This window comes from Chiloscyllium plagiosum, unplaced genomic scaffold (genome assembly GCF_037043375.1).
Source record: "Chiloscyllium plagiosum isolate Xiang-an unplaced genomic scaffold, Cpla_swu_hap1 HiC_scaffold_19, whole genome shotgun sequence".
Lineage (NCBI taxonomy): Eukaryota > Metazoa > Chordata > Chondrichthyes > Orectolobiformes > Hemiscylliidae > Chiloscyllium > Chiloscyllium plagiosum.
In genome coordinates this window covers 43,489,769-43,601,217 of record NW_028270157.1, presented here as the reverse complement: position 1 = coordinate 43,601,217, position 111,449 = coordinate 43,489,769, and the positions used below count along the sequence as shown (strand labels likewise).

General features: G+C 41.5%; 3 protein-coding genes across 8 annotated transcripts in view; 1 reads left to right on the top strand and 2 right to left on the bottom strand.

Annotated features, from left to right (window-relative positions):
* Nucleotides 1–23,599, bottom strand: part of fbxo7 (F-box protein 7) — a 42,769-nt gene extending 19,170 nt beyond the window's left edge. The window contains exons 1-3 of one of the 4 annotated variants that reach the window (XM_087997269.1): nt 23,469–23,599; nt 7,186–7,368; nt 2,084–2,147 (exon numbers count right to left, since the gene is read on the bottom strand). In XM_087997269.1, the coding sequence (XP_087853395.1) occupies nt 2,084–2,147; nt 7,186–7,252 (131 nt within the window). In that variant the 5' untranslated portion in view covers nt 7,253–7,368; nt 23,469–23,599. Of the gene's footprint in view, nt 1–2,083; nt 2,148–7,185; nt 7,369–22,932; nt 23,193–23,468 lie in introns of those variants that run through there. The other 3 variants (XM_087997270.1, XM_043709417.2, XM_087997271.1) reach the window with 3 other exon arrangements.
* A 6,684-nt stretch (nt 23,600–30,283) lies between these two features.
* rtcb (RNA 2',3'-cyclic phosphate and 5'-OH ligase) lies at nt 30,284–52,927 on the top strand. Its single transcript, XM_043709418.2, has 12 exons — nt 30,284–30,419; nt 32,170–32,248; nt 34,088–34,155; nt 35,192–35,291; nt 37,721–37,877; nt 40,058–40,214; nt 46,583–46,742; nt 48,427–48,602; nt 49,324–49,512; nt 50,028–50,138; nt 51,205–51,324; nt 52,478–52,927. The coding sequence occupies exons 1-12, from the start codon at nt 30,327–30,329 to the stop codon at nt 52,583–52,585; spliced, it is 1,518 nt and encodes a 505-aa protein (XP_043565353.1). The 5' UTR covers nt 30,284–30,326; the 3' UTR covers nt 52,586–52,927.
* Nucleotides 52,928–62,179: 9,252 nt separating this feature from the next.
* On the bottom strand, nt 62,180–92,601 carry washc1 (WASH complex subunit 1). Of its 3 annotated transcripts, XM_043709420.2 has the most exons (12): nt 91,717–92,601; nt 90,284–90,443; nt 87,921–88,032; nt 77,092–77,238; nt 75,783–75,919; nt 69,681–69,816; nt 68,896–69,100; nt 68,234–68,389; nt 65,968–66,132; nt 64,948–65,016; nt 64,020–64,219; nt 62,180–62,720 (listed from the first exon to the last, which is right to left on the bottom strand). In XM_043709420.2, exons 2-11 carry the CDS (start codon nt 90,421–90,423, stop codon nt 64,056–64,058), a joined length of 1,431 nt encoding a protein of 476 aa, XP_043565355.2. In that variant the 5' UTR covers nt 90,424–90,443; nt 91,717–92,601; the 3' UTR covers nt 62,180–62,720; nt 64,020–64,055. The 3 variants fall into 3 exon arrangements, with proteins under 3 accessions (XP_043565355.2, XP_043565354.2, XP_087853394.1); XM_043709419.2 differs by having other exon boundaries at nt 62,180–64,219; XM_087997268.1 differs by having other exon boundaries at nt 62,180–64,219; nt 92,491–92,576.
* Between the last annotated feature and the right edge of the window lie 18,848 nt (nt 92,602–111,449).

Genomic DNA, 111,449 nt, shown 5'->3' with positions numbered 1-111,449 from the left:
AGAGAGAAAGAGAGAAAGAAAGAGAAAGAAGAGAGAAAGAAAGAGAGAAAGAAGAAAGAGAGAAAGAAGAGAGAAAGAAAGAAAAGAAAGAGAGAAGAAAGAAAGAGAGAAAGAAAGAGAGAAGAAGAAAGAAAGAGAGAAAGAAAGAGAGAAAGAAAGAGAGAAAGAAAGAGAGAGAAAGAGAGAAAGAAAGAGAGAAGAGAGAGAGAAAGAGAGAGAGAAAGAGAGAGAGGAAAGAGAGAGAGAAAGAGAGAGAGAAAGAGAGAGAGAAAGAAAGAGAGAAAGAGAGAGAGAAAGAGAAGAAAGAAGAGGAGAAAGAGAGAGAGAAAGAGAGAAAGAGGAAAGAGAGAAGAAAGAGAGAAAGAAAGAGAAAGAAAGAGAGAAAGAAAGAAAGAAAGAAGAGAAAGAAAGAAAGAAAGAAAGAAAGAAAGAAAGAGAGAAAGAAAGAAAGAAAGAAAGAAGAAAGAAAGAGAGAAAGAAAGAGAGAAAGAGAGAAAGGAGAAAGAGAGAAAGAGAGAAAGAAAGAAGAAAGAAAGAAAGAAAGAAAGAAAGAAAGAAAGAAAGAAAGAAAGAAAGAAAGAAAGAAAGAAGAAAGAAAGAAAGAAAAGAAAGAAAGAAAGAAAGGAAAGAAAGAAAGAAAGAAAGAAAGGAAGAAAGAAAGAAAGAAAGAAAAGAAAAGAAAAGAAAGAAAGAAAGAAAGAAAGAAGAAAGAAAGAAAGAAAGTATCTGAGTTTGTGATGGAGCATATGCGTATACATACTCACAAACCCCCCCACACTCTCAGACATACTCCATCACACTCTCACACACACACGCATCCACACAAGTCTATGGAGTGAATTTGCATTTGCAGAACTGTATTTGCAGATACATTTTATGTTGTTCCAAAAGGCACACAATCTGTAGGCAGTCAATCTGTGATATTTTATATATTCCTACTTTGTAAATAGAACCAGTCTGATTCAAGCTTGGAATACGGACACACTCTAATCTCACACCTTTAATGCATTGTCTGAGTGAGATGTCACTTTTTTTTGTAAAATCTTGTTATCTTGGAAATTTGACTTGAAAGAAATTCTGGGATTTACATTATTATAAATCGAAATCTACAACGCATTCTAAAAGATGAAAAACAGCAATATAGGTTTGTTCAATATATCACATCAGTTGTATGACACAATGATCTTGTGCTATAAATTCTGTGCCTATGATCCTGCTTCACTAGCTACCTGACAAAGGAGCGGCACTTCCCAAGCTTGTATTTCCAAATAAACCTGCTGGACTATAACGTGGTGTGTGATGTTTAACTTTGTCCAATCCAATCCAACACCAACACCTCCACATCAAGATGATGAGAGGCATAGATAAGAGTGGATAGCCAGAGACTTTTTTCCAGGGCAGAAATGGCTATCATGAGGGGGCATAATTTTAAAGATGATTGGGAGGAAGGTTTAGGGGAGATGTGAGAAATAGGTTCCTTACACAGAGTAGTGGGTGTGTGGAATGCACTGCCGGCAGAAGTGGTAGAATCAGATACATTAGGGACATTCAAGCACCACTTGGACAGGCACATGGATGATAGTAAAATGAAGTGAATGTAGGTCAGATTGATCTTAGAGTAGGTTAAAGGTTGGCATAAAATTGAAGGCTGAAGGGCCTGTACTATGGGTGTCAGTGTAGGGCCAGTGTTTGTTGCCCAGCTTTAGTTAGTTACTCTTGAACTGATTGCATCCCTAGGTCATTTAAGCGTCAACCAATTTGTTGTAGGAGTCATGTGCAGGTCAGACCAAGTAAAAATGCCCACCCTCCCCACCTCCAAACAGTGGTCAAACCAGATCACCCATTCCCACCCTGCCACATCAAACTCAATCTAATCTAATCCAATCCCCCTTCCCATGCTGTCAGATTCAAGCGCCCCAGGTCAGTCACCCAACACACTGTTGGATCAAATTTCTCCAGCCCTCTCCAACCTACCATAAACACCTATCTGCCCCACCACCCAACACCCTACCAGCGGGCATCCCACTAACCTGACATTCTACCCACTCAGCACCCTAACAACATACTTACATTCCATACTTACTCTTTGACAGCAGCTGTCAAAGTGGTTGTCAGGATTTTTAATTTTGAGAATGTGCAACTGAAAGCTGTAAAAAAAAAAAGGGGGTGTAGTTTACCTTCCTCTCACAGGTCTGCACCATGAAAACCCATCAGAATGGAAATACGGTTCAGCATTTAGGAGGCAGCCCTGAATGGAATGTCCTTTCAGTAAGCAGAGTTCCCTTATTTTGTAATAAGCAAGGGCCAGAGTGGCAATCTGTGCAAGATTATGCAGTGAAATCTGCCCATATAGCCTAATTTGTCAGAAGTAACTATTTTACCTAATTTTATTTGAACAATCCAATGTCACTGATTTAAATAGAGACTTTCAGAAATCAATTTTCTTGGGCAATTCCTCTCAAATGTAGAACGATGGGGATTCCACAGAACATGGTTGTCTGACCAACAGATTATCTGCCCTCTTATTTTTAATTCTGGATTCTAGATTCGTCATGGTCTGGACTCTCCCACCTTTTGGAGAAGTAACAAAGAGGATTGATGAGGGCAGAGCAGTAGATGTGATCTATATGGACTTCAGTAAGGCGTTCGACAAGGTTCCCCATGGGAGACTGATTAGCAAGCTTAGATCTCATGGAATAGAGGGAGAACTAGCCATTTGGATACAGAACTGGCTCAAAGGAAGAGGACAGAGGGTGGTGGTGGAGGATTGTTTTTCAGACTGGAAGCCTGTGATCAGTGGAGTGCCACAAGGATCGGTGCTGGGTCCTCTACTTTTTGTCAATTACATAAATGATTTGGATGCAAGCAGAAGAGGTACAGATAGTAAGTTTGCAGATGACACCCAAATTGGAGATGCAGTGGACAGCGAAGAGGGTTACTTCATTGCTGTGGTTCTTTCGCCGAGCTGGAAGTTTTTGTTGCAAACGTTTCGTCCCCTGTCTAGGTGACATCCTCACTGCTTGGGAGCCTCCTGTGAAGCGCTTCTGTGGTGTTTCCTCCGGCATTTATAGTGGCCTGTCCCTGCCGCTTCCAGTTGTCAGTTTCAGCTGTCCGCTGTAGTGGCCGGTATATTGGGTCCAGGTCGGCGAACAGAACCACAGCAACGAGCACCCGAGCTACAAATCTTCTCTCAAACTTTGAGGGTTACCTCAGATTACAACAGGATCTGGACCAGATAGGCCAATGGGCTGAGGAGTGGCAGCTAGATAAATGTGAGGTGGTGCATTTTGGGAAAGCAAACCTTAGCAGGACTTAATGTAAGGTCCTAGGGAGTGTTGCTGAACAAAGAGACCTTGGAGTGCAGGTTCATAGCTCCTTGAAAGTGGAGTAGCAGGTAGATACGATAGTGAAGAAGGCATTTGATATGCTTTCCTTTATTGGTCAGAATATTGTGTACAGGAGTTGGGAGGTCATGTTGTGGCTGTACAGGACATTGGTTAGGCCACTGTTGGAATACTGCGTGCAATTCTGGTCTCCTTCCTATTGGAAAGATGTTGTGAAACTTGAAAAGGTTCAGAAAAGATTTACAAGGATGTTGCCAGGGTTGGAGGATTTGAGCTATAGAGAGAGGCTGAATTGGCTGGGGCTGTTTTCCCTGGAGCGTCGGAGGCTGAGGGGTGACCTTATAGAGGTATACAAAATTATGAGGGGCATGGACAGGATAAATAGGCAAAGTCTTTTCCCTGAGGTCAGGGAGTCCAGAACTAGAGGACATAGGTTTAGGGTGAGAGGGGGAAGATATAAAAGAGACCTAAGGGGCAACTTCTTCACGCAGAGGGTGGTACATGTATGGAATGAGCTGCCGGAGAAAGTGGTGGTACAATTGCAATATTTAAGAGGCATTTGGATGGGTATATGAATAGGAAGGGTTTGGAGGGATATGGGCCAGGTGCTGGCAGGTGGGACTAGATTGGGTTGGGATATCTGGTCGGCATGGGCGGATTGGACCGAAGGGTCTGTTTCCATGCTGTACATCTCTATGACTCTATCATACAAACATTCTTCCCACTTTCGCCCATCATCACATCTTTTAAGTCTTTTAAACATACTAGCCAGTGCCTACACTGCCCCCAGGATTAGCTGATATATTCAAACCCTGATGTGCACTATTGTGCTCCCCGTGGCTCATGACTGAAAAGTTGAAATAACTCCTTAATGGCCTGCCTGTTAACCCAATGAGCTCAAAAAGCACATAGGGTCACATTGATGTACAACATGGAAAGAGTCCCTTTTGTCCAACTCCTCCATGCCGACCAGATATCCTAACTTAATCTAGTCCCATCTGCCAACACTTTGGCCCATATCCCTCTAAACCCTTCCTATTCATACACCCATGCAGATGCCCTTTAAATGCTGTCATTGTAGCAGCCTCCCCACTTCCTCTGGCAGCTCATTTCATAAATGCACCAGCTGTATAAAAAATTGCCCCTTATGTCCTTTTTAAATTTTACTCCTCTCATCTTAAACCTATGCCCTCTGGTTCTGGACTCACCCATTCAGAGAAAAGACCTTGTCTATTCGCCTTACCCATGCCCCTCATGATTTTATAAACCTCTATAAAGGTCACCCCTCAGTCTCCACGCTCCAGGGAAAACAGCCTCAGCCTATTTGGCCTCTCAATATAGTCCCTCCGACCTTGGCAACATCCTTTAAATCTTTTCTGAACCCTTTCAAGTTTCACAACATCCTTCCTAGAGCAGAATTGCACACAATATTCCAAAAGTGGTCTAACCAATGTCTTTTACAGCACAACATGACCTCCCAACTCCTATACCCGATGCCCTGACCAATAAAGAAAGCATACCAAATGCAATTTTCCCTATTTTGCATGGGAAGGGAAACAGCTCCCATGAAAGATAGAGAGCTCCTGGCTCTCCTCTTCCCATACTTACTACAAAAATTGCCTCAGATTCCAAAGGCAGTGTGATCCGTTCCACATTTTACCAATCCGATTTTCTGATTTTTAGCGCTTACTTGCTCTTGGTTATTTCCTTTCCCCCACCCCACCCCTCATTCAAACTGTTCCATTTTGCTAACTTTTCCTCTTTCTACTCATTCCTGCCACTTCAGCTGCATGCATTTGCTAATCTTTCATTCACTTTATTCTTGTTATTAACTCGTTAATTAGTGTAACTATCTTGCCATATTTCTCTCATGACTATTTTTACTTTCTTCTGCTCCTCTTTGCACTGTTACTATTTATTTGCTGCTAGTGTTCATCCTTTGTTTTAGGTCTGAAGAAGGATTACATCAATGTCTCAAATTATGGAGAATGTGGTATCCAACTTCACACAATAAATTTAAAAAGTGTAAGGACCGGTCTTGCCAGTCTCAATGTAACCAGGGTTAAGTAGAGTTCACTGGCAGCTATGATTGGCTTGTTAGCAGTCAGGCAACCTGCAGAGAGCTGGGAATAACTCCATAAAAAGTATCTTTCAGTTATTTGAAGAAATATGAATATAAATACACAAATCATAGTTTTAAATCAATTTTACAATGCACAATTAAAGACACTATGAAATAGGAAACAGAAATAGTTTTACAGAGGCCTAATCCAAAAAAAACCCAAGTATGTTTAAAAGTACTCCTTGTAAATGTCCTAACATCCCTGTGCGTAAACAGAGGACCTTAATTTTCCCCAATAACAAGTCAGTTAAAACAAATCAGGAACAGATCAGAGATTTTGCAAAACATATTTGAGTTACATGATTTTGTAGAATCATCACCAAAACAAAATTTTCATAACTTTCTTTATACATAAGCAGATTTCTATTCTTAAATAGAATCAAAATATTTTTGTTCAATTTATGTTTACTGTGATCAAAATTAATGTTTTTTTGGGGGGATAGTTTACTGCATTCAATATTAAAAGATCTTACAAATAAATGTCTGTTCATAAGGTTAGCATTAAACATTGAATTTCCAACTATTTTAATGAAGAACACGGTTGATTTAAGATGATTTATCAAATCTTTTAAAAGCTTTGTTCAGGTGGAGTGAAACCTGAATTCCAGTACAGTAATTGTAATTTGCGCAAGTTACAAACAAAGATATTTTCACAGATGGAAAATAAACTGGATCATGAGCCAGAGGAAGAGAAGTTAAAAGGGACCAAATACTTGATCGAATAGTTCCAATTTCTCAGCTCCAAATCACAATTGCAAATTGCAACATGGTCTCAGCACACATCTCTAAAGGACAATACTTCACACTTTTTGCTGCCTAAAACACCATGCACATCCTGACCCTTTGATGAATCCCTTACACAGCAATTTATCAAAGACTTGCCAACGCACACATATTACATTCACTTTATTATTCTTGTCTAACGTTGTGTTTATCTTCAAATAAATAGTAACTAAATAAATCTTCTTTTAAATCTGAAAATAAATAGTACTGATTTTTAAATTAATAAATAGGCTGTTTTTGTGCTGAAAATGTCTGTTTATTTATAATGATATGGAGGTGCCAGTGTTGGACTGGGATAGATAAAGTTAAAAGTCACCCAACACCAGGTTATATTTCAACAGGTTTATTTGGAAGTACTAGCTTTTAAAGCACTACCCGATGAAGGAGCAGTGCTCCGAAAGCTAGCACTTCCAAATAAACCTTTTGGACTATAACCTGGTGTTGTGTGATTTATATTTATAACGAATTCACACCTTAGTCACCGAAACTTTGAAACTATAATTTTGAGTGATTCAACATTAATAGATAAACAGAATTAGCAAGGTTTCAGTTCCTGTAATAAACTCTATTGGCATAGCTTGCTACCTTGACATCCACCAGCAGGATAAATTTAACATAGTAGTAACAAAACAGAAATTTGTAGAATAGCACAACATGCCAACTGAGCAAAAGCCTAAACTTTCTCATAGCCTGCTCATACTTACAATTTCCAATAAGAATTACACGGTATCAGTTGCGATTTCCACTATACCTCTATGTTCTAAAATTATCAACATGGTCAATAATTTGTTGGTTGAGCATCATAAAAACATTTCAGTCAGTAAAATAACCCAGTCGACAACATGAAAATAAAGACCTTTCCCATATCAAACCATATTAACAGCACACTTAGTATATTTAATCATAAAAACAGCAAAGTGATTCTGCTTCACTTGCCTGTATCCCATGGATGGTAAAAGACAGTTAGTAATCTTACTGCGCAGGTCAGCGAGAGTAGGCTCATCCTGCTCCAACTCCACCCAACCTCTCTGTCTTTGAACTCGCACACGCAGTTTCATTGCAGCTGACTCAACATGAAGTTGTCAACTGCTGTTGGAATTTCTGCAGGTGCAAGAGGAGCTGGAGGTAAGAGAGAGATTAAAATTACAGTATTGTTCTGAAAAAATATTGAATCATTTTTTAACTGAAATGCTTGTTACTAGGTTTTGTGGCATTCGTGATAACTTTGACAACATACACATTGAAACACCAATGGTGTCATGGAAATGTACCAAATTAAAGGACTATTAAGTGTGAAAAGAGCAAATGAACAAATGGTCACCTCTACCACAGTTAGAAAGAATAGACAGTCACAGTTACATCCAAAGTGGGAGCTCTAGACAGGCTGGAACATATCATAAATGAGAATATAATCCTTGAATAATGTGTTAATTAAGATCAGGGTCATGAGAAAGTGTGAACAATTTATACTCTAAGCATCCACTGACATTTCATAGAAACATCATAGTCTGCCATAATTTAAAAGAAAGCATATTATTTTTCTTTTTTCATTCTAGCATCACATGACAAATTTATACTGTATGTTTCACATCCTAAAGATTCCCCAATTATTTTTCTAAAGTAAAGTATCCATCTCGGCCCCACAATCAGCAATGAGGAAAATGACCAGTCATTAATGACTAGGTCATTAAGAGAACTCCCTGCCTCCTTTGACTAGTGCTTTTGTTTCTTTATTTATCTGTACAAATAGACATCGTTATGAAGGTGTAGGTGTGTACTGTACCTTTAAGAGAGTTGAAAAGCTACCAAGGATTGACAAAGCAAAGAGTCCTGAACAAGGTAACAATGTAACACCTGGGCGAAACAAATAGCAGTAGATGGGTTGCCATGGAACAAAAAGAAATTCAAATTCAGCCAGTTTAAATTATGCCCCAAGATACCAAAATCCAATCAAATTTGAATTTAGTATTTTGATAATATTAAAAACAATGAAAGGATCTGATGTTTTCAGGTAGAAAACCAGACATTTTGAACAGTTAGGGAAAAAATTGCTCTCTGAAAGGTACCTGTCTTGGGGAATGTGCACTGCAGAACATAGAGGCCGACCTGGAGAGAATCTACAGAGGAAAATCAGCAAAGCCGACTGGCTTTGAAATGTGATTTTTTTTTGTAAATCTTAATCGGGAATTTTTTTAAAATTGGACTAGTTTTGTAGAGTGGGAGGTAAAAGATAGGTTTAAGAGAAAGGAGTTGTAAATAGTAGTTGGTTTTAATATTCTCTGTTGCACATAAAGAATAAAGTTGTTAATTTTTTTCTTTAAATAGTGACCTCTGGGATAGTTCTTTGCCTCTTAAATTTTAACAGATTACAGCACGAGGTGAATCTTTTCTGTGTGGCTGGTTTAAATTAGCAGAGAGGTTTACCCCGTGTCCTAACAGTTTGGGGGCTTTCATCTGCGATTTGAACAGGTTTAGACAGATCCAGTCTGAGATTTGGACAGATTTGAATAGATTAGGGATATAAAAAAGCCCAGTAGATTTAAACACTTTCCGGTTAGTTTCCTAGACCTTTAAATAAAACGTAAGTGAGACAATTTGTTTAATTTCGGTGACTTGGAGAGACTTGTAGACTTAAAAGTGAGAGAAATGGCTCTTAAAATTGCTAAAGGGGTTCTGGGATTTGAAGGCGAGTCTCAAATTTGCCAAGAAAGTTTAGAAGGAAAGAAAAAGGCCATACTTTTAGAATTAGCAAAGAGGTTAGATTTGAGTTCAACCAAGGACAAAAGCTGAAATTGTAACGGAATTGCTCAAACACTTAGATGTGTCAGAGAAACAGACAAGTGCAGTCGAGGAAGAAAATTTAAATTACAATTAAGGTAAATGGAGTTAGAAGATAAACAAAGGGAGAGAGAAAGTGAGAGAGAAGAAAAAGAAAGCCAGAGAGAAGAAGAGAGAGAAGATTCCTGGCTGAGCAAAGAGAGGAGGAAGGGAGAGAGAAAAAGAGAATTTGAACCAGAGAACCAGTGATTTCGTCAGCAAAGTCAAGTTAACAGGATGGAGATTAAAAGAGAAGGTAGTGATATATACAAATATGTCAAAACTTCAACACATTTTGATGAGGAAGAATTGAAAACTTCTTTATTTCATTTGAAAAATTGGCTGGAGTGGTCCAAGGATTTATGGGTAATGCTAGTTCAGACTCAACTGTCAGATAAGGGGTCAAGAGATTATGAAGAGGTCAAACAGGCTATTTTAAGTGCTTATGAATTAGTACCAGAAATGTATAAACTGTGGTTCAGAAACATAAAGAAGGAACCAGGTCAGACTTACATTGAGTTAGAAAGAATTCAACATTGTCATTTTGATAGATGGGTGTGTGCTTGAAAGATAGATAGGCCCTATGAGGCTCTAAGAGAGATAATTCTGCTGGCGGTGTTTAAAAACTTACTCCCAGAGTTTATAAGAATTCACATTGAGAAGCAGGAAGTTCAGGAAGTGAGAAGGGCAGCTGGATTAGCAGATAAGTACATGTTGGTGCATAAGACAAGCTTCCGACCAGAATTTTGTTCTCTGAGGGATAGAAGTTGGGAGAAGGTAAGATTCTACACTACGAAACCAAGAGTAGAGTAAGAATTTACTAGTAAGAATTTACCATAGGTTAAAAAAGAAGCCCAAAAGGGTGGAAAGGAGGTGAAAGGCATCAAGTGTTTCCACTGTGGTAAAGTGGGACACGTAGTCACAGTGCTGGTTGTTAAAGAAAGGAACTGTGGGAAAAGATGTGGGAAAAGAAGTTCAGCCAGTGGCATTAGTGAAGGTAGTAAAGGAAACCCCAAGAAGAGCTGAGGAGCTGCAGGACAGTGCACAGCCTAGGCAGGGGCTGGTATGAAGTTATTATCTGATCTCTATAAAGAATTTGCCTCTGTGGGTAAGGTTTACTCAGAAAGAACAAGGAGAGATGGGCAAGTAGTTATAATTTTGAGAGACACAGGATCTAACCAGTCGCTGATAGTATGAGATGAGTAAACTTGCACTTTTTCTGATCTGTTACCTTAGAGTGTGGTAATTTGTAGGATAGATAGACAGAAATTTAGCATTCCCCTATGTAAATCAGGTTGGAGTGCCAACTCAAGATTGGGGAGATTACAGTGGGAGTGATTGACAGGGTGTCAATTGCAGGAATCCCGTTTGTTCTTGGGAATGATTGGGCAGGGTCCAAGGTGGGAGTGACATCTCTTGTTGTGGAGAAGCCTAAGGAAGACCAAGAAACTGAGGAGTTAAAAACGGAAATATCCTGGTATTTTCCCAGACTGTGTAGTAACCAGATCCCACTATCATAAGTCGCAGCACAAAGCAAAAACTAAAGAGAAAGATGAAGGAAGGAGTTGAGGTTCAGTTAGCGGACACGCTGTATGACATAATGGTGCAGGAAAAACCTGAACAGGCAGAGGGTCAGACAGATGTATTTAGCCCCGAAAGGCTAAGGGACTTGCAGCAACAGAAAGACAAGATGATAAAAAGACATTTATGTGGATGCATACTCCAAAACAGAGGCAGAGAATATTCCAGAGGGTTATTATCTGAAAGATAAAATCCTAAAAAGGAAGTAGAAACCACAGCAGGTCAGCACAGAGGAGAAATGGGCCAAAGCATACCTGATTGCATTAACAGTAGCATATAGAGAGAAAGTGTTATGGGTAGCACATGAACTATCTGTTGGAGGTCACCTAGGGATGAAAGGCTAAGGTACAAAAACATTTTTATTGGCCTGGAATGTACAAGGACGTGGTTAACTTTTGCCGTACATGTCATAAGTGCCAAACGGTAGGTAAGCCACAGGCGGTAATAAAACTAACACTTTTGTTGCCAATTCCTGCATTTGAAGAACCTTTCACATGGGTTATAAATGAGTGTAGTCCTCCAGAGAGAAAGAACTGGAGAAACAGGTGTTAGTTACTGTCCCGCAGAGCGAGGAATCAAATCCAGATGGTGTGGATTTTGATGTGCTTCAAAATAGATTAAATCTTTGAGGAGTGGGATAGGTTAGTAAACTATCTGTCTCACGAGCATAGAACACAGTTGAAAGGTTTGTTACAGCAGTATAAGTACATATATAAGAATCAGATGCTATTGTACATGACATAGGGAAAACTGCTCCAATAAAACAACACCCTATCACCTTAATCCTTTAAAAGCCGGATAGCAGGAGGTGGAGGCAATACTCAATAAGGATATCATCGAACCAAGCCATAGCGAGTGGAGCTTGCCGATTGTTTTAGTTCCCAAACCAGACAGGACTCAATGTTTTTGCATGGATTGCATGGTAGGTCAACGCGTTACAAAATCGGACTCATATTCAATTCTAAGATTGGAGGACTATATCAAGAAAGTTGTTGAAACTTTATTGCTGGAACAGCACAGCAGGTCAGGCAGCATCTAGGGAACAGGAGATTCGACGTTTCGGGCACAGGCCCTTCTTCAGGCCCTACTTTGATCTCCAGCATCTGCAGACCTCACTTTCTCCTATATCAAGAAAGTTGGACAAGCCAGTTACGTTACCAAGGTGGACTTACTGCGTGGTTACTGGCAGGTACCTTTACCAGAGATGATAAAATAAATTTCTTCATTTATAACCCCAAATGGGCTATATCAATTCAAAGTGATGCCCTTTGAAATGAAGTACCCACCACATTCCAAAGAATTATGAATAGAGTTGTGCCTGGGTTAACAAACTGTGCAGTCTATTTGGACAATGTAGTGATCTTGAGTAAGTCCTGGAAAGATCACATGGTACAGTTGGCAGACCTCTTTGGCCAACTACGAGAAGCAAAACTGGTAATAAACATCAAAAAAACGGAATTCGCGAAAGCGAATCATTAACTGATTTGCTGAACAACAACACAAAGTTTCGGTGGACCGAACGATGCATTCGACCATTTGAAAGCAATATTAACCACTGCATCAGTTTTAGCTACACCAAACTTTTCAAAATCTTTTAAAGTTGCCATAGATGCTCGTGACATAGGAGTCGGAGCTGTACTACTACAGGAAGATGAGGATGGGATTGAACTGCCAGTTGGTTACTTTTTGAAGAAACTCAACATCCACCAGAGGAAATATTCCATAATCGAGAAAGAACTATTGAGTTTAGTATTGGCCTTACGACATTTTTAATGTGTATGTCATGAACAACGTGTCGGAGACAGTTGTGTACACAGATCACAGTCCTCTTACATTCTTGGAATGCTTTAAAAATTAATTTACATGTCGTACATGTTGCAGTTTGTAAATATGTAATTGCAAATGCATTATCGCGCATTTAACTGGAAAACAGTAGATAAGATTGTCATCTATTCAATGTTAATAAGTTAATATATGTCATGATATTGTGGTTAAGGAATAGATTAAAAAAAAGCCATCTTTTCATTATGATGGTTCTTTTTTCTTAAGGGGGGGGCGTGTTATGAAGGTGTAGAGATGTACTGTGCTTTTAAGAGAATTGAAAAGCTAGCTACGACTGACAAAGTTCAGAGTCCTGTACAAGGTAACAACGTAACATTTGGTTGAAACAAATAGCAGCAGATGGGTTGCCATGAAACAAAAAGAAAGTCAAATTCTGCTAATCAGTTTAAATCACGCCCCAAAATACCAAAATCAAATTTGATAGTATTAAAAACAATGAAAGGATCCGAAATTTTGGGGTATAAAACCAGACATTTTGAACAGTTAGGGGAAGAATTGCCAAAAACCAACAAATGCAGACTGCTAGCTGAAGAACTCTCTCACAGGTACCTGTCTTGGGGAGTCAGTGCAATAGAACATCGAGGCCAACCTGGAGAGAATCTACAGAGCAAAGTCTGCAAAGGAGAATTGGTAAAGCTGACTGGCTTTGAAACGTGATTTTTGGTTGTAAATCTTAATCGGCATTTTCTTTAAATAAAAAAATCGGACTGGTATTGTAGAGTGGGAGGTAAAAGATAGGTTTAAGAGAAAGCAGTTGTAAACAGTAGTTGGTTTTAATATTCTCTGCTGGACTTAAAGAACAACAGTTGTTACATTTTACTTTAAATAGTGACCTCTGGGATAGTTCTTTGCCTCTCGAATTTTAACAGATTACAGCACGAGGTGAATCTTTTCTGTGTGGTTGGTTTAAATTAGAGAGGTTTACCCCATGTCGTAACAAATGCAGGCACTCATTGTAAAAGCTCAGCTAAAAGACATCACATCTATTAGGATGCCATTCATTACTTTCATCAGTTACCACTGCTAATCTTACTTCAAAAGGAGCTAAATATTCACAATTTTTATAAGTGATCCAAATTACACAAAGTCAGGATATTTGAGGGATAACAGCCTCAATTCGCTGACCAAGGTGATCTAGGAAAGTAACAGCTGTCCCGTGTTCTCCTTCAAGCACAAGCTTTGGATTTTAAATTTTTTTTTCCTAACCATGCTTTAAAAGTTTGATTACCATCTGACAAAATACAGAAGATGCATTTCTACAGGCTTACAAGTCATGGGAGACCCAGTCCAAGGGCTTGAATCACACGGAGCAAACATAGATGGTTACAGTAAGGCCAATTAATACCTCATGATCTCATGCTGGAGTTTCTAAGTGCAATGTCCTCAAACCAAGCATCTTCGTTTGCTGCAAAAAGATTAACTCCTTACGATCAGTAATGGGACCATATATGAATGATTCTACAGTGTTCAATCATTTACATTTACTCACACAAGTTTACTAATTCTGATCTCACAGAATAAGGACAAATACATAGTCTTGAACTGACATGTCAGACAATGCCCATCACCTTCATCTTCAATTCATGAATCGCCACTGAACATCCCTGGGTTTTATCGCTAAACAGAGTTAACGAAGCCAGCCATTGTAGCAACATAGCTATAACAAAGTGGGAATGGCTGGATATGTTCTGACAAATACCACACCAAATGGTTCCTCAAAGCCTCTTCACTTCATATAAGCTTCAAATTAGCAGCCTGATTAAATGCTTACACAGTGTTAGGATATGTCTAATAACCAATCAGGAAATCTGACTGACCATCTGCTTGCCACTTAACAGTCCTCTCCCATGGCATTTAGTAATAAGGTATACCTACTGTCTGTTTGACACTGCAGAAATTCACTCCCAAGCTTACTTCAACATCATCTTCCCAGACCAATGACTTCTTAAACCAAAGAAAACAGCAAGATCATTAAACTTATCAGCACCATTAAGTTTGTCACCAAAATCTACATTATGTCAACTTGGATAGAAGTAACAAAAATAAGCAAAATCATGCAATTTCAAACTTTCAGATTTTTGGCCTTTGACTTGGCACACACCTTTTTGGTCAAGTATATCCTGTTCCACAGACTACTTGCAAGGAAATAACATATGCACACAGGGCTTTCATTCATTCAAGTTTGTTTAAAGATTACAACATCCTCTGGCTTTTGTGTCTCAGTCATGACTTAGTTGATCACATCCTTGCAACAGTGAACTTCAGGTCCCAAACATCCAAGGAAGTGCTGTATTGTCAAAGGTACCATTACTTGGAGGATTTAAATCAAGCCCTCAATCACCTCAAAGATTTATGCGAAAGAGCTCATTGGTTTATTTTGAAGAGTAATTAAATTATCCACAGTGACCTGGCCAATGTTTATCCCTCAAGCAAATCACAAAATAAGATATGGCTATTTACATATTATGAATAGCAGGAGCTTGCTCTATGAAAACTATCTGCCAGGTTTCCTGCACCAAAACAAGTGCTACGCAAAAAGTACATAATTTGCTCTCATGGATCATTCTGTAAAGTACTATAACTCCATATTTTCGAATGTAATATGATAACCAAATTTCTTTCATGCACCCTTGAGGACTTGAGAGAAAGTGAGGATTGCAGATGCTAACGATCAGGTCGAAAGGTGTGGGGATGGAAAGGCACAACAGGTCAGGCAACATCCAAGGAGCAGGAGAGTTGACGTTTCAGGCATAAGCCCTTATACCTGAAACTTTGACTCTCCTGCTCCTCGGATGCTCCCTGACCTGCTGTGCTTTTCCAACACCACACTTTTTGACCCCTGAGGACTTGCTACGGGATTGTACATCACTGCCTCAGCCAATCAACATCAACGTTTTTTTTTTCTCCCGATATAAATTTCAATATCTGAAACTTGGCATTCATGCACCTTTCCCTATGAGTGCGAGAGAAAAAGCTTCTACTCCATACCTTTCTTCAGCAATGAAAAGAAATGTATGTTCTTCCAAAGTCAAAAAAACCAAATGTAGTTGAAATTCAGAATATGACGAAAGGCAAACGTTGATAAGAAAGAAAACAATAAAATATTAAAACAAATAAGAAAGGGATGATCACCTTATTGGGATTGTATTATAGATCCCCAAGTAGTCAGAGCAAAATTGAGAAACAAACTTGTAAGGAGATGCCAGCTATCTGTAAGAATAATAGGGTAGTTATGGGTGGGGATTTTAACTTTCCAAACATCGACTGCGACTGCCATAGTGTTAAAGCTTTGGACGGAGAGGAATTTCTTAAGTGTGTACAAGACAATTTTCTGATTCTGTATGTGGATGTACCTACTAGAGAAGGTGCAAAACTTGACCTACTCTTGGGAAATAAGGCAGGGCAGGTGACGGAGGTGTCAGTGAGGGAGCACTTTGGGGCTAGTGACCATAATTCTATTCGTTTTAAAATCGTGATGGAAAAGGATAGACCAGATCTAAAAGTTGAAGTTCTAAATTGGAGAAAGGCCAATTTTGATGGAATTAGGCAAGAACTTTCGAAAGCTGGTTGGAGGCAGATGTTCGCAGGTAAAGGGACGGCTGGAAAATGGGAAGCCTTCAGAAATGAGATAACGAGAATCCGCAGAAAGTATATTCCTGTCAGGGTGAAAGGGAAGGCTGGTAGGTATGGGGAGTGCTGGATGATTAAAGAAATTGAGGGTTTGGTTAAGAAAAAGAAGAAAACATATGTCAGGTGAATCCTTAGAAGAGTATAAAGGAAGTAGGAGTATACTTAAGAGATAAATCAGGAGGGCAAAAAGGGGACTTGAGATAGCTTTGGCAAATAGAATTAAGGAGAATCCAAAGGGTTTTTACAAATATATTAAGGACAAAAGGGTAACTAGGGAGAAAATAGGGCCACTCAAAGATCAGCAAGGCGGCCTTTGTGTGGAGCCACAGAAAAAGGGGGAGATACTAAATGAATATTTTGCATCAGTACTTACTGTGGAAAAGGATATGGAAGATATAGACTGTAGAGAAATAGATGGTGACATCTTGCAAAATGTCCAGAATACAGAGGAGGAAGTGCTGGATGTCTTGAAACGGTTAAAGGTGGATAAATCCCCAGGACCTGATCAGGTGTACTCGAGGACTCTGTGGGAAGTTAGAGAAGTGATTCCTGGTCCTCTTGCTGGGATATTTGTATCATTGATAGTCACAGGTGAGGTGCCGGAAGACTGGAGGTTGGCAAACATGGTGCCACTGTTTAAGAAGGGCGGTAAAGACAAGCCAGGGAACTATAGACCGGTGAGGGGTGGGCAAGTTGTTGGAGGGAATCCTGAGGAACAGGATGTACATGTACTTTGAAAGGCAAGGACTGATTAGGGATAGTCAACATGTCTTTGGAAATCATGTCTCACAAACTTGATTGAGTTTTTTGAAGTAGTAACAAAGAGGATTGATGAGGGCAGAGCAGTAGATGTGATCTATATGGACTTCAGTAAGGCGTTCGACAAGGTTCCCCATGGGAGACGGATTAGCAAGGTTAGATCTCATGGAATAGAGGGAGAACTAGCCATTTGGATACAGAACTGGCTCAAAGGTAGAAGACAGAGGGTGGTGGTGGAGGGTTGTTTTTCAGACTGGTGGCCTGTGACCAGTGGAGTGCCACAAGGATCGGTGCTGGGTCCAGTACTTTTTGTCATTTACATAAATGATTTGGATGCGAGCAGAAGAGGTACAGTTAATAAGTTTGCAGATGACACCAAAATTGGAGGTGCAGTGGACAGCAAAGAGAGTTACCTCAGATTACAACAGGACCTGGACCAGATGGGCCAATGGGCTGAGAAGTGGCAGATGGAGTTTAATTCAGATAAATGCAAGGTGCTACATTTTGGGAAAGCAAATCTTAACAGGACATATACACTTATTGGTAAGGTCCTAGGGAGTGTTGCTGAACAAAGAGACCTTGGAGTGCGGTTCACAGCTCCTTTAAAATGGAGTTGCAGGTAGATAGGATGGTGAAGGCGGCATTTGATATGTTTTCCTTTATTGGTCAGAGTATTGAGTACAGGAGTTGGGAGGTCATGTTGTGGCTGTACAGGACACTGGTTAGGCCACTGTTGGAATATTGCTTGCAATTCTGATCTCCTTCCTATCGGAAAGATGTTGTGAAACTTGGAAGGGTTCAGATAAGATTTACAAAGAATGTTGCCAGGGTTGGAGGACTTAAGCTATAGGGAGAGGTTGAACAGGCTGGGGCTGTTTTCCCTGGAGCATCGGAGGCTGAGGGGTGACCTTGTAGAGGTTTACAAAATTATGAGGGGCATGGATAGGATAATTAGGCAAAGTCTTTTCCCTGGGATTGGGGAATCCAGAACTAGAGGGCATAGGTTTAGGGTGAGAGGGGGAAGATATAAAAGAGACCTAAGGGGCAATGTTTCACACAGAGGGTGGTACATGTATGGAATGAGCTGCCAGAGGATGTGGTGGAGGCTGGTACAATTGCAACATTTAAAAGGCATTTGGATGGGTATATGAATAGGAAGGGTTTGGAGGGATATGGGCCAGGTGCTGGCAGGTGGGACTAGATTGGGTTGGGATATTTGGTCGGCATGGATGGGTTGGACTGAAGGGTCTGTTTCCATGCTGTACATCTCTATGACTCGAAGTGTGATGAAAGGAGAGGCAATGGCTTGAGTTGGAAAGAATATGTTGGCTAAGCAAGCCCAAGTTACATGGTCAATATCCCACCATGACTTGGAGGAGCCAGTGTAGGACTGGGGTGGACAAAGTTAAAAATTGCAGAACACCAGGTTATAGTCTAATAGGTTTATTTGGAAGTACTCGGAGTGCTGCTTAGAGTCATAGAGTCTTGAGGTGGTTGTGAAGCAGGATCATAAGACACAATCTACAGCAAATGATTAAAGTATTTTAACTCAAACCTATACAAAGTAATAAAGTAATTAACTAAGCAGAGATGGCTGGGCAGGTGATGTGCTGTAGCTGTATGATGTGGGAGCTGGCTGATCCCATTGTGAATGGCAGTGACCACATCTGCAGCAAGTGTTGGTTGCTGGAAGAACTCCGGCTCAGAGTTGATGATCTGGAATCTGAGCTTCAAACACTGTGGCACATCCGGGAGAGGGAGGGTTACCTGGATGCTTTGTTTCAGGAGGCACTCACACCTGGGAGATTAAGTAATTCACATTCAGTTAGTGATCAGGGACATCAGAGTGTCACTGTAAGTGAGTTCAGGAGTGCAGGAGCCTCTGCCCTTGATCTTGTCCAACAGGTATGAGATTCTTGCTCCCTATACGAATGAGGAAAACAGCTCTGGACAGGATGAGCCAGCTGACCACGGCACCATGGTGCAAAAAGCCATTCAAAAGGGGGGAGCAAAAAGACAAGTAGTTGTTATAGGGGATTCTATAATTAGGGGGACAGATAGTATCCTATGCAAGCCAGATCGGGAGTCTTGCATGGTGTGTTGCCTGCCGGTGCCAGAGTGCGGGACATCTCCAACCGGCTTGAAAGGATATTGAAGCGGGAGGGGGAGGATCCAGTTGTTGTGGTCCACGTTGGGACTAACAACATAGGCAAAGCTAGGGTGGAGGATCTGTTTGGGGATTATCAAGCACTAGGAAGGAAATTGAAGTACAGGTCCTCAAGGGTCATAATCTCCGGATTACTGCCTGAGCCACATGCCAATTGGCATAGGGATAAGAAAACTAGGGAAGTAAACATGTGGCTAAGGGATTGGTGTGGGAAAGAGGGATTCCACTTCATGGGGCATTGGCATCAGTTTTGGAACCAGGGGGATCTGTATCGTTAGGACGGTCTCCATCTGAACGGATCTGGTACCAATGTTCTAGCGAAGAGGATAAATAGGGTGGTCAGTAGGACTTTCAACTTCTGAGTTGGGAGGAAGGGAAAGTGAAAGCGACAGGGAGTATGAAGTTAAATGGAAAGGTAAGCAGGAGGATAGCATGTATGCAGGTGGATTTAACCTTGAGGCAGATTAGGAATGCAACAAAAAGGAAGGATAACCTCAGACATCTTATGATTTCCAATATCTCTAATGATAAGAATGTTAGCATTAAGGCACTTTACCTGAATGCTCGTAGCATTCGTAACAAAGTAGATGAACTAACGGCACAGATCATCGTGAATTATTATGATGTGGTAGGCATCACAGAGACATGGTTGCAGGGGGTTCAGGACTGGCAGTTAAACATCCAAGGATTTACAACTTATCGAAAAGACAGGGAGGTGGGCAGAGGGGGCAGGGTGGCCTTGTTAGTTAAGAACAAAATTAAACCTATGGCACTTAATGACATAGGGTCAGATGATGTGGAGTCTGTGTGGGTGGAATTGAGAAACCACAAAGGCAAAAAAACCATAATGGGAGTTATGTACAGACCTCCCAACAGTGGTCAGGACCAGAGACCCAACATGTACCGGGAAATAGAAAAGGCATGTCAGAAAGGCAAGGTCACGGTAATCATGGGGAACTTCAATATGCAGGTGGACTGGGTAAATAATGTTGCCAGTGGATCCAAAGAAAGGGAATTCTTGGAATGCTTACAGGATGGCTTTTTGGAACAGCTTGTCATGGAGCAGGCTGTTTTGGACCTAGTGCTTTGTAATGAACCAGACTTTATAAAAGATCTTAAAGTAAGGGAACACTTAGGAAGCAGCGATCATAATATGGTAGAGTTCAGTCTGCAGTTTGAAAGAGAGAAGGCAAAATCGGATGTAATGGTGTTACAGTTAAACAAAGGTAATTATGAGGGCATGAGAGAGGAACTGACGAAAATCGACTGGAAGCAGAGCCTAGCAGGGAAGACAGTAGAACAAAAATGGCAGGAGTTTGTGGGTATAATTGAGGACACAGTACAGAGGTTCATCCCCAAGAAAAGAAAGATTATCTGGGGAGGGATTAGACAGCCATGGCTGACAAAGGAAGTCAGGAAATGTATCAAAGAAAAAGAGAGAGACCCTATAAAGTGGCCAAGAGCACTGGGAAATCAGAAGATTGGGAAGGCTACAAAAACAAACAGAGGATAACAAAGAGAGAAATAAGGAAGGAGAGGATCAAATATGAAGATAGGCTAGCCAGTAATATTAGAAATTATAGTAAAAGTTTCTTTCAATACATAAGAAACAAACGACAGGCAAAAGTAGACATTGGGCCACTTCAAACTGATGCTGGAAGGCTAGTGATGGGAGATAAGGAAATAGCTGGAGAAAGATGTGCAGGTCAGGTGAATTGGCCATGCTAAATTGCCTGTAGTGTTAGGTAAGGGGTAAATGTAGGGGTATGGGTGGGTTGCGCTTTGGCGGGTCGGTGTGGACTTGTTGGGCCGAAGGGCCTGTTTCCACACTGTAATGTAATCTAATCTAAACTTAATAAGTACTTTGCGTCAGTCTTCACAGTGAAAGACATAAGTAATATCCCAACAATTAAAGGGAGTCGGGGGCTGAGTTGAATATGGTTGCCATTACAAAAGTGATAGTGCTAGAAAAGCTAAAAGGTCTTAAAATTGACAAATCTCCTGGCTCCAATGGGCTACATCCTAGAGTTCTGAGGGAGGCGGCTGAGGAAATAGCGGAGGTGTTGGTTGAGATCTTTCAAAAGTCACTGGAGTCAGAGAAAGCCCCGGATGATTGGAAGACCGTTGTTGTAACCCCATTGTTCAAGAAAGGATCAAGACAAAAGATGGAAAATTATAGGCCAATTAGCCTAACCTCGGTTGTTGGTAAAATTCTAGGATCCATCGTTAAGGATGAGGTTTCTAAATTCTTGGAAGAGCAGGGTCAGATTAGAACAAGTCAACATGGATTTAGTAAGGGGAGGTCGTGCCTGACAAACCTATTAGAATTCTTTGAAGAGGTGACAAGTAGGTTAGACCAGGGAAACCCAGTGGATGTGGTCTATCTAGACTTCCAAAAGGCCTTTGATAAGGTGCCACATGGGAGGCTGCTGAGTAAGGTGAGGTGGTGTTCGAGGTGAGCTACTGGCATGGATTGAGGATTGGCTGTCTGACAGAAGGCAGAGAGTTGGGATAAGAGGTTCTTTTTCGGAATGGCAGCCGGTGACAAGCGGTGTCCCACAGGGTTCAGTGTTGGGGCCGCAGCTGTTCACGTTATATATTAATGATCTGGATGAAGGGACTGGGGGCATTCTAGTGAAGTTTGCCGATGATACGAAGATAGGTGGACAGGGCAGGTAGTACTGAGGAAGTGGGGAGGCTGCAGAAGGATCTAGACAGTTTGGGAGAGTGGTCCAGGAAATGGCTGATGAAGTTCAATGTGAGCAAATGCAAGGTCTTGCACTTTGGAAAAAAGAATACAAGTATGGACTACTTTCTAAACGGTGAGAAAATTCATAAAGACCAAGTACAAAGGGATCTGGGAGTGCTAGTCGAGGATTCTCTTAAGGCAAACATGCAGGTTGAATCCGTGATTAAGAAAGCAAATGCAATGTTGTCATTTATCTCAAGAGGGTTGGAATATAAAAGCAGCGATGTGCTACTGAGACTTTGTAAAGCTCTGGTTAGGCCCCATTTGGAGTACTGTGTCCAGTTTTGGGCCCCACACCTCAGGAGGGTCATACTGGCACTGGAGCGTATCCAGCGAGATTCACACGGATGATCCCTGGAATGGTAGGTCTAACATAGGAGGATCGGCTGAGGATCCTGGGATTGTACTCATTGGAGATTAGAAGGTTAAGGAGAGATCTAATAGAAACTTACAAGATAATATATGGCTTGGAAAGGGTGAACACTAAGAAATTGTTTCCGTTAGGCGGGGAGACTAGGACCCGCAGACACAGCCTTAAAATTAGAGGGGGTCAATTCAGAACAGAAATGTGGAGACATTTCTTCAGTCAGAGAGTGATGGGCCTGTGGAATTCATTGCTGCGGAGTGCAGTGGAGGCCGGGACGCTAAATGTCTTCAAGGCAGAGATTGATAAATTCTTGATGTCACAAGGAATTAAGGGCTACGGGGAGAATGCAGGTAAGTGGAGTTGAAATGCCCATCAGCCATGATTAAATGGCAGAGTGGACTCGATGGGCCGAATGGCTTTACTTCCACACCTATGTCTTATGGTCTTATTACGTGACATAATGATACATTGAACAAACATGGATTGTCAAGTCTTTCATTTTTTAGAATGGATTGGCTGGTTTCATATCTTTAATATGTATGTAAATCCCAGAACTTCTTTTAAGTCACATTCTCAAGTAATTTAAGGTTTTATAACAAAAGGTGTCATCTCAGCTCAGCCAGTACCTTAAAAGGTGACAGTCAAATTGGTTCTATTTACAAAGTTATATATAAGTCATATATAAAATTATATATAAATATTATAAATATTAAAATTATACATAAAAATATATATAAAAATTATATGACAAAGATTATATGGATTCACTACCTGCATTGACTACTTGCAGATTCTGCATTTTTTGAGCAAAATATAATGTATCTGCAAATGTAATTCTGCAAATCCAAGTTCACCCATAAAAGATGAAAGATTTAACAATCTCGGTTTGTTCACTGTAATCTTTTGCGGTAAATTCTGGGTCGTATGGTCCTGCTCCACAACCACCTAACGAAGCAGCGTCTCGAAAGCTAGTGCTTCCAAACGAATCCGTTGGTCTATAATCTGGTGTTGTGTGATTTTTGACAATATCCCACCAACGTTTGTAGGAAATACACACGGTGACATTACACAACAAAAAAGACACGTTGATTTACTGGATCCTATTATGAGCAATTTCACTTTCGTTTCTGAAGTTCCATACAGCTCACGCACAAAACCTCTTTGCGTTCACAAACTGCACTGCCCACACAAGCCTGCGGCCCTGAGCCAGCACTGAAGCTGCATTGACAGACTGCCATAAAGCCGGATGCAGCAGGCCGCTCCTGGGGCCTAGTTCTGCAACAGACCGAGCTCCGGGTGATACTTACAGGTAACGGGAAAGAAAGGGCAGGCCGTCTGCTCTGCTCTGCTGCGCTGCGCTCAGGCTCTCCGACTCGGCTGGGATGGATATGTCAGCCGCAGTCTGTTCCCGGTCACTATGGTGATTATTACCGCCCACCCCGCAACCAGACACCCGCGTTAGCCCCGCCCCGCCCCTCCCCCTCCTCCACGCTCCCCTCCCCCTCCTCCACGCTCCCCTCCCCCTCCTCCACGCTCCCCTCCCCCTCCTCCACGCTCCCCTCCCCGCCAGCTGAGAGGCGGGGCCACCAACTCCATCGACTGCGCCTGCTCCTACTGTAACCAATCCGGCGCATGCTCACAACCCTCTCTCTATGGGGTTGGAACAGCAGTAATACACAGTCCAGTACTGGAGAGAAAACTAAAACTGAAATTGCTGGAAAGGCTGAGCAGGTTCTTGCAGCACCTGTGAAGAGAAATCAGAGTTAACGTTTCGGGTTCGGTGACCGTTCCTCAAAACTAATGGCAGTTAGGGAAATGTCGGTGTATATGCAGAAGATAGAGTGGGGGGGAAGGATTATTGGAGAGGTTAGCTGCACTGATGTCGATCACTCAAAGACTTCTCACTAATTTTTAAAGTGTATGGTGCATGATTTGAGCTTTGCTTATATTCAACGATTCACTCTCCGCTGTTCTTAAGAAGGCTCACCGGGACTCAAAACGCACAGATGCTTCCAGACCTGCTAGGTTTTTCGAGCAATTTGTGTTTTTGTGTCAGCCTGCACTGCTGTTTGTAGAAGAGATTTACAAAGATGAATGACCCTCTGACAGAAATCAGGGCGGCACGGTGGCTCACAGCACCAGGATCCCAGGTTAGATTCCAGCCTCGGCGACTGGCTGTGTGGAGTTTGCAGTTTGCACATTCTCCCGTGTCTGCATGGGTTTCCTCCCACAGTCCAAAGATTAGGTGAATTGGCCATGCTAAATTATCCATAGTGTTAGGTGCATTGGTCAGACGGGAAATGGTTCTGGGTGGGTTACTCTTCAGAGGGTTGGTGTGGACTTATTGGGCCAAAGGGCCTGTTTCCACACTGTAGGGTATCTGATCTAATACCCTCACTTAACCTACTCAACGTATCTATTTGCAAACTCTGTAACATCCTCACAAGTTTTTTCCTACCTTTACTCATAATATCATAAACAAATTTGGTCCTTTTCCCAACTCGCAATCATAAATAATTCAAGCTCTAACTCTGATCCCTATGGCATTCCACTTGTTTGCTAACCTGAAAATTATCAATTAATCCTGGCAAAGAAATACAAAAAACTGCATTCTGAAATTCAGGACAAATGAGAAATCCTCTTCGAGGGTCTGTCCACAGCAATCGGCATGCCAACACCTTTCTTGCATTGATTTCTGGTTCCAGACGTTGCTATCGCACATGGACCTCATAAGTAAGAATAAAAGAAAAATTAGCAGGCATGCTACCCAAACGCCATATGCTCTTATCTAAAGCACTAACCATTTAAATTGCACCTTGTTGAATGTCTTTTTCAAAATCCAAATAAACTGCATCTGTTGGTTTCTTTTATCCACCCTGCCTGCTCCATTCTGTAAGAACTCTAATAAATTTGTCAAACTATTTCCCTTTCATAAAGCTATGTTAACGGTGCTTGATTGTATTATGATTTTATAAATATTTTGCATCTTATTAATGATGGATTCTAGCTGAATTGGTCTGAAATTTCATGCTTTTGTTCTCCTTTCTTTCTTGAATGCAAGTGTTATGTTTACTATTCCACGGGACCTTCCAGAATCTAGGGAACTTTGAAATGTTATAACAATACATTCATATATTTACAGCCACTACTTCTGAAACCCTAGGATGCCGGCCATCAATTACAGGTCTTGCAAGTCTTTAGTTTTCCCAATGTGATAAGACCATAAGATCACAAGGCATAGGAATCAAAGTAGGACAGTCAGCCCACTGGATCAGGATCAATGGTGCTGGAAGAGCACAGCAGTTCAGGCAGCATCCAAGGAGCTTCAGCAAAATCGACGTTTTGGGCAAAAGCCCTTCATCAGGAATAAAGGCAGAGAGCCTGAAGCGTGGAGAGATAAGCTTGAGGAGGGTGGGGGTGGGAGAGGGTAGCATAGAGTACAATAGGTCAGTGGGGGAGGAGATGAAGGTGATAGGTCAGGGAGGAGAGGGTGGAGTGGATAGGTGCAAAAGGAGCTGGGCAGGTCGGACAAGACAAGGGGACAGTGTTGAGCTGGAGGTTTGAAACTAGGATGAGGTGGGGGAAGGGGAAATGAGGAAGCTGTTGAAGTCCACATTGATGCCCTGGGGTTGAAGTGTTCCGAGGCGGAAGATGAGGCGTTCTTCCTCCATGCGTCTGGTGGTGAGGGAGCGGCGGTGGAGGAGGCCCAGCGCCTCCATATCCTTGGCAGAGTGGGAGGGGGAGTTGAAATGTTGGGCCACGGGGCGGTTTTGTTGATTGGTGCGGTTTTGTTGATTGGTGCGGGTGTCTCGGAGATATTCCCTAAAGCGCTCTGCTAGGAGGCGCCCAGTTCTCCCCAATGTAGAGGAGACCACATCGGGAGCAACGGATACAATAAATGATATTAGTGGATGTGCAGGTAAAATTTTGATGGATATGGAAGGCTCCTTTAGGGCCTTGGATAGAAGTGAGGGAGGAGGTGTGGGCACAGGTTTTACAGTTCCTGCGGTGGCAGGGGAAAGTGCCAGGATGGGAGGGTGGGTCGTAGGGGGGCGTGGACCTGACCAGGTAGTCACGGAGGGAACGATCTTTGCGGAAGGCGGAAAGGGACGGGGAGGGAAATATATCCCTGGTGGTGGGGTCTTTTTGGAGGTGGCGGAAATGTCGGCGGATGATTTGGTTCATGCGGAGGTTTGTAGGGTGGAAGGTGAGCACCAGGGGTGGTCTGTCCTTGTTACGCTTGGAGGGGTGGGGTCTGAGGGCGGAGGTGTGGGATGTGGACGAGATGCGTTGGTGGGCATCTTTAACCACGTGGGAAGGGAAATTGCGGTCTCTAAAGAAGGAGGCCATCTACCTTACCACTGGATCAGCTCCACCATTCAATGAGATCATGGCTGATCTGATAATTCACCTTCTTGACCTTTTCTGATAACTCTTGGTTCTCTAGTCTTGAATATATTTAACAATCCAGCCTCCACAGCCCTCTCCAGCAAAACAGTCCACAGATTCACCACCCTTTTAGAGGAGAAATTCCTCCTCATCTCTGTCTTAAATGGATAGTCCTTTATTCTGAGATAATGCCCTCTGGGCCTAGATTCTTCCACAAGGGGAAACAACCTTTCTACATCTACCCTGTCAAGTCCTCAAGCATCATGAATGTTTCAATAAGGTCACCTATAATCAAAATTCCAATATAAGGTGTGTGATTTACAATTATTTAAATAGTAAGTTTGATTTCAATTTGTGGTATGTGGATTCTGATTTGTGTGTCTCTCCATTTTAAGAATTAATAGAAAAATAAAATACCACAGACATTGGAAACCTGAAATAAAAACAAAGTGTTGGAGAAATTCAGCAAGTCTGGCACCATTTATGGAGAGGGAAACAAAGTTAATGTTTCAAATCTGATATGATTCACCTTCAGAATATTTTCATAGTTAACTCTGAAGCAATTATTGTTTCTTTTAAAGTACAACCTGACAAAAATAATTATTAGAGACTGGTTGGAATTCTTCCTTGGGAGAGTTTTTACAAGAAAACAACAGAAACAGTTGTGTATTGAGCTTCCAGTTTAAAAGTCAGAAATTGATATTTTTCCTTTGTATTGAGGAAGCAACCAATGAATATATAAAAAAAAGCCTTTGAATTTCAGTTGGGCAGCTTTTACAGAAGTATTGGCTGAAGCTGGATGTGTGAAATCATTACTCATAAAGAAGGGAGATTGTTCAGTTCTGTTATGAAATAAATTGCCTCAGTGTAAGGAAGAATGTTTAAAGTCCAAGAGGTTTTTGTTTAAAAACATGAAGGTGTATTTGAAGCTGAGAAAGTCCACTCTCAGTTATATGAAGGCTCAAGGAAGAGGCTATCAGATGCTCAAGACCAGGAATAGAAGCATCTGTTAAGTCAAATCTATGTGTAATTGTGTATCAGAAAAAGGAATTCTCTCTCTTTAAATTTGTGTTCTGTGTAAGTATTTTTGATTATCTATTAATCTTCATTTCTTTTGGATAATAAACTTCTGTTTTATTGTTAAAACCAAACCTGCAGCATTGTGTGCTTAAGTTTTAGTTTTCCCAATGTGATAAGACCATAAGATCACAAGGTGTAGGAAGACCACCTTGTTTAAACCAAAAACATATCCTAGCAAGCCATATTTCGGACTGGAATCTAACTTGTTCAGTAGTCACATCTGCTGCTCTGATTCCTCTTGTTTTAAGTTGGACTAATTTCATTGAACCACGTAATGAATACTTCTCCTATGGCCAACAAGGTATAGAAGGGACTTAAACCTTAAGCTTCTAGTCCAGATTTTTCATCCAGATTAGTAAACCATATTTCTGAACCTAAGTGAATTAAAATTACTCACGACTTATGGTGGCCTGTGCACTGGAGATTCCTGTACAGTGACCTCCAACTGCAAAACTGTTCCAGAACTACATGAATTCAGCAGCAAAGAAAATCTTTATAGAAACCATACCCCCTTCTGCAATGGTAAATAGGGTCCACAGTGGAGAGTGAGGTGTTGCGGCTGAGAGAATCAGGCCAGGTGGAGGAAGGGATGACAGCTCTATGAAGGTCAGGCTGGGGTGGGAAGGGAGTTTGGGTTCAGGAATATCAGGCCACCAGAGAAAGGTATGCGAGGTAGGGAATTTGATATGCCTGGAGGTGTATGTTCAGATGCAGAGGAATTTCATCAGTCTGACAGGTGATAACAAAATGGTGGGACTGTAGAGATGGTCAGGAAAGTGATCTTTGAACATGTCATACTACAGGAAAGAGAGGTCAGACTGGGCTCCAGTGCTCGTCTAGTTGGATTCGGCCCGGGGTCTGCAATCAGGTCAAGACAGGGAAGGGGAACTGTTGGGGTCAGATTTAGTAGATAGGGAGCATGATGAATTGAAGATTCAGTTTAATAGTTACCCAGGCTTTAAAGTTTGAGAGGTTTCTAATCTTATAGTTTTTCCTGGTTAAGTAATTTGCTTAAGTGAGTCAGCACTCCAAATTCACTGACTTAAATGAAGTCACAGGTGCACTGCAAATTCAATTTCCTCGACGATTCTAATGAAGTTAGTTTCACTGGGGATTCCAAATGGTTCTGATGGACAATGTTCAATCTTTATCGCTCCAATGATTCTTTGACCATTAAAGTATCTTAAATAATTGGGAATAGATCTAGGAAATACTGAAATTAGCAGCCAGTACAAAAATAAAAAGGAAGGGGAATAAATAATTCTGAAGACCAATAAAATCTGCAAGAGGAATTCAATAAGATGGTAAAAAGAACAAAAATCCAAAGATGTCACTAAGTGTGAGTTTAAATGTACATTCTGATAAAGAAAATTATTGTAGCTGTTGGCAATCTGAAATACAGAAGAAAATACTGGAGATATTCAGGTCAGATGAATCTGTGGCATTTCAGGTTGATAACCCATTATCAGAAATACCACAGAAGAGTGACTATTACAAACACAAGTTGAAAAAAGCATTTAGGCCAGAGAGGGCCAAGTGTTCCGAGATTATGTTCAGAAAAACTTCCCACAGCAGTATGTATCTAGTCCAACACTAAAAAATGCACTGAACTTCATTCTTGGAAATGAGATGGGCCAAGTCAATCAATAGTTAGTGGAGGAACATTTCGGAGACAATGATCATTATATTGTAAGGTTTAGGAAGATGATAGAAAAAGAGGCACTCCAGAGTAAGAACAATTAACTGGGGAGAGACAATTTCAGTTTGACAAGAACAGAGCTGGGATGATGGGAAAAATTACCTGAGGTTACTTTCAAAGAGATGGTACTTTAGGGTATACTCATTCAAAAGAAAAAGCATAGGCAAACAAATACAGACCTCTCTTATTGAAAGAGGTGATATAAATTAAAATAAATACCTTATGTGTCAGATAGACAATACAATTGAGGACTAACAGCAATACAGAAGGTTGAGAGAGTCCATGCAACAACATATTTAAGATGCAAAGAAAGATCATGAGAAAAGGTTTCCGGCCAACATACATAATTCCAAACAAAAAAAACCCAGGAAGTGCTATATAAACACAGCGAGTCGAGCAGTAACTATGTTGAGAAAAAAAGGAATTAACATTTCGAGTCCGGCGACCCCTCATCGGAACTGAACGTAACTGCGAAAGGACAGCATTTGTATTGATGAAATGGGGGAAGGTGAGATAGATAGTTTGAAACGATGTCCAGAGAGAGAGAGAAAGAAAGAGAAGCAGACAGAGGAACAAATTAAATATGATGCAACTAAAATCTTCTTCGAACAATGAGGTTCAGGTCTGGGAGGAGAGTGACGCTCAGTCAAAATGCTTATTGGAGGAGGCAGTGCTGACCCAATGGAGTGAATGGCCGCCTTCTTCTTTACCACAGGATTGAGAACATCTGCTGTATTTTGAGACCGGTACGTATTACTTGAACAATTTACTTTCAAAGAAGCTCGATAGATTAAAATATGTGTAATTAGAATCAGCCTCGGACCTTTTTGATGGATCACGTTACTGGGAAGGGTGCTTTGATTTGGTGCGTACGAGGCTGGGGTTTTGAAAAGCTCAGAGTGAAACGCGCTGCTTGTTTTGAGCTAAAACGGGAGCTGTAGGCGCGGTGCGCGTGCGCTGTTTTAGAGCTGGGCCGGTGTGAAGTTAAGAGGTCGCCATGAGTCGCAGTTACAATGATGAGCTGGGTTATCTGGATAAAATCCACAAAAACTGCTGGAGAATTAAAAAGGGGTTTGTTCCAAACATGCAGGTAATTCTAGCGGCTTGACAAAGGCAGAAAAACTGAAATGGACATCTGGCGCGGTAATGTCTCCATTTTACCTCCGCTCACTCCACCTCCCGGGTCTCTTTTATATCTTTCCCCTCTCACCCTAAACCTATGCCCCTCTAGTTCTGGACTCCCCGACCCCAGGGAAAAGACTTTGCCTATTTACCCTATCCCTGCCTCTCATGGTTTTATAAACCTCTGTAAGGTCACCCCTCAGCCTCTGACGCTCCAGAGAAAACAGCCCCAGCCTGTTCAGCCTCTTGTAGCTCAAACCCTCCAACCCTGGCAACATCCTTGTAAATCTTTTCTGAACTCTTGCAAGTTACGTGGCATTCTTCCGATAGGAGGGAGACCAGAGTTTCATGCAGTATTCCAAAAGTGGCCAAACCAATATCCTGTACAGCTGCAACATGTCTTCCCACCTCCCACATTCAATGTCCTGCCAATAAGGACAGGCATACCAAATGCCTCCTTCACTATCCTGGGACTCCACTTTCATGGAGCTTTGAACCTGCACTCCAAGGTCTCCTCTTGTTCAAACTTAACAAATTCTTCTCCATGTAAGCCCTTAACACTGTGGAAGTCTCAAATTTTTTTTTTGGTAAGTTAAAATCTCCTACATTACAACTTAGGAACAGGAGGGACAAGGTTGAGACGTTGGACAAACTCGTAAAATCCTAAATGATCCATTTACCTAACCCTTCAAGCATTATCTGTACAATGTATTGCAGCATTTGCAGATCACGCATTGCATTTATTTGCTACCTCGGCACCCATTGAACTAATCTCAAAGTAAATCACCTTTGATCCCAAGGTATTGCCTAGGAAGATACTTAATTGGCTGTCAAGCACTTTGAGTTAGCCAGTGGTAATGCTGCAAATGCAAGGATTTTTACAAAATACATGTTAATACATGTCATGGAAGTAATGTTTCCCAAGACATCAAAAGAACTCTGCACTGCTCTTTGAATAATATTGTGGAATTTTGTGGAACTTTAGTTTAAAGTCTTAATGGCTGCACCTTTTAAAATGTAGAACCATCTCAATCTTGTCATTAACATGGGCGGCACGGTGGTACAGTGGTTAACACTGCTGCCCCACAGCGCCAGAGACCCGGGTTCAATTCCCGCCTCAGGCGACTGACTGTATGGAGTTTGCACATTCTCCCCGTGTCTTTGTGGGTTTCCTCCGGGTGCTCCGGTTTCCTCCCACAGTCCAAAGATGTGCAGGTCAGGTGAATTGGCCATGCTATATTGCCCGTAGTGTTAGGTAAGGGGTAAATGTAGGGGTATGGGTGGGTTGCGCTTCGGCGGGTCGGGGGTGTGGACTTGTTGGGCTGAAGGGCCTGTTTCCACACTGTAATGTAATGTAATCTAAAAAAACATGTCAGGCAGGATAGTCAAGGTTCGTAGTGTCTGTGGAGCTCACAGTCTATTAACGTGGCTAGGTTTTTTCAGTGAACCAAGCCCACACTCCCTTTTCCTGAGAAATAGCTGGTAACTATTCATTTAACTTTGTTTAGTCTTGTTCACAACATCAAGTCCTGTAGTCAGTGAATTGGATGAAAGGAGAAATTCCAGCTTGACCATCACACATTTAGTCTTAGTAGGAACTTCTTCTGTGTTAATGAGATCTTAAACACATTATTACAAGTAGACATCAGGTAAAAAATGATTATATATTGACATGTTGTCTAATTTCTTAAAGATGGAACTGATTTTCCTTGTTCCAGGTGGAAGGTGTGTTTTATGTCAATGATACCCTGGAGAAATTAATGTTTGATGAGCTGCGAAATTCATGTCGTGGAGGAGGTAACAACAAATAACAAAATATTTGTGATAACTAATCAATAAATGAGTCAGATTGCACATGTGATAAAAAGATTTCATATATAGAATCTCAAAATAGGATTTGCTCATTGTGATTTGGCATCATAATTTGGCCTTCGTGTTGGGGAGCAGAATGGTATTATATAGCAGAGGTTCATGTAGCACTACAGGTTAATGATGTCTGTACATAGGAGGCAGCTATCATGTGAATAATTTTGAATAATACTAGTAATGACCTATTGTATAAGTCACTGGACTATTAGTCCAATTGTCTGGACTATTAATCTGTAGGCCTGCATTCGAATCCCATCACAGCTGCTGTTAATTAACAGGAATCCGGAATCTGAAGCTAAATTTCCTACCTTCTCTAGGATGATTTGTGATGGCCTGACCAGCAGTAAGCATGTGAAGTGAATGTCCAAGTCTTTTGTTTAATTCATTGAGCTCACAATGATAAATGTGAAGTGCTGCATTTTGGGGAAGCAAATCTTAGCAGGACTTATACACTTAATGGTAAGGTCCTAGGGAGTGTTGCTGAACAAAGAGACCTTGGAGTGCAAGTGCATAGCTCCTTGAAAGTGGAGTCGCAGGTAGATAGGATAGTGAAGAAGGCATTTGGTATGCTTTCCTTTCTTGGTCAGAATATTGAGTACAGGAGTTGGGAGGTCATGTTGAGGCTGTACAGGATACTGGTTAGGCCATGTTGGAATATTGTGTGCAGTTCTAGTCTCTTTCCTTTGGGAAAGATGTTGTGAAACTTGAAAGGGTTCTGAAAAGATTTACAAGAATGTTGCCAGGGTTGGAGGATTTGAGCTATAGGGACAGGCTGAACAGGCTGGGGCTGTTTTCCCTGGAGGATCGGAGGCTGAGGAGTGACCTTAGAAGTTTACAAAATTGAGGGGCATGGATAGGGTAAATAGACAAAGTCTTTTCCCTGGGGTTGGGGAATCCAGAACTAGAGGGCATAGGTTCAGGGTGAGAGGGGAAAGATATAAAAGAGACCTAAAGGGCAACCTTTTCAGAGGGTGGTCTGTGTATGCAGTGAGCTGCCAGAGGATGTGGTGGAAGCTGGTACAATTGTAGCATTTAAAAGGCTTTTGGATGGGTATATGAAGAGGAAGGGTTTGGAGGGATATGGGTCGGGTGCTGGCAGGTGGGACTAGATTGGGTTGGGATATCTGGTCGGCATGGACGGGTTGGACCGAAGGGTCTGTTTCCATGCTGTACATCTCTATGACTCCCTCAGCTGTGGATGTAGCAAGAAAAGGAACGCCACAAACTACGTGTCCTGTGATTTACTTCCACTGTGTTTAAGGACCTAAGTTATTGTTTTCTGTTATTAATTCCCTAGTCTCCTCTATATCTTGACATGAACATAATTTGTAATTTTGTAGCTAATATTGATGCTTGCTAGATCATGTTTATATATTTGTGTGTGTGTGTGTGTGTGTATATATCTTAGATGGAGTAATAACATATTCCTGCATCGAATCTGTGTGATTTTGCTCATTTAGGATCTTTGCTTGCACAAATAAGATTAATGTCATTGGCTTACTTGAGCACTGCTGTTCAAATGTTGTAGAAAAATTACATGGTTCAATATATAAGGCCACATAGCCTTATCCTTTTTGTTTGTGGCTGCACTTCAAATTTGGTATGGTTTGGGTTTTCTCAGAAATGGATGGCTTAGTGCGTGTTTTTTAAAGTTGATGAGCTATTCCTTTTAATTTGGTCTGTTTTTCTTTCCTATGTCATTCAATGCATATCTTATTACTTGCAACTAAAGAAAAGCTAAAAAGGTTGATCCATGTCTTGTTCTAGGTGTGGGTGGTTTCATGCCAGCCATGAAGCAGATTGGAAATGTGGCAGCATTGCCTGGGATTGTTCACGTGAGTTGGTGATCAGTTAACTTCAAATTTGTTGCTCTGTGGAACGTTTTTGTTGACAAAGTTAAAATAAATGTAGTATTATAAAGAAAAACTTACTCTGACTGTGCTGCTTTATTCTCATGTAAAATGATCTGAAGTAGGTCTCAACAAGCTTGACTAATAGAACAAATAAACCAAAATATTATAACCTTTAAATTTTTGACTGTAAAAGATGTATATTGACTTGTGGACTGTTACTGTTGCAAGAGGGTGCACTTGGATGTTGGATTTCCATGAGATGCACATGGTAAAATGAAATAATAAATCTTTTCTACTTTGTAATGTCCAATTAAAGGGGAGAATAGACTTTGGCATTGCTGTTTTTATGGAGGCATTCAAAGAGGTGTCCTTAACCAACAGATCGTTCCAGTCTGGCTAGAACTTTGTGCTCATGAATGCTGTTGTATTCATATACCTTCCAGAATGGTTTGGGTGGTGACTGAGATTCTTGGGAACAGATTTGTTTGAAAATTGATTGTATCAAAATATGAAGTGTATTTAAATAATATACAAGATGTCTGTTTTAATGGGAATTCTACATAACACGTGGATTAAAATTAACAACAAGGCCTTCAACGGTTCCTCGTGATATCATGGTTGCAAGCTGAGATTATGAAAAGTTCTGATCTAATAATACTTCAGAGCATTGTAGCTGCTTGATCCGATGATGATTGTTACAACAAAATTTGTATCCTGGCTTGAAACTTCATTTCACAATTAAAGTTTTGACTATGCAGAATGTTTATATAGTCAAGATGCTTTAACATGAGGTTACTTTTGTTAAAGCTTAAAATAAAGCCTCCAAGATGAAATGTTTTGAAATATATAACTAGAAGACTGCACTTTTTAAAAACTTTGAAATATTGCAGGTAGTGAGTTTACCTCAGCAATTAAAACTATTCTAGAATTTAGCAGATTACTTTGTCTGTGGGGTCTGATGTATTTGTTTCAGACTGCATTTCTAGTGACTGAAGTATTGTTTTTATTTTTTTTTAAGAAATCCATTGGGCTCCCTGATGTCCATTCAGGCTATGGGTTTGCAATTGGAAACATGGCTGCCTTTGACATGAATAATCCTGAGGCTGTGGTATCACCAGGTAAAGGCAAAAATAAACACTCTGGATTGAGTTGATGCAGATTTTTCACTGTAGAGTATTTGATAAGTTGAGGATTTGAGCTTTTACTTAATGATCTACATTAGATTGGATTATGTTGCTCTACATTAGATTGGATTATGTTGCTCTACATTAGATTAGAAAAGCACATGAATGTAATCATCATCGTAATTCCTTTATAATGGTTGCCATTCTTTTTTAGGATGTTCTTTGTAACAGTGTATGAGGACAAAATTATCTAAATGTAACCCATGAGTTATTCTGAGCGGATCCTCAAAGCCAACTTTAGAAGTTTTGGACTTTAACTCTGTATAGTTCTTAGGATGTGAAGAGTGTGAACTCAGTTTATGGGCTTTAACCAAGTAGCTCCTCTAAATCTGGATTTCAAAGGGTTTTGAAGGGGTATTTGCAGGTTTCTGCCTGAAGAGGTCTTGGTACTTCTGAATTTGGCAATTGTGGCACTTCTTTCTGTGGGGGACTTTTACCGTGTGTGTGTGTATAGGGGCTTAGATTGATCATAAATTTAAAATAATTAGCAAAAGAAGCAGAGGGAATTTTTTTTTAAGCAAGTGGTTAGCATCTAGAATGCACTGACCAGGAAAGGCACCCAGCTAGACTCAATGTTTCCCGCAGCACAGGTATAGTTTTAGGGTCATAACCCATATACTTGTTATATCTAGACTTGACTATTTCAATTCTGTCCCGGTCATTTTCCTGTCTTTCTGCTCTCCATATGGAGGAGATCGTCAAATTCTGCTATCCCTGGCCTAATGTGCACCAAATCACTACACCCTGTCCCATTGACCTAAATTGAATCTAGGTCCATCGATCGTTTTAAAACTGTCATCTTGTTTTCATGATGGCATTCTCCACTTCCCTACCCTCCTCCAAACCTCTCCTTGTCTTCCTGTCCCGACAGCCTCCTAGAGCCCCATAACACTAAAGTCTCTGTGCTGCTCCAGTTCTGGCCTCTAGCCACCCTGATGTCCATTGCTTCAATATTGGTGGCTGTGGTTTCATCCCTTGTTCTCTTCCCTTTTGATGCTCTGTGCAACCACACTGGTGGATCAAGTCATCTATCTTCTGTCATCCATTCTAATATCTCCATGTGGCTCAGTGTCACATGTTTTTTGATAGGCACTTTTGTGAAGCATTTGAGGGTGTCTTCCTATGTTACAGGTGCTGTGGAAGTACAAGTTGTAATTATTAATACAGAGTAGATAGACTTTTGCCATCCCTAGTCCAGTCTCCGTGGCTAAGATCGACCAGACAGGATACTCCTTGCCTATACTAACTGCAGGTACAAGAAGCACTTGCAAAGAACAACAAAAGCAGAGATTGCTAGAGAGGTTCAGTGAATCTAGGGCATCTGTGGAGAGAGCAGCTGTTGACATTTTGAGTCCTGTTCTGAAAAAGGGTCACTGGACTTTAGGTTTTGATTCTGCTGTCTCTCTGTGAATGCTATTGGCCCTGCTGAGCTTCTCCATCAATCAGATGTTGTTTCAGATCTTCACCATCAGCAGTTTTTTTTTCATAAAAAGAGAGAATTTTTTTTCAGGGACTTGGGGATACCAGGTAGTGGACGTAATTCTCAGTTATATCAAGCCTTAGTCAGACCCCATTTGGAGTAACAGTTCAGTTCTGGTCACTGCACTTCAGGAAGGATGTATTGACCTTGGAGAGATGGACTCAGCAGAATGATACAGGGGGTTGAAAGAGTTCACTTAAAGAGGACACTATGTAAATTTAGCCTATGCTCAGTCAGGTTTGATGGGTGGCGTAACCGAGGGGTTCAAAACGTTTGAAAAAGAATGGACAGGGAGAACAGCGGCTCAGTGGCTAGCATTGCCATCTCAACGCCAGGGACTCTGGTTTGGTTTGATTCCAGCTTTGGGTGCCTGTGTGGAGTTTGCACAGACATTCTCTCTGTGTCTGCATGGGTTTCCACGCACGGTCCAAAGATGTGCAAGTTTGGTGGAGTGGCCATGCTAAATTGTGCCATAGTGTCCTGGGATGAGCAGACAGGATGGTTTAGCCATGGTAAATGTGGGGTTATGGGTACTAGTTCTGGATAGGATGCTTTTTGGGGTGTCAATAAGGAGACTTGATGGGTTGAATGGCCTCTTTCTGCACTGTAGGGATTCTATGTTTCTATCAATAAAATTGTTGCTGTTTTCATGCATTTCACTCCACATCTCGATACTTGAATTTTCCTGCAATAGGAAACTAAACCTCAATTCCATCTTCTATTCGTGTTCATATTCTTTCAAATCCGTGTTTTTATTAATGGAGACCTCTGAATTGAGCAATGCATGCATTCAGATTCCTGATTTTGGGGAAGGAAGAGCTGTGAAGATCAGAAACTAATGTTGTAAGAGTGTTATTTATGTAAATATATTTTGATTTTGCAGGTGGTGTGGGTTTTGATATCAACTGTGGAGTGCGTTTATTGCGTACCAACCTTGATGAAGGGGATGTGCAGCCAGTGAAGGAACAGCTAGCTCAGGCCATGTTTGACCACATTCCTGTAGGAGTCGGATCCAAGGGAGTCATCCCAATGGGTGCCAAGTAAGAATGCTGTGAAAGTTTTTATTTTTGAAAGGGGAAAATCGGGAGAATGAGAAGTTTTATTGCAACTGAGCTATTTAGCACTTATCACCTTCTAAATACAGGTTTTTAAATGAACAAGGTTTTAACATTGTAGTCACCATGTTGACTTCTGTATGCCCCTTCTGATTGCCATTCATCTAAATACCAATGAGTTTTGAGAAGATTTATAGCTCAGGTTGAGGTTTTGGATGTCAGTTTGCTCGCTGAGCTGAAAGGTTCATTTCCAGACGTTTCGTTACCTTACTAGGTAACATCTTCAGTGGACCTCATGTGAAGCAATACTGAAAATTCCTGCTTTCTTTGGGTTGGTGATGTCATTTCTGTGGTGATGTCACTTCCTGTTCCTTTGCTCAGTGGGGTGGTAGATGGGGTCCAACTCTGTTTGTTGATAGTTCCGGTTGGAATACTATGCTTCTAGGAATTCTCGTGCGTGCATTTGTTTGGCTTGTCCTAGGATGGATGTATTGACCCAGTCGAAGTGGTGTCCGTCCTTATCCATATGTAAGGATACTAGTGAGAGAGGGTCATGTCTTTTTGTGGCTAGTTGATGTTAATGTATCCTGGTGGCTAGTTTTCTGCCTGTTTGTCCAATGTAGTGTTTGTTACAGTCCTTGCAAGGGATTAGATTACTTACAGTATGGAAACGCCCTTCAGCCCAACAAGTCCACATCGACCCGCCAAAACGCAACCCACCCAGACCCATTCCCCTACATTTACCCCTTCACCTAACACTACGGGCAATTTAGCATGGTCAATTCGCCTAATGCACGCGGACACTGGGAGAATGTGCAAACTCCTGAGGTGGGAATTGAACCTGGATCTCTAGCGCTGTGAGGCAACAGTGCTAACCACTGTGCCGCCCACATTTGTAAATGATGTTAGTTTTGCTCATTGTCTGTATAGAGTCTTTCAAGTTCATTAGCTGCTGTTTGTGTTAATTTTCAATTTGACAATGTAGTAACAAAATAGTTTCAGTCAGAAGTGACAGGTTTTTTTTTTTTTAAACCTTTTGTACTCCCAACATGTTTTCTATATTTCAATCCAGTTTTGGAAATGAATTCACCCTTTTTCCCTGAGAATGATTTTTTTATTTTCCCTCTGTTGTAAATAAAATAAATTTCTGTACAAAATAATACATTTCTTGGGAAAACTTTAGGCATTGGACCTATGCTGCCCTACTATACATTCTTCCTCTGTTCAAAAGTGGTTGAATAGCATTTGATCTAGACTTTAAATTCCCAAAACATTTATTCAAACAGCTTTTTAAAAAAAGCAAGCAGTAACAGGAAAGGGACTTGTCATAGTTAAACTCACAGCTTGTAAAATTTATAATGGAATTTTTTTAGTGCAAATTTGGGAAACTGTCAATTGTCATTACTGTGTAATTTAGTAATCAATGTTTTTACAGTAATGTTTTTACATGTTTTAATGTGGTTTAGATTAGTTCACACGACTTGCCGCCCCCACTCCCCCCAAAAAAAGACACTCAGTCAAACGGAGTTTGAAAAGCACTTGCTAATGCTACCTAAAAATCATTAAACAACTGGTGAATTCAGAAAGCTGCTAATCATAGCTATTTGAACAAATGTCATAGAATGTTGATGTTTGAATGGCATGGCATGGCTTGGCTCTTCTCTTGAGTGAACTGTCAAGCAAAACAGACTGTTTTTGCAACAGTGTCTTGAGCTACTTTCTGTGATTTAGTTATTTTAGTTTCCTTGCATATGATAATTAAAAAGACAGCAATATTGGATCATAGGTTTGTTTCACTTTTGTTGCTGTGATGTAAGAATTATTTTACATTTTGAAAGAAATATCCAAAGGATTATTGACTCTAGTTCATGAAATTATTGTTGATTATATGAAGTTTTGTTTGGAATGTGGGCTTGGACTTCAAAAGAACCAGAATGCTTAGAATACTTTGTGTGTTCAAAATATTCTCCACTTTCTTCAAATGTGTTTCCATACTTTCATATTTTCTACTTGTGATAAATTTTAAAGCCTGATTTTAAACATTGGTACAACATTGTTTGACTAGTGAGCCTTTACTATCTTCAAATAATACAATTATTCGGTGTGCGCATATGTCATTAATTGGACCTTATGCCACCTTGTTAACAGTTGATATTTATTTGCAGAGACTTAGAAGAAGCTTTAGAGATGGGTGTGGATTGGTCACTGAGGGAAGGCTATGCCTGGGCTGAGGATAAGGAGCATTGTGAAGAATATGGCAGAATGCTGCAAGCAGATCCTTCTAAGGTTTCTTCAAAGGCCAAAAAGAGAGGATTGCCTCAGGTAACTCTTTTTTATGCACATCATCCCTGACTGAAAGTAAACATCAGACCTGTAGAGGTGTCCAAGAGCAGTTGTCATGTCCTACTTGGAAATTGTGCCAATTATTGAACCCAACTACTTCTGAGATTGACAGTCACATTACAAATCTTCAATTTACTTGCCTCATGCTGTCCAGTTACTGAAAACGCTGATCAGTTTTGCAGAGGAACTACTGCAAATAAATCAATTCTAACCACAGGCAAAAATATAAATCAACCTATAACTCCTCCAACTGAAACTGACCACTTAATCTCTGCACACATGCCAACAAACAAAAATGCATGTATGCTCTGGGTGGAGGAAAATGTATCGTGGGAAAGCACCGTTCAATATCACCAGTTGACAGGATTTGATGAGATGTCACTTATGATTTTTTTTTTCCATGTCCTTTTGGGCTCTGATCTTCAAGTCTTTTCAGTTTAGATTAGACTAGATTCCATACAGGGTGGAAACAGGCCCTTCGGCCCAACAAGTCCACACTGACCCTCCAAAGACCAACTCATCCAGACCCATTCCCCTACATTTACCCCTGACTAATGCACCTAACACTATGGGCAATTTAGCATGGCCAATTCACCTGGCCTGCACATTTTTTTTTTTTGGACTGTGGGAGGAAACCGGAGCACCCGGAGGAAACCCGCATAGACACTGGGAGAATATGCAAACTCCACGCAGACAGTTGCACAAGGCAGGAAATGAACCTGGGTTCCTGGTGCTGTGAGGCAAACAGTGCTAACCACTGAGCCACTGTGCTGCAAACAGAATGGGGATAGGGCAGGTATACATTAATTATTCAGTCATTTAGTCATCGCTTAAAGGCAACATTCTATTAAATGGTGGGAGAGAGTCTTTCAGTTTTAGAACATAGAAAAGTACAGAACAGAACAGGCCCTTCAGCCTATGAAGTTGTGCTGAGGTTTATTCCTAATCTAAAATAAAATAACCTAACCTACGCACTTCTCAATTCACTGCTATCCATGTGCATGTCCATCAGTCACTTATAAGTCCCTAATGACTCTGCTTCCACCACCACTGCTGGCAATGCATTCCATGCATTCACAACTCACTGTGTAAAGAACTTACCTCTGTCTCTTCTATACCTTCTTCCTAATATCTTAAACTTATGATTCCTTGTGCCAGTCAGTCCTACCCTGGGGAAAAGTCTCTGGCTATTGACTCTATCCATGCCCCTCATTACCTTCTACATCTTGATCAAGTCACCTCTCTTCCTTCTTCTCTGCAGAGAGATAAGTCCGAGCATAGTCGACCTCTTTGTAAGACAAGCCCTCCAGTCCAGGCAGCATCCTGGTAAACCTTCATTGCACCCTCCAAAGCCTCCGCGTCTTTCCTATAACAGGGTGACCAGAACTGGACACAATATTTCAAGTGTGGTCTCACCAGGGACTTGTACAGCTGCAGCAAAACCTCAACTCTTAAACTCGATCTCTCTGTTAATGAAAGCCAAAACACCATATGCTTTCTTAACCCTATCCACTTGGGTGGCAACTTTGAGGGATCTAGGCACTTGAATACCAGAATACCTCTGTTCTTTCACACTGCCAAGAATCCTGTCTTAATCCTATATTCAGCATTCAAGTTCAATCTTCCAAAATGCATCACTTCGCATTTATTCAGGTTGAACTCCATCTGCCATTTCTTAGCCAGTTCTGCATCCTGTCTGTCACGCTGTAGCCTGCAATAGCTCTCAATACTATCAACGGCACCTCCAACCTTTGTGTCAACCCACCCCTCAACCTCCTCATCCAAGTCTTTCATAAAACTACGAAGAGCAGAGGTCCAAGAACAGAGCTCTGCGGGACACCACTCGCCATTGACCTCCAGGTAGAATACTTTCCATCTACAACCATTCTCTGCCTTCTGTCAGCCAACCAATTCTGAATCAAGACAGCCAGATCTCCCTGTATCCCATACCTCCTGACTTTGTGAATGAGCCTACCATGGGAAACCTTATCAATGCCTTGCTGAAGTCCATTTACATCACATCCACTGCTCGACCTTCATTGACCTGTCTTGTCACTTCAAAGAACTCCATAAGATTTGTGAGGCACAACCTGTCCCTCACAAAACTATGCTGCCTGCCTTTATTCATGCTATGCTTTTCCAAATAATCATAAATCCTATCCCTCTGAATTCTTTCCAAAACCTTGCCGACCACCGATGTAAGACTGACTGGTCTGCCATTGCCAGAGATTTCCCTATTCCCCTTCTTGAAAAGAGGAGCAACATTCGCCTCCCTCCAATGCTCTGGTATGAGAGTGAGGAAGTTAAGATCTTCACCAGCTTAGCAACCTCCTTTCTCACTTCCTGGAGTAACCTAGGATAAATCTGGGGATTTATCAATCTTCATGTTTGCCAAAATTTCCAGCACATCAATTTTGATCTGTTCAAGCCTGTTTCCCAGCTCCTCAAAGTTCTCAATCACAGCAAAGTCCCTTTCTTTAGTGAAAACCAAAGCAAAAAACTCATTTAGGGCTTCCCCTATCTGCTCAGACTCCACACACACACAAGTTCTGTGCGCTATCCCTGACCGGCCTTACCGTCTTCCTGATCGTTTTCTTATTTCTCATGTCTGAGTAAAATGCATTTGGGTTTTCCCTAATCCTTCCTGCCAAGCCTTTTCATGCCCCATCCTGGCTCTCCTCAGTCCATTTCTGAGCTCCTTTCTAGTAAGCCTGTAATCCTCTAGCTGTGCTAGATCCTTGCTTCCTCCACCTTACGTAAGCTGCCGCCTTCGTTTTGACGAGAAGCTCCTCTGTTCTCGTCATCCACTGCTCCTTAATCTTACAGGAGAAAGTGAGGACTGCAGGTGCTGGAGATCAGAGCTGAAAATGTGTTGCTGGAAAAGCGCAGCAGGTCAGGCAGCATCCAAGGAGCAGGAGAATTGACGTTTCGGGCATGAGCCTTTCGCCCGAAACGTCGATTCTCCTGCTCCTTGGATGCTGCCTGACCTGCTGTGCTTTTCCAGCAACACATTCTCAGTCCTTAATCTTACCCTTTCTTACCTGTCTCAGAGGACCAAATTTGTGCATCACTTGCAACAACTGCTCCTTAAACAGTCTCCACATGTATGTTGCTCCCTTTCTTTGGAACAATTGCTCCCAATCTGTACTTCCCAACTCCTGTTTGATAGCTTTATAGTTTCCTTTTCCCCAACTAAATATCTCCCCTTGGTAACTGCTGCTTTTCCTCTCCAAGACTATGGTAAATGTGAGGCAGTTATGGTCACTGTCACCAAAGTATTCTCTTACTGCGAGATCTGAGACCTGTGCTGGCTCACTGCCGAACACCAAATCCAAAATGGCCTCTCCCGTCATCGGCCTGTCTACGTCCTGAGTAAGGAAACCCTCCTGAACACACCTGAGGAAAAACTGCTCCATCCAAACCATCCGCACTAAGGAGGTTCCAGTCAATATTGGGAAGTTGAAGTCAACCATAACAACAACCCTGCTACATCTGCATTTCTCCAAGATCTGCAGGCCTATGAGTTCTTCAATCTCTCTACTGTTATTAGCAATCTGTAGAGAACCCCCAATGAGGTGCTGTTGCCTTGCTGTTCCTAACCTCCACCCATATTGACTCAGTAGACAAACCTTTCTCAACTTTCGTTTCTGTTGCTGTGATGCACACTCTCTGATTAGGAATGCTACACCCCCTCCTTTTTTCATTCTTCCTGTTCTTTTTAAACATTCTAAACCCTGGAACATCTAACAACCATTTCTGTCCCTGTGAAACCCATGTCTCTGTTATGGCTACAACATCATAGAGCATGGACCAACACTTGGGACTAAGTTCATCTCTCTTGTCTCTGACCCTCCTTGCATTAAAGCAGATGCACTTTAAATGATCCCTTTGTTTAATCACGTGAAACATTTTCTGATAGATTCACTACATCCTGTCACTGCCCTATCTACAACTACCCTCCTCTCAGATATATAGCTCTAGTTCCCATTCCCTTGCCAAACTAGTTTAAACCCTCCTGAACCACAGAACAAATCTCCCACCCAGGACATTTGTGCCCCTCCAGTTCAAATGCAACCCATCCTTCATGCACAGATCCCACCTTCCCCAGAAGGCATCCCAATGGTCTAGGTATCTGAAGCCCTTCCTCCTGCACCAGCCTCGCAGCCACATGTTAAGCTGCACTTGCTGAATTTTCCTCACCTCATTATCACGTGGTACTGGTAGCAGACCTGAGATCATTACCCACCCCCCCCCCCCCCCCCCCCCCCTTCCCAATCCTGTAAATCTGATCGGCAACATCCTGGATCCTGGCACCAGGGTGGCAACATACCTTTCGGGTGTCCTGTTCCTGACCACAAAATCTCCTGACAATCCGTCTAACAATTAAGTCCTATACCAATAGCACTTTTCTATTTGCCTCTCTTCCCTTCTGAGCCTCAGTGCCAGAGATCTGACACCTATGGCTTTCCCCCTAGCAGGCCGTCCCCACCAGCAGTATCCAAAACTGCATACTTACTGCTGAGGGGGACAGCCACAGGAGATCCCTGCTCTGTCTGTCTGTTCCCTTTCTGCCTCCTGACTGTAACCCAGCTCTCCTTATCCTGTGTCTGAGGAGTGACCACCTCCCTGTACACTCCCTCAATTTGTCCTTCAGCCTCCCAGATGATCCGCAGTTCGTCCAGCTCCAGCTTCAGTTCCCTAACTTAGTTTTCGAGGAGCTAGAATTGGGTGCACTTCCCACAGATGTGGTTGGCAGCGACATGTGTCTTGTCTCTCACCTATCACATTCTGCAGGCGGAACATACAACTGCCCAATCAGCCATACCCTGCTAATCTGAAAGCCTGCACAGGATTAAACAAGGAAGAGAAGAAAAGAAAAAAATAAAATGAGAGAACCTACCCAGTTTACAGACTCTTAGTTAGGTTAGAGGAGGTGAGTGGGAGGGAACACCAATGGTGTAGGGTCTAGGGTTTAGATCTTGCCCACTTTAAAAATTTCCCAGCAGCCCTCGCTTCTCGCTTCCCTCTCTCCTCGCCGCTCTGTTCAAAATGGAGGCCAGACTCTCAAGGTAAGTCCCTTTTTAAGTGGGAAAAACTGACTTACCCGGCGTGTAACCAAAACTACTTTTGCAGTAAGGTGGGTTTTGAGTTGTTGGCATGCTAATGATTGTTGGCCCATGTAACTGATCCTAACTGAAAACCAAATTAACAGTCTGTCTCTGAAGCTTTCTTTAAAAAGACACAGGTGCCATTGGGTCTCAAACATCTTTCCCTCTCCCACTGAATCTTTTCATTTTGGACCATGATTCCAAAAGTTGTTGTCTTTTATATAGTATGTGGTAATTGGTACATCATGCCAAGATTTATCCAAGAGTAGCTTGTTGCATGACGATTATAGGGATAGGTATTGTTATGACATGGGGTAAACTGTTCTGCTAATTTAAAGCAGATACACAGAAAAGCTCACCTCGCCTTATTAACAATTTATTCTTTAACTCCACGAAAGAAAATTAAATAACAATTATCTACCCTGTAAACCTCCTTAGTCTTAATGATTTATCTACCTCCCACTCTACAACAGTATACTGAGCCAATTAACCCACCCCCGATTGACAAAACATCAGTTTTCAAAACCAGCCAACTGTCTGTCTTCCTCTGTAGGTTATTTTGGGGTTTTTTCTTTGGTCTTCTGCACAGACTTCATGTGAACAGGTACCTTTCAGAGTGTGGGTCTGCGGGCAGTATGGCGCTCTTTGTCGCTGTGGCTAACAGTTCGAAGTGTCTGATTTTTATACCTCAAAACATCAGATCATCTCATTGGTTTGATGTCATCAAAACAGTAAAATTCAAATTCAATTGGATTTTGATAATTTAAACTGGCCAAATTCGAATTTGTTGCGTAACATAGCAACTCCGTTCCAGCTGTTTGTTTTACAGCCAAATGTTACATTTTAAAATTTTTCAGCACACTTTGTACTTAAGTCCTTGCCAGCTTTCACTCTTTAAAAGGTACAGTACATGCCTACACCTCATAGCAGAATCAACTTCATGTGCAGTTTTTTAATTGAATGGTTATATTGTTATTTGTCTGCAAGCACTTTTGTTTTGATCTCTTACTACTTTTGTGTGCACAATGCCCAACTATCTGGATCATCAAATTTCATTGTAATACAACTAATGGCGTTCAAACTAATTTCCTGCTTTGCCTTTCTGTCTGGTGAGGTGTAACGTTCAATTTTTCAAAGTCAGTCTTTAAAATTATACCTAGAGTTGAGCTATAGTTGTTACAATGTGGTTGTTAGGAAGCAACTAGAACTGAATTGATGCACTCCTCTCATTTTATTTAGCTGGGTACTCTGGGTGCTGGAAACCACTATGCTGAGATTCAGGTGGTAGATGAAATCTACAATGACTATGCAGCACGTAAAATGGGCATTGACCATAAAGGCCAGGTTTGTGTCATGATTCACAGTGGGAGCAGAGGTTTTGGACACCAGGTTGCAACAGGTGAGATGTTTCTTTCTGTACTTGCACCAGATTAAGTGAAAAGTAGTATGTCATTGTATTCAGTGCAAAGCCTCATCCCAGTGCCTCATCCAGTCTGATAGTATACACTGAGTAGTGAAGTATGCGACATGGTCACTTCAACCTGCACTGTCATTCAATGAGATCACAGCTAATGTTTGAACTTTACCTCGCCCTTGGACTCCTTATTATCCAGATACGTATCAATTTTAGCTTGAAAACACTTCACTGAAAATTGGTGGAGAATTCTAAAGGTTCAGAACCCTCTGAATAATAATTCTTCTCATTGCAATCTTAAATAGATGAATCTTTATGCTGAGGCGTTTCTCTGGGATCAGGCTTGAGTAGCTAAATGGCCTACCCCTGTTTATAGCACTCCTCGCATATCTTACCAAAGCTCTGTCTAGAAACAGCAAGTTTTCAGCACCTTTGTAATTCAATCTCCTGGCAAGAAATGTAAAGATTACTGTGATACTGATGCATTGTGACATCTGTCTCATGTGATCTCAACTGGTTTATATTGCAGCACTTTCCTTTTTTTAGTTTTGAAGCTACAAAATCCCATGAATAATTATACAGTGATGTTGTCGCTGTCTTCCTTTGTGGCTGTGAGCTACAAAATTTTGAACAACAGTTACAGCTAACTCTTGGATAAGGCACAACAATGTTTTTAACTTCAAATGTTTTTAATTTGAAATGCTTTTTTCTGTTTTAAGAACAATCCAGTTTATTTCTGCCTGGTGATGACTGCTCGCTTTTTTAGGAGAGAGCATTTCAATAAACAGGGACATAAAAACAAGCTTGAGGTTTCCTCTCAGTACAGTAATTAGTAGTGACATACCATGTTTAAACTGTTAAGTCAACATAGCATAAAGTGGAGTTTGAAGCTGTTTCAATGGAAATTGCAAAATATTGCCCTGTTATAGGAAGAATATTAATTGGAGAGGGTGCAGAAAATATTTACAAAGATGTTGCCTGGACTGGGCAGCTTGAGTTATTAGGATAGGCTGGGGCTTTTTCCCTGGCGCATAGGAAGTTGAGGGGTAACCTTAGAGATTTTTAAAGTCATGAGGGGCATAGGTGAGGTGAATAACAAAGGTCTTTTCCCTTGAATAAGAGTTCAAAGCTAGAGAGCATTATTTTAAGATTAGGAGAATGATTTAAAAGGGACCTGAGGGGCAGCATTCTCACACTGGGTGGTAAATTTATGGAATGAACTGCCAGAAGAAGTGGTAAGTGCAGGTAAAGTTACAACTTTTAAAAGACATTTGGGCAGGTACGTAGATAGGAAACGTCTAGTGGTATAGAGACCAAATGCAAGCAAATGGGACTAGTTTAACTTTGGAAACCCGGTCGGCATGGACAAGTTGGACCTACGGGTCCGTTTCTGTGCTGTATGACTCTGACAATGTTGACTGTACAAAACAAGCATTATTTCTCTTCTATCAATCACATGAAGGTTACTAATTTCCTTTCTAATATTGCTGACATGTATTGACAAAAGGTGCAAATTATTTTTGTAAGTATGATCAATTTGAATATTCTAAGAAATCTGTCTCTCCTTAATTATAGTTAGTAAAATGTAGATTTTACTTCATTGCAATAGTATAGTATCAATTCATTATTCTTTTTGCTAGCTGAGGAAAAGCCTTGCTTTGTTTTACAGATGCCCTAGTGGCAATGGAGAAAGCCATGAAGAGAGATAATATTATTGTCAATGACAGGCAGCTGGCATGTGCCAGGGTCAATTCCCAAGAAGGTCAGGACTATCTCAAAGGCATGGCAGCAGCTGGAAATTATGCCTGGGTGAATCGCTCTTCTATGACCTTCCTGTCAAGACAGGTAGAGCTTGTTGAACTGTTACTTGGCTGAGGTTACAATTTTGCTGTGCAAACTGCCCCTCAATTTATTTATTCTCTAAGCTACTGTTTTTTTTTAGTTTGTTTTAGTTTTAAGTACACACTTGAGCAATTTTTCTTTAATTTTAATGCTACTGTTAGAGACCAGAGATGAGTAACAGCACACCTTGCCTCATTCAGACCATTTGAGGTGGTTCAGAATGGAGGTAGCTCATCATATCTGATTCTTACAAGCAGCTATGGTTGAAATAATCTCTCCTTTTTTCTGCCTGAATTTGTGGCTCCTGTATAAATTGGATTCATTGCTATATGGTTCATCCATTCAAACAGAAAGTGAACACAGAATGGAAAATAAGGAAATTCTGTTTTCTACAAACTTAGCATATTATAGCTACAATCTAGTGAAGTTTTTTTCCTCTTTCTATCCTATTTCACTTCATTTTCTTTTTCCTTCCATTTCTCACTCTGTCTTCTCCGTTTTTTGTTTTCATCTGCTTTCTATTCCTTCTCATTGTGCACTTTCTCTCATTATTTCTTTTCTCCATATTTCACACACTTCCATTTGTTTTTGTCCCTTTTTCCTTACCGCACTGCAATTTATTTCTTGTCTCATCTTTGTTTTTCTTTCTCCTAACTTCCCCACTCTTGCTCTCCCTTTTATTTTGCATTCATTCTTTCTTCCTCTTGCACTCTCTCTATTTTAGGCATTTGCCAAAGTCTTCAACACTACACCAGATGATCTGGATATGCATGTGATTTATGATGTGTCTCACAACATAGCCAAAGTGGAGGAGCATGTGGTGGATGGAAAACAGAAGACGTTGCTGATCCATAGGAAGGGTTCCACTCGGGCCTTCCCGCCACACCACCCTCTTATACCAGTTGATTATCAGGTATGGAAACTGTAGTGATGAAACCTAGTTATCTAAAGCTTTGTTAGCATGCAACATTCTCTCTAAGCTGTGTGACTGCTGGGAAGCTCCTTGCATGTGCTTGGCGTGCTGGTGCATTGCTTCCATTTGGGAAGCTTTTGCTGCACACTTGGAAGGTCCACACAGCAGCAGAAAAATGAGGGAACATTGCTTGCATTGTAACTTAGATTGTTGAGACTTTTGGGGTGCATGTTATGGAAAGGACTATTAGGGTTTAAATTAAATATTTTAATATGCAAAGCTGAAGCTGTATTGATCTGTCACTATAAAAGTAGTACTTTCTAGTAACTGAAGTACTGCCACATATGGAAGGTGCGTAAGAATGGGAATTGCAACCACATTGCTGTGGTGATGAAAAGTACTCGTTTTTTTAAGGATTATATCGATTACCATTCAGAAGATAGTCTAATTCAGATTTTTTCATGGAAGTGCAATTGATGTGTTCTCCCATTTACCTTTGTTTCTAATACCTTTAGTTGACTGGACAACCTGTTTTGATTGGTGGAACAATGGGAACCTGCAGCTATGTTCTTACTGGTACTGAACAAGGCATGACAGAAACTTTTGGAACCACCTGCCATGGGGCGGTAAGGAAATATGTAGTGGAGCGTAGAGCATGTTAATTGTATATTTCCAATGGCTTGCCTTTCTGGAATTACTTGCATCTGTGTGGATCTTTACAATTTTGTAAATTATCTGCTTGTCCTCTGGTGTTGATGGTCTTTGTTCTAATATTTATCAGCTAGGCACCATTCAATACATTGGAGGACAGTGTACAATCTATTTATTTAATGTTCTCCTGGTGGAGATTTACTAACCCTGGAATAATTGATATTCAGCCTTTTTGCTGGCTCTGTTTTCCTCACGCCACTACCATATACCCACTCTGTCATCAACTACTGTTAAGTAGTTGACCATGGTCGCCAGCATATGCTTACCTGTATTCTCTCGATGGACTGTATCTTGTTGATTTTGAATGAAACTGTAGACTTTGAAGCTAGTAGGCCTTGCTGGTTCAAAAGGGCTTATTCAACATGACATGAGCTGTATTGTTCATGTCATATTTTATTCTAATGCTTCGGATATCCTGTAACAGTTGGAATCTTTTATCCGAAAACCTCAGGACTAACTGTTATTCAGATAAAGGACTTTTTTTTGGTTTTTTGATACACTTGGCCCTTCATTATTTTTTTTTTCCAAACTGATCTTAACAGACTTTTAGATATACTGATTTTGGGACTGTTGGAAATTAAATTCTCTATCAGGTCTGTTTGGGCCAAGCAAAGGTATTTTTTCCACCAAAAGCCAAACTCCATGAATCTTCTGGTCCATTTGGGTCTGCTTTCAAAAAGCCCTTTTGTTTATGAGTCTTTCTGATTTTTGGATGTGCAGATAAAGGATACCCAACCTGTACATTAGAAAATTTGACTTTGTTCCTACGTTGTCAAAATTTTGAACAGATTTAATGCATGCTTTATGCACCTGTTGAATTTGCAGTCTCATCAGCAAATTATTAAAAATTCTCTTAGGTGTGAAAATGCAACATGAAAACACTTTTGGTTCCATGTTTAGAACTGTCGTTTGCAACCTTCGAACTTCATGTAAGTGAAGTCAAATGATGTATGGAGTCTTAATATAGTTTTTTTTTCCCAGGGGAGAGCTTTGTCACGTGCAAAATCCCGACGTAACCTTGATTTCCAGGATGTGTTGGATAAACTAGCAGATATGGGAATTGCTATTCGTGTTGCTTCACCCAAACTTGTAATGGAAGAAGTAAGAAAGACTCTTTGCTTCTGTCTTTTCTCGTGGTTTCTTTTGATTGTTGGTTAAATGTAGTGCAAGCAAATTACTTTCTTAACCTTTTCCTGTGCATGTTAAATGACATTAAGAAAAATGTAATAACGTGTGTTTGAATTCTGTTTCTGAATATGGGGTGTCTTGTTATGATAATTTACAATTTAATCAGCTCAAACTGGATTTATAAATGTAACAAAAAAGACCCAGATTGCATTAGAAATAACATATATTTTCCTTCTGCTTGCATGGGAAAACATTCCCCAAATGCCCTTCTCTTTGTGTTTGAGCTTACGTAGTATTAGCAGACTGTTTGTTTGAAGGGAGTACATCATAAACAAATGCAGTTAATTCCTCATACTACTTGCTCTTATGCATTTTCTGTTGGGCATTCCCTAATATTGGCTCATATTTGATATTCATGTCAATTTCCTATTCCTCACCCTGGTTCTAACATTACCCTGTAACTTTCCTAATTCTTCATCAGCTGAGATCCGTTAACTCATTAAAACTGTGAAGAGTTGTTTATATTTTTCCTCCTTTTTTAATACCATATGCATATGTTGAAGTTGAGTTTATTGAAGACCTGCTCTGTGGCCTTTGCTAATAATGTACTTAAATAATGGGTTTACTGTTTATTTGGTTCCTTCCTTTTTGGAACAGTAAATGGGAACTCAGCAGAACTGAATATCGGCATTCAGTCACTCTGATATTGCTGTTCAAACTTTAATGCACTTTATTTTCCTTAAAATTCAACATAACCATGTTATCAATGATTTTTGAGTTGATAGTGTATCCTTGCCAAGCTAGGGCCATACCAAAAATTGGTATTTTCATCTGATTTCTATGTAACAGATTGATATGTTATTTATACATTTTATTTTTTCAATTCTGAATATGTGAAGTGAGAGCCCTGACATGGCAAATAGTGTAGCCACTGCTAATGTATGTTTTGTGTCTTTATCTGTTCTTGGTTTTGAGATTGAAAACTCTGTTCATAACTAAATTTATTGTATGATGTTTTGCTAAAGAATTATGACCCAGGCTCATTTCATTGTTTTAGTTTTATTACACACAACTGCACTAATGTAAAGCGTGTAGACACATTAAATGTCATTTTATTTATTTCTAGGCACCTGAATCCTACAAGAATGTAACCGATGTTGTGAATACATGTCATGATGCTGGGATCAGCAAAAAAGCTATCAAACTGCGACCTATTGCAGTTATAAAAGGTTGATGGAGGTATCTTGATGGGCCAAATTTGGAAAAGTGCTTTGAGATGGGCTGCTGCCTTTTTAAATTAGAATTAGTTTACCTATTTGAAAGATCTTTATTTTTAGGCTTACTGTGCAAAACAAATACTGAATGAAGTATTGTTCCACTTCATTTCCAAAAATCTGAAATTCCATCAAATGTTGCTAGTAGTTTGTTTATTTTGTGAGTTTGTACTTTTTGTGCATTTCTCTCTGCACCTAACTTTGCAGAGTGTTTCACCTTAATTTGGTAAAGCAGGAATTGTGATTTTAAAAATCACAATGCAGTGAGTAGATCTACAATAAAATGGTAGAGTCAAACCTTGTGGCTTTTTGTAAACGTCTATTCTTTCGTAAGGAGAGGGAAGAACAACTTCTGTTTTAAGAAACCCATCAAATAATTCAACTAATCTTGAGTTCCAATACCGTACAACCCAGATGGCCTCCTTCTTCAAAGACCGCAATTTCCCCCCAGACGTGATCGATGATGCCCTCCACCGCATCTCCTCCACTTCCCGCTCCTCGCCCTTGAGCCCCACCCCTCCAATCGCCACCAGGACAGAACCCCACTGGTCCTCACCTACCACCCCACCAACCTCCATATACAGCATATCATCCGTCGTCATTTCCGCCACCTCCAAACGGACCCCACCACCAGGAATATATTTCCCTCCCCTCCCCTATCAGCATTCAGAAAAGACCACTCCCTCCGTGACTCCCTCGTCAGTCCACACCCCCCACCAACCCAACCTCCACTCCCGGCACCTTCCCCTGCAACCGCAAGAAATGCGCCCACACCTCCCCCCTTACTTCCCTCCAAGGCCCCAAGGGATCCTTCCATATCCACCACAAATTCACCTGCAGCTCCACACACATCATTTACTGCATCCGCTGCACCCGATGTGGCCTCCTCTATATTGGGGAGACAGGCCGCCTACTTGCGGAACGTTTCAGAGAACACCTCTGGGACACCTGGACCAACCAACCCAACCACCCCGTGGCTCAACACTTCAACTCCACCAAGGATATGCATGTCCTTGGACTCCTCCATCGCCAGACCATAGCAACACGACGGTTGGAGGAAGAGCGCCTCATCTTCCGCCTAGGAACCCTCCAACCACAAGGGATGAACTCCGATTTCTCCAGTTTCCTCATTTCCCCTCCCCCACCTTGTCTCAGTCAAATCCCTCGAACTCAGCACCGCCTTCCTAACCTGCAATCTTCTTCCTGACCTCTCCGCCCCCACCCCCACTCCAGCCTATCACCCTCACCTTGACCTCCTTCCACCTATCGCATTTCCAATGCCCCTCCCCAAAGTCCCTCCTCCCTACCTTTATCTTAGCCTGCTGGACACACTTTCCTCATTCCTGAAGAAGGTCTCATGCCCGAAACGTCGATTCTCCTGCCCCTTGGATGCTAACTGACCTGCTGCGCTTTTCCAGCAACACATTTTCAGCTACTGTCCATATACAACATGGACATTTGTGATACATTGCCAGTTTGCAATGGTAAAAAAAAATTGGCCTGTATTTTGCTGTGGCAATGACTTTGGGAATTGTTAGTAGTGGCTATTGTAATTCAACCACATGTTCTGGAATCCAAGCAAACCTAGAACATCGCAGAAATTCAGATGTCTCCAAATGTCTAGAAAGGGAGGTATTGTGATCAATGCAATCACTGGAAATCAATTGAATTAACTCAAATTCCACTGTTGGAACTGTTGGTCTTACTAAACGCCCTTGAGGTTATACCTTGTTGACTGAGATGTAACTGGACTTTTAAGGATGTACTTAACAGTATTTATGAAGTTAGCACCCTCTCTGGGCCTGAAAACCTAATTTTAGTTTGTGGAATAGCACATTTCTCCATAGATTCTACATCTAAAAATTCTTAGATTTTCTTTGATTAACATAGCAATGTTCATTATTTCAGCTTGTATCTGGAATTGCCAATTAAAATGAAGATCCATCAGTATTTTTAACTAATACAAAATCAAATTGCTGCAGATGCTCAACCAATACTGGAAATAATCAGGTTATGAAGCATCTGTGGAGAGGAAACACTAGTTATAATTTTGGGTAGAGATGACCTTTCATCAAAAAAACATTTTTAACTTCCTTGCTTGATGTGGTGTCTTTCCCTGTAATTGACTTCTTATCGGCTTCATAATGTTATTTCTGCTGTATGCAAGCTATCTCCTTGATCTGGTGTGATATTTAAACAGCATCACAGAAGGGAAAATCCTTTTTGCCTGCTAAACTTGGATGCTAGCTTTTTCTGATTCATGTACAAAGACTCCCAAATCCATTTTGTTCTGTAGCTTTCTGCAGTTTTTCTCCATATAAAAAAATGCAGCTCCTATACTATTCCTGCCAAGTTCATAATTTCACGTTTCCCCACATTCTATTCCACCTGCCAAGGTTTTACCCAATCACCTAGTCTGTACAGGAGTATAGACAGATTGTTTCATCCTAACCACTTCCCAAATATTTTTGTGACATCTCTAAATGGCACATTTAATTTTCTCATCCAAGTCATTAATACATATCGTAAATAATTGTGGCCCCAACACTGATCCTGTTGGCTCTAGATTAGATTAGATTACTTAGTGTGGAAACAGGCCCTTCGGCCCAACAAATCCACACCGACCCACCGAAGCGCAACCCACCCATACCCCTACATCTACCCCTTACCTAACACTACTGGCAATTTAGCATGGCCAATTCACCTGACCTGCACATCTTTGGACTGTGGGAGGAAACCGGAGCACCCGGAGGAAACCCACGCAGACACGGGGAGAATGTGCAAACTCCACACAGTCAGTCGCCTAAGGCAGGAATTGAACCCGGGTCTCTGGCGCTGTGAGGCAGCAGTGCTAACCACTTGTGCCACCGTGCCGCCCACAGCTGCAAGGGGTATAGTCTAGTTACAGGTTGCCAACCAGAAAATGCCTCCTTTAAGCTAACTGTTTTCTATTAGTTAACCAATTCTCTCCCTATGCTAATATGTTACCCACGACTTTGAGCTCTTAGCTTATTAAGTAGCCTCATGCAGTGGCTCCCAATCTTTTCAATATTGAGGCACACTTCAAAATTTGTGCTAATGTAGAAATGTGTCCAGACAGAAAACTTAACAGGCAGTTCAATTAAGTGTTTTATTTATACTGTGCATTTGCAGTTTCTTCTTGTAATAAACATTTGGTCCTACAGATGCACAGATGATGAAAATGTGCACATGCAAACCATTAGAAGCCACTATACAATGCAGTGCTGCTCCTGACAATTTTGTGGCATAGGCACACTGGTTGAAAACTTCACACAATGTGTGGAACCTTATTAAATACCTTTGGGGAAAATAGAAACATGTTATATCCACTGCTTCTCCTTTTGTTTGTTATTCTGTTTGTTACCACCTCAAAGACTTCTTCTAAATTTTTCAGACATGATTTCTCCTTCATGAAGCCATGCTGACTTGACTTGATTATATTATGCATTTTTAAATGCTCTGCTATTGGATCCTGTATAAACTTCAGGAACCCAATTTATTTATATGACAATGCTAATTTTACTTTTTACTGTTGCAGAGACTGGCTTTCTATTTCAGATTTTATCAGCTGATCTGGTGGGATTTGAACTTTGCCCTCTGTATAATGAGTTTAATGATATTATCATTACATGACCAACTCCCCTTCAAATTTCAGAGCAGGCATGATCTTATTGAATTGCAGAAACACAGCTGCAAGGGGTATAGTCTACTCCTGTATGTGCTGGAATTGGAACAAAACATTTGTTTAAATGTCTTAAGAGTTGTGATAGGAAATGTTTTAGACAATTTGTATGCAGCGAAGTTCCAAAAAAGCAATGTGATAATGAACAGATGATCTCTTTTCAACTGGGGAAGAACTTCCCTCTACTCATCATAAGCAGATGGTTGTACTTATTCTCAATGGTGCAATAACCTCGCACATGCAGAATCAGTGTTGCAGTGGAATGTCATTGTAAAGCAACCACAACTGCCAATCAAAGATAGCACTACCTATATGTTCACAGGACAAGACAGACAAACTTGTGAATGCAAGATGGCCACTGTCATGATGTGGTGTACACTTTGAAACTGTAAAGTTAATTTTCTGTGGCTTAGACAACTGAACAATCGGAACAAAGGCTCTTCTCAAATTGACCCACCACCTCCTGGGGCCAGTAACCTGGGAATAAAAACTGAAAGGCTCTTGTCTACTGTATGTCTTGTTCACAATACAATGCCAGATTGATTAATAGACATTTTGGCTGCAGCAGGAATGGGATGTGTTTTAGGTTCTGCAGTTATTTATTCCTGCTGTTAATGTACTTTCTGGGAAACGTCACATCACTCGTATCATTAATCAGCATTTATACAATCACTGTGTTGCTGGAACATGGGAGTTTAGTGATAGCAGCTGGTGAAGGATGGGGGGGCTTTCTCAAACTATTGTAGTCCATTTGGCGTAGGTTCACCCCACAAAGTTGTTAGGGAGGGCATTCCAGGATTGTGATTCTCACTATATCAAACGCGTCTGTTTGAACTGAGGCTGTAATGAAGTCAGGAGCTGAGTGACCCTGATTAAGTCCTCAGGTGGAATTTGAATCTTCGGAAGGGTGGCAAAAGCAACAATCTGAGTCATGGCTAGCGCACAAGTGAGCATAATCAAGATTAGTGAGTTTTGAGAAGACTTGTAGCTCAGGTTGACGTTCTGGATGTAGGTTTGCTCGCTGAGCTGGAAGGTTCAGTTTCAGACATTTTGTCACCATACTAGATAACCTCTCCAGTGAGCCTCAATGAAGCACTGGTAGTGCAGCCTGCTTTCTATTTGTTTTGAGTTTCCTATGGTTGGTAACGTCATTTCCGGTTCATTTTCTCAGGGTGGTAAATGGAATCCAAGTCAATGTGTTTGTTGATAGAGTTCCAGTTGGAATGCCATGCTTCTAGGAATTCTCGTGCGTGTCTATTTTGCATGTCCTAGGATGGATGTGTTCCCCTTCGTCATCCGTATGTAAGGATACTAGTGAGAGTGGGTCATGTTTTGTGGCCAGCTTTCTGCCTGTTTGTCAAATGTAGTGTTTTGTTACAGTTCTTGCAAGGTATTTTGTAAATGACACTAATTTTGCTTGATGCTTGTATAGGGTCTTTCAAGTTCATTAGCTGTTGTTTTAGTGTTGATTGGTTTGTGGGCTACCTTGATGCCAAGGGGTCTGAGTAGCCTGGCAGTCATTTGAGATCTCTTTGTAGGGGAGAGTGGCTAGGATTTCTGAAAGTGTCTGGTTGTTTAGGTTTTTGCTCAGAAATCGGCAGACTGTGTTCATTGGGTACCTGTCCTTTTTGAATACACCGTATAGGTGATTTTCTTCTGCAATAGTTCCCCTGTGCTGCAGTGTGTTGTGGCTCATTGAAATGGTCTAATGCAGCTTTGTTTGTGGGTGTTGGGTTGATTGCTTCTGTAGTTCAGTATTTGGTGTGTGTGTGGTGTTTACTTGCAGATGCTGGTTTGAAGTTCTCCATTAGCTGTTCGCTCTACTGTGACATCTAGGAATGGCAGTTTGTTGTCTTCCTCCTCCTCAGTGAATTTTATGCCAGTAAGGGTATTATTGGTAGTCTTAAAGGTTTCCTCTAATTTGTTTTGTTTAGTGATGACAAAAGTAAATCCACATAGTGGACCCAAAGTTTGGGTGGGATGGTTGGCAGACTGGTTTGGTTTGTTTGAGTTTCTGCATTACTGCTTCTGCTAATAACCCTGATATCGGAGATCCCATGGATCATCTATTGGTTTGTCTGGAGGTTTTCTGGTTGAAGGTTGTGTTGTGAGGCATAGGTCCACTAGCTTGATGATACTGTCCTTGCTGATGGTTGTGTGTGTGTCTGTCTGTCTGTCTTTTTTGGTCTTCTAATAATGTAGTCAGTGTTTCCTTGGCCAGGTTGATGTTGATGGATGTGAACAGGACTGTTACGTCAAAGGAGACCATTATTTCATCCTCTTTTATCTTGGTATCTTTGGTCTTCAGGAATTCTTGGGTGGAATCGATGTCACAGTCCTGTTCACATCCATCAACATCAATCTAGCCAAGGAAACACTGACTACATTATTATAAGAACCAAAGACACATACACCAAACATCACATCAGCAAGGATAGTATTGTTAAGCTAGTGGACCTATGCCTTACCACCCACTTTACCTTCAACAAAACCTCCAGACAAACCAACGGAACACCCATGGGATCTCCGATATCCAGGTTCTTAGCAGAGGTAGTAAGGCAGAGACTCGAACAAACCGCTCTGCCAACTAAGCAACTCAAATGTTGGGTCCACTATGTAGATAACACCTTTTCTCACCACTAAACGAAACAAATTAGAGGAAACCTTCAAGACCATCAATAATATCCTTTACTGGCATAAAATTCACTAAAGAGGAGGAAAATAACAACAAACTGCCATTCCTAGATGTCGCATTAGAATGAACAGCCAATAGGGAACTTCAAACTAGTGTATACATGAAAATACATGGACCAAATATTAACTACAGAAGCAATCATCCCAACATCCACAAACGGCACTGCATTAGAACATTTCAATGAGCATTCCCACACTGCAGTACAGAAGAACTACGCAGAGCAGAGGAAAAACCGCTATACCGTGTATTCAAAAAGAACAAGTACCTAATGAACACAGTCCACTGATTTCTGAGCAACAAAATCACACAAGCAGACAAAACACGTCCAGAAACCCTAACCACTCTCCCTTACATCAGACATCTCGGACATGACTGCCAGACTACTCAGACCCCTTGGTGGGTTTGTGGCCTACCATGGTACCAAACACTAAAATAGCAGCTAATGAACTTGAAAGACTCTATATGGACAAGCAAAACTTGTCATTTACAAAATACCTTGCAAGAACTGTAACAAACACCTACAATGGACAAACAGGCAGGAAACCAGCCACCAGGATCCATGAACATCAACTCACCATACAAGGCTTGACAAGGCTCCCTATGGGAGAGTAGTGGGTAAGGTTAGATCTCGTAGATTATAGGGAGAACTAGCCATTTAGATACAGAATTGGCTCAAAGGTAGACAGAGGATGGTGGTGGTGGAGGGTTGTTTTTCAGACTGAAGGCCTGTGACCAGTGGAGTGCCACAAGGATAGGTGCTGGGTCCACTACTTTTCATCATTTATATAAATGATTTGGATGTGAGCATAAGAGGTATAGTTAGTAAGTTTGCTGATGACACCAAAATTGGAGGTGTAGTGGACAGCAAAGAAGGTTACCTCTGATTACAATGGGATATTGATCATCTGGGCCAATGGGCTGAGAAGTGGCAGATGGAGTTTAATTTAGATAAATGTGAGGTGCTGCATTTTGGGAAAGCAAATCTTAGCGGGAATTATACACTTAATGGTAAGGTCCTAGGGTATGTTGCTGAACAACGAGACCTTGGAGTGCAGGTTCATAGCTCCTTGAAAGTGGAGTCGCAGGTAGATAGGATAGTGAAGGCGGCATTTGGTATGCTTTCTTTTGAGCCTTGTATTGAGTACAGGAGTTGGGAGGTCATGTGGTGGCTGTACAGGATATTGGTTAGACCACTGTTGGAATATTGTGTGCAATTCTGGTCTTCCTATCGGAAAAATGTTGTGAAACTTGAAAGGATTCAGAAAATATTTACAAGGATACTGCCTAGGTTAGAGGATTTGAGTTATAGGGAGAGATTTAATAGGATAGGGCTGTTTTCCCTGGAGTGTCAAAGGACGAGGGATAGGATAGACAGTCTTTTCCCTGGGGTGGAAAAGTCCAAAACTAGAGGGCAGAGGTGGAGGGTGGGGGAGGGGTGTGGGGGGAAAGAGGAAAAGACATTATAGACCTAAGGGGCAACTTTTTCAGAGGGTGGTACATGTATGGAATAATCTGCCAGAGGAAGTGGTGGAGGCTAGTACAATTGCAATGTTTAAAAGACATCTGGATGTGTATACAAATAGGAAGGGTTTGGAGGGATATTATTGAAATCGATGAGATTGAGGAACAGATTGATAATCAAGTGTTAAAGGGTGGTAGATATCTTTCCTCAAAAAGCAGGGATAATCCAAACTTTTAAGATTAAGATCAGTGGATGTTTGCTCAGCAAGTTCACGTTGGAATTTGTACCAAAGTTTAATAAAATGGAATTGAGGAAAAGCCAAAATACTGCAGGATATTGGAAACTTAAATTAAGGCAGAGTGTGATAGAAATGCTAAGTCTGACATCTACAGAGAGAGAGAAAAAACATGAGCGCACAAGTGAGAGATTGGAATTATCCTTGAAATGATAATTCTATGAAAAGTTAACCAGAACTGTTAAATCTGTCCTTTTGTTGTGGTTCTGTTCGCCGAGTTGGGAATTTGTGTTGCAGACGTTTTGTCCCCTGTCTCGGTGACAGCCTCAGTACTTGGGAGCCTCCTGTGAAGCGCTTGTAATGTTTCCTCCAGCATTTATAGTGGTTTGTCTCTGCCGCTTCCGGTTGTCAGTTCCAGCGGTCCGCTGCAGTGGCCGGTATATTGGGTCAATATACCAGCCACTGTAGCGGACAGTTGGAACTGACAACCGGAAGCAGCAGAGACAAACCACCATCAATGTTGGAGGAAACATCGCAGAAGCGCTTCACAGGAGGCTCCTAAGCACTGAGGAGGTCACCTAAAACAGGGGACGAAACATCTGCAACACAAATTCCCAGCTCGGCAAACAGAACCACAACAAAGAGCACCTGAGCTACAAATCTTCTCACAAACTCTTTTGTCACAAAATGCTGCCTGACCTTCGGCTCAATGGTGTTGAGGGACTGATCAACCATGACTTGACCGAATATAGAACCGGTTCAAACTGCAGAAGGGTCCATCCACTCCTATTTCTATGATCATAGCACCTTAGAAGACTTAGTAAGCTACCTGTGAAGATTCAATTTCAGTAACGCCTGTTGAAGAAAATTCTAGCTTTACCACTATGCAAGTAGTATGTCTGAACAAACCAAGATTATACAATGGCAAGTAATATTGGACTGTGAATTTCATTGGCATTTTAACATGGCTGCAGAGTAATGCTATGTATTTCACATGAACTGGTTTGGATGTTTCTAGGTAACTCCAACTTGCCTAGCAGGTGGCCTGAAGGCCATAATGCTAACTGGAAAGATCTGTGTGGTGCACACACTGCTGTATCAAATATATGTCTGCAGGACCTTGCGGGGAACTGCTCTGCTAATCAGATGCCACATCTCTCCAGTGAATCTATCAGCAATAAATCAGAGAGAGCATGTGTCTGAATTGGAGAAGCAGCAAATAGGCACATGAAACAGCACAAAGTCTGATGCTGTTGAATTTATTGTCAAGTGTACCGAGGCACAGTGAAAAACTTAGTCTTGCGAGCAAAACAGGCAGATTGCACAGTTCATGACTCCCTGCCATGCCAGGGAGTCTGTAGGATAGGGACTGTGACAGCAAATTTTAAAAATGTTTGTCCTATGACATCTGTCCTAAGTTACAATAGTAGTTAAAGATAAAACTCCACTCAACACAGGAACTAGTGAAAGCATTTATTTTGATTCACAAATAATCTACACAGCTAAGGACATATTAGCTTTTCCCACAGTCATTTTGATCAGCTTCCTGTTAAAATAGTAAAGTGCAACTGATTTAATACTTGTGCAATGAAGCCACCGCAATGTAGATTGGGCATGATGTTACTTTCATGACTCCTGTGGCCTTTCCCAACATCCAGTGGAAGCTCTTAATAACAGGTAGATTGGATACATTCCAATGTGATGAGCTGTGTTAAAATGTATCTAACAGTTTTTCATCATCAGAGCTGTCTCCAAAAATCCAAAAGTTGAAGTAATTTTGGGGGTTTTGGACTGATGTAGGTTATCAAATAATTTCAATGCAGGTGCTACAATGGAAATTTTCTCATGTTCAATGACACATGGTTGGAGCCAAACTGTTCTCTAAAATCTTCAATGTTTCCAGGAATGTTTGCATTGAAATAGATTTTCCTCACTGCACACAATCTGATAGTGTACAGCAAACAACCTTCATTGCACATGATGGCCAGTTTGCAAATAATCTGTTGATACAAAAAAAATTGCAAAGGAAACATTTTGGCTATACATAAAATGCAAATTTGATAATTCTATATTGATTTTGCTCATATTAAACAATTCATTTAGACAATAGATTGGATTTTTCCTAACATGCTCTTCATTCCAATTCAACATGACTTATGCAACAGGGATACTCCAATGTCACACTTTTAAACTTTTAAGCAGAGAATTGTTATGCAAATTAATTGTATTACCAGACAACTGTAACAGCCATTCATATTTCAATTTTTCTCTTCTATACAATAAGATTAAACTTCATTGGTCTGCTATAACTGTACAAGTGTTTTACAGATATTACTAAGCTTCAGTTATTGTTAATTTGAACTTGAATTATATACACTTTCATCATTTTGCTAAACTCTAAACATTGCTGATTCTGGATAATAATTATTAGCCCCTCAAGGAATGCAGTAGACTATAGCATCTGAGTAGTGAAACATACATAAACAAATCGGAGAAAGTCAGCAGATCTGGCAAAATCTGTGAGGAGAAAACAGTTAACTTTGAGTCTGGCGACACATCAGAACTGATGAACCGAGTTCTGAAGAAGAGTTATTGGACTTGAAGAAACTCAGCAGGCCTGGCAGCATCTGCAGGAAGAGTTAACGTTTCAACAATTTGTTTTTGTTTCAGATCTCCAGCATCTGCAGTTGTTTTATTTTTGTGAAACATGCTGACTTCTTTCCGCAACTCATTCAAGGAAATGTGGGCCACTGTCACCTGATTATATGGATAAACAATGCTAGAGAAAACCCGGAAACAAACCGGCCAAACGAAAATATATGGTCATACCAGAGCAATACATTTCTAATCTTTTAAACTGGATTATTAAAATGTTAAATATTAGAGCATATTTGCATAAAACAATAGCCAATAATAGTGCTTTTATTCAGGGGATTTTGCATTGCTGTTCAGTTTACAGCATCAGTACACTCTTGCCTAATTAACATTGGTGTTTCTGTTGAAACAGAGGTCATTGAAAGAATGAAATAATGTTATGAAGGAAATTCTACTGCTTAATTGCTAAGGTCTTTGGCTAGCCATATTAGTTAACCGGATTGCCAGGAAATTGAGAAGCCCTGGTAATTGTGTTCACATGGACAAGACTGTTCAATTCCTATTTCATAGACAAACTGGATAAAAAGGAATTCATTTACAAACAAACTTCTGCCCTCTGTCTCAAGATTTCTCAGCTCAAGTTGAATTGACAGAAACTTAACACAACTAAATGAAAACTTCAATGTTTCACAGGGACCAGATACCTAACACAGACAGCTTCGACAATCAAGCAACAAATTTCACGCATCCCATTCGTCCTCGTCTTCAGTAGTTTGCTGTTGTGGAGGTGGGAGGGGTGGAATGGCATCAGACATTCTGGCAAAAGCTCCACCTGGTACAGGATCACTACCGGCAACTGCTCCACCACTGCCTCCTTCACCTTGAGGACCTTTACCAGAAATACCTGTGAATCAGATGAACAACTTGTAATTCTAGTCAGATATACAGAATGATAACAGGCATCAGAAAATATAATAGCAAAGGAATGTGTGAATTAGGAACAGGAGCAGACCAAGAAAATAAGACCATAACTGATCTGATTGTGGCCTCAACTCTGCACATTGCTGCCTACCCAATATCCATTGATTCTCCAGTTAGCCAAGAATCTCTGCCTCTGGAAACCAGTCTCTGGAAACACTTCCCAAGTTTCAAAGTCCATAACCCTTGCAGGAAAAAGTTCACCTCATTGATCTTATTCATAAACAGTACCACCCAATTCCAGTCTCTCCCATTAAAAAGGGACAACATCCTTTCATAATCTGCCCAGAAAATCCTCTCAGAATTAAGAGTCTCAATAATATTAACTCCCGTTCTTCTAAACTCCATTAGAAACAGGCCCAGTCTGATGAAATTTTCCTCAAACTTTGCATCCCCCGACACACAAGTTGGTTAATAAATCAGGAAATAGGTTGGTACAAAAAATAGTTGGTCTGACAAGAACAGCCACTCTGGAAATATTAGAATAATAAAGACCTAATCACCTGATTAGGACAAAGTGAAAGTGACAGTTACCTTAATCCTTCTTTAAAGAGGCACAAAGTTCAAGAAACAAAAAATAGCATCAAGAAGTGCAATCTTTTTTAGATAATGTAGACCATACAATAACTGCATGTGTCAGCACTGTGTTTGTACCTTTTCTCCTCATTGCGAGCTTGTTGAAGAGATCAGACATCAGATCCCCACCTCCTTTCATTGTTCCACCTGGAACACAATACAGGTCAAGATCAATAAGGCTTCTACTTCTTCCACTGTTTAGTCGAAGCAAGAGAGAGAATACATTACACATGTAAATTTCTATTTATCCTCCAATTAACAAACTGACAGTACAAGCAAGGAAAATAAAAAAAAACACAAGTCGACTAATTCTGCTATTTTGATTCAAAACAACTGAGAATTTGCAATCATTGCCATTTGTAGTAATAGGAAGCTCCAAACATGCGATAAGAATACAAAAACATGGAAATACATAGCAGAATAAATAAGTCAGTCTGGATTAATGTTTCAGGTCGATGACTTTCATCATAATTGCACAAGCATCTGGCAAGATATTTTACCTGCGTTTGGATAAAACAGTTTCTCAAACTGAAATATACACTTATAGAATGAGTGTAGTGAAGGTTCACCAGACTGAATCCTGGAATGTGAGGATTATTTACAAGGAAAGATTGGGTTGAGTGGACTGCTCTTTGTTGTGTTAAATGAATGATAAGAGATCCAATGAAGAGTATAAATTCTGACACGGCTGCACCGACTGGATGGGGGAGTGGTGGGGATGATCATGGAGGAGTGGGGTTCTAGAAGGAGGGGAAGAATGTGGGAGTATGGTGTTGAGATGCAGGATCAACCACAAATCACACAACAGTGCAGCAAGCTTGATGGACCAAATGGCTTACTCCTACTCTATTTTTCTATTGGCAGCAAGGATTTTCATCAACTTAGTGTTCTTGAATCTCAAGGGATAAAAGCTACCTCTTTCGCAGGTAGATAATTCAGATAAAGATTACACAAAGGATTTCATTGTAACCCAGTATGTGGGAAAGTGAAAAATCAATATCACCACTCAACCCCTTCAGTAACTTCACAACAGCATTTAAATGTAAAACAGTTTTATATACCTTCTGAAACAAAGAAGGGGCATTAAATAGAGAATACCTTGTTCCTGTTCTTTCTGTTTCTTCTTTTCCATTTTAATGGTCTTCGCATTCCGCAGTTTGGCTTTCCCGATTCCTCCAGCCTGACGGATTGATTCCAGCAGACTGGCTCTTCCATTTGAGGGTTTCACAACTTCTTGTGGTGCTCCATGAACACAGCCACCTTCTGAGGGACAATTTGTGAAAGTAGACATCAATAAAAGTTTTTCACAATTAGAGTTCCATTCATTTCGAAGAGAAATTTTATGAGTATAATTGAACTTTGCAGAGAACAAAAACAGTCTTCCATGGAAGGAAACATGGCAGACACAATCACAGAACAGGATGAAACCTTTTGATTCATCATGTCTCCGTTGTGTCTCTGCAAAAGCCATGAACTTGTTGGTACAATCCTCCCTTAGTCCTGTACGTCTGCAAATGTTTCCTTCAAATAAGTAGCCATAAAAACATGTTAGTCTTATGTCCTGGTTGCAGGTGTATTTTGCTACCTATGTCTCAATGGTATCACAAAGCACTTCACATCCAATCAATATTTTTTGAAATCACCTATGTGGCTAATGATTTCATAATCAACACATTCCAGGACTATGGCAGCAGAAGCCATTATGCAACAATGGACAAGTTCAAATCCCACAAAAGCAGTTGGGAATTTTAAATGCAATAACAAATAAAATCTGAGATTAAATAAAAACTATCAGTAATGTTAACCACTAAACCAGATTGTCATAAAAAGGTCTATGCAATTCACCACTGTCCTTTAGGAAGGTAATTTTGGCTTGTATGTGACTCCAGATCCACAGAAATGTTGCTGATTTTTAAAGTGCCCTCTGAAAAAGGTGGAGCAAGCCATTTGGCTGCTTTCCAGAAGGTGGGAATGCCACACCCTTGGAAAGGGAAATTAGTCATAGACAGAAAATTTAAAATCTGGTCATTTTCTATTTTTCCTGCCTTTACCTCAAACCTCTCAATTCCCTTACTGATTAAAAATCCAACTCAGTCTTGAATATTCTCAATCACCTAGCCTCGACAGCCTTCTGCAGTAAGGAATTCCACAGATTTCATTATTCTCAAAAGAATTCCTCATTTGTTTTAAATACATAACCCCCTTACTCTGAGGATATGTCCTTTGATCTTATAATCTCCCAGATGGGGAAACATTTCCACATTTACCCCTTTCAAACCTCTTAAGGCTTTTATATGTTTCAATGAGGTCACTCTTCTAACACCAATGAGTACATGTCCAACCTATACAACACCACCTCATCAGAAAATCCCTCCATACCTGGAATCAACCTAGTGAACATTCTTTGAACTGCCTCCAATGCCAGTATATTTTTTTCCTTAGATATAGGGACTATAACTAGTCAGTTTTCTAGGCATGGTTTTATCAGTGCTTTGTAAAGTTTTAGCAAGATTTGTTTTTATGCTCCATTTCTTTTGAAGTAAATGCCAACAATCCATGTGCCTTCCCATTACCTACTGAACTAGGACGATAGCTTTTCGTGATTCGTGCACTAGGATCTTCAAATTCCTGTGTTGTCACTTCCTGCACTTTCTCTCTACTTAAATAATATTTAGTTGTTATTCTTCCTGCCAAAGTGCATGACCTAACATTTTCCCATATTAGAATTCCATTTGCCAAGTTTTTGCCCACTTCATCTGAACCTTAAACGGAATTTCTATATCAATGAAGAATAATTTTAATAAAAGCCAGACATTCCATCTAAAGTTTTGTTAAAAATACAACTTGTGGAGGTGGCTGGGCAATACGTTAGAAAAGCAATTTTGTCAGAAATGTTACTGCCCCTTTACATTCATGAGATTAAGGGCATTTTAAAAAGAGATCACAGCAGCTCAGAATATACTTAGAGTTGTAAATGTGGACCACAAACCTCACATCCCACCCCAGCAACGACCTGCAGTCCCAGGACAATCCTGCTGATGGTAGAAGAGATCTATAGGAAAATACCACTAGCTGTGCACTAGTGCAGTTGATGTTTAATTATTCCAAGTATTCCTGTCACGAGAGACTAATGAATCAAATTTATGCAAAAGCAAAAACGTGCAAATGCTGGAAACCTGACAAAAACAAAAAAAGTTGGAATATTCAGCAGGTCAGGAAGCATTTGCACAGATAAACTGTTCTGATGATACGTAATCATGGACTGGAAACTTTAAATTTTGTGCACTATAAGTTAACAGTCCATAGTGACTAGCACAAAATTCAGAACATATGATAGAGGAGATACATTAAAAAACAAACCAACCTGGTGGTTGACTATTAGCAACATCAGTTTGCAGAGATGACTGAGGTGGAGGTGGAGGTGGTGGTGGGGGTGGAGGAGGAGGAGCACTAACTGGTGTCAGCAGTTCTAGAGTACTAAGTCCAACAGGCGGCAGTGGTAGATTTGTATTCTGTTGATCTGAAAGACACATGAACAGCAAAGTTAAGACTTTGTGGAATTTCCAGAATAACTACTGAAATAAATGCTTGATGAAACGATGGCTACTTGTCTGCAACTGACAAATTATTGTCCCAATGGAGATACATTATGACATAAAGCTACTTCCAAATGTTTGGTGACTAAAGGTGTGACATTAATGTTGGCCAAACCCTTATACAATGTAGGCCTACATTAAACAAGTTACATTTGGTAACATCAAACATACCTTCCCTGGCCCTCATCTTCCCTCCCCACAAAACCCCATGCTTTAAAGCGGTTTCATTGCATATTAAACCAGTGTAGGCCATATGTACTGAGCATGGCAGGAAAGGTGGAGAAGTTGGGGGAAGAGAAGAGCAGGGTGCAGATGGTGGCGTGATGAGACAAGGATGGAAACAGTTGCAAGGGAATGAGGAGGAGGGTGCAGAGCTCAGTGGCTACTTCTACAAACCGCCAAATAGTTTTTTTACATTGTCTTACAGTACCTGGTCCATTTGCATAAGCAGGCTCTGTGTTGAAACTGGGCAGTTCAGGCATATTACTCCCTGGTGCAGAGGGTGCGATACCCGGACCCAGATCCGCACTATACATGAGGTCATCAGCAATGCCAGGTAGATCGGGCAGATAGGATGGGACATCAATCTCTGGCACTTGCCCCAGGTCTGGCACATAGAAATAATTTTCAGTTGTCTGAAAAACCAAAAGATGGCAATATTCATAGGTCTATACAAACAGCTCAAAATAAAAGCTATTGCAAATATCTTCTTTAGATAACAAAATGCATCACTTGGTTCTCATTAGCTTTTATAGCAAATCATAACCGCAGTAATTGCATTTTCTTTCAGATTGATTCAACCAATGTTTGACACATCAAAACTCAACAAGGGAGGCAAACTGACTTGGCTCAAGTTCCAAAACTTAGTGATTGAACTTTAGTTTAACCCAATAACATCAAAGTGACTGTGATCTCTCTTGAGAATGGATTGTATTTGGCCTCTCCAGATATGCCCATTTTTCATTAATTAGTTAACTATTTCCTTTTGAATGCTTTAATTGAACCTACGTTCATCACACCCATGCACACACCAGTGCTTTCCAGAACCTAATCATCTAAATGCAATATTAAATGCACTTATAAATTATATAAATCTGGCACCATCACACTTCAGCAGTAGCATTTTATATATGCATTTCTTTTTTAAAAAACGATGTAGTATTGTTGATGGAACATGGCCTACGCAGACTTCAGCTATGCAATTCTCTAAATTACCTGTCGTTCAAGTTGCTCCCTCTTGGTGATAGAAAGTGGTGCATCAAATGGTTTCTCATCTTTTTCAGTCTCCAGAGCAGTGTGAGTTTTTGTCACTGCTCCAGCTAATGGATCCAATAGAACATACTTCTTATAGCTGTGGGGAAAAGGTTAAACATTGTTCTTTGAAAATGTTAGATCTCCCTCTTTTCCTTTTTTTTTAAAATCCAATCCTGAATATTTTTAGACAAACAGGGTTCTTTGGGCTTGTTGCTCCTGCACTTCACCCTAAACAGGGAACATGCGCCTGTCCCTGTCTCAGTACGTTTTTGAACACTTACTCTATACCTATAATTCACAAATCCATCTGACAACATGCTACGCAAATTTAATACCAGATAAGTGTTCATGAAATTAGAGATGATAGATTAGCATGGATAGATGATTGGTTAACATATCGGAAGCAAAGAATAGGCATAAAATCAAGCATTTTCAAGTTGACAGGTTGTATGAGAAGAGCACCATAAGGATCATGCAAACATCCAACTAATATTAAGGATTTAGTTGAACAGAGAGAAATGTATCTAAGTTTGCTGATAACAGAAAGCCGAGTGGGAGTGCAATTAGAGAACATAAAGACATTTTAAAGGATTGGTCAAGTGAGTGGGCAAAAAGTTGGCAGATGGAGTAAAATATGAGAGACGTGAGATTATTCCAAAGAATTGAAAAACAATTATTTTAAAAAGGACGTGAAACTTGTAAATGTTAATGTCACAGAGACTTGACTGTGCAAGGGGCCCAGCAGGAACATAAAAGGTTAGCATGCCGTTAAAGCCAGCAATTAGAAAATGGTATATTGACCTTCACTGAAAAGGTGACAGGTTCAAGAATAAATAAGTGTTGCTACAATTGTATAGTTTTTGTGAGACCACATCTAAAGTACTGAGTAAGTTTTGGTGTCCACATTTCATGATATATTTAACGAGATACAAAATAGTAAAGGATCACTATATTGGTCCTGAGGATGACAAGTTTGTCAATTATGACAACAAGGTAAATAAACTAGGTCCATATTCTTTGGTGTTTCAAAAAAGAGATGATTTTATTGAGGCAGTCAATACTGTAAAGGAGCTGATATGAAGAGATTGATTTCACTAGGTAGGCAAGCTAAAATACAAGCATGATTTCAGGATAAGGTGCCCAACAGTTTGGACTGCGACAATGCTGCCCCTTTAACAAGGTTATTTTGTCCTTTAATCCCCCAAAAGAGACGTCTAAAAGGCAGAGGTGCCAATATATCCGGAGGTGGCTACTTTAAACAATGGCAGGGGACTGGCCAGTTCTCCCAGTTCAGGTTTTTTCTTCTACTTTATTTTGATTTACAGGCAGCCAGAAACTGCTGGTAGCAGGGAAGTTGCTACTGTGGAAAAAAAAGGGTCCACGCTTCAACAGATGTTTCTTGCCAGACTCTTCTCTCTGAAATCTCTCCTGCCTGTAAGAACCAGAGTTTGAATTTACCATTTGCCAAGGGGTGTGTTTTTGGGATGTTGTGGGTATTGGAAGTTGTGATTTCAAGTTGGTTGGATTTCCAAACTGTAGGGTATTCTAAATTCTATTTTCTTTTGTTACTGTTTTAACCATACTGTGGAAAGAAATTTAGTTTTGCTTCAAGGACCAATATTGTGGTAAGGAGATTTGCTAGAGTTGCTTGGCAGAATTTAAACTTGTAAGGTGGGGGAATGGGACCCAGGGAGATAGTGAGGAAAGAGATCAGAAGCTGGTACAGTTGAGAAAAGAAACGAGTCAAACAGTCAGGACAGGCAGGGACAAAGCAGAGAACAAGGAAGGACTGATAAATTAAATAGTATTATTTCAGTGCAAGAGGCTCAACAGGGAAGGCACATGAACTCAGGGCATGGTTAGGAACATGTGAGTGGGATATCATAGCAATTACAGAAACGTGGCTCAGGGATGGACAGGACTGGCAGTTTAATGTACCAGGATACAAATGCTACAGGAAGGACAGAAAGGGAGGCAATAGAGGACAAGGAGTGGCATTTTTGATAAGGGATAGCATTACAGCTGTACTGAGAGGGGATATTCCCGGAAATACATCCAGGGAAGTTATTTGGGCGGAACTGAGAAATAAGAAAGGGATGATCACCTTACTGGGATTGTATTATTGACCCCCTAATAGTCAGAGGGAAATTGAGAAAAAAATTTGTAAGGAGTTCTCCGTTATCTATAAGAATAATAGGGTGGTTATGGTAGGGGATTTTAACTTTCCAAAGATAGAATGGGACTGCCGTAGTGTTAAGGGTTTAGATGGATTTGTTAAGTGTGCACAAGAAAAATTCTCTCATTCAGCATGTGAATGTACACCTACTAGAGAAGGTGCAAAACTTAACCTACTCTTGGGAAATAAGGCAGGACAGGTGACTGAGGTGTCAGTGGGGGAGCACTTTGGGGCCAACGACCATAATTCTATTAGTTTTAAAATACTAATGGAAAAGGATAGACCAGATTTAACAGTTGAAGTTCTAAATTGGAGAAAGCTAATTTTGACAGTATTAGGCAAGAACTTTCAAAAGCTGATCGGGGGCAGATGTTCACAGGTAAAGGGAGCTGGAAAATGGGAAGCCTTCAGAAGTGAGATAACAAGAGTCTAGCGACAGTATATTCCTGTCAGGGTGAAAGGAAAGGCTGGTAAGTATAAGGAATTCTGGATGACTAGACAAATTGAGCGTTTGGTTAAGAAAAAGAAGGAAGCATTTTTCAGATATTGACAGGATAGATTGAGTGAATCTTTAGAAGAGTATAAAGGAAGTAGGTGTATACTTAAGAGGGAAATCAGGCAGGCCAAAAGGGGACATGAGATAGCTTTGGCAAATAGAGTTAAGGAGAATCCAAAGAGTTTTTACAAATACATTAAAGACAAAAGGGTAACTAGAAAGAGAACAGGGCCCCTCAAAGATCAGCAAGGCGGCCTTTGTGTGGAGCCGCAGGAGATGGGGGAGATACTAAGCGAGTATTTTGCATCTGTGTTTACTGTGGAAAAGGACATGGAAGATATAGATTGTAGAGAAATAGATGGCGACATCTTAAAAAATGTCCATATTAGAGGAGAAAGTGCTGGACGTCTTGAAATGCATAAAAGTGGATAAGTCCCCAGGATCTGATCAGGTGTATCCTAGACTTCTGTGGGAAGCTAGGGAAGTGATTGCTGGACCCCTTGCTGAGATATTTGTATCATCAATAGTCACAGGTGAAGTGCCGGAAGACTGGAGGTTGGCTAACGTGGTGCCAATATTTAGGAAAGATGGTAAGGACAAGCCAGGAAACTATAGACTAGTGAGCCTGATGTTGGTGGTGGGCAAGTTGCTGGAGGGAATCCTGGCGACAGACTGTACATGTATTTGGAAAGGCAAGGACTGATTAGGGACAGTCAGCATGGCATCGTGCATGGGAAATCAAGTCTCTCAAACTTGATTGAGTTTTTCTGAAGTAACAGAGGATTGAGGAGGGTAGAGCAGTGGTCGTGATCTATATGGACTTCAATAAGGTGTTCAACAAGGATCCCCCATAGGAGACTGGTTAGTAAGGTTAGACCTTCTGGAATACAGGGAGAATTAGCCAGTTGAATACTCAAAGGTAGAAGACAGAGGGTGGTGGAGGAGGGTTGTTTTTCAGACTGGAGGCCTGTAACCAGGAGTGCCACAAGGATCGGTGCTGGGTTCTCTACTTTTCGTCATTTATATAAATGATTTGGATGTGAGCATAAGAGGTATTGTTAGTTAGTTTGCAGATGACACCAAAATTGGAGGTGTAGTGGACAGCAAAGAAAGTTACCTCAGAATACAGGAGGATCTTGATCAGATGAGCCAATGGACTGAAGAGTGGCAGATGGAGTTTAATTTAGATTAATGCAAGGTGCTGCATTTTGGGAAAGCAAATCTTAGCAGGACTTATACACTTAATGGCAAGGTTCTAGGGAGTGTTTCTGAACAAAGAGACCTTGGAGTGCAGGTTCATAGCTCCTTGAAAGTGGAGTTGGAGGTAGATAGGATAGTGAAGAAGGCATTCTATATGTTTTCCTTTATTGGTCAGAATATTGAGTACAGGAGTTGGGAGGTAATGTTGCAGCTGCACAGGACATTGGTTAGGCCACTGTTGGAATATTGTGTGCAATTCTGGTCTCCTTCCTATTGGAAAGATGTTGTGAAACTTGAAAGGGCTCAGAAAAGATTTACAAGGATGTAGAGGATGTGAGCTACAGGGAGAGGTTGTTTTCCCTGAAGCATCGGAGGCAGAGGGATGACTTTATAGAGATTTATAAAATCATGAGGGGCATGGATAGGGTAAATAGACAAAGTCCCTTCCCTGCAGTGGGGGAATCCAGAACTAGAGGGTCTCCTCTACATTGGGGAGACTGGGCGCCTCCTAGCAGAGCGCTTTAGGGAACATCTCTGGGACACCCGCACCAATCAACCACACCGCCCCGTGGCCCAACATTTCAACTCCCCCTCCCACTCTGCCGAGGACATGGAGGCCCTGGGCCTCCTTCACCGCCGCTCCCTCACCACCAGACGCCTGGAGGAAGAACGCCTCATCTTCTGCCTCGGAACACTTCAATCCCAGGGCATCAATGTGGACTGCAACAGCTTCCTAGTTTCCCCTTCCCCCACCTCACCCTAGTTCCAAACTTCCAGCTCAGCACTGTCCCCATGACTTGTCCTGCCTGCCTATCTCCTTTTCCACCTATCCACTCCACCCTCTCCTCCCTGACCTATCACCTTCATCCCCTCCCCCGCTCACCCATTGTACTCTATGCTACTTTCTCCCCACCCCCACCCTCCTCTAGCTTATCTCTCCACGCTCCAGGCTCACTGCCTTTATTCCTGATGAAGGGCTTTTGCCCAAAACGTCGATTTTGAAGCTCCTTGGATGCTGCCTGAACTGCCGTGCTCTTCCAGCACCACTAATCCAGGCATAGGTTTAGGGTGAGAGGGGAAAGATATAAGAGAGACCTCAGGGGAAACGTTTTCACGCAGAGGGTGGTAAGTGTATGGAATTACCTGCCAGAGGAAGTGGTGGAGGCTAGTACAATTGCAACATTTAAAAGGCATCTGAATGGGTATATGAAAAGAATGGGTTTGGAGGGATACGGGCCGGGTGCTGGCAGGTGGGACTAGGTTGGGTTGGGATATCTGGTCAACATGGACGAGTTGGACTGAAAGGCCTGTTTCCGTGCTGTACACCTCTATGATTCTAAGCAGAGTGGTTTGCCCAGCTGCATCACTCCTGGAATATCGACTTTACATCTGCCTTCAAAATAAGAAAAATGTTATGCTCTGGGCTACTTAAAGTGTTTTGAGAATGGGTCTGACCTCATCCAAAACACGACCGAATCAAGAGGAGATCTTTTTCACTTAAAGGGTTGCAAGTCTTTGAAATTCAGTACCTGACCTTTATGGATGTTGTCATCATTGAATATATTTAATCTATTAGGGAATCAAGGAATATGGGGAGTAAGCAGGAAAATGAATTTGAAGACCAAGATAGGCTTTGAACATTCTACAGTATGGGAGGCACAACAGACCACATTTTCCTCCTTTTTAAAAATGTCATGATCCCCTAACATCTATAACTTGCTAACAGTATTTTTATATTTTTCCAGTTCGTTAACTCAAAAGTTCACATCATGAAAACCAGGTTTCCAACCACCACCTCAATCAAATTTACAGTATAAATATTTCATTCTTTCATGCTGTGTGTTAGTGTAAAAGTAGTTTCGGAGTCTTTTACAATTAAAATTTACTTACCTCGTTTAAAGCATACATGTTTGAGATGTTTCTCCTTTGATTAAAAAGTGATATTACATTTAAACCTGTGATATTTATAATTCACATACAGAATGTGAAAACACAAAAACATCTTTTTCCAGGCAAACTGCAAGATGTAATGTTCTACAAATGTTGGTATGAGATTACAGTTCATTATCTTCTGTAAATGTCATCTTGCATTCACTTCATAAACAGACCACACTGGCAAATGGTACGTCTATATATAATTTACATATGAACAAGAAAAATATACAAAATTCATTCCTCTAATGACACTTACGGGTTTTCAGTGGTGTTGAAAAGTAGTAGAGAACTGATAGAGGTGATATTTCGGGGAAGGCTTCCCAATCCTTCTTCTGTCTCATTCTCCTCGCGTGACTTGGTGTTCAGACACACAGGATAATGCTTTGCCTTTTCCTGAAGGGAAAGAAAAATCTCAACTGGTTCAGTTTGAAAATCTCAGCTAGGAAATGTTTGTCATAGAAATATCTTTAACTCCAGATGTATATTTTACAAGACAGTTGAAATGTATCCTGAATGCAAAGAAGGAATCACATGAGCAATCTGCCCAGCATCCATGGTTAGTCCTGCCAATGAATTTCAGCAGAGTGACAGAGGACACATACCAGATCATCAGTCCACATGTTCTTTCAAAATGAAGGAGGTTCACTAGACAATGATCAGGAACAGAACCTAGCCAGATTTCTCCTCCCTGACTCTAACACATTAAAGCCTCACTGACATCCCAGCTAAGATTAGATATTGGATATCATAAGGCTGTAATGACAGCACTGAAACAAACATCTGAAAATGCAGTTAGTGATTGATGCAGGGACCATGTCAATAATCAAAAATGAAATAATTAGGTGTTTGAGTGAAAGTGTGGGGGGGGGGGGGGGGGGGGGGGGGGCAAAGAAATGTAGAAGAGGAAATATAGAAGCAAATAGGCATATTCAATTAAAGTATTATTTATACGATGGTCTCTGCGTGCCTATGTTATTTCCAAGTTAAAATATAAAGACTTGGATGGAGCAGAAATGAAGAATGTGTTCTGCATACTACTTTTCTACACAAGGTAACAATGTGTGGATCACCTGCTACCTTTTCTGTTCAACAAGATGTGGAGAATACTTATGTTTTCAGAACAATTTTCAGTTTAAATATAAAGCAGAAGCAAGACAACAGGCTGTGCATTGCTGCAAAATGTGGTTTCCAGGGAAAGGGATGGAAAGTCCAATGCAAACACTATTTTCAAAGAATGTGAAGGACAAAACTCTGAGCTGATTGAAGAATGTATCATGCATTGTTCAATTAGTTTTCTTGCCTATTCACCTTGCATTGTAAATAAATAACCTACTGCACAAATAGATTGATATTTGTAGTGGGTTAACCCAAAATGCATTTCAGTATTTTTTCTTAGCCATTTCTATTTGAACAGCTTTTGATATTTATACAGCTTGCAATAGGATAAAAAATCTTGGAAAAAGCAAAATTGAAGGAGAAAATCAGCTGCTAATGTGTTTAATTCAATGTCACAATTCACAAGGGAAATTCTGTGGGCTGATGGCAAGGCTATGATGGTCGCATACCTGCACTGCCTTTTCATCCAGTGGTTTCAGTTTGCTGTGAATCTTATAGCGTGGGCATTTCTGTAAAGCAGCATCATCGACTCCAGTGAAAATGGAAACATAATCCTGAAGTTTGTCAGGTGCAGGGTATTTTGCACTGGAAAAAACCTGCACAGAAAGAGAATCCGGAATCAAATAACAGGTCAATCATTTCCTAAATTCACTCGAATGATTTCTCTCTTACTTTTAGCCGATATCCCCGAGCCCTAGCTTCTCCAAATCAACAGAAATAGCTTCCATTTAATATTGCTTGAAGGATATCAGCTTTGGAGGATTGTGAAAAAAGAAATATATTTCCAGTTTTATGAATTTATCTGGATCGGTTTCTTTAAAAAGAGGTCATTCAAAGTTCACTGCAGAATTAGAATTTTTTTTATATAAGACAAGGCTCAGACCCCAAGAAGTCTGTTTGAAAAGTCACACAGAAAATGCTGGAGAAACTCAGCCACATATGTGTCATGATAGTTAATTACCAAATCAGAAGATTTGGGATAGAAATCACTAGGCTGTCAGCATTGAAGTAGTAAAGGTCATCAGAGTGGTGAAATGTTCATGCCATCCAAGTTGAGGAATCAAAATCTTCTTCATATTTCAAGCGAGAGTGAGAGAAAGAGAAAGAGAGAGATTGGAAGGAGTCAGATAAGCAGAAACATGAAAAGTTGCAAAAGAAGTATAATTGTTTTGGATTTGTGTCTCCAGCAATGGATGTGTTGGAATTAGGGTGAAACGTTGTTTTAATGCTTGTGACAAGATCTTTCTACATATATGCATATAGCTTACTTTATAAAAACTTTATTTTTGTTCAAGAATACTTGCTACTTCATTTGAATATGTTTAAACAAAACAACAAGAGAAGAAAAGAAAATCTCAGGCTAGGTTTAATTTTGGGATCTGACTCATCCAGTGGTACCATGAGCTGGAATCATCTGGGGCCTCATCCTTAACTAAAAGATTCCAGTAATTTTGTGGCAGCAGAATATTAGGATAACTGGTGTAATTCTCTAATTTCCCCTCTCACCTTTCCTAAATAGTGGAGTCACATATACAAATGTTCCCATCTGAAGGGCTGGACTCCTGAGCACAGAGAATTTTGGAAGATCTTCATGAAGACATCAATTTTTTTTCCCCATCTGCCAACTTCAAAACCCTGGGAAGCAAGTATTCAGGCCTGAGGGATTTTTTACTCCTCAGTGCAATCATTTTCTTAATTACTCTTAATTTGCTTGTTATTTTGGCAAAGTCCATTCTTGATCCAGTGCTAAACAATCCAAAGAAAGCACTATATTTCTCAACTGCAAATATTTGTACAAAATAGTTACGTCAACTTATATTAAAGTATAATGTTATTATCTCAGTTGTCTGTGTGTAATAGGTTCACTTTACTCTTAGTCACGTTTTCACAGATAGACTTTTTAAAAAGGGGCCAATTCACAACTCCTATAGTTTTAAATGATTTTCTCTTTTTACCAATGCAATCTCCGCTGCCTACCTGCTTCTTCTATTGACGCATATAGATGCAAGTCTATGATTATTAAGGATATTCCTCCCCCGTTGTTACATTCCCTTTCATTTTTATATTTGTTACAACTAGAATAGTCAATTTCCAATTTTGACCATTTGAGATTCAGCATTCAGTAATGACTGCTATGTTCTACCCATAAAATTATATGTGCATATGCAATTGATTCAATTTGATGCTTCTATTCATTTGATTACATTTTAATTTAAGGCATTAGTCCAAATCTGTCCATTTGTTCTCAATATTTTCTCATGTATCCTACTCCTGTTTGCAGATTTAATCACTTCACAACTTTCACATTTCAGGCTCACCACACAATCTCAAGCTATTACTCTACTCTCCCTTATGGTTTACAAGTGGTCACTGTTTTCATCCTTTCTGCTAGGACACTGATCCAAGCCTGTTTAAGTTGGCAGATGCATGTTCATTTCTTTAATCTATTTAAACACCATTTTACACCAGGCTCAAGTAATGATTATAAACCAACCTAGAGGTGCTAATTGCCACACTCTGAACAGAACCTCTTGCCTACTCTTTCCTATGTTTTGATCCCAATAAATACAACAAATGTACCTTCCTGCTCCAATATCCTTTGATGTTAGTTTAATATGTTGGTCACCCTAGACAAGGTAAACACAATATAAGCTTCTCACTTCTCTTTAGGAGGAGGTTATCATTTTCCTCAAATATTAAATCTACAACTACCATATTACGTTTCCTCACTTCCTTCATTTGGGCAACCTCCTGCTCCAAGTTCCCAGGCTCAGGATTCTACTATTCCTCTATTTTTACCCTATCTTTAGTTAGCAAGCACGTGAATTCTGTCCCACTGTTCTCTATCTAACCTGTGTTCTCCATAAGCTGCATGCTAGCAGTCACTTTAACACAGTTGTGACTAAGGTGTGGACTAACTGATCCAAATATGTCTCCCATTTCTTAATGGTCAGTGTATCCAACCCCCTTTCCAGCTGAAGTGCTTTCCTGGGAGAATCACACTGTCCACAACCCTCACATAATGCAGTCTAGACATAATCTGCTCTTTATACCTGAGACTAAAAAGTATTTACATATTGGAAAGGCATTTTGGAAAGGTAAATCAGGGCAGAACTTATACACAAAATGGTAAGGTCTTGGGGAGTGTTGCTGAACAAAGAGACCTTGGAGTGAAGGTTCATAGTTTTTTGAAAGTGGAGTCACAGGTACATAGGATAGTGAAGGTGTTTGGTATACTTGCCTTTATTGATCAGTGCATTGATTATATGAGTTGGGAGGTCCTGTTGCAGCTATATAGGACATTGCTGAGTTCACTTTTGGAACACTGTGTGCAATTCTAGTCTCCTTGCGAATAGGAAGGATATTAAGAAATTTGAAAGGGTTCAAAAAAATGATTTACAAGGATGTTGCTGGGGTTGGAGGATTTGAGCTATAGGGAGTCCAAAACTAGAGGACATAATTATAAGGAGAGATGGGAAAGATTTAAAGAAGGGGCAATTTCTTCACAAAGTGGACAGTGTGTGTATGGAATGAGCTGCCAGAGGAAGTGGTGGAGTCTGATACAATTACAACATTTCGAAGGCATCTGGGTAGGAAGGGTTTAGAAGGATAAATGCCAAACGCTTTCAAATGAGACTAGATTAATTTAGGCTATCTGGTCGGCATGGACAAGTTGGACCGAAGGATCTGTCTCTGTGCTGTATATCTCAAACTTATATGTAAAATTCAGATAGTTTCTAAGCTTAGAAACTATCATTTAGCTTGCATCAGAAAGTCAAATGTTAATGGCTAAATATATTTCCAAGACAGGATGGCGAGTGTTTTGGAGGAGAATTTGCAGGGGCTGCAGTTCTCATGTATCTGCTGCCCTTGTCCTTCTGGACGAAGGTGGTCGTGGATTTGGAACATGCTGTCTAAGGATCTTTGGTGAATTTCTGCAGTGCATCTTATTGATAGCACACACTGCTGCTACTGAGCGTTAGTGATGGAGAGAGTGTATGCTTGTGGACGTGGTGCCAAGGCTGCTTTGTCGAGCTTCTTTAGTGTAATTAAATCTATACCCATCAGGCAAGTGGGGAGTATTCAATCACACTCCTGAGTTGTGCCCTGTATATGGTAGGCAGGCTTTGGGGAGTCAGGAGGTGAGTGACTCACTTCAGGATCCCCAGCTTTCAGCCTTTTATGTTCATCCAGCTGCCCTGATGCTATTTGCCACATCACCTCTGCACAGCACTGCGTTCAGATGTTTTTCATTCTCTGATTAACGTAAGCATTTCATTGAGTAATTTGTATGCAAGCAGAGCTGACAAATGAGTTCAGAATGATGTTGGATAGTCATTTGAGAGAAGTAAGCTTATTGAAGCAGGGCTGAAAATGTGTTGCTGGAAAAGCGCAGCAGGTCGGGCAGCATCCAAGGAGAATCGACATTTCAGGCATGAGCCCTTCTTCAGGAATGAGGAAAGTGTGTCCAGCAGGCTAAGATAAAAGGTAGGGAGGAGGGACGTTGGAAATGTGATAGGTGGAAGGAGGTCAAGGTGAGGGTGATAGGCCGGAGTGGGGTGGGGGCGGAGAGGTCAGGAAGAAGATTGCAGGTTAGGAAGGCGGTGCTGAGTTCGAGGGATTTGACGGAGACAAGGTGGGGGGAGGGGAAATGAGGAAACTGGAGAAATCTGAGTTCATCCCTTGTGGTTGGAGGGTTCCTAGGCGGAAGATGAGGTGCTCTTCCTCCAACCGTCGTGTTGCTATGGTCTGGCGATGGAGGAGTCCAAGGACATGCAAGTTCCGCAAATAGGCGGCCTGTCTCCCCAATATAGAGGAGGCTACATCGGGTGCAGCGGATGCAGTAAATGATGTGTGTGGAGGTGCAGGTGAATTTGTGGCAGATATGGAAAGATCTCTTGGGGCCTTGGAGGGAAGTAAGGGGGGAGGTGTGGGCGCAAGTTTTGCATTTCTTGCGGTTGCAGGGGAAGGTGTCGGGAGTGGAGGTTGGGTTGGTGGGGGGTGTGACCTGACGAGGGAGTCACGGAGGAAGTGGTCTTTTCAGAACGCTTATAGGGGAGGGGAGGGAAATATATCCCTGGTGGTGGGGTCCGTTTGGAGGTAGCAGAAATGACGACGGATGATACGATGTATATGGAGGTTGGTGGGGACCAGTGGGGTTCTGTCCTGGTGGCGATTGGAGGGGCGGGGCTCAAGGGCGCAGGAGCAGGAAGTGGAGGAGATGCGGTGGAGGGCATCGTCGATCACGTCTGGGGGAAAATTACGGTCTTTGAAAAAAGGAGGCCATCTGGCTTGTACGGTATTGGAACTGGTCCCCCTGGGAGCAGATGCGGCGGAGACAAAGGAATTGGGAATATGGGATGGCGTTTTTACAGGGGGCAGGGTGGGAGGAGGTGGAGTCTAGGTAGCTGTGGGAGTCGGTCAGTTTATAGTAAATGTTAGTGTTGATTCGGTCGCCCGAGATAGAAATGGAAAGGTCTAGGAAGGGGAGGGAGGAGTCTGAGACGGTCCAGGTGAATTTGAGGTCGGGGTGGAAGGTGTTGGTAATGTGGATGAACCGTTCAACCTCCTCATGGGAGCACAAGGCAGCGCCGATACAGTCATCGATGTAGTGGAGGAAAAGGTGGGGGGTGGTGTCAGTGTAGCTGCGGAAGATGGACTGTTCCACATATCCTACGAAGAGGCAGGCATAGCTGGGGCCCATGTGGGTGCCCATGGCTACTCCTTTGGTTTGGAGGAAGTGGGAGGATTGGAAAGAGAAGTTGTTCAGAGTGAGGACCAGTTCAGTCAGTCGAAGGAGGGTGTCAGTGGAAGGGTACTGGTTGGTACGGCGGGAAAGGAAGAAGCGGAGGGCTTTGAGTCCTTCGTGATGGGGGATGGAGGTGTACAGGGACTGGATGTCCATGGTGAAAATAAGGCATTGGGGACTGGGGAAGCGAAAATCATGGAGGAGGTGGAGGGCGTGGGTGGTGTCCCGACCGTAGGTGGGGAGTTCTTGGACTAAGAGGGACAGGACCGTGTTGAGGTATGAAGAGATGAGTTCGGTGGGGCAGGAGCAGGCTGAGACAATGGGTCGTCCGGGGCAGTCAGGTTTGTGGATTTTGGGCAGGAGGTAGAAACGGGCGGTACAGGGTTGTGGAACTATGAGGTTGGAGGCGGTGGATGGGAGATCCCCTGAGGTGATGAAGTTATAGATGGTCTGGGAGATGATGGTTTGGTGGTGGGAGGTGGGGTCATGGTCAAGGGGACAGTAGGAGGAGGTGTCCGCGAGCTGGCGTTTAGCCTCAGCAGTGTAAAGGTCGGTGTGCCAAACTACTACCGCGCCTCCCTTTGCGACTCCTCCATCGCTAGACCATAGCAATACGACGGTTGGAGGAAGAGCGCCTCATCTTCCCCATAGGAACCCTCCAACCACAAGGAATGAACTCAGATTTCTCCAGTTTCCTCAATTCCCATCCCCCCACCTTGTCTCAGTCAAATCCCTCGAACTCAGCACCGCCTTCCTAACCTACAATCTTCTTCCTGACCTCTCCGCCCCCACCCCCACTCCAGCCTATCACCCTCACCTTGACCTCCTTCCACCTATCACATTTCCAATGCCCCTCCCCAAAGTCCCTCCTCCCTACCTTTTATCTTAGCCTGCTGGACACTTTCCTCATTACTGAAGAAGGGATCATGCCCGAAACGTCGATTCTCCTGCTCCTTGGATGCTGCCTGACCTGCTGCGCTTTTCCAGCAACACATTTTCAGCTCTGATCTCCAGCATCTGCAGTCCTCACTTTCTCCTTATTGAAGCCGGGGCATGGAAATGAGGGAAATAGAACTGATTAGTTTGGGATTATGGTTGGCAGGGACTGATTGGACCAAAGGGTCTGTTCTGTGCTGTACCACGATGATTATGACTCTAGAGAGTGCTAGTATTAATGTGATGGCTTGAATGGTCTATGCAGTGTGCTGATGACTCGTGGGTGGAGTTTAGTGGTTATGGGCAATCTCAGGCAGATCCATCTGCATTCCCACAGTCTCTGCAAGCTGACCACCTATCCTTGTTGCTAGCAGTGTCCTTGGACTGTTGCAAGGGGAATTCCTGGCTCCTTGAGATCTCCCAACGATCTATCTATTCCGCCAAGCCCTTTCAGAGTTTTAAAGTGATGTCAGGTCAACCCCAAAGTCCTCCCTTTTCTAGAGAAAGGAGCCCCAGCTGGTTCAGTCTTCCTCAATCAGACTCAATATTGACGTATACAAGGTCAAGTTCTAGTGGAAACCATCCAGAAATGCGGGAGACGCCGGATCCAGCATAACCTTTTAAAATGTAGAAAAGTATTTTAAATAAAACAGAAGTTTAAGAATGACAGTATTTATGCTAAAGTGGATGGCTCAGTCAAAGATACAGCAACAACGACTTATGTTTATTACGCCGCGAAGGCGGCGTTTGGTATGCTTGCCTTTATTGGTCAGTGCATAAGTATAGAAGTTGGGACGTCATGTACAGGACACTGGTTAGGCTACTTTTGGAATACTGCATTCAATTGTGGTCTCCCTGTTATAGGATGGATGTTGTGACACTTGAAAGGATTCAGAAAAGATTTAAGAATATTGCTGGAGTTAGAGGTTTTGAGCTATACAGAGAGGAGTAGAAGATTGGGACTGTTCTCCTTTGAGTGTTCAAGGCTGAGAGGTGACCTTATAGAGTTTTATAAAATCATGAGGGGCATGGATAGGGTGAATAACCAAGGTCTTTTGCCCAAGGTAGGGGAATCCAAAACTAGAAGACATAAGTTTAATGTAAGACGGTCAAGATTTATAAAGGACAACTTTTTCACGCAGAGGGTGGTGCATGTGTGGAATGAGCTGCCAGAGGAAGTGATAGAGGCTGGTACAATTACAACATTTAAAAGGCATCTGGCTGGGTATATGAATAGGAAAGGTTGAGAGGGATGTGGACCAAAAGCTGGCAAATGGGACTAGATTAATATGGAAGATTTGGTTGGCATGGACAAGTTGGACCAAAGAGTGTTTCTATGCTGTACATCTCTATGACTCGATATGGATCTATGTGAATGTAACGTGCTTCACAAGATTGTCATAAGGCAACATATTTAACTGGATGGGTATATGAATAGAAAGGGTTTGGAGGGTTGCACCAAATGATCTGTTTCTGTGCTGTACATCTGTGACTTGATGACTTTAAATAAGAAAGATTGTTAATGCCCCTGCAAACAAAAATTTAACATTAATCTGTAACAAGGGGCAATGCCATATTGGATTTGGTACTAGGGAATGAACCAGGCCAGATGTTAGACTTGGAGGTAGATAAAGCACTTTGGCGATAGTGACCATAATTCAGTTAAATTTACAATAGTAATGGGCAGGGATCGGTATATACTGCAGGGAAAGAGGTATAGCTGGGGGAAAGGCAATTATAATGTGATTAGGCAAGATTTAAGATGCATAGGATGGGGAAGGAAATTGCAGGGGATGGACAGACTTGAAATGTGGAGCTCATTCAAGCAACAGATACTGCGGGTCCTTGATAAGTAGATACCCATCAGGCAGGGAAGTAGTTGTCGAGAGGGAGCCAGTTTACTAAAGAGGTTGAAGCTCTTATCAAGAGGAGGAAGGAGGCTTATGTGAGGATGAGGCATGAAGGCTCAGATAGGAGGCTGGAGAGTTATAAGTTAGCCAGAAAAGGTCTAAAGAGAGGGCAAGAGCCAGGAGGCGACATGAGAAGTTGTTGGCGGATAGATTCAAGGAATACCCCAAGGCCTTCTATAGTATATCAGGAATAAAAGAATGACTAGTGTGAGATTAAGGCCAATCAAAGATAGTAGTGGAAAGTTATGTGTGGAATCTGAGGACGTAGAGGTTATGCCTAATCAATACTTTTGGTCAGTAATCACATTGGAAAAGGGAAATGTTAGTGAGAATAGGGAGACACAGGCTACAAGATTAGATGGGATTGAGGTTGACAAAGAGGAGGTTTTAGCAATTTTGGAAGATGTGAAAATAGATAAGACCCCGGGGCTGGATGGGATTTATCCTCGGATTATCTGGCAAGCCAGGGAGGAGATTGCAGAGCCTTTGGCTTCAATTTTTATGTCATCACTGTCGACAGTAGTGCCAGAAGACTGGAGGGTAGCAAATGTCATTCCCTCATTTAAGAAGGGGAGACGAGACAACTCTAGCAATTATAAGCCAGTGAGCCTTACTTCGGTTGTGGGTAAGGTTTTGGAAATGGTTAAAAATAAAAACATACAACATCAGTTTATAATCCAACAGGTTTAATTGGAACCACTAGCTTTCAGAGTGCTGCTCCTTCATCAGGTGGTTGTGGAGTATAAAATCGTAGGACACAATTTAAGAGTATCTTACAATCTTGTACTCCACAACTATCTGATGAAGGGGCAGCACTCCAAAAGCTAGTGCTTTCAATTAAACCTGTTGGACTATAACCTGGTGTTGTGATTTTTAACTTTGATCATCCCAGTCCAACCCAGCATCTCCAAATCTTGGAAAAGATTACAAGTGATAGGATTTATAATCATCTAGACAGGAATAATTTGATTAAGGATAGTCAACACGGTTTTGTGAAGGGTAGGTTGTGCCTCAATAACCTTATTGAGTTCGTTGAGAAGGTGCTAAAACAGGTGGATGAAGGTAAAGAGGTTGATGTGGTGCACATGGACTTCAATAAGGCGTTTGATAAGGTTCCACATGGTAGGCTATTGTACAAAATACGGAGTTTAAGGATTGAAGGTGATTTAGCAGTTTGGAATCAGAAATTGGCTAGCTGAAAGAAGACAGAGGGTGGTGGGTGAAGGGAAACGTTCATCCTAGAACTCAGTTACCAGTGGTGTGTCGCACGGATCTGTTTTGAGGCCACTGTTGTTTGTCATTTTTATAAAATGATCTGGATATGAGCGTCAAAGGATGGATTAGTAAATTTGCAGATGACACTAAGGCAGGCAGTGTTGTGGATAGTGCCAAAGGATGTTGTGGGTTACAGAGGGACATAGATATGATGCAGAGCTGGGCTGAGAAGTTGCAAATGGAGTTTAATGCAGAAAGGTGTGCGGTAGTTCACTTTGGAAGAAATAGCAAGAGTGCAGGGTACTGGGCTAATAGTAAAATTTTTGGCAGTGTAGATGAACAGAGAGATCTTGGTGAGCTGGTGCATAAATCCCTGAAAGTTGCCACCCAGGTTGATAGGGTTGTTAAGGCGGCAAATGGCGTGCTGGCGTTTTTTGGTAGGGAGATCGAGTTTCAGAGCCATGAGGTCATGCTTCAGCTATACAAGACACTGGTATGTCTGCATTTGGAGTACTGCGTGCAGTTCTGGCCACCGCATTATAGGAATGTGGAAGGTTTGGAAAGGGTTAGCGGAGATTTACTAGGACGTTGCCTGGTATGAAGGGAAGCTGTTACGAGGAAAGGCTGAGGGAACCGAAGCTGATTTTGTTGGAGAGAAGAAGGTTAAAAGGTGACTTAATCAAGATGTATATGATAATCAGAAGGTTAGATAGGGTGGACAGTGAGAGCCTTTTTTTCCTCGGATGCCGAAGGCTAATACGAGGGCACATGGCTAAGTTGAGGGGTGATAGATTTAGGTCAGATATTAGGGGTAGTTTCTCCACTGCTTGCAATAGTAGTAGACTCGCCGATGTTAAGGGCATTTAAATGGGCATTGGACATACATATGGATAATAATGGAAGGGCATAGGTTAAATGGGCAACAGATTATTTTCACAGGTCGGTGCAACATAGAGGGCCGACAGACCTGTATTGCGCTGTATTGTTATATGTTCTATGTAAGCTGTACCATTCCATAACATATGCTGATATTGTGTGATTGAGCTTTTCTCCTTTTGTTTGGTGCAGACTGTTCACTCACAAATTTTACAAGAGGCAGAGACTCATGTTTTAGCAGTTGCTCTACTATCAAGGTTACAGAACCTACTTTGAACATTACAGGCAAAAGGAAGCATGTGCTATCACATTTACAGCAAAGACGAATTCTCACTAAATTCTAAAATTGCCATTCTCCTCCTCGATCACCAAAAGGTTAAATAGCTTTTTGGCTGAAAGCAAGGAAAAAGACCTGAGTCAACTGAAATTGAAGTGCAGCTATTTGGCACTGAAAGTCAGATCACCTAACTTCAAATCATGGAAAAAACAGGGCCAGTGTCACGTGGAAGGAACTCTGTTTTGAATTCACACACTATGCAGAAACAGTCCAGAACTGCACATACCAATACAGTCCTGGAAAGTTAACTCTTACTTTAGTAGCTTTCTTGCTGCCTTTGATTTTCTTGATTTTAGCCTGTGCCAAGTTGATCCGGTCATTGATGGACTGCAAGCGAGTTTGATTGCTCGCTACGTTTTGGGAAACCCTGTAACAAGATATTACGCTGTTAAAATTTGTTTAAATTATGAAGCATTAATATAAAAATACTTTTGCCAAGAAGGTGAAAGGTAAAGTCACCATTGTCTTACCAGACCACAAGGCTGCTATCTCACTAGACAGATAACCAGTGGTGGTTTTACTGGAGGGTCACCAGGCCTCAGGTGAGGGGAAGCAGTTAAGAAAGAGAGTCCATCATATTAACCTCAGCCAGTGTGGGAATTGAACCCTGCATGGCACCCCAGCCAACTGAGCTAACCAGTCACCACTTCTTTACTTTTTGCCACCACTCAGTTAGGATGTATGCAATTAAAAGGGAGGGTAGAAAACAGATTCATTATTGGTTAGAAGAGCAAAACAGAGTAAGGGTTAAGAGTCTTTGAAAGTGGCTCCAAACATCATTGGTTTGATGGAGCAGAGTTGGACAATTAGTGCAAGACTAAATAGTATTGTCTATAAGGCCAAATGGAAGCTATAAAGTGATATTATCAAGATGAGAGAATAAAACATGGACCAAACACATTAGCTGAGATCATTCCAGAATAGCAATCATCAGATTGCCACTTCACTCAAATCTATCCCCACTCTGGCATGGCTCTGCATCTCTGGCTGGGTTATTTGAGCCCAGTCTCTCCAGAGATGCAAAGTAAATATGATAGCTTCACTGTAGCACTCGGGCAGTCCCCTGTCCATGGTACAAGCTGCCACAAGGTCAACTTAAAGTTCCAGTGTGAAAAAGGGAGTGCATGAATGAGTAGTGTGGATAATTGGTTTGGGGTTAGTCATGTCGTAGGTGATGGGACTAAAGTGCTGGAGGGGTCATTGTGGTCAAGAGGGGCAGTTGGATCAGTTTGGGAATAGTCAGATGGTGGGATATCATCAGATCTGGCTTTGGTGGAGGGTGAATTGGGTTCAGTCAGGTTAGGGGTATAGACAAACCGTTGGGCAGTAATAGTGTATCCTATAGTTATCCAGAGGTCACACTACAGTTTGATCTGCCTATGTATTCAGGTTAAGAACCCAGTAATGGTCTGAAGAAGACTAACACAGTCAAAGCCATTTGCAGAGACCTGGGGTCTTCCACAGGTCACTGTCACACATTGGATTGTAAATCTGGTCTCCAGCAATCTGGAGAGCAAAGATCTGGGCCAGTGACGCTGATGGCAAGTTGATACATTTTAGCAAAACAAAGTAAAACTTATATTCTGAATAGGAATAGGCTTGATACAGTGATGTTAGAAGCATGTAAGAGTATCTAATTTAGATAATCAATGGCATCATTGTTACATCCGAGTTGCATGTTATATAGGTAGGTCATTGGACAACATTTGTCCAAGCCAGTACTTGAGATCCATAGGAACCAATCCTGTACTGGTCCACTGATACGAATGAAACTTTTGACTACATTTCCATTAATATCCATTATGCCCTCTAATCATAGAAACTCTCAACAGGAAAAACACCTTTCTGCATCTAACCTGCAAGTGCCCTAAGAATTTTGTATGCTTCAATACGGTCACCCCTCATTTATTTAAACTCCAATGAGTACAGGTCCAACCCATTCGACCTCTAAGACAGTTGTACCATACAGGATCAGTCCACTGCAGTGGCTCCCAACCTTTTCAGCATCAAGGCACATTACAAGGCAAACAATTACACAGCACATCCACTTTTTCATTTAATGGATTTATTCGCATTTACTATAGTTCCAGCCTTCTAGAGAAGTTTGCAACATAATACGTGCAACAAGCCAAAGGAGGATCAAAAGCATGACTCCAGTTCTCTTATCCTTGTTTCTCAATATTAGGCTTCATCGCTTACTTTGCCCATCCATTTCACACATTAGATTTACCTCTGTAAAGACTGCACAATCTACTCTCCTTCATTCTCTGGAACTCCCTCTATAAATAAACCTGCCTTCCTCCTCCTTGGTCTTTAAAAACCTCCTTAAACCCTTCACTTTGATCACTTCCACTTTTAGTTGTTGCAATTCATTTCCTATCACATGCTTCAAGACATTATCTTGAATGAAGGAGGGCTTACATGTGCAAGTTATTAAATAGATTAATATGGACTTCCTTTTTCAAGTATTCTGTGCTTCATTTTGAACTTGTAAACTTTTGTTAATTCTTGAGAATGACAGTACTCAGACAATTACAGAATTAAACACTGCTGCTCACGAACACAAAATCTAATATTTAGATAAATTTCTCAAAATTCATGTCCCTTATGCTCCATACCTAGTGAAAACATCATTGGAGATTTTCTGGAGATATAGAAGGGCATCACTGATCTGGTGAATGGCTTCTTCACGTCGCAAGTCTGGTTGGATGATTGGAACTGTGTATACCTGCCCTTCGGTGAAGTACTTTTGCATCATTTTAATTCAATGTGGGTAAACTGGAAAACAAGGCAGTGATGATTAAAATTTACTTTTCACAGGAACTAATGACAATCTTTCACTGAAAAACTGATTAGCATGTGACTAAATATAAGGCATTTCACAGGGATTGCTCCCTCGGGACACCCTAGTCCATTCCACGACTAAAATCACAAACTGCATTTCCCACAGCACCTTCCAACGTAACTGCAGAAGGCGCAACACCTGCCCTTTCACATCATCCCTGCTCACCATCCGAGAGCCTCAACAGTCTTTCTGGGTGAAGCAGCATTCTACCTGTACCTCCTCCAATCTTGTGTATTGTACTTGTTGCACCCAATTTGGCCTAATCTACATTTGAGAAACCAAACGCAGACTGGGTGACTGGAGAACACCTCCAGTCTGTGTACAAGCATGATCCTGACCTTCCCGTAGCTGGTCATTTCAACACAGAGTCCTGCTAGCATGCCCACTTGCCTCTCCTCAGCATGCTGCAGTGCTCCAGTGAATCACAACACAAATTGGAGGAACATCTCATCTTCAGTCTAGGCACTTTACAGCCTTCTGGACTTAAATATATAGAGTTCAACTCCCATTTCTTCCCTTCCTTTTAGCTTTACTTTGTATCTGTCACCATATCCTCTCTCCCCCTACCCCAATAGGCCTGTCTTCTTTTTCAAGTCTGGCAGTTAGACACCATTGTTCTGCCATTCTCCCATTCCAATCACTTAATCGGAACCATCAACATCTTTTCTCCACCAACACACTAAACCCCAACTATAGCATAAATGCTGCCCCTTCCACACTTCACTTCAGCTTTGAAGAAGTCATCTAGACTCAAAACATTAGCTTGCTCTCCCTCCATGGATGCTGTCTGACCTTCTGTGATCTCCAGCATTTGTTGTTTTCAGCACAGATTCCAGCATCTGCAGTAATTTGCTTCGATCATGCATTTGCAAACAGATGCAGAGTACAAATTTAAAAGGCCACATGAACTCAATTAGACTACAGCCCGTGTTTTATTGGAGATCTGAATCTCTAATTGAATTAGAGATACTTAACTGTTTTGATAACAATACATTTAACTATTTCTAATTAATGCAAGTTACTTTCCTTTGAACACCACTTAGTATTGACCTTTATGAGTTAACTAGACATACTTTTATCATGTCTGAGAAGGAGTAAACAGATAAAGGTAATGTTGACCATAAAGAAAAGATGCTCAAGATCCATGAACCCCAAGGTTTACTGGTATCTTGTAGACAGCTGAAGCTATGTCCAGCTTGCTCTCACCTCCACAGCCTCTATAAACAATTGAAGCGGTGTCCCCTGGTCTCTGTAGGTGGCTGAAGCGGTGTCCCCCAGTCTCTGTAGGTGGCTGAAGCGGTGCTCCCCAGTCTCTGTAGGTGGCTGAAGCGGTGCTCCCCAGTCTCTGTCGGTGACTGAAGCGGTGACCCCAGTCTCTGTCGGTGACTGAAGCGGTGTCCCCCAGTCTCTGTCGGTGACTGAAGCGGTGTCCCCCAGTCTCTGTAGGTGGCTGAAGCGGTGTCCCCCAGTCTCTGTAGGTGGCTGAAGCGGTGCTCCCCAGTCTCTGTAGGTGGCTGAAGCGGTGCTCCCCAGTCTCTGTCGGTGACTGAAGCGGTGACCCCAGTCTCTGTCGGTGACTGAAGCGGTGACCCCAGTCTCTGTCGGTGACTGAAGCGGTGTCCCCCAGTCTCTGTAGGTGACTGAAGCGGTGACCCCAGTCTCTGTAGGTGGCTGAAGCGGTGTCCCCTAGTCTCTGTAGGTGGCTGAAGCAGTGTCCCCTAGTCTCTGTAGGTGGCTGAAGCGGTGTCCCCCAGTAGCTGTAGGTGACTGAAGCGGTGTCCCCCAGTCTCTGTAGGTGACTGAAGCGGTGTCCCTCAGTCTCTGTAGGTGGCTGAAGATGCTTCCAGTTTAAAAAACCTGTTGCATTTCCCTTGTCAGGGTACCTCGGCCCACGCATGCGTACACCGACCACTATTTGCGAAACTCTCCCGAATAAAGCAACTAATTAATTAACACCAATTCCGTCTTCTAATACTCTACCATCATGTTTTCATTCTTCACTGTTCAAACACAAACATCCTATTCCATGATACAACTTTCAAGCCCTAACGACTCAGGCAGTCATCGGCGCTCGCGCAACGACTACGGTTTATGCGCATGCGTACATCTTCAGCACAAGCTACCAACCCCACCCATCACCATATGCCACGCCCTCCACAGCAAGCCGCGCCCATCACAACAAGCCACGCCCGCCACAGCAAGCCGCGCCCATCACAAGCCACGCCCACCACAACAAGCCACGCCCTCCCCCCGCAAGCCGCGCCAGCCACAGCAAGCCGCGCCCGCCACAGCAAGCCGCGCCCATCATAAGCCACGCCCACCACAACAAGCCACGCCCTCTCCCCCGCAAGCCGCGCACATCACAACAAGCCGCGCCCACCGCAAAGCCCTGCCCCCAGAGTGTTCCTACTTGTCATCAGCCTGTTCAGACATGGACTTGAACCGAGACCCTTTGACCCAGGCAGTGCTACAAGTCAAAACCCGGTGTGTTTACATTCCTGCGTACTAACTGCCCTTCATTTCACTTTACGAAGTTAGCCCCTATTTTTCTCTCAGTTATCTGGTTGTCTTTTCAGTTGCTCCCTGTGATTGCACATTCGAACTACAAACTGGGTAGAATAACAGTAAAGCCAAAAGATAGAGGAGCAGAATTGGGCCATTTAGCTGATGGAATCTGCTTTGCCATTCAATAGCTGGTCCGATCACTCTCAATTCCACTTTCCTGCCTTTTTCTTATAGTCCTTGATTCCCTCTACTGATTAAAAAGCTGACTGTCTAAACTTTGAATATACTTAATGACCCAGCCTCAGTAGCCAAAGGTAAAGAATTCCACAGATTCCCTACCCCTACCCAAATCCTAACTGGGAGAAACCCTACTTTAAGATTATGTCCTCTAGTCCGAGATTCTTCTGGTGAGGGAAGCAACATTTCTGTACCTATCTTATCAAGTCTCCTAAGAATCTCGTTCTTCTACATTCCAAGCAGTACAGGCCCAACCTACTCAACCTCTCCTCATAAGACAGGCCCTCTATAGCTGATATCAGCCTAGTGAACCTTCTCTGGACAGTCTCCAATGCCAGCGTATATTTCCTTAGATAAGGAGCCTAAAACGATTTACAATATTCCCCAATTGTTGTCTGAAAATGGCCTTTTATTTTCACAAGAATTCACTGTTTTTATATTGTATCTCCTTTGAAATAGAAACCATTTTCCCCTTATTTTCCTGATTACCTATTGAATTTGGATTCTGTATTATTCTGATTTATGCTCAAGGACATCCAATATCCTTTGTTCTGTAGCTTTCTTTAGCCTCTCCATTTAACTAATATTTAGCTCCACTATTTTCCCTTCCGAAGTCATGTTATATTTCAAGCTAACTCGCCTATAGTTAGCTGTGTGTGTCTCATTCCCTTTTTAAGTATAGCTGTTACATTGGCAGTTTCATAATCCTCTGGGACTTTTCCAGAATGTAAGATTTCTTTAAAGATTGCTACTAATGTATCCACTATTTCTTTCAATATCCTAGGATGCCTCCCATCAGGTCCAAGTGGCTTGTCAATATTTAGCCCCATTAGTTTCCTTCATGCTATTTCTCTAGTCATATTTACTGTATTTATTTCCTCTCCACTTTTTTTCCTTTGACTATTTAGTAATTTGGGAATGCTGTTAGTGCCTTTTATCATGAAGATTGATGCAAAATACTTATTGAACTCTTCTGACCTCTCCTGGGTCCCTATTATTATTTCCCCAGCCTCATTCTCCAAGGGCACTATGTTAACGTTGGCATCTCTCTTCCTTTTTATATATTTCGAGAAGCTTTTGCTGCCCATCTTGATATTACTAACAAGTTTACATTCAAAGTTTATCTTTTTCCTCTTTACTTTTTTTGGTTGTTTTTCCCAATCCCCTGGCTTACTACTAATCATTGCCACATTTTAAATTTTACTTTCAAGTTAATGCTCTCCTTAACTTTCCTGGTTAACCATGGTTGGCTTATTCCCTTCCTAGAGTTTTTCACCCTCAATGAGATACATCTTTGTTGTGAGCCTGAACTACTCTCTTTAACATCTGCTATTGTAGTTTACCCATCTTTGCTGTTAGACTCCTTTCCCAGTCCATTCAAACCAGTTCTACCCTTGTTCTTTTTTAATTGCCCTTATTTAAGTTTAGCACAGTTGTTTTTAACCCAAGTTCCTCTCTCTTAAACTAAATGTTAAATTCTACCACAATATGGTTACTGTTTCTGAAGGGATCTTTTACTCTGACATCATTTATTAAACCTACTTCTTTGCACATTACCAATCCAAAAAGCCTAATTGTCCTGAATATACCATATAAACTCTTCCTCATGATTATCTCTACCAATCTGACTATCCCAATCTACATGAAGATTAATGTACTGCCTTTTTTATATGCCCTCATTATCTTCTGGGTTATTCTCTATGCCAATGTATAGCTACTTTTAAGAGGCCTATAGACTATTGATGCAGGACCCTTGCCTGAAACGTCAATTCTCATCCTCCTCGGATGCTGCCTGACCTGATTTGCTTTTCCAGCATCACAGTTTCGACTCTGATCCCCAGCATCTGCAGTCCTCACTTTCTCCTATAGACTACTCCTACTAATGTCTCAAATTACTTGCACGTAGATGACAGTCATGACCAGTAGTCATCTCACAGCACATTACAATTTTGAAGTACAGGTCACGATTAAATGAAACTTCAGTAGTCAATATGCGCTTAGGTAACTTCCACAAAGAGTGATGTGATAATGACCAGGTAAGCTATTTTTAGTTTGATGTTGACTGGAAGATAACTATTAGGAGAAAGTGAGGACTGCAGATGCTGGAGATCAGAGCTTAAAAATGTGTTGCTGGAAAAGCGCAGCAGGTCAGGCAGCATCAAAGGAACAGGAGAATCGACGGTTCGGGCATAAGCCCTTCTTCAGGAATGGAGGATAACTATTTACTGGGCCCAAAGATAACTCTATCCTTTTTTAAACAAGAGGTTCAAGGGCAATGACGCACATATCTACAAGAAAATTAATCAGCACCCTCTTTGCATGCTGTATAACATAGTGTCCCATGACTCAAGTCTGTTCTGTGTCATGGTTCTGATGAGTGCAAGCCAAAGAACTTCATCTTTCTATATCCTTTAAGCAATGTTTAGTATCTTACATAAGTTCAATGTAACTGTGCTGCTGTTGTGCTGTATGTCCTATAAATAACACGAGAGATACTGTATGCATTGTTAACCATGCTTTCAGCCTATCTTGCCACTTTTAATAATTTATGCGTTGAGACACAGAGGTCCCTCTGCTTCTGTTCCCACTTTAGAGTTATGCCATTTATATTGTTTCTACAGGATCATTTTATACCAAAATGTATCACATCACCGATCTCCTTAGTGAAGATTAGCTGCCTTCTTTCTGCCTACTCCCCCAACTTGCTCCTGTCCTTTTGAAGTTGCTTGCTGTCCACCTCACAGTTTGTATCCCTGGGGGATTTTCAAATTGCACCCATCATATCAAGATCCAGATCATTTGTAGATGTTGGGAATTACAGCATTCCAACATTGATGCTTGGGGATCTCCATTACAAACTATCTCCACGCCCAACTATCATCCTTTAACTATTACTCTTTCTTCCTGTCACTCAGCTGATTTGTATCGGGTTGCTACTGTTATTTCTATTCCATGATCTCCAACTTTGCTCACAAGTCTGTTGTATGATATTGTATCAACTAGCTTCTGAAAGTTCATGTACATCACATGGTCGTCCATCAGTGCTGTTACCTCTTCAAAAAACTCCAGGACGTTAGTTAATCATAACTTTTTATCAGAAATCCATGCTGGCGCTCCTCAATCAGCCTGTATTTTTCCATGTGACTGTCAATTCTATCCATCATTATTGTTTCAAGGAGGTTCCTAAACACTGGAATCAAACTGACAAGTCTGTAATGGCTTGAATTATCCTTATGTCTGTTTTGAACAATAGTATAGTGTTTGCAATTCTGCAGTCTTCTGGTAACATCCTTAGGTCTGATGAAGACTTAAAAATTAATATTAGTACATCTGACATTTCCATTCTCACTTCTGTGAGTATCCATGGAAGCATCTTATCCAGTCCTGTTGCCTTGTCACAATATCACTTTATTATCAACTTAAAACCCTCTGGTGACTGAATTTCCTCCTCTGTCATCATAGCCTGGGTGGCATCTCCTTCCTTGGTAAAGATAGATACAAAATATTAATTGAATATTTAATTTAGACTTTTAGTTATGCTGTTGCTTCACTATATAAATCTCTATTTTGATGTCAAATCAGCCCCACTCCTGAGGTTAACTTTGTGGAGTTTTAGTTAAAGCATACACATTTTGTTCTTCTTTTTGGCTTTTTACCAGCTTGCCTATTTTTCATTGCTCAATCATAAGTCGTATATTCATTTGTTTGATAGTGAAAGAGAACATGTTAATTGATAGGGCTGTGGGTGTAGGGGGTTGGTTGGGGAGGACATGGCTGTTCACAAGACTAGTGAAATTCAGCAGATTTGGGTTTGTGAAATGATTCCTCACGAGTATTGCTTCTGACAACAGTCCATTAGTGTTGCTAGGGCCCTGCCCTGAGGAAAACCAGCCACAGCTGAAAATCTGAACATAGAGCATAGAAAAGTACAGCACAGAACAGGCTCTTTGTGCCGAGGATTAATCCTAATGTAAAATAAAATAACTTAATCTACGCACCCCTCAGTTCACTGCTATCCGTGTGCATGTCCAGCAGTCGCTGAAATGTCCCTAGTGACTCTGCTTCCACCACCACCACTGGTAATGCATTCCAGGCATTCACAACTCTCTGTGTAAAGAACCTTCCTCTGATGTCCCCTCTATACCTTCCTCCGAATATCTTAAAACTATGACCCTTCGTGCCAGTCAATCCTGCCCTGTCTCTCGCTATTGACTCTATCCATTCCTCTCATTCCCTTGTATACCTCGATCAGGACACCTCTTCCTCCTTCTCTCCAGAGACAAAAGTCTGAGCTTAGTCAACTTCTGTTCATAAGACAAGCCCTCCAGTCCAGGCAGCAACCTGGTAAACCTTCTTTTCACCCTCTCCAAAGCCTCTGTATTTTTCCTGTAGTTGGGTGACCAGAACTGGTCACAATATTCCAAGTGTGGTCTCACCAGGGACTTGTAGAGCTGCAGCAAAACCTCGCGGCTGTTATCCCTTGTTAATGAAAGCCAAAACACTATATGCTTTCTTAACAACCCTATCCAATTGGCTGGCAACTTTGAGGGATCTATGTACTTGCACACCCAGACCTCTTTGTTCCTCCACACTGCCAAGAATCCTGTCTTTAATTCAGCATTCGAGTTTGACCTTCTAAAATGCATCACTTCGCATTTATCCAGGTTGAACTCCATCTGCCATTTCTAAGCCCAACTCTGCATTCTGTCTATGTCGCAATGCAGCCTGCAGTAGCTCTCTATATTATCAACGACACCTCCAACCTTTGTGTCATCTGCGAATTACTAACCCACCCCTGAACCTCCTCATCCAAGTCATTTATAAAAACTACAAAGAGCAGAAGCCCAAGAACAGAGCCCTGCGGGACCCCACTCAACACTGTCCTCCAGGCAGAATATTTTCCATCTACAACCACTCTCTGCCTTCTGTCAGCCAACCAATTCTGAATCCAGATAGCCAAATCTCCCTGTATCCCATACTTCCTGACTTTATGAATGAGCCTACCATGGGGAACCCTATCAAATGCCTTGCTGAAATCCATATACACCACATCCACTGCTTGACCTTTATCGACCTGTCTTGTCACCTCCTCAAAGACCTCAATAAGATTTGTGAGGCATGACCTGCCCCTCACAAAGCCATGCTGACTGCCTTTAATCACACTATGCTTTGCCAAATAGTCATAAATCCTATCCCTCAGAATTCTTTCCAAAACTTTGCTGACCACAGACATAAGACTGACTGGTCTGTAATTGCCAGGGATTTCCCTATTACTCTTCTTGAAAAGAGGAACAACATTTGCCTCCTTCCAATCCTCCAGTAAAACTCCCGTGGAGAGTGAGGAGGCGAATATCCTCGTCAGCGGCTTGGCAACCTCCTTTCTCGCTTCCCGGAGCAGCCTAGGATAAATCTGGTCTGGCCCAGGGGACTTATCAATCTTAACGTTTTCCAAAATTTATAGCACATCAACTTCGTCAATCTTGATCTGGTCAAGACTGTAACCCAGCTCCTCTAGGTTTTTATTTATAACAAATTCCCTTTCCTAAGTGAAAACCGAAGCAAAAAACTCATTTAGGGCTTCCCCTATCTGCTCAGACTCCACGTATAAGTTCCCTCCACTATCCCTAATCGCTACCTTCTCCCTTATCATTCTCTTATTTCTCACGTGTGAGTAAAACGCCTTTGGGTTCTCCTTAATCCTTCTTGCCAAGCCTTTTTCATGCCCCCTCCTGGCTCTCCTCAGTCCATTTCTGAGTTCCTTTCTAGCAAGCCTGTAATCCTCTAAAGCTGTGCTAGATCCTTGCTTCCTCCACCTTACATAAGCTATCTTCTTCCTTTTGACAAGAAGTTCCTCTATTCTTGTCATCCAAGGTTCCTTAATCTTACCTCTTCTTACCTGCCTCAGAGGAACAAATTCATGCATCACTCGCAACTACTGCTCCTTAAATAGTCTCCACATTCTGTGGAACAATGGCTCCCAGTCTATACTTCCCAACTCCTGTCTGATAGCGTCCACCATTATCTGGTGTAAAAACCTAAGTGACTGAAACAATGCTATTAGCAAAAGCTCAGAAACCCAACTTTTTCCCTGTACATCTTCTGCCCTACCTAATTTCTCCTTTGTCACCTGTGAATTTTGTGTATGTGCCTCCCTCTCTCTCTCTCTCTGTGCCCCACTTCTTTGTGTCTCCCCACACGTCTGCACCTCCTCCCATGCCACACCTCACTCTCCATTGCTCCCCTTTCACTACTACCCTGAACACTCCTCCAATTCCTCCCAGCCCCTCGTCTCTGATGCTCGTCTTTCCACTCCTTCCCTGTCTGCCACTGTATGCTTTGTTGTTCCCCTCTTTCACTTACTTGATTATAGTTTTGGAGGATTGAACCATATTCATGGTTGAGCATCATTGCACTCCAAATAGTGAGTTACCAGTAGTAAAACTGGCAAATGATAGCTCACTGAAGATCTAGTAGCTCTACTGTTGAGGGGTCCATCATGGTAAATAAAAGGGAAAGGGAGGTGATCCCTGGGAGGGTCATGTGTTATACAGTATATTAAGAGATCAGTGATTTTGAGTCCAAATACACACTTTTAATGAGAGCTGTATTTCAGTTAACTACACTCCATAAAACTCACTTATCATTGATTATTAATTCCCTAAATTAACACAAATTCTCACCCAATTAACTTAATTAATATATTCATCATGAGTTATTTCATCCCATTACAGCTCAGGCACTCCTTCAGATCTTATTATGTGATAAGGGATTCCCTTTTTACATTTTTAAATATATCAATGTACAATAAAAATACAAACAAAATGGAATGTACAAAATTACTTTTTTTTTGGTTTCTTTGTATATAACAGCTTCAAGCATCATTTTTGAATATGTCCAACAGTTTCTTGGAGCTTGTTTATTTGTAAAAGAACCAGATCGCTGATGCTATCTACCAATTTCAATTTTGAGATGACTTAGTTCACCAGCTTCTGTTTTAAACTTGCAATATCCATCTCATTCACACATTTCTTTAAGTGTATGTTCTCCCAAAGTGACCTTTTATCAACATAGCACTCAAAGGGTTTTGCTGCTGAACCCCTTTTTAGAATTTTTTCCAATGTTTTTGCCAAGAAAAATGGCATTTCTAACATCTCACCATGAATGACAGTTTCTGCTGTTAAGGTACTTGTCATTAGTCCTCTGATCTTTTCAGCAGCCCAATCAGAAAGGCAAAATTTACCTCCTTTTCTTGAAAAAATAATTATAATCCTTTCTACTTGAGTGTCCATCACAGAGATTTGCATAAGAAGCATCACTCAAAACAAGAAGTCTTTTCTTCCTGGCATCTTCCACTGTTGGAAATTTGAAAACACAATCCTCCATTTTAGATTTTTAAAAATGTTTTGTTCAGTCAGAAATGTCTTCCTCCTTGGGATTTTTCATAGTTGTACTCAACTCTAATACTCCAAAACTGACTTCTGCCTGACCAATTCAGCTGTCCAATTAGACCTTACAATTCCTCCATTTCTGCATCTTTTGTGAAGCCTTAGTTTGCCTGATAACTTGCAGTTTGGCTGAAATGCCAAAACTTGCACAGTCCAATAACTTAAATGCTCCAGCGCAGCTTAGAAAATTTCCAATGAGATTTCTACAGTATCTAACAGTTTTGTTACATACCCTTCCATGGTACTATCCTCAGTCTTTCTAAATTTGTCTAAATCCGACAACTCCTCATAAGCAGTCAATAAATCATTTTTAGATTAAATATATCCTCAAAAGTTAAGAATCTGTCTAAATTTTCATCGACATCCAAATCAATAGGCTCTAATTCCAAAGAAGACTTTGCTCTTATCCTGCATTTTTCTGGTAACAAAAGTGCTAAGACCAAACCTTGTTTCCTCTTTGATTTAAAAAAGTAACCAAGGTCAACATTGTAATCTTATCATCTCTCTGATCATGGGAATCACTTTCAGAAAACAGGGGTGGGTAATCATGTTACAATGGGGTGGGGAGTTGGTGAGAGTGTGGGACGGATACAGTTTGACTATTGGGAATCTCACTAGCACAGTCAAAATACAGTCAGCCACATCTCCAAAGCAAACTCTCCTTCACTCCAGCACCACAGTGATGGACTGGTTGCTCTTTCTATTATTGATGCATTTAAAAATGTTTCATTAATTCAATTGATGAGAGGTCACCTTTTGTTGAAGTACAGCTTCAGTTACTTATAACCTTTAATATAGGTCGATGTTCTTTTGAAACTGGGAAGCTGATGATTGGACCTCCAAATTTGATAGCTCACCCACCAACCTAAATTGGATATGGAACCTGTCTCCATGCTCATTAGGAGGTACATGGACAAACTTTAAACCAGTCACTTTTTCCTTCCCAAACCAGGGTCAGGACTCAGGAACCGATCATGATCCCTGTTATGAAAACAGAAAAAGCTGAAGACATTGAGCATGTCTGGCAGCATCTGTGGAGGCAGAAAGCAGAGTTAATATTTCAGGTCCAGTGACCATTCTTGGGAACAAACGCTGCCAGATCTGCTGTGTTTCTCCAGCTGTTTCTGTTTTGGTTTCAGATTTCCAGAATCTGCATTTCTTTGAATTTTGTTTTCCCTAAGGAAAATATAGGCCCAAGTGATCAGAAGATTCATTCACCTCATCCCGATGAAGGCAGATGACTGGTTTTGATGGTGGTTTGGGATACTTCAGTAAAAAAGCACGATGTTTGATCCAATAACTGCAAATGGCAAGATATTATCCATTTAAAAGAGTGACTGTAATGTTTAACTTTTAACTTTGTTCCTTATTTCTTTCTACCTTGTTCTTAAGTTTTCATAGCTAAGTCTTTGTACCTAAGATAGCACTGTGTGCAATGACATTGAAAACTTTTCACTGTACTCCTGCATTTTTGTACTTGAGTACACTTGACAATAAAGTCTAAATATAAATACAAATGTAAAACCATTCCTTAATTAACAAACTTATCACACTGTAATTAAACTTGAGATTTTCCTAATCCACATAGTCAAGCCTGCAAAGCATTTACACATAGATATGCTCCATGTACTGTTCTTTCATTAGCAAGTAGCAGGTGTAAGAACGCTCAACTAAATTTGTATAGTGCAATCAATACATCTTAGTGGCATTTCAATCCCTGTATTTAAGGACGTCAGGATCTCACTTAATTTGTCTTTGTATACTTTTTGATCCTACTGAGTTTTCACTGTTTTAATAAACTACAAAACAATGCCCCACCAGCTCCTAAAAATATTTTTAAGACATAAGTCAAACTGATGCCGGTGATGAATTAAGTGCCCAGCTGGCAATGCCATGCATTTCCCTTGTTTCCTTCCTGCTGACTAGGACTAATTAAAGAATGTAGTCAGCAGTTTATGTATTTGCTGTGCTGAGTTGCCCTTGCTATCTTTTCTTTCCTGAATATTAAATATTGAAGACCATTTGTACAAAAAGCTTTCAATTCTTTTTGTTGAGAGAGCAAACATTGCTCCTCAGGAGGAAGCAAACTGTAGAATTCTAGAGACTTTGAATTATCCAGTTCACTGCCTCATACTTAACTATGCCATTAGTTACATTAAACATTGTATGTGAGTTTTATCTTAAGAGTAACTGTACCATAAAAGCAATTTCGAATATTTTCCAGGCTGGTACTTTTATTTATTTGAAATCAAGGAGACTATGGTTAATGCAGTATGTTTCTTGCATTTTGTTAAACACCACAATGCAGTTATTAAGAACCATCATTTCACCCACTGCCTTGACCATACATGATTTTATAAGAATAGCACTTATTGAATTTTCCTCTGCTTTCCTGAAAATGCTCACTCATAATGGGCTATAGTTCACATCAATAATGTGGGGTTTTTGAATTAAGGAAATCAAAAAAAAATGTGGATGCTGGAAATCTGAAAGAAAAACAGGAATAGCTGGAGTAACTCAGCAGGTCTGACATCACTGTTCCCAAGAAGAGTCACTGGACCTGAAACATCAACTCTGCTTTCTCTCCACAAACCTGCTGAGTTTCTCCAGCTATTTCTGTTTTTGTAATAGGAATTATGAGCTGTTTCTAAGTCCTGACCCCGGCCTTGGAGTGTGGAGAAACAATGACTAGTTTCAATTTTGACTGAGCACTTCTTTAATGAGCATGGAGACAAGTTCCATGTCCAACTTAAATTGGTAGGTGGGCTATTGAATTTGGAGGCTCAATCATCAGCTTCCTGGTTTCAAAGGAACACTGACCTCAGGATAAGTAACTGAGGGTGTGTCTCAACAAAAGGTGCCCTCTCACCAAATGTTTTTAAATGAATGAAAAATAGAAAGAGCAACCAGTCCACTGCTGTGATGGTAGAGTGAGGGAGGGTTTTGTTTAGGAAGAAGGGGTGAAGAAAGGGGCACCTTGGGCCTACTGGGAAATGTGGCCCACTGACCTGCCTCTAGTGACACCCCTGGCTATGTCCAGGCCGGTCATTCTGGCCAGAGACTTCAAATGTATCACTGATACAGACAGATGATCCGGTGGGGGAGACAGCAAACAGGACACCACATACAGATTCCTGATGGAAACGGTCAAAAACGCCAAGCTGCATGACATCTTCAGCACCCCTGCAGACAGGTTGCGGGCAGATGGGTCTATCCTCTCAAGGATAGATTACCTGTTTGTGTCCTGAGCACTCTTGATCAGATCCACCAACGTCAAGCTGGTGTTCTTCTCTGACCACTGCCTCCTGCTGGCCAACTGCCATCTACAGAATGAGCAGCAGGCTGGTGAGGGAACGTAGAAACTGAACACATTATTGACCCCAGAAAACATTGAAGAGCTCAAGAGGAATTACGCAGGTTGAAGAACCGTGAAACCCCTCTTTGAGTCTCCAGTGGACTGGTGGGAAATGGTAAAGGGGAACATCAAGAGGTTCTTCATCCTCAAAGCTGTTCAGAAGGTGAGAGAGAGGTGGGGGAAACTGTCCAAACTCCAGAAGTATGCAGAAGTTGCTCCAGCTGCAGACGATTGAAGTCGAGGTCACGGAGGACCTCCAGGTGGTGAAGTGCCAGCAAGCCTTGATCTTTGCTTTTGGTCCAGGGTCCGCTCCATGGAGCAGAATGGTACATGCTCATGTTTCTTCTTCCAGAAGATGCACAAGGCAAGCTCTGTGCTCAGCAGCCTGAAGAAAGGAAGATGACTCGGTAACATCATCTGAGGCTGACATCATGAGGATCAGCAAATCCTTCTATGCAAGCCTGTATGACATGAAGCCCACAGATAGCGCAGCCTCCCAGTCGTTCCTGTCCTCCATCACGGAGGTCTTAGACGACAGCACACAGGAGAAGCTGGACCAGCTGCTATCTCTGGATGAGCTGACCAAGGCCCTCGACTCCTTTGAAAAGAATAAAATCCTGAAGCGATGGCTTACCGGTCGAATTCTATTCTGCTCTATGGGACTTGATTGGCCAGGACCAGCTGGCGGTGTATGACAGTGTGCTTCAGGCAGGTACACATTAGTGAATCCATGAGGAAAGGCATCATCACCTACATCTAGAGGCAGAAGGGGTAGAAAGAGGAAATTAAAAATTGACGACCAATCTCACTCTTAAACGTGGACTACAAACGTGGCGACACGGTGGCACAGTGGTTAGCACTGCTGCCTCACAGCGCCAGAGACTTGGGTTCAATTCCCAACTCAGGCGACTGACTGTGTGGAGTTTGCACATTCTCCCCGTGTCTGCGTGGGTTTCCTCCCACAGTCCAAAGATGTGCAGGTCAGGTGAATTGGCCATGCTAAATTGCCCGTAGTGTTAGGTAAAGGGGTAAATGTAGGGGAATGGGTGGGTTGCAGGTCGGTGTGGACTTGTTGGGCCGAAGGGCCTGTTTCCACACTGTAAGTAAGCTAATCTAAATCTTGTCAAAGGGCATTGCCAACCAGGTCAGGTCTGCTCTGGCATCGATGATTCACCCCAACCAAACCGGCGCTGTACTGGGTAGGAAGATCGCTGAGTCTCGTGCTCCTCAGGGATACGATCACCACCGTGTAGGACAGGGGGGTGGACACTTACCTCATGAGCCTGGACCAGGAGAAAGCCCTCGACAGGTTATGAGAAATGTTCTTTCCAAAATGGGCTTTGGGGAGGGTATCTGCAATTAGATCCAACTACTCTACACCAACATTGTCAGTGCAGTCTCAATCAATGGGTGGGAATCAGAAAGCTTTCCGGTCACATCTGGAGTCAGGCAGGGCTGCTCTCTCTCTTCTGCCTTTTTTGGGTGCTGTGTAGAGCCATTTGCTGAGTGCATCAGGAAGGATGCAAGCCTGAGAGGAGTGACTATTCCTGGCAGCAAAGGCCTACAGGTGGAGACCTCCCTGTATGTGGATGACATCACCGTTTTCTGCTCAGATCCGCTGTCAGTGCACAGACTCATGTGCATCTGTGACCAGTTTGAATGGGTCCCAGGGGCCAGTGCTCTTCAGAAACTGGGCTGACCAATCTCTATCCCCTTCACCGTCAGGACAGACCACCTGAAGGTGCTGGGTATTTGGTTCAGCGAGGCTGGGGCGTGTGTTATGTCTTGAGGGGACCGTGTCGCTAAAGTGAGGCAGAAACTGGGTAGATGGGAGCAACGGTTTCTCTCCTTTGCGGGAAAAAGCCTGGTCATCAGGTATGCGGTACTCTCAGTATTGTTATTAAATAGCACAGGTCTGGCCTATTCCCCAAACCTGTGCCACTGCAGTCACCCAGGCCATCTTTCACTTCAAGTGGAGATCAAAGATAGACCATGTCCAAAGGGAAACAATGTACAAATAGCTAGAGAAAGGGGGAAAAAAGAGCACACCCAATACGACCGTCACCCTGATGGCCACCTTTGTGTGTGGCTGCATCAAGCTGTGCCTGGATCCCAGTACACAAACACCAAGCATCACTACATACTGTGGTTGTACCTGTCCCCAGTGTTGCAAGTAGTTCGACCGTTCCATGTCACCTGGCCCTCATGGAGAAATTTGTGAAGAAAAACACCTTTGACCACAAGTCCATCAGGAAGTGGTCAGCACGTATTGTCCTTGAGACACTCCGGGAACAGGAGAGGGTCGATCCTATTCCGTGGTTCCCTGGGCAGATGGTCAAAGTCATTTGGCAGAATACCTCATCGCCAGGACTTTCCAACAATCAGCAAGACATGGTTTGGCTGGTGGTGAGAAGGGCTCTGCCGGTGAGATCCTTTATGTCTGCTCAGACTCTCTGCACCACCACACGTTGCCCTCCAAGTGGCTGTGGAGAGGATGAGACTGTCACATACCTCCTTCTGGAATGTGCCTATGCAAAGGAAGTCTGGAGAGAAGTGCAGTGGCATTTGTCGAGGTTTGTCCCGAGCAGCTCTGTAAAGTGGGACTCTGTGCTGTACAGTCTGTTCCTTGGGACACACACTGAGATGAACATCAACTGTGCATAGAGGACCATCAATTCGGTCAAAGACGCTCTTTGGTCTGCCTGAAACTTGCTGATCTTCCAGCTGAAGGAGTTGACCCCAACTGAGTGTTACAGACTGGCACATTCCAAGGTCCACGTCTATGTGCTGAGGGATGTGCTGAAGCTTGGGACAGCTGCTGCCAAGGCGCGGTGGGGAAAGACCACCATGTAAGGTCCGTCTGCCAAAGAATAAAGGGAGGTTCCACTCAGTAATTGGACTCTGCTGACGCCTCAGCTAAATGCTAAGAGACTGGATGGTTAACATACAGAATTGTAAATACCAATGACTCAGTCTGTTCTCTGAATGTAAATCCAGTCTACATCTGAATAGCATCATCAACTGTACAGGTACCAAAGATTTCTATGAATAAAGTACATTTTTGAAATAAAAAAAATCTCAGCGTCTTCCCAGAGTTTTTAGCATCACAGGTGCCAACATTCTGGCAATAGTACTGAAGACTTCTGCTCGAGAAACATGCTCTAGCATTCTTCAGAAAACAGAGAAAATGTTTCCTCGCGATCACTTTCATTTAACCACACAAACTGTTCTATTGCTTCTTGGATTAGTATACCCCGTCATCTAATGATCTGTTCTGTCCTGCTTGTCAGCAATTCTTCCCTTGACTGACTCTTGTCAACTTTTAATCATTCATCATTCATGCATAAATCAGCATTGTACAGTTATATCAGGAAGACCTTACTGATTTACATGTGACTAACTGGAAGGTCTTGTGCAAATTAGCTTGGATCTACATTGAAGCAGCAATCATTGTCTTGCTACCTACCCACTGGTCCAAGCCCGGATTTACGAGAAATGTGGAGCTTGGCAGCGAATGGGAAGCTTCATAACAGGACTATAGAGTCAGTAGAGGAAGAGGATAATGCCCCCCTACTCTTTGTCTAGTGTGAACGTTAGCAAATAGGTCAGTAGGTCAGTGGATGGATGAATGGGTAAGGTGGTTGGGTGAGTGATATCAGTGAATTATGGGTAGATTGGTGGGGAGAGTGAGATTGTAGGTGGATAAGGTAGTAGGTAGGTGAAGTTATAGTTGGGTGAAATCATCAGTGTAAGGTGGATGAGAATGTTTGTGGCTGAGGTGGTAAGTAGATTAGGTGACGGTAGGTGAGGCAGCAGTGGATAAGGTAGCAGGTGAGATAAGTGGGTAGATAGGGTTGTGTTAGTCGGGTTAAAAGGTTACTCAGTTTAGGGGCTAGTCAGATCTGGTCATATGGATGAAGTTAGTTAGGGGTCAGGGCTATCACTGATTCATTAGGAAGAGTAGTCAAGTAATGGGATAGTCTGAGGGGCTGGACATAATGAGGGAACTGGAAGGGACAGTTGGTTGGTTTTAGGTGTAATCAGGTCAGGTTAGGTCAGAGGATAATTGGAGTAAGAGGGTAGTTCAGTGATCATAGCAAGTGGTCAGGGTGATAATCAGAGGACTAGGAATTATTAAGTGTCATGTGTAGTTGCAGAGGGCTATTTGAGATTTAGAGGGTATTTGGGAGATTGGACATTGAGTTGTGGGGGTCAGTGTGTATGATTTGGAGAGGGGGTGCTCAGTTGAGTACTTCCCGTGGAATTAAATATTTTCTTGGTACAATTGATGTACGCGTTACAAACTGGTAGGTCTCGAGACCCAACTCAGAGTGAGAGACATTTACAGACAGTCCTGGGGAGTAAGGGAGTTGCTCAGCAGAAGTTTAAACTTCTCAGGCAATTGCTGCAGAGGTCAGTGCATCAGGACTTCTGCAGAATCCGACCGGCCTCTTGGATGATCTAGTCAATCTCCAATAATCTGAAGAGTAGAAGATTTAGGCCCGCAATTGAACAAGAATCAGAATAATGATGTTATAGTTTGCTAGTAAACTCATTATGTCTATGATGGGTATGATAAAAGGTTAATAGAATTGAAAGCAAACATTAACTGGAAGGTTTATTTGCAGCAGAAGGCAAGTATGCAGTATAACCATGTGATACAATTCATTATATTAAAGATCATTCTTTAGTGTTGCACAGCAGACCTTAAAAAAGGACCTTGGGCATGAACAGCTGAGGGCATTTGATACCAGCAGAAAAAGAACTGATAACTAGGATACTTCATTGTTGACCTGTCAAAACATATTGAGACTGGGAAACAAAAACAAAGAACTGCGGATGCAGGAGATCTGAAACAAAAGCAGAAAGTGCTGGAGAATCTCAGAAGGACTAGCAATATCTGCGGACAGAAAGCACAGTTCATGTTTTGGATTCAGTTCTGAAGAAGGCTACTGAACTCAAAATGTTGGCTCTGCTTTCTCTCCACAGATGCTGCCAGTCTTGCAGAGGTTCTCCAGCACTTTCTGTTTTTGTTTGAGACTGTGTAAGTTCATTATTTGAGTAACCATGGTGAATACACACTACTAGAGGGCAATACAATAAAAAGGACTTCGCCAATCCATATCTTAAAGCCAAAGGGACAAAATTCCTAAGGGACTTTCTCATGCTGGAATTGAGCCTCACCTTTTGCGCTTGGGATCCTGTCTTCCTAATCGCAGATTGGAGTATAGGAGACTCTCCAACGTTATAATAGAAATCAATGTTTGGAATACTATAGATTCAGCTTCAAGCAGCTCCAGTAGTAATTTAACAACAGAAGTCAGGCATAGGTGAATCCCAGATTAATTCACCAGCTGTTAAATATACATGAACAATTATGGCAGGAGTACACCAAAAAGTGCAAAGATGTTTGGGTCACGTGTATATATTAGGGATGACTAGCCAGTAGCACTCCCAACCCACAAAAGACTTTAAATTGTTGCACATAATGCAAAACTAGGTCAAATACTGAGATATCGTTGGATTGTTCAATGTGCTGTTTTTCAGACCAGAAATTAATTTGTGATTTATCCATTTGTGGATGTGAAAGATTTCATGGCACTGTTCAAAGAAGGACTGAATTTTCCTGATCAATATTTGTGTCTCAACAAATACCTGCAAACCAAATTAACTAACTATTTATCTCAGTTTTTGACTGCAGGACCACAGTTGTGCAAATTGACTGCCATGCTTGCCTGCTTGTTCACTTCAGAAGGAATTGACAACAGAATTCTGTGAAATTGTGTCGATGTGAAAGACATTTGTTCAATGTCTTGATATAGTTTCTTCACCAATGGACAAATGTTTTCTCATACATTTCAAGTACATTGTTGCGGCTCACTTCCTAACAGAGGAACTGCTCTGTATGCTGATCCTGCATCATATGTCATTGCAACTCACTTATTAACGCACTATTAAAGAAATCAAGCCTGTAAATATTCCCAACAAAGATCTGTAGCTGACAGGAGAATGTCCAACAAGGCTGCTCAAAAATGTAATACCCAACATGTAGATGTAATACCCAAATGATAAAAAGATCCAGAAACCGTGGAGCTGAAATATTTGTAGCAAGAATTTACTTGTGAAATATTAGCTGAGGTCTATAAATAGATTATGAAATGTCACTGTTTCAAATGTACATTACATACACATTTACTCACTTCTCTGGACTTTCTTTTAATTCCACCTTTTCAGTTGTGTCTCCACATCTTGCTGAGATGATGTGTCCCAGGTCTTGTTGCTATGATCCAGTTGTACACGGATGGTGCTGAAGTACAGCTCATCCTTTCATTTGCCTTTTCCACCTTTTAAACATCTAGCTTCCATCTTGCTTCCTCCCTCTTATAAGTATACTCTCTAATTCATAACCTAAAATAAGGATCTGTGTCAAGAAAGCTGATCGATGATGTAATTCATTTAGAACCAGGAATTTGCCTATTGCAGAATCGTCATGAACAATTTGTCATGATTGATATGGTTTTGCATTTAATGTTCTCATTAGTTGAGTCATTAGTGTACTCGATTAAAAGCATGACCCACCACGAGATGGGACTTAAAGATGTTAGTTGGGGGAGGGTAAAACCAGGACTCAATGTAAAATGAAAGGATGTGAGAGAAACAGAAAAAGCTGTGACTGTGATCAGCTGCTTGTTTCTACTTCAAAGGTAATTGGAATTCACTCATACCTCAGCCCTGCAAATTAATCTTTGTGTAGAGTTCTATTAGAAAACATCAATATCTTCTCAGCTCAGAACGGTGCAGGAGTTTGACTGATATTGGATTCTACTATCGTTACCAATTTGTTTAATTGAAATGTGGAGAAAGGGTTTGTGTGGTCATGTGATGGTCAATGACAATAGTTATCCACTGAAGGGATTCATTTAAATTGGTTGATTTTTAGTCGGTTGCTTATTTGTGTTATTATTAGCAAAATGTACACCCACATCTTTTCATTTGGAACATATTTTCTCTTCTGTTCCAAAGATGTCAGCTGTCCTGTAATACTTTATTCAACAGGTCAATCTTCATGTAGATTATTCAATGAAATCACTTCACAATCAAATGTGATCCCAAGGAACACACGTCCCAGCGGGTGGCGTGGGATAGCAATAGGAGTGGAAAATTTGGTGGATCATTCTCTTCCCTTACCTATTGGCAATAAAAAAAGTAACACCTTCACCCCATCCCATGCTGAGATCAGTGAACTCACAGCTTAGACTGTCCTGGTTGATGTGACTCATTATCACATTTCCAAGTATACTTACCAGGATAGTCATTAAGGTAGTATATTCTGTTCTGTTAAAGTGGCACTGTCACAGCAGTGCACTGGGTTTTGTTGAGGGTGAGGGTGTGTGGGA

Excerpts from the sequence above, each read along its gene's own strand:
- rtcb (XM_043709418.2), top strand. The coding sequence starts at position 30,327 with ATGAGTCGCAGTTACAATGATGAGCTGGGTTATCTGGATAAAATCCAC. Across the intron at positions 37,878-40,057 it reads GTCATCCCAATGGGTGCCAA|AGACTTAGAAGAAGCTTTAG; the intron begins GTAAGAATGCTG and ends ATTTATTTGCAG. Across the intron at positions 48,603-49,323 it reads TGACCTTCCTGTCAAGACAG|GCATTTGCCAAAGTCTTCAA; the intron begins GTAGAGCTTGTT and ends TCTCTATTTTAG.
- washc1 (XM_043709419.2), bottom strand. The coding sequence starts at position 90,423 with ATGATGCAAAAGTACTTCACCGAAGGGCAGGTATACACAGTTCCAATC. Across the intron at positions 75,920-77,091 it reads TGGATGAAAAGGCAGTGCAG|GAAAAGGCAAAGCATTATCC; the intron begins GTATGCGACCAT and ends CTTTCCCTTCAG. Across the intron at positions 69,101-69,680 it reads GGGAGCAACTTGAACGACAG|ACAACTGAAAATTATTTCTA; the intron begins GTAATTTAGAGA and ends TTGGTTTTTCAG.